Source organism: Denticeps clupeoides, chromosome 18, assembly GCF_900700375.1.
Source record: "Denticeps clupeoides chromosome 18, fDenClu1.1, whole genome shotgun sequence".
Lineage (NCBI taxonomy): Eukaryota > Metazoa > Chordata > Actinopteri > Clupeiformes > Denticipitidae > Denticeps > Denticeps clupeoides.
Window position 1 is genome coordinate 17,868,023 of NC_041724.1, and position 144,179 is coordinate 18,012,201.

At 42.4% G+C, this 144,179-nt stretch overlaps 1 protein-coding gene, 2 long non-coding RNA genes and 1 pseudogene across 5 annotated transcripts in view; 2 read left to right on the forward strand and 2 right to left on the reverse strand.

The window, feature by feature from the left end:
- Positions 1-581, reverse strand: part of LOC114768402 (uncharacterized) — a 7,007-nt gene extending 6,426 nt beyond the window's left edge. For both annotated transcript variants that reach the window (XR_003743046.1, XR_003743047.1), the window contains exon 1: positions 453-581. This is a non-coding gene — a long non-coding RNA (uncharacterized LOC114768402). The remainder of the gene's footprint in view (positions 1-452) is intronic.
- An 11,274-nt stretch (positions 582-11,855) lies between these two features.
- On the reverse strand, positions 11,856-108,659 carry slitrk2 (SLIT and NTRK-like family, member 2). 2 transcript variants are annotated; one of them, XM_028960530.1, is made up of 2 exons: positions 105,787-108,659; positions 11,856-11,955 (listed from the first exon to the last, which is right to left on the reverse strand). In XM_028960530.1, the coding sequence occupies exons 1-2, from the start codon at positions 108,289-108,291 to the stop codon at positions 11,908-11,910; spliced, it is 2,553 nt and encodes an 850-aa protein (XP_028816363.1). In that variant the 5' UTR covers positions 108,292-108,659; the 3' UTR covers positions 11,856-11,907. The 2 variants fall into 2 exon arrangements, with proteins under 2 accessions (XP_028816363.1, XP_028816362.1); XM_028960529.1 differs by lacking the exon at positions 11,856-11,955 and adding an exon at positions 104,759-105,612.
- On the forward strand, positions 65,523-69,936 carry LOC114768317 (uncharacterized). The gene is made up of 5 exons (XR_003743036.1): positions 65,523-66,347; positions 67,017-67,342; positions 68,031-68,359; positions 68,432-68,631; positions 69,829-69,936. It is a non-coding gene; the product is annotated as an uncharacterized LOC114768317 (long non-coding RNA).
- A 29,793-nt stretch (positions 108,660-138,452) lies between the features above and the next one.
- LOC114768590 (structural maintenance of chromosomes protein 6 pseudogene) lies at positions 138,453-139,576 on the forward strand (annotated as a pseudogene).
- Positions 139,577-144,179: the final 4,603 nt, after the last annotated feature.

Consider the following 144,179-nt stretch of genomic DNA (forward strand, 5'->3'; position numbering starts at 1 on the left):
GATATATATTAACAATCGATCTGTAGCCAGCACGATACGCCACACATTGTTTCACTGCAATGTTTTCGCTCTCTTGCAACATCCACTACGGCTGTTTTCTTTCCTAATAACAGTGTAGAGGTGAGGCCAAACCAACAACTGTATCACAATACTTTTGTCGCTTGGCTGTACATACTCACGATCCTTGCTGTTTTTGTTCACCATCGTCTCTACTCCAAGACCCTGGCTGTCCTTTTTTTTTTTTTTTTTGCCTATTTTGAACAATGCCATCTAATGGTTTACAGCTGTGTCTCTCCGCCTGGCCACTCACAGCTATACCTAATTATCTACTCAACGCTGCCCTGGGGTGGTTCCCTGGCTACAGTACCAAAAGCTAACTCTGAAATTAGGTTGTGTTTTGATATGCACCAAGCTAATCGTGCCATCATCAGACAGCAATACCCCATACTCACTGTAGATGAAATCCGGCAAGGCATGACTGGATCCACAGTGTTCAGCAAACTGGATCTTAAGTGGGGATATCACCAGCTGTAGCTGACACCAGCATCACGCCAGATCACAACATTTGCCATCCATAAAAGTGTCTACAGATACAAGCGACTAGAATAGAAGGAGGAGTAAACATATCAGATGACATCATTGTTCATGCCGCAGAGCAGAAGAGGCATGATCAAGGTCTACATGCTGTTCGGAAACATGAGTGTGGACTTACACTAAACCCTGAAGAGTGCAAATTTAACATGGATCATTTGGTCTTCATGGGAATCTTGCTGACAAAGAAAGGAATTGGAGCAACAGAATAAAGAATAAGAGTGATAGTAGAAGCCAGAGAGACAGAAAATGCCTCTGAGGTGAGAAGCTTTCTAGGACTCGTCGGCTACAGCAGCCGTTTCATCCAATAATTTGCAACAATGGCTGAGCCACTGACACATCCCATCAGAAAGAACACCAAGTAAAAAGGGCCTTTAATGCACTCAAAAATGGACGCAAAAGCTGGAACTTTAGAATATTTTGACAAAGATGCACCAACGAGATTGATTGCTGATGCGAGCCCAGTAGGACCCAGTGCTCTGCTTGTGCAAAGATAGTTCCTATTTGCTATGTGAGCAGGAGCCTGAGTGACTGTGAGAGAAGATATTCTCAAACAGAAAGAAAAGCTTTGGCTCTGGTGTGGGCCTGCGAAAGACCGCATCACTATGTGAATGATGCAGAATACTAGGCAAAAGTAAGGCAAAAGAAAGTGGATAAGTTCACAACAACTTTCAACAAAACGCGATGTGCTGTCATCAGCAAGAATGGGAATAAAGTAACAGTGGAATCACCTGACCAGTACAGTCCAGTACAGCAGGAATACAACCAGTGTGAAGAAGTATGTTGCAGACAAGCAAGGAACAGAGGAAATGACGAGACACTGGAACAGAATTGGAGCCACAACCAGAGATTGATTCTTCTGCTGTTTTGTCAACTGAAAATAGCAGCCTTCTCAACACCCTTTTCAAACTGCAGCGCCAGAGAAAACCACCAGGGATGCAGAAAGACTTTGTTACTACTTAGGTCACATGTTCTGCTTGAGATTAGTGACCAGCATCAACCTAAACCAATGTTTGCTGTATTTAAGCACTTGCATTTCAGATGGGTAATAGAAAACGTGTTATATTGTGTGTTTGAATGTTCAGGAAATTCTTCTTAAGAGATAAACCTGAAGCATGTCATAGAGATCTTAGGTTCCACTTAATGGAAACATTGTATTAAGAGAAAATATATTTGCTGGATAAAAGTCCATGTCCAAGTAAATGGGGGATGTCATAGACTGAATAAGAGGTTTTAGAGAAATGATTGTTTTTGTTGGGGACTATGTCGGGGAGCACAGGAAGTGAGGTGGGTAGAAAAAGTGTGGACTAAACCCAAGTATCCATGACACAAAACACAACAAGTTTCTATTTCTCAGTTCAGAAATCATAATTACAACCTTTTTAATCAGATTACTTTAGAATTTCCCAATTAAGCACTAAAATATACCATATCATTTTTTCCCATTCATAAATACAACATTGTTACCGTGCACAAAACCCATAACTACAACATTTCCAATACCTATAATGTGAATTGTATTGGCCCAACCAATCAAATGCTTCATGACATTACATTTACAGCATTTATCAGACACCCTTATCCAGAGCGACTTACAATCAGTGGTTACAGGGACAGTCCCTCTGGAGCAACTTAGGGTTAGGGTCTTGCTCAGGGACACAATGGAGGTAAGTGGGATTTGAACCTGGGTCTCCTGGTTCATAGGCGAGTGTGTTACCCACTAGTCTACTACCACCCCATCAAATGTACCAAAAGGGTAGGATGAGTTCCTCAAGAAGTCATTAGCTAACTGAATTGTGATCACTGAGAGTTAAGAAGCTGCATTGGTGGATCCCAAAAGGGAATTCCCAATGGGCTTCCGTGTGCTGCTTCTGGGGAGCAGTGTGTGCAGACCTTGCTCACAGGGTCTTAAGTAGCACCTTGCTGATCAATGCATTTGAACCTGCAATATGTATATAAACCAGAGAGGTGTAAAAAGTGAAAATAGATATTACAATAAATGTATATGCCAAAAGTGTAATTCTGATTCACAGACTGTAGAATGAGCATTTTTTTCCATTCAAAAATAAAGCATGATGTTCATGGTCATGATTAGAACAGAATATGTGAGCTTTAAATACACTGTTGGCATCTTGGCAATAAAACATATATGTAAATATGATTAATTTGTGTTAAATTGATTTGGAATAAAATATATATATATACAGTACAGGCCAAAAGTTTGGACACACCTACTGTTTTTTTTTTTAATGTTCATGACCATTTACATCGGTAGATTCTCACTGAAGGCATCAAAACTATGAATGAACAAGTGTGGAGTTATGTACTTAACAGAAAAAGGTGAAATAACAGAAAACATGTTTTATATTCTAGTTTCTTCAAAATAGCCACCCTTTGCTCTAAGAAATGGTCATGAAAATAAAGAAAACACATTGAATGAGAAGGTGTTCAAAGGTTTGGCCTGTACTGTATATTCATGAGTTGAGTAATTTTTTGTGCTGACTAGACATCTGTAATAGATACAAAAATGCCACTTTTGGTAATGCTGAGTGGGTGTAGGGACAGTGCTTTGCACAGTGGAACCTTGGCGAATCAGGATTCCGATTTAGGGGTCCGTTTCCTTACGCACTAGGACACCAATGTTTCTCACTCATTATGTTTCATGTATCTGTGTGTGAGACTTCACCTTATTTTTACACGTTAAAATAAAAAAAATATTTAACCACTTAACGTATACATTATATTATTTCACTCTGCACAACAAAATGAAACATATTCCGTTCACTCTAAAATAAAGCAGCTTACCACGTGAAGTGGTATGTGACTCAACGGGACTGTTTTAATGAATGCTTTCAGCAAAAATCATCAATTCTGTTTGTACATTTTGCTATTTTCTTCCTTTCATCTACTGCCTATTTCAGCCTCCTGTAAGATTTTACCAACTAAAAATGACCTACTTTTGCTGTTCTAGGCACTGCTGGTGACGTCAAACCTGGATTGTGAAGTCATCTAATTGCCTTTTTAAAGAAGAGTTACTAGAGCATTGAACATGTTGCCTTGTGGCACAAAATGAATGGAGTCTGGGGACCAAATGACTAATAAACATCTGATGCCAGTGACTCATGCCCTATAGAGAGAAGCTGCACTCAATCAGACACAACGCCACTCTGGCAGAAACACACAGGCATCGCATTAAACTTTTCCTAAGATTCATCCAATCATTGGACTTTTGGTGACATTTCTGCATTGCAGAAATTTTAAAATGTGCTTTTGTTACTGAACCTATTGAAAGACATATTGATTCAATTTTCCAGCCAATTCCATTTCTTTAAGTCCTGTCTTTTCTATCTTCTTGATGGATGACTCATTTAGAAAGAGTCAGTGATAATTCATCACTTATTTCCAGGAGCCCATGCAGTCATCAAATGCTTCTCTTATATCAGATAATTTCCATTCAAAAGAGAATTAATTGAGCCCAAATTTTCTGTTATTACCTTTCACTCACTTGATCTGAACAAGTGCAAGACATGGTATGAGAAAATATTATTTCAAATATGGATGGAAAAAGTAAAAATCCCAAAAATAATTTATGTTTTAGGCCTTATATCAAGTTTTCTGAAATCAGCAGACATTTACTCATTTGTTGTCAGGTTTCAGTAACCCAGTGCTTTCTTTTAAGCAAAACTTTCACAATGTCACGATCCAGTCCGAAATGGAGTTTCATTGTCATGTGAAATGTTCCCTAATCGTTCTCACCTGTGTCAAATGTATAAAGCTGACCTGTTCGTTTCTGTTCGCGGTCAGGTCTTTAACGTTATGTTCCGTATTCACCAGTGTCAACATCTCGGATGTCTCCCCCTCCGTGCACCCGCCGAAAGACCCGACCCACATTTGGATGCCACCTGATGCAGCCCCGCTGAGATCGGAGGAGCCGCGACTCGCCGGAAGGACGCCGCCAGCTTCCTTGTCCCTGGCCTTCCATGGCTTCTTGTTCTGCAGGGTCCCGACCCCTGCCTCTCAGTCCCGTGTCTGATAACGTTGAAGGTGAGGAGCGGCCATTCAGCGGGGCGAGCCGGAGACTGACAGGGAGCGGCGGACACATGCGGACGGCGGACGAGGTGCCGGTACCAAACTGGCCCGAAGCCGTCTACACTGGAGAACCACCGCTCGTCCATCTGGAATACCGGACCATTCATTCATTCATTTATCATTCCTCCCTGTTCATTGCATCTTTTCTCTCCTCGACTCAAATCGATTCCACTCGATTCCTCTTGTCCACTCGAACCATTCAGACTCTGTGTTTGGACTTTCCTCCCTCCTTCATGGACTGCTTTGTCTGGCCCGCCAGGGGTCGTGCCATAAGAGAGGGGATTCTGTTACGATCCGGTCCGAAATGGGGTTTCATTGTCATGTGACATGTTCCCTAATCGTTTTCACCTGTGTTAATTGTATAAAGCTGCCCTGTTCGTTTCTGTTCGCGGTCAGGTCTTTAACGTTATGTTCCGTGTTCACTAGTGTCAATGTCTCGGATGTTTTCCCCTGTCCTGTGATTCACCATTAAACCCCTGTTTCGTGATGTGAGGTGATAGCGTCCTTCTTTCCTCGTCACTCTTCGTCCTGCTCTCTGTGCACCCGCCTCGTCATGCCCGCATGGACATGACACACAACATGAATTTGACTTTTATTGAATTAACTTCAGCTTAAATTCACTCCCCTGCCAAAAAAATGAGCAAAAAGGGGCTTTCAGAATCTTAATTTCATCTGAAGAAGATCTTCAATGACTGATCAATCTTTTTGTTCTTTCTCTTTCTATACCTCTATCTAATTTTCTCTAATTTGGGGGTTTCTGTAACACTGTTACAATTCTGCATGTAACTGCATTAGTAATATACATGTGGTAATAAATTAGAATCAACATACATTAATCTGTGCCCACAGAGTGTGACATATTTGAGGCAAACTAATGTAGAACTGCTCAACAAGCCCTTCTTCACGTGACCGCTTCATCCAATTTGTCAAAACATATGCCTATAACACATCCTTATCCAAGCTCCTCTAAACTCCCTGTAAATCAAACTATGATGGCACACACACCAAAAGCATCAGTGTCAGGATTCACCAGGCTCCAATTGTGAGAGTATGGAGTAGAGAACATGACATTTTTTGAACACATGGATTGTTTGAAAGTATAATTATCAACATGTATTTCACAGTTGTTTTAATTTTATCCGAAGAATACCATGGTGAATGGAAGCAATAATCCAAAAAAGCAAAAATATCAGAGCGTGCACATTTTTTGGCAAGGTAGAGTACATAAGGATGGTGTGGCCAAGCAGGAATATGTCTTAACTTAAGTAAATGTGTACCCAGCTGGCACAATATATCAATATCTAACCAATATCTAATGAAGTAAACAAAAATTGTATGAAATATTGTGGTTTCATCTGGGACACATGTGTCCTTGTCCCTTTTGACTAACAGTAAGCTCAGCAGTGAATCACAAGAGGCCCTAAAGTGAGGTGATTTATCATCATTCCAAGAACCATTCATTACTGTTGACTCAGAGAAGGTTAAACCCAGTTTATGAGGACAGCCATGGCAAAGCTGTGTTTATGAAATGACCTGCATATTTTAAGTAAACCTATAGCTTGTAGGTTTACACTTCATGCATGTTATGAAAATTGTGATTTAATAAATTACCCTGCTAATTTAGGAATAACTTGAAATGAAATGATCTAGTATAATTTTGTCAACAGAATCCTGTTAGTACAATTTGAAGAGAAATAATAAACAAAACAATTCAAAAACTAAGGTAAATACCCAAAACACAGCAGGAACCACAGAAAACTAGAGACCATCCCAAACCATGAAAAAGATGCTCTCAATAAACATGGAATAAATGATGGGTGGGAGGTGAGCTCTCATTATACTCTGCAGCATGCAGATATGCTACTGGTAAGAGTTGCTGAGCTTCTCTGCTAAGTGAGGAACAGTGATGAAACAGTGATGTGCAAAGCTGGTAGAGACCAACTCCAAATGATTTGCAGCTGTATTTGCATTGAAAGGTGGCTCTACAAATAATTGATGCAGGGGGACTGAATACAAATACACTTTTCAGATTTTTATTTCCATAAAATTTTGAAAACCATTTATAATTTTTGTCTGACTTCAGAATTGTTTTTTGTTGGTCTATCACATAAAATCTAAATAAAAACATTAATTACATTACATTTATGCCATTTATCAGGATCTGTTATAAATGCCATAAATAATTTTTGCCAGGGCCGGTTCTAGACAGGCATATATGAGGGGGCAAATCACGATCACAACAAGGTGGCAATAAAAAATAAAACAAAATATTCCTCATCAGATTAAAACTAACAACATAACTTTTACAAATATTTTTGAACGCAATATGGCCACACTTCAGAAAGGGGGATTACAAAAATTCATTCGATTTACCATTATAAATAACTTTTCTTCCTGTAGTTCATGATAAGTAGATGAGACCATAATTTAAAGGGTTTGATTGTGTTTGCCACAGCAAAACGAGCTGAGCTGCTACTTGAATATTAGTTTTGTGTTTGCACATCTGAAGTGAGAACAAAACCTTAATATGGGTGACCAGCTATCTCGGGAGGGGTGAATTGGTCACCGTACATCATGTTCACTGTACAATGCATGACACATGACCAAGCTGTGATTCGACCGGTCTCCTGATTTATTTTGACCCATTCTTCCATTGGATATTGTTTTAGCTGGTCCAAATTTCATGGTTTCTGAGGATTATTTATTTATTTATTATTTTATTTCTCTTCAGAGTTATTGAAATTTTACACTTAGGGGGACAGCTTTGTTTGTTCCTTACAGAATTTGTCTCCTTGTATTTGGCAATTATGCAGCAACTTACAGCATTTCTAGACACTGTGAATCACTTGGGGATGGCAGTAAACACTTTCCCGTTAGCATGAGTCTCTATTACCTTCTTTCTAGAAAGAAAGTGATTGTCAGTGAAGTGACAGCACAGCACACAGTGCACACAACAAAATGTGTCCTCTACTTTTAACCAGTCACCCTTGGTGAGAAGTGGGCAGCCATGAAAGGCACCCGAGGAGAAGTGTGTGGAGACAGTGCTTTTCTTAGTGGCACCTTGGCGGTTCGAGATTTGAACCGGCAACCTTCTGATTATGGATTAATTTTTTTTACTCGCTAGTTATGGGCCCTGATCCTGTGCACCAGGACCCTGAGCTACAGACTGATTTTGTTTGTCTTAGGCATGGTGAGTAGCAGTTGTCTCTGTAACACACACAACAAAACATGTACAGTGAGCAGCTAACCAACATCAGAACAACCTAAAGGAAGGGGTGGTCCAGAGGGGATAGCTCAAACACAGACAAAGTTTAACAAAAAGGGGCACATAAACACACAAAAAGTTAACAGGCTAAAACAAGCTAACAACAAGGGGCCTATCACACAAAGTAACAGCACACACAAATTAGATCCCCAAATCTTGCGGCTCTCCATGGACACTGGGGACCTCCCATAAGAGAATGGGCAGACCCTGGGGACCTACCAGAGACTGTCTAAAGTCCCTTTATATATGTGGAGTTGATAAAGTCAACCTAAAAGACCTATCCTACCACTGCTATGCTGACGACACACAACTCCTCTTCTCCTTTCCTCCCTCTGATCTACACGCTGCTTCCAAAATCTCTGCATGTCTAACCGACATCTCGTCTTGGATGGCAGCCCATCACCTCCAACTCAATCCCACCAAAACTGAACTAATATTCATTCCAGCAGATTCTTCACCACATCAGGATCTTGTTATTTACCTAGACAACTCGCAGCTCTCTCCTTCTGCAACAGCCCGCAACCTTGGCGTAACAATAGACAACCAACTCTCCTTCTCAACTCACATCAGCAATCTTTCCCGCTCATGTAGATTCCTTCTCTACAATATCAGACGAATCCGCCCTTATCTGTCAACCCAGGCCACCCAACTACTGGTTCAGTCCTTATTAATCTCACGACTGAACTACTGTAACTCCCTTCTAGCTGGTCTACCACTATGTACCATCCGACCTCTACAACTAATACAAAATGCAGCAGCACGACTAATCTTCAACCTTCCCAAATTCTCCAACACCACCCCTCTGCTACGCTCCCTCCACTGGCTCCTAGTAGCTGCACGCATCAGGTTCAAAATACTGATGCTGGCCTACAAAGCCAAACATGGATTAGCACCATCCTACCTCACAGCCCTTATTACACCTCGCACTGCACCTCGTATACTCCAAGCCTCCAGTACTGCTCGCCTGGTCCCTCCATCTCTGAAGGTAAAAGGAAAACAGAATCTACAACAGAGTGAATAAAATAGATGTATTCATAGTTGGGCTCCTAGTGAACCGGAATTGATCTCTTCATCGATGGTAACTTAAGCACGTTGTAAGTCGCTCTGGATAAGGGCGTCTGCCAAATGCCGTAAATGTAAATGTAAATGTTAAAGAGACAGGGACACAAAAACACAGTCAGCCACACAGAACATGTGGAAACATGCATCCAGGGACATAACAATAGCACTGGTGAATGTTTGACTACACAGGGAGTGCAGAATTATTAGGCAAGTTGTATTTTTGAGGAATAATTTTATTATTGAACAACAACCATGTTCTCAATGAACCATAAAAACTCATTAATATCAAAGCTGATGGTTTTTGGAAGTAGTTTTTATTTTGTTTTTATTTTTAGCTATTTTAGGGGGATATCTGTGTGTGCAGGTGACTATTACTGTGCATAATTATTAGGCAACAAAAAACAAATATATACCCATTTCAATTATTTATTTTTACCAGTGAAACCAATATAACATCTCTACATTCACAAATATACATTTCTGACATTCAAAAACAAAACAAAAACAAATCAGCGACCAATATAGCCACCTTTCTTGGCAAGGACACTCAAAAGCCTGCCATCCATGGATTCTGTCAGTGTTTTGATCTGTTCACCATCAACATTGCATGCAGCAGCAACCACAGCCTCCCAGACACAGTTCAGAGAGGTGTACTGTTTTCCCTCCTTGTAAATCTCACATTTGATGATGGACCACAGTTCTCAATGGGGTTCAGAGCAGGTGAACAAGGAGGCCATGTCATTGGTTTTTCTTCTTTTATACCCTTTCTTGCCAGCCACACTGTGGAGTACTTGGACGCGTGTGATGGAGCATTGTCCTGCATGAAAAAGTGAAAGTGAAAGTGAAGTGATTGTCACACGTGATACACAGCAGCACAGCACAGTGCACGCAGTGAAATTTGTCCTCTGCATTTAATCCATCACCCTGAGTGAGCAGTGGGCAGCTATGACAGGTGCCCGGGGAGCAGTGTGTGGGGACGGTGCTTTGCTCAGTGGCACCTCAGTGGTACCTTGGCAGATCGGGATTCGAACCAGCAACCTTCTGATTACGGGGCCGCTTCCTTATCCACTAGGCCACCACTGCCCCGAAATGTTCATTTCATGTAATTTTTGGGCACTCCAGTGATGTTGCAGCTCTGAAATATGGCCAAACTGGTGGCAAGTGGCATCTTGGCAGCTGCACGCTTGACTTTTCTCAGTTCATGGACAGTTATTTTGCGCCTTGGTTTTTCCACACGCTTCTTGCGACCCTGTTGACTATTTTGAATGAAACGCTTGATTGTTCGATGATCACGCTTCAGAAGCTTTGCAATTTTAAGAGTGCTGCATCCCTCTGCAAGATATCTCACTATTTTTGACTTTTCTGAGCCTGTCAAGTCCTTCTTTTGACCCATTTTGCCAAAGGAAAGGAAGTTGCCTAATAATTATGCACACCTGATATAGGGTGTTGATGTCATTAGACCACACCCCTTCTCATTACATAGATGCACATCACCTAATATGCTTAATTGGTAGTAGGCTTTCGAGCCTTTTGACCTCATGTATTTGTAACAGTCAACTCTAGGCTCAATAAGGAGGTGGGGTTGCAGTGTATTTAAAGATTGTGTGGGATTTATTCCGCCCAGCATGCAGTAATTTTAATTGATGTACACTGTAAAAAGCTCTTCAAGGGTGTTGTCTATAAGAATACATTTTTAAAAGTAAAACGTTATGACCCGCTCACATGCTGCAGCAGGACAACGACATCGTGCTCATTGTCATGTACTGGACCAGTTTCGGGTTTCTTTGGAGTTTTGGAGGGATTTATACAACGTGCAACACATGTAAGTAACTATTTACATTGCATAAAGTTAGTTTTTAGCCGAATGAGCACGCATGTATTGCACTATAAAATGTAAAAGCATCGCCAGGTTTCAGACGTTCATTTGGTTAGTTTTGCAGGCGTCATGCGGTCACCAAAGGCCTTGAACTTAACATTAATCTTAAAAAAAACTATTGCTAACGTTAATGTATAATAGGTATCGTTAATGTATAATAGGTATATGTGCGATATATTGGCAGATTATGTTTCTACTTAGTCTGGGTACTTGTCTTAAATGTTCTGCCTCTTTTTGAATTTGCTAGCAAACCGCTAGCATGGTCTCTCATCCTCGTCAATTAAAAGTTACGTTAACTGCTGGGTTTGTAGTAGGGATGCACCGAGGCCACTTTTTAGGAGAACAAGTACAAGTACTTGCATTTCAGTACTCGCCGATAACGAATACTTAATAAAAACGTTATTTAAATTCACAGGTAACAGCTTTAGTCATATAATTTAACAACAAAACAAGGGACTAGTTTGGAATTAAGAACATTTATTTAAAATGAAAAGCATGTTGTATACCCCTTGTCTAGAGCATTTGTTCAAACACATGAGCTATAGCCTGGTTGGTGTGCGAGCCGCGGAATTGTTCCGACGTGAAACTCTCGTCTATCCACTGGGAGGTTATGCAAATTAGTGACACAGGACTAAGTCCTCGGAGCCCCAGCAGAAGTGGGGGCGACATACGGACACATATACCACGCACACAGACAGAGACAGACAGAAGAGAGGGTCGTCTGGTTCCCTCTCTGAGCACTCCGGGACCTCCTCAGGGGGAACTTCTTGTCGCTCGACAGTGATGGACCTTCTTGCCCCAGATCCTGACTGGCGCTGGATGTGGTGGAGGGGCAGAGTTCGATCCCTGGCTCAGGCTCTGGCTGATCAAACTCCGCCGTCAGTTTCTGCAGGAAGTCCCGAAAACTCCTTCTGTCTGTCTCTCCCTGCGGCCAGAGGGCTGGGCACGTCGCTGGAGATGGTGGTGTGGCGTGGGGCGTGGGGGGAGGTGGACGTGTTCTCCAGCATGCTGGGGCGCTGGCCGTTCAGCTGGGGAACGTCCGGGCAGAGGGAAGGCGGGTCGGCGACTGGAGCTGAAGGGGCGGAAATATCCGGCATTTATGCTCCGTCAGGATTGGCCACTGGTGTTGAGCACAGCTGCAGTCAATCCTGACAGTCAATATGCTGCTCTTTGTCACAATGGTTAAACTCAAATGTTTTGCTTTATATTGTAGACTCTACTTAATTTTTTAGTGTAAAGTAAAATAAATAATACTGATTTTTACCAAATCAAAATAAGAAGTTCACTAAACTACCAAAATGTAGTTGGAAAATGTTGCCTTAATTTAGAGTTGAATCTAAGAAACATTTTTTACAGTGTAATTTGAAGGAGGAAGAAATAAGTAAATGAATAAATCAGAGAAGATGAACAAAGTAGATGATTGCATGAACAGAAATAAAGACAGATATATGAATTCACCTATTTATATCTCTGGAAATTAAAAAAAAATAAAAAATTATCTAGCAACCGATAAAGAGTTTCAATTTCCACACACAGTACATATACCTTAAGCAATAAACAATTTCCACAATGCTTGTAACACAATAAAACAAAAGTGTTGAAGTTCAGAGGAATTTAATATCCAGGTAAGAGAAATGAAACTGTAGGAATCCAATTGTTGAAAACTGTAACACTCCTACCAGCCTGGTGGAGTGAAGCTCACTTTCCCAGTGTCCCATCACAGTTCAGATCACTGGTTCAGTAAAATCTCTAGGAGGCTCTCCATCACTTATATCAATCCACAACAAAATCAATCAAGTAAAACTGAAAAAGTCTCTCTCTTTTAGGAATTGGACATCCGTCTGTGTACTTTCAATATTTTAATTATGTTAACCACATTGTTGTGTAGGGGGCTACATATTCTGAAGAATGAACTTATCTGCCCTGCTACCTCCCCTGTTGCCGATACATGTAGCCTCTGACCATGTATTAAATGCAATAAACTAAACTGGATAACCATTCAGAATAACTACCAACAAACTTGGGTCAGTGGTGGGGCATTTTGTTGTGTGTCATCATGTGCTGTGCTGCAGCGTTTCACAATGACAATCATTTACATTACATTTATAGCATTTATCAGGCGCCCTTATCCAGAGCGTCTTACAATCAGTAGTTACAGGGGACAGTCCCTCCCCTGGAGACACTCAGGGTTAAGTGTCTTGCTCAGGGACACAATGGTAGTAAGTGGGGTTTGAACCAGGGTCTTCTGGTTCACAGGCCAGTGTGTTACCCACTAGACCACTACCACAATCAGTTCAATTCCACTTCAAAACTATCCCTGACACATCTCAATACTGCCTTTGAATGCCTGGTGCACATTCGGGAATGGGGTGTGTAAGTTGATGTCATTGAATTTATGACACATTTAGCAAATGATAAAAATTTTGATCATTGATAATTAACTTGACCAATTAAATTGGTCAGTTCAAAGGTTTAATCTCTGGGATAAACACATTATTTAATGACAGTGTTGTGGATGTAGTAGAATACATAGTAATTGTAAAAGTGGAAATATATTTATTTTTTTCCATGATTGACATTTGCATGTCTTGCTCAATTGTATCCCTTGCAAAAGTGCAGTGCCTCAACGGTGCATGCTGATAAAAAACCTCTGGGGCCATAAGATGGCCTACTTTTGACTTGAGCAGCATGCTCAATGCTACTTTAGACTAGCCAGATTCATCAGGCTAGATTTTCACATGAATCAAGGTTTACATGTCATCAAATAAATGAGTAAACTTAAACTCTTCAGACTGTTTAAAAAACATAATTCTTATAGGTATCAATATGGTTATAAAGTACATTATGAAAACATGCATTCAAGAGTTCACAAAAAATCTGCACAACAGAAGTACATCATTTAAAAACACAAACATATTTACATTTACAGCATTTATTAGATGCCCTTATCCAGAGCGATAAGTAGTTACAGGCATCGTCCCCCTGGATCAACTTAGGGTTAAGTGTCTTGCTCAGGGACACAATGGTAGTAACAACAACAACAACAACATATATTTCTTATATAGCCCAAAATCACATACAGTATGTCTCAATGGGCTAATTGGGATTTGAACCTGGGTGTTCTGGTTCATAGGTGAGTGTGCTACTAGGCTACTACAACTGTACATATGACAACAGTGTAGAGTTGCTGCTTTTTAAATATCTTAAATTACCAGCCAAGAAGGATAGCGACCTCCAACCGTGGATCAATTGCAGGGGCCTGAACCGGATCATGGTAAAAAACACTTACACCAATATGTTCCTCTGCGCCCTCTCTAGTGTGACTTACTTTACTAAGTTGGTTGTGCGTGAAGATTCGACACCTCTGTTTTACATGCCTTTTGTCTGACGGTTATGTGTGAACTATCAGCCGTCAGGACCGCCCACCCTCTTTGTCTTCCCCAAATGGGAGGCACCGGGGGCGTGACATCAGAAGCAACAGGTTCTGATTGGTCAGTGACAACTTCCTGTAGGCCAGTGACAACTTCCTGTAGGCCAGGGGTATAAAAGTCTGCTCACATGTGGAAAAAGCTTCTTGCTCAGGGGGTTTTCCATCAGAAGCCGGGAGGCTTCTGAGCCTTTCTCTCCCCCTCTCTTTCTCTTCTCCCTCTTTACTCTTTCTTCTCATTTTTATTTTCACTGTAACCTTGGTACCTTTTTACATTCAATATTCACATGTAACTACAATAATTATTTACCGGTGTCAATAAATTAGAAACTGTTCATTTTTAACCTCTATTGTGCCATGCCTCTTTCTGCCAGGTAACATCAAATTGGAGTGGTTGAATACAGTGCTTTGTGTGGAGGGAGAAAGAGTTTTTTCTACACACTCTATTCTCTGCTCCCACACCACATGGTCTTCATTGTTTTTACACTAGGTGGGCTCTATTTTTTAACACCTTTTCCAGACAGCATGCCTGGGTTGCTCCCTCACCCAATCAGCACCTATCATACCATCTCACAAAATCATTGGCTCAATCCCATGGGACCAGGAGAGCAAGATACAGGCGGCCCAGGCCAACAAACCAGGAGCACCAAACATTCCATCCAGGTGTCTGTACACTCCAGAGGCCAGCCAAACCGACTGTCTTACAATGGGGTCGTGGTTCTCTTCTATCTGGCCATCCAGGCCATCTCTGGACCCTTCAATTTACCTGTCAAGCTTTCTGATAATCATCCCTGGTGGCCGACGTCAGGGCCTATGTGGCAGCCTGCACCTGGGCCAAACTGATGAACACTCTTTCCACTGGACCTCTACAGCCACTTCCTCACTGTCCCTGGACATATCTGGCTCTTGACGTCATGACTGGGCTTCTTGTAGTGAAGGGCCTCAACACCATCTTAAACATTGTCAATTGCTTCTGGAAAGCCATTCGTCTGGTTGTCCTCCTACGTCTGCCATCCGTTCTGTCCACAGCCAAACTCATGTTGCAACACATTGTCCGGCTGCAAGGGTTTCGCCACAACATTGTGTTCAACAGAGGTCCTCAGTTTACTTTGGCCGTTTGGAAGGCATTCTGTCGACTGTTTCCTTCATAAGTCTCATTCAGGAGGTGGGATGTTTTCTCTGAAGCTACAGACCACCGACACCTCCTCTGGGCCGAGTAGGCAAACAATCAACATGTATCCACAGCCACTGGCCTCAGTCCATTCGAGGTATGTACAGGCTACTAGCCTGTCACATGACCCCAGTTACAGGCTGGAACAGGTGCTTGGTGCTCAGTCATTAAATCTGTTTTTCTACATGCTCCACTCCCATCTCACCTCACTGCAACCTGTGTTATACGGTCATAAAATAATGAGCGATATACTGACCTACTCTTGTTGCACCTTTCTGCAATCGGAGTTTGAAATATAATGCTACAATCACTCCATTACTCGGATCTATGACCCTGTCGTGAGAAGACCTATTGTCACGGGTGGGCTGGACATGGCGATGAAGGAGGACGCATTCGCACGATTTCACACGACAGGGGTTTAATACAAACTACACGAGACAAGGGAACATAAAAACGCAAGATGACCTGACGGCGAACAGACTAGAACAGGATAGCTTTATACAATTATATAAATAAACAGGTGAACACGATCAGGAATATTACACAAGACGAACATGAAACTCCGGTCCGAACTCCAGATCCGGAGTAACCCCTGCCGGTCCGGATCATGACAGTACGCCCCCTCAAAGGTCCATGAAAGGGGGGGGAAGTCCATAAGAATAGTGGCGGCTGTCCTGCACCGGCGGCGTCAGGCCTGGGCTAAAGCACGGCTCGTCTGTGGGGGACCGGCATCCTGTCCACCGTCCGCAGGCACCTGTCACTCCGGTCAGTCTCCGGCACTGTGGGGCAGACATCCTCCCAACCAACCACGGCTCCCTGGATCTCAGCGGGTGTCACACTAACCAGGATCAGAACGAGAGAGATGTGTAGGAGGAGACGAGAAACCTCGGTGGGGCGGGACGCAAGGAGGCAGGTAAGTTCCCTCTGTGTTAATCTGCGAACGCAGACGGCATGAGCCGCAACACCACACTGATGTTGTCTTTCATGTTTTAAGGCACAAGATGGGACAGAACGGAACGACAGGAAGGAGTTCAGGATTCAGGATAAAAGAGAGGACAGGTATGGTCTTACTTGGTTGAGGATTTCGGAGCAGAGTACGTCATTAGACTCTGTCATTCAATGACCGAGCAGCTGGCAGCTGTTCTCTAGCCAATTTATAGGAGTCAGGTTACCTCATTTTCGAGGGAGTTTGCAGGCATCTGGTGAGCGAAGATGGTGGGTTCATATCCATGGCAGATTTCAAAGGGGCTATGGCCAGTGGCGGAGGAGACTTGCAGGTTGTGGGCCAGCTCCGCCCAAAGGAGAAACCTGGGCCAGGTGCGTTGGTGTTCCGATGCAAAGCACCGCAGGTTTCGTCCCAGCTGTTGGTTGGCCCTCTCCACCATTGGTCTGGGGATGGTAGCCAGAGGATAGGCTGGTTGATCCAATGAGGCGACAGAACGCCTTCCACACAGGTGAGAAAAATTGGGGTCCCCGATTGGAGACGATGTCCTGGGGGAACCCATGAAGGCGGACCACGTGTTGAAGCACGAGGTCAGCGGTTGTGGCAGAGGACGGTAGGCCTGGCAGGGCGATCAAGTGGACTGCTTTGGAGAAGTGATCCACTATGGTCAGGATGGTGGTCATACCATTAGCTTCTGGGAAGTCCAAGGCGAGGTGGTCCAGGGGCGATGAGGAATGGGAAGAGGACGTAGGGGCCCAGCAGCCGGAGTGTTGGGAGTCTTGGCCCGAGCACAGACGTAGTCCTGTACGTCGCGCCGTACTGAGGCCCACCAGAACGCCCGACGAATAAAGGAGAGGGTCCGTTGGCGTCCTGGATGGCCTGAGAGCATGGAGGAATGGCCCCAATGCAGTACATCGGGCCGGCAGGTATTTGGGACGTACAGGCACCCTGGTGGGGTGTTAGCTGGGCCAGGGTCGGACACCTGAACGGCCTGGACCTTAGTCTCTAGGGACCACCGGAGAGGGCCCAGGATGCGGTGAGAAGGAAGAATGGGTTCGGGGTCGGATGATGGTGAGTCCGGAGAGTGCTGTCATGATAGAGCATCAGCTTTTAGATTTTTGGAACTGGGACATAGGAGAGTTGGAAGTTGATTTGCTCGAAAAATAGCGTCCACCTCGCCTGGCGGGGATTGAGTTGTTTGGTAGCTTTGATTGATATGATATTTTGATGGTCGGTCCAGACCAGAAAGGGGGTGTCACAGCTTTGCAGCCAGTGTCGCCACTCCTCCAGTCCCCCACCCCGTATCGCCACTGTGCAGGGGTGAACTTCCGGTAGAAAAAGCAACACGGGTGCAATTCCCGGTCCGGACTGTGTTGAGAGAGGACGACGCCAGCACCCACCTCTGATGCGTCCACTTCTACTATAAACAGAAGGGAAGGATCTGGGTGTTGAAGAATGGGAGCGGTGGTGAAACAAAGATACAAGGATTTAAAAGCTTGAATGGCCTCAGGGGTTAGGTGGAATGGATGTGATGAAGGTTTGGTGAGAGCAGTGAGGGGTGCTGCGACTATACTGTAGCCACAAATGAAGCGATGATAGAAATTCACAAACCCAAGAAACCGTTGCAGTTGTTTCAGCATCGTGGGTAGGGGCCACAATGCCACTGCTTCCAGCTTCTTGGGCTCCATGGCCACACCCTGGGACGAGATGGTAAAACCCAAGAACGTGGTGAAGCGCTGGTGGAAGGCGCATTTCTCCAGCTTACAGTACAGTCGATGGGCGAGCAATCTCTTCAGTACTGCTCTCATGTGTTGGATATGTGATTCCAGTGTGGGCTAGTAGATGAGTACATCGTCCAGGTAGGCATACACCCACCATCCCAGCATGTCCTGGACAGCATCGTTGATGAACTGCTGGAAGATGGCAGGTGCATTGCATAGACCAAATGGGATGACCAGAGATTCAAAGTGACCAGTGGGGGTGATGAAGGCGTCGCCACTCGTCGCCCTCTCGGATGCGAATCAGGTTGTATGCCGAACGGATCCAGCTTTGTAAAGTTCTTCGCTCCCGAGAGGGCGTCAAGGGCGGTGTTGGTTACGGGTTATGGCGTTCGATTTTTGATAGTGATCTTGTTGAGTCCACGATAAACCACGCAGGCCACCATCCTTCTTGGTCACGAAGAAGAACCCTGCCGCGGCCGTGGAGGTCAATGGGCGGATGGTGCCGTTCTGAAGTGCCTCCGCCACAAAAAGCTCCATGGCCAATTGCTCTGCTTTCGATAGGGAGTGATTCCCCTAGCAGGTCAATGGCCATGTCGCCTGGTCGATGGGGAGGCAGCTGGGCAGCTTTGGCTGGGCTGAAGACAGTGACTAGGTCATGATAACAGGAGGGGACATTGTCTAACACAGGACGGGTTAGCTCTGGGTTCGAGGTGGCAGACGGAGAGGGCTGTGGCAGAAGGCAATGGTGATGGCAGTGCGCTCCCCACTCCAACACCACGCCCGACGACCAGGAAAGGTGGGGTTCATGGAGGGACAGCCAGGGGAACCTGAGGAGGAGTGGTGAGGCGATAATGTTGGTCACGAAAAACTGGATTTTCTCCACATGGGAGTCGAGCCGGAGTTGAAGAGGGACCGTGTGGTGAATGATGGGTCCTGAGGAGACCGGATGACCATCCACGGAGGTGATCGTGAGAGGATTTGTGAGGAGTTCCTAGGGAATGCGATGTATTTGGACGAAGGAGTGGTCTATGAAATTTCCAGCCATAATAACAACAACAACAACATTTATTTCTTATATAGCCCAAAATCACATACAGTATGTCTCAATGGGCCCTACAGTTGACACCCCCCACATTTGACCTTTTTAATATATTGTGTGTGTGCAAGGTTTGCATGTAGATGCATGAGGAAATGTAGTGTATGTGTGAGCCTAGGGTGCGCCTCATAGGGATCAATGATTAAGGGCCCAGGCTTTACTACTACTAATTCTTTAAATTGGTTAATTTTGCGAGTAAAAAAAAAAAAACGCATTTGATGTGTTATGTAAAGAACACACCCAGTTTGCATGATGCTGCCCATATGGTCTGATTTTGTTTATCGCATTCCTCAATTTTTGGCTCTGGGATCCTAAAGACTCTCTCGACCAGAGACCTGTGGGGTCAAAACCCAAATGCTGAGCAATGTGTGGGAGACCGGGATTCAAACTGGCAACCTCCTGATTACAGGGCTGCTTCCTTAACCGCTAGGCCACCACTGCCCTGCTATTTATTAGCAATAGTGAATAATGCTGGGGATGCCTTCTTCAGTCACACATTGCTAATTAAATTAAAATTAACCACAAGACTTTTGTGGTCAAGCAGGTGGAATTATTAATAATTTACTGAAATCACATGCTTATAAATCAATTCACCAATTAATTCATAATCACACATTTGGGCTAAATATACCCTACAGTCTGGATAAGATGAATTCTTTATGACTTAATTCTTGTTGGGACATCAAGGCCATTACATCACTCTGTACACTTGAATAAGCACTGGGTTAGGGAAAGATTAAACATTTTAATGTAACAATGTTTCAGTATTTTCTCTTTGTGCACATTTTAAGATGTAATGAAATTTCAGAAAACAAATATTCATTATACCTTTGTAGTCAGTTTTTTTTCATCTGTACAAATGCTTCAGTTAGATCTGCTGCTTGAAGGGAAGCTCTCGTTGCGCAATTGTTTTCCCTAACCAGATTTCATCAATCTCACATGACTGCACTCTTCATTTTGCTCAGCTATTGGAAACTCCATGATCTTTGAAGCAATTTCTACTGTGATTTTCAACAGACACATCTGTTTTCTGCTGGTCAGGTTGTTTGCATGCAAGCTTGTCAGTTTGTGCAATGTGTATTTTAAAGTTTGTGCATGTGTATATTTAAAGTCACAGAGGCAAAGCAGACAAGGTTTGTAAATGGAGACCTGTTTGTTACAACAGCTATATTGGTGAAACTGAAAAAATTAGAAAACATTTATAACAGTTGTGATACTAAAAACTCTACAGTCCCATTTAAACATTTATAAATAATATCTTGGTTTATGCTATTGTTTACTGATTCACCCAAATTATTCTTTGTGCTTGTGTAGAAGGTACATTGCAGGTTCATTCAGCAAATGTTCAGTGCTTACTGACCCCAGTTCCCATTAAAAGCAAACACGTGTAATGTCGTGTTGTGTTGCATTAGGACTTGCTACACAAGCCAGCTGAGGTTCAGGTATCTATGCACTTCAGGATTCTGACTAGAAAAAAAAAAGAAAAACATTATCATACAAAACACATCATTATGTGCTTAAAATATGCAAATGAATAGTGGTATCTATCATTATCATTTGGGCCTTCTTTAGTCAATGTGTTGATTACTGCATATAGGCTGCACACTGCTGTGGCTGAAATCACATGGTTAATGTAAAACAGTAACCCAGTTGGGGAAGTGGTGGCCTCGCGGTTAAGAGTCAGAAAGTTTCTGGTTCGAATCCCAATCTGCCAAGGTGCCACTGAGGTGCCACTGAGCAAAGCACCATCCCCACACACTGCTCCCCAGGTACCTGTCATGGCTGCACACTCAGGGTGATGGGTTAAATGCAGAAGACAAATTTCACTCTGTGCACCATATGCTGTGCTGCTGTGTATCACAAGTGACAATCACTTCACTTTCCTGAAAGTGTTTCCAATGTCATCTTCAGTTTAAAGGTTATGCCACCCTGTCTAGGTCAGTTGACAATAATGTGCTGTGCAGGAAGTAAGAAACCATGAAGTCAGTAACATAACACGTAGGTGATGTTTAATTTATAGGGAAAAAGACAATCAGACATCTGAAAAATCCACCTTCTGCCACTTTTCCAGTGTCCATCCTTTTAGCAGGCTGCGGGCCTTGGCAAATGCCACATGGTTTTTCAATTGTCTTTTGTTTAGTGCTGGCTTCTGGGCACTGATTAGTCCATGGAGGCCATTTCGAGACAGAAACAGACCAACCGTTCTAGTTGACACAGGGACTTCAGATGACCAGGTCTTGTGCAGTGGAAAATGGGCAGCCTAGGATTTTTGAGCCAACAAACCGTCCTCTCGAGCAGTTGTCTTGCCTGACCTGGGCTTCTCTAAAATGTCTCCAGTCTCTTCAAATCTTTTTTTAAAATCTTTTTTTTATCCTCTGTACTTGATGCTGAGACACATTGAAGGTGTCTGCCACATCAGCAGTGGATCTGGTCTTCAGCCTCTTGATAATAAACACTTTAGTCCCAAGGTGAACCTTAGGCATGTTTGCAGAGGTGTAGTTGCAGTTGATGTGAAGGTCAAGTGTACTGGGGTTCTTTTTATACACACCTGAGACCTAATTGATCCATTATATGACAAGGCGACAACACTTATGTCTTTGCAAAAATTGACTCAATTATAATACTTTTTGACAGTTTCGTTTTGCACTGAAACATTATTACAATAGCTGTTGGGAATAAAACAAGTCATTTCCTGTAAAAAAAAAAAAAATCTTGATTAGAGATATATTTCTGCGGCACTTGAGGTCAATTTGTACACAAGCAACAAGACTTTTCAGAGACTGTAATCCACCTCACTCATCTGTCTCACCTAACCTGCAGAACATACAGTATATACACAGCAGCATAATTATGTTCATAATCACCAGTTCAATTTTAATCCTTACGCTCACCACATCTGACAGTACTTTTCAGGAGTATGCAGAAAGAAAGGAGTTAAATTGATCTAATTTTGGTATAAAACAGTGCATATTAGGTGGAAAACAATTGAGCTGCCTTTCTCTCAGTTAAAATGATTACTTCAGCCAGCAGCTTGTTCTTATCCCCTGGGCATGTTATTGATGGGTGAGTAAAACCATATCCAGTTGACCGTTCTGCTCAGTTTTCTCACAGCTCCACATTTCCCACACAGAAAACCTCAAGCAGGTTTGCAACAAAACAGAATCATTCCATTAATTTTTATTTTTTAAATGTTCCAATATTTATAATTTTCTGTATTTCAGATCTACGTAACTCATTATCCTTTTACTTTTGGGTGACAGGATAAATGCAGGCACAAGGTCATGACACAGTCTCTATCTATTTATACAACACAGGTGAAAACACTTAAAAAAATCAGGTACACAACAGACGCAAAAGCATTAGAAAAACCTGGCCTGAAGTACCAGCACCAGATTATTTTGTGACACATAGGGCTCCTTTTTTGCTACCTGCTTGAAGACAGAAAGACAGCTGGGTTCTGTTTCCTCACACCATAGAAAAATAAATAAACTTGGATCCAAAAAACATAATTCTTTTATTCAGTGACTAAATACAACACTATAATCCGAAAAGGTACACCCCCAAAAAACATTCTCATTTACTAACATTTACTATTTTGTACCTTTATACTTTTTTCTCTTTATTCTCAGATGGACTTTTTCCTTTCTTGAATTATTGTCAATTATTAAGTCCACTTTATCACACAGTCACCCTGTTAAGCACAGACAGTGTTAAATTCACCTTAGTTAGGCTGTCCCAGTTAGGGTACTGACCAAATGTTGCACAAATATACCGCTATTACTATATATTTTAGTATCAGTCGTACAATGCCACCATCTGCCGTTGCTTCTGTTTGTTTTCTCCGAGATACTGAATCAAGCGCACAGACTACTGGGAGACTCCAGTGAAGAAACCAGCAGATAAATCCTGGTTCCTGACAACTGCTAAACGAGGACGTAGCATGAAACAAACCGGAGGGTCACCACAGCCATGACCACTGTAACAACTAAAGCTTCAGGGATTTTTAAATGGACTAGTAGCATCATAATGGACACATATTTTTTCTCTTATTGGACAATCACAAACCCTGCACTGACACCACTTACTCTACCCTTGAAGGGGGTCCCTCTCTGTATCACTCCGTCCCAAGGTTTCTTCCTTTCTTTTTTCTCTCTCCTAGAGTTTTTTTGTGAGGAGTTTTTCCTTGTGCGCAGAAGGGTCAAATGTGGGGGGTGTCAACTGTAGGGCCTGTCAAAGCTTATTGAGAAATACTGGATTTGATTTTGAGCAATACAAGAAATAAATAATGTTTATTTCTTGGCTGGCTGGCCACTTAAATTGAGTGATCAGGGGAGAAGGGCCTTAGTCAGCGATGTGACCAGCAACTTTGTCAGAGCTCCAGAGGTCCTCTGTGGAAAGAGCAGAACCTTCTAGAAGGACAACTGTCTCTGTAGCAGTCCACCAATCAGGCCTGTATGAAAGAGTGGCCAGACTGAAGCCACTGCGCAATGAAAGGCACATGTCAGCCCACTTGGAGTTTGCTAAAAAGCACCTGAAGAATAGCGGGAAATATGACTGCAGCAATGTACAGAGAAATCCTGGATGAAAACCTGCTCCAGAGCTCTTTTGAGCTCAGACTTGAGTGACTGTTCATCTTTCAGCAGGACCACAACCCTAAGCAAACAGCCGAGATATCAAAGGAGTGGATTCAGGACAGTTCTGCGAATGTCCTTGAGTGGCCCATCCAAAGCCCAGACTTAAATCCGATTGAACATCTCTGGAGAGATTTTAAAATGTCTGTGCACTGATGCTTCCCATTTAAGCTAATGGAGCTTGATATGTGCTGCAAAGAGGAATGGACCAAGCTTGTGGCATCATATTTTGTCAGGTTTGACTGCAGCTGGGCTCATCACCAGTGGCCAATCCTGACAGCATTTTCATGAACTCTGTGTACGAACTTGACCTGTTTATGTTAAAGGTGTATTTTTGAGTTCTGGCAATCACCACACGCCTGCGGGTTTGTTTGTGTTGTTCCCCTTTATTTCCCGTTTTTGGCCACTGTGCCATTCTTTATTTGTGTTCATTGTTTATTTTATAATAAAACCCTGTTCCCAGCATGTCCTGCTTCTGCGCTTCCCTCCCCAGTCAGCACGCAGTCGTGACATATTTAAAAAGGCTGTAATTGGAGCCAAAGGTGCATCGAAAAAGTATTGAGCAAAGGCTGTGAATAATTAAAACTAGGCTACTACCACCCTCTGTTGCCACACCCTCTCTCTGGAATGCTCTACCACAACCCATCAGACAATGTACAGACTTGGCAACTTTCAAGTCTCTTCTCATCTCTTCTCAAAACTCATCTCTTCAAATCTGCATGTAGTCTTTAGCTGTCACATACCTGTTATCTGTTATGTTGTTATCTGTTCTGTTATCTGCTATATGTTCTGTTATCTGTTTTTATGTGTGTTGTTCTATATGTAGGTGAGTAGGGGCATTGGTGACCTAGTTGGTAAGGAAAATAACCCATTATTGGAAGGTTCTGGGTTTGGATCCCACACCATCAAGGTGCCACTGAGGTGCCACTGAGCAAAGCACTGACCCCACACACTACTCCCTGGGCACCTGTTATGGTTGCCCACTACTCACAAATGGTGTTGGATTAAAAGCAGAGGACACATTACATTGTGTGCACCGTGTGTTGTGCTGTGTTTTACAATGACAATCACTTCACATTAAATTTCACTATCACTTTCACAGTAAGCTTTAAACACTGTAGTTTTAGCCCTTTTGCTAATTGGTATGTTTTTAAAAAAGTTGTAATTAAGTGTTTAATGTGCTTCATGAAATCCAAAAGGGTATCCTGAAGTTCAGTGACCCATTTCTTCAGTTCCGGGTTTAACTGTTCCCGTAAGGATGCCTGCAGAGCCTTTAGGTCCATTAGGGGCTCAGCCGTGGGTCCTACAACTACATGAGGCATTGGGAGGTGAATGGGGTGGGCCTCAGCCCCTTACACTGACCTAATTTTAGCGTCTTCCTTCTCCTACTCATTTATTTACTCACATTACTGTAGCAAAAGTCAGCTTAGGCTTCAGCTCCTGTTTTTGTTCATCTTCCAACACACTCAGCACAACTTTTTCCACTAAAAACTTAACCTTTCCTGATTCCAACCTGGACATCCAAGCCCCACCCAAAGCCTGCCTCACGTCTGTGAGCTGACGGGGGAAGGAAGCGCAGAGGCAGGACATAAGGGAAACAATTATTTATTAATAAACACAGAGGAAAACAGGATGGCGATGGCTGAAAACAGGAAATAAAGGGGATCAACATAAACTAGCCCGCAGGCCTGTGGCAGTTGCCAGAACTCAAAATACACATCACACTGTTGTCAGGTCCACACAGAAGGTCAATTTCACGAAACTGAGTTCACTAAAGAGTTTACTAAAATGCTGCCGCTGCAGCGGGGCGGAATCCCCGGCTTTTTAAACGCTGTCCTGATTGGCTACAGATGGCAACATCACCTATGTCATCGGAGCCACAGCAGTACCATCAGTGGAGGCGGCGGTGCACACAGTGGACCCTCTGGCTGGCTCCTTGAAGTGGTCCTGCATGGCGGTCTCGGCCCCTCAGGCTGGCTCCCTGAAGTGGTCCTGCATGGTGGTCCAGGTCCCTCAGGCTGGGCCTCAGCCCCTTACACTGACCTAATTTTAGCATCTCTGACCTAATTTTAGCTGGCTCCCCGACGTGGTCCCGCATGGCGTCCCTGGTCCCTCAACTGGCTCTCTGACGCGGCCCCGGACCCACAGGCTGGCTCCCCGATGTGGTCTCGCATGAGGTCAAGCAGGCCCTCATCCTGTCCTGTTTTAACACATCACCCTTTGTCAGCAGTGTGTGGGTACTGTACTTTGCTCAGTGACACCACAGGCACATTGGCAGCTTGGGATTCGAAACAGTAACTTTCTGATTACGGATTTACTTCTTTGCCCTCTAGGACACCACTGTCACAGTTGTATTGAAGTGTTGATGGGATGATAGGATATGTAGCTTAAAGGCATTTTATTGTTTTAATGTGGTCTTTGTCTTATGTATATAGTTACTGTTGTATAGTATATATGAATATTATTGTTATTGAATAATCTTGTTAAACCAACATACCCCATATTTCTTGGGAGGAACTTCAGCCAAATGCACAATAAGAGTGCTGCAGTGCCATTAAAACCACATGACCAGGGCAGTTTTAGAGGGTAACACAGAGACCTGTAGTATATTATTCCACCAAGTTAAATGCAGAGGCTAGGAGAGGCCTCCCTCTCTGCAGGCAATGGAGCAGTGGAGCAATGCGTGCGTCACAGTCAATCGTGCTGTTCTCTCCTCTGTAAGATTGGACATCACAGGAGCATGCTTTTGTTGTGCCTAGCGGCCGTCGCAGGACCATGCCTTTGTTTTGCATAGCGACCGTCTACAAGAAGATATGTGACATTCCTGTGTCAATTGTTGTGCGTGAAGATTCAACACCTCTGTTGCCTTTTGTCTGACGGCAACATGTGAAGTGTCAGCCTTCAGGACCGCCCACTCTCTTTGTCTTCCCCAGATGGGAGGCACCGGTCAGTGACAACTTCCTGTAGGCCAGTGACAATTTCCTGTAGGCCAGTGACAACTTCCTCTAGGCCAGGGGTATAAAGGCCTTCTCACATGTGGAAAAGGGGACTGAGCTTTCTTGCTGGCAATTGCCAGAACTCAAAAAACAAGGTTGCTAAACATGGTCCACAAGAGTTCTTCAAAATGTCCCCGCTGCAGAAGGGGTGGAGTTACAGACTTTTAACATTTGTCCAGATTGACCCCAGCTGGCAACCTCAACTGGAACTAATCCTGACACAGACCAATCAGAATTTGTTGTTTCTGCTCTGTCATGCCCCAGGTGTCTCCCGTCTGTGGCAGACAAAGGCAGAGCAGGGGAAAAAGTCCAGTTTATCCCTCTGTTAGACACAGACAAAAAATAAAGTTAAATTCACCCAAGCTAGGCTGTCCTAGTTATGGTACCGGGCCACTGTAGCACCAATATGGGTGGTAGTAGCCTAGCGGGTAACACACTCGCCTATGAACCAGAAGACCCAGGTTCAAATCCCACTTACTACCATTGACTGTCCCTGTAACTACTGATTGTAAGTCGCTCTGGATAATGGCATCTGATAAATGCTGTAAATGTAAATGTAAATATACTACTATCACCACATATTTCAGAATCGGTCGTACAGTGCCACCGTCTGCCGCTGCTTCTGTTTGTTTTCTCTGAGACACGGAATCAAGTGCCCAGACAACTGGCAAACTCCAGTGAAGAGACAAGTAGATAAATCCTGGTTCCTGACAACTGCTAAACGAGGACATAGCATTAAATGAACCAGAGGGTCACCACAGCCTCCACCACCATTACAAGTACAGCTTCAGGGACCTTCAAGTGGACCAGTAGCATCATTATGGACACGTAAGCTAGACCATGACACTGGACTACATTCTGGACTTCTCCAACCCTACAACTGTAGGACTTATTATTATATTGTTCAAATCATCACTAGCCGTGCACTGACACCATTTGCAGGCTCACTCTACCCTGGAAGGGGGTCCCTCTCTGTATCACTCCTTCCCAAGGTTTCTTCCTTTCTTTTTTTTTCCTCTCTCCTAGAGTTTTTTTATGTGGAGTTTTTCCTTGTGTGCAGAAGGGTCAAATGTGGGGGGTGTCAACTGTAGGGCTTGTCAAAGCCCATTGAGACATACTGCATGTGATTTTGGGCTAATTAAGAAATAAATGTTGTTGATCTCAAAAACAAGTGGCTGCATTTCACACCTCTTGCTCAGTGGAAGGATATTTGACAAAGATATCGTGAAACTGGCAATAATACATTTCAATTTGTTGACAGACCTTCTGAAATTCATACAAGGCCAAGAGCAAGCACCTTTAGCAAATAAAAATGCTTGGCAACATTTAAAACCATCCAAAAATGCGGAAACCATTTGGGTGGGTCCTGAAAGGGAAGCCTGTTTTACCAAAGGCCTTGTCTTTGGGATTCTGAAATGAGTCATGGGTTATGCCATGTCTCCAAAAGTTGTGAATCTGTTGTTATCTGTTGGACTTACTTCCTTTAAAAAATAAAATAAAATTTCGTGACAATGTTTGATGTGTCTCCTAAAAAATGGTCAAAACATCATCACACATGGATGATGGACTTTATTTACTTTACACTTAATTCTGTCTGGCTATGATTGATCCATTTTCAGTAGCAAACATGATTTATAATGAAATTATACCAAGATGGGGGGGTTCCAAGACAACTGTTTAAAGATAGCAGGCCGAACTAAAAAAGGAGCTCTTGTAAAGTAAAATAATAAAGTGAAGTGATTGTCACATGTGATACACAGCAGCACAGCACACGGCGCACACAGTGAAATTTGTCCTCTGCATTTAACCCATCACCCTGAGTGAGCAGTGGGCTCACTCTTCTGATTACGGGGCCGCTTCCTTAACCTCTAGGCCACCACTGCCCCGTTAAATGTCTTGTTAAATGTCTTCCATGCGAAAAGACAATCCAACCCTGCAATCAGGAGATTGGGTGCTGACAACAGAAACTGCAGTGAGGATAGCTGGGAGAGCCACCTGAATACACAACTCTCATTGCAAAAAAGTCAGTGGGGACATAATGACAAGTCCAGCTACAAAGGGGGATGATTCGCATTTGGCACACTTATCTAAACTCTGGTGAAGAAACCAACGTCACTATGCACAAACAGTGCACAGCAGATTACAAATGCTAAATCACTAGACAAGAAGTAGATTAGGGGTGGTACACTGTAAAAAAATTCTGTAAATTTACAAAGAAATTTAACAGCAAAATTCTGTTTTCATGAAATATCAGTAGGTTGCCGTTTTTTGCAGTGCATTGTGGGAAGACTTGTTCACTTCAGGTTAATGATCGAACAACAACAGTATGACTGTTATTTAACGGTATTAAATCCTATTTTTAATTTGTGCAACGTGTATTATTACAGCGAAGTATGTTTTCACCTTTAGAAGTTTTTATAATGTTTCTAAAAAATAACGTTATAAAAACATGTGGGTAACGGATCAGGTAAAACAGAGCTTGGTTTTAAATTGGTGGGTACACACAAAAAACAACTAGTTTGAAATTAAAAAATCTGGTGCAACACGGAGCTGCGCTGCTTCCATACTACAGTAATTTGTCAGTAATTTGTTCGATATTGTCACACCTGAGGTCGGAGGGAGCGGAATGACGGACAACGAGGTGAAAAAAGGCTGAAAACAGGGGCAGGGGATTAGAATACTCGGTTTCACACGTCGGAGATCAGCTCTTCAGACTTTTTTAGGGGAGCGGATGTGAGCGATATTTCTCTGGCTGTCCTTTGCATAATGTTTCCCTGTCATTTCTGCAGCGAAACATGTGCTACCCCTGCGATGTATGTGAAACACATGAGAATACACAGTAATGTTTCAAATAGTGTATTCCGTTGCTGCATACGTAACTGTAACAGAAAGTTTAAAAAGCATGCAGGCTTGAAATCTCACGTGTACAGACACCATAAAAGATTTAAGTCAGAAACCACAATGTGCACTACACAGTCATTTGAATGTCATGTTGATTTGTGTGGTGCCAAAAGTTCTAGTTTACTGGACTTTATTTCTCATATCAAAATGCACATTAAAGAGGGTCGAAGAGTCACATGCCCTTTTATGCAATGTGGTAAAACGTTTGCTGTTATATCTACATTTACCTGTCATTTATCTAGAAAACATAAAGAAGACTCAAGACAATCAATCACAACACCTGAAACCAGCTGCTCCCAGATTAAGGAGGATAAATTTCCGTCTGATACACAGACTGATGAAGGTGAGAGCTGTGAGGAACCGTCCTGTTTTTAGGGAATCTTGCTCTGTTCTATTTGAAACTGCAAGCAAAATGATTGCTTCCAGCCTCAGTAATTCAGACATTAAAGATATTCAGTCAATCCATGAAATCAACCTGTCTCATATGCTTTTCAAACTTCAGGAAAAGTTAGTTTCACTTGACGTTCCAGAGGTAATGATAAAAATGGTTCTTGAGGATCTTAAAGCTGAAGATCTTTTTATGAAATGTAACAGTCATATATTAAAATCAGATCACCAAAGAAAATCATTTTTCAAGAACAGTTTCCATTATGTTCGTCTATTCGTCTAGGACAGAATGAAGCAGGAAAAGAGTATTTTGCACAGTACATACCAGTTAAACAAACAATATTCTTAACTGCAAGTCTGTAAGGGAACAGTACAGAGACGTGCACAGTCATGTCCCATTCAAGGACATTTTAAAAGATGTGTGGGATGGTGAAAATGTAACTGCAAACATGCATAAAATAGACAAATCTGCCTTAGGTTTAATCTTATACCAAGATTCTTTTGAAGTTGTGAACCCTTTAGGGTCTGGAAAGAAAAAACATAAAATACTTGCCATGTACCTTACATTGGCAGATCTGTGTCTGTATAACAGATCAAGCACTGATCAAATGCAATTGGTGTTTCTCTGTAGAGAACAAGACTTCAAGTACTTTGGTGAAAAATTGGTCATGGGGTGCTTAGTCGATGACCTAAAAGACTTAACCCCAGAAGTGAGAAACTTGGTGGCCACGCTGTACAAAACTAGTGTTTTTTGAGGATGCTGCCATTGTTGATTAGTGAGAAAATTGAATCTCCTGGTACAAATGAAGTTTGGCAACAAATTTTACTGTTAAGGGAAATCGTTGCACTTGTTTGTTTCCAATGGCCAGGTGGGGTATTTGAGAGTTTACCTACATTTTTGGAAACACATTTTTCTTGCCCACTGTCTCAAACCTAAACATCATTATCTTAGCCACTACCCTGACCTCATTATTAATTTCGGTACACTCATTCGGATGTGGACACTAAGGTTTGAGAGCAAGCATGTTTATTTCAAACAGTGTGTAAGAAAATGACATAAGTCTTTGCTTTACTCTTACAGAAAGACATCAGCTTCTCCATTTCTTCATGCCGGTGAGTTCTTCCCTCCCATTTCTGTAGCAGACAAGGCAACAGAGTTTGTAGTGAGTGACTACAATGACGTCATTAGGGAAGCTGTGGCTGGATATGATTTTCAGCCTGAAAATACTACGGTTGCTCATGAGGCAACTGTTAAGGGAACAACATACAAAAAAACATGTATGTTGTTATTCAGGAAACTGATGAAATCATTATTGTGGGAAGGATTGTGATGACAAACTTTCCAAACTTCCACTATCATAACATGGGTGTTTACTGCTTGACAGCAAAAAACGTTCCTACTCTTGTGTTAATCAGAATGACCTTCTGGATTATTATCCATTGTCCAAGTACACAGTCTTTGATATGTCTGTAATAGTTCTTCATCATTCCCTTCTCTTTATTTAGAGCAATGGATTTCCTGGTGGAATTGAGGGCAATCATCCTCAGGGCTTTACCAACCAATGTTGAGAACATCACAAATCTTTTGATTGAGAGACTTTTAGAGTCGGGAGTGGAATCCAAAGATTTTCTCCAATTTGTTCAAGAACATGACCCAAGTAGCATTCTACCAGCTATTAAAATCAGAAAATTTCAGTGCTTACAAAATGGGTAATTACATTTTCATATCTCATTTACATTCATTCTCTGACGTTTTTATTCAATAAGTAGTTAGCCAGAAATAATAAAGTACATCATTTATGTTGTAAGATGGGATGTCGCGGAGCCATGACATTTCTGTGCCTTTGTTGTGCATGGAGATTCAACACCTCAATTTTTGCGTGCCTTTGTTGAACGGCATTGCAACAGTTGCCTGCCCTCCCACGAGCCAAACGTGTGAGGTGCCGGCCGTCGGGACCGCCTACTCTCCTTGTTTTCCCCAGATGGGAGGCACCGGGGGTGTGACGTCAGAAACAACAGGTTCTGATTGGTCTGTGACAGCTTCCTATAGGCTAGGTGTATAAAGATCTGTCGATCTAAAGTGAATAGTCTTGGTAGCTATATTGGGGTCAGAAAATACGGATCTAAGATTATTTATCCGGTTGATAAATAGATTAGTTTTGTATATTTGTTATTTTATTTTGCGTCAAAAAACGTCATACACACTAAACCCTTCACCGCTGTATCAGGTTTGGTTATTGGGCTGATAGGTGAGTGTCATGGCCAACACGCCAGAGAGCACCAGACCAGCCAGGAAGACCACGACCCGGAAGAGGAAACGGAAGCGTGCAGTGTCTGCTCGGGGTCACCTGACTTTTATACTCGACACTGCACGCTTCCGTTTCCTCTTCCGGGTCGTGGTCTTCCTGGCACTTTGTATGAGATTCCTCATTCGAGACGCTCGCTCCCTTCATTACAATCTAGAGACATTGATCCATGAACAACGACCTTCGCCTGCTCCCGACTACGAGAACTGCTTGATCCTTTTGACTCCGACGAAATCTATGTTCCCCTACCTTCCTGCCACCCAAGACATCCTCCCGTCCAGCCCATGTACCCGGACAATCCTGAAACCCACCGTCTTCCGATTCTCTTCTGCCCCGGTAATCCCCACGGATCTCGACTTGTCTTCCCACCGCGCTGCAGCGCGTCCACAGCTTCCTCCACGTCCCCATTCCCCTTCAGTCTCTCCCTCACAGACCAAAAGCCCCCAATCCTCCTCCCCAGCCTCTGGCATGTCTGCAAATGCGTCACAAACTCACCTTGTAACAGAAAGAGTGTGCCATCTCCAGACGCAGCAGACATCAGCTGGAGACTTTGCCCTTGCCTTACCCTGGTGAGCGACAGTGAGTGGACTGATGCCGCGCTCCCCGGTGCGTTCTACAACGGCGTCCAGGAGGCGATAAAAGACGAGGTAAACCGCGATTGGGGGGACACTCCGGACAGTATAATCACGCTGGCTATGTCCATTGACAGGCGTCTTGCCGAGCGCGGCCACAAGCGGCGTAACCCCGCCCCTTCCTATTATGCTCCGGCACTATGCCGATCTGACGCCCTGACGGCTCTGCCCCCCCGAGGTCTCAACGAACCCACTCCACAGGAATGCAGACGACGAGAAAACCTGGGACTATGCTTCTGTGGAGGTCAGAATCATTTTGGCGCCGGCTGCCCCAACCGGCGAATCCCACCACGCTCACCCAAGGTTCGGAGCCCCCTGGTGAGCACCAAATCCCTTCCTGCTCCGACACCCGCTGCTTGCTTCCAATCGCCCTCTGCTTGAGGATGCCCAAATCCGGCCGACATCGGGGACAAGCTATGGTGGATTCTGAGGCGGCCATGGATCTGATGGATATTGACTTGGCCAACCGACTCCAGCTCCTGGTCACCCGGTGCATTCCATCACGCGCAATCATGGGACTGGATGGAAGCCAGTTGGGTTCGGGTCAGGTCCTGTTCTAGACCAAACCCCTACTCACCTACCTCAAACCCAACTATTTCGAAAACATGACCTTTTACCTGACCACAACTCCCCATGACCCCATCGTGCTGGGCTACCCCTGGTTGACCACCCACAAATCCCACATCGACTGGACCAAGAGCCAAATTAAACAGTGGAGACGGCAATGCTTCCACCACAAACCCCAACAGGCCACACCAACAAACTGCTCTCGTCCCCAGAACATCGCTGCAGTATGACTCGGCCACGCCCCTCAACCAATGTCATGTTGCCTACCCAAGCCCACGTCCACAGTCCAAAGGGAACGAGACCACGCCCCATGTAGCCACATGCCTCCGTCCAAGCCAGCCCTTCGTCCACCCTGCTCCCTTGTGCAACCTTGACCAAGCCATGTCCCCCTTTACCAGGCGTCCCTGACTGTTACCATGACCTCACCCCAGTGTTCAACAAGGACAGGGCCACGGAACTGCCCTCGCACCGACCCTACGATTTGAGTACATCTCGGCGTCCCTGTCCAGTGGCATCATCCGCCCTTCCACCTCTCCAGCTGCCGCCCCGTTCTTCTTTGTGGGGAGCCCTAACCCCGACTACGAGAACTGCTTGATTCTTTTGACTCCAACAAAATCTATGTTCCCCTACCTTCCTACCGCCCAAGACATCCTCCCATCCAGCCCACGTTCCCGGACAATCCTGAAACCCGCCGTCTTCTGATTCTCTTCTGCCCCGGTAATCCCCACGGATCCTGATTTCACTTCCCGCCACGCTGCAGCGCATCCACTGCTTCCTCCACGTCCCCATTCCCCGCCAGTCTCTACCTCACAGACCAAACGCCCCGATCCTCCTCCCCAGCCCCTAGCATGTCTGCAAATGCGTCACAAAACTCACATTGTGACAGTGAGATTTACAGTTGGTGACCCCGACGTGATCTTGCGGCCTCGCAAGAACGTGATCCATTTTGACACATCCAAACACCTGGAACTACGAAGCAGAGTGACCAGTTTCCGGACCGACTGTAAACATCGCGTGACATGAGGTTTGAAATTCTTCTCTGCCTACTGCAATTCTGGTGAGTATGTTGTTTTCATTTATCAGTGCCTAAGTGAAAGAAAAGTACACCACATATATACACATTTAAAGAACGGGTCAACATACCCAGTGACAGACCAGAGACTGTAGAAATCTGGTAGGAATTAAACATCTAGAGACCAAAACATGGATAGTCAGACACAGCATTACACGAACCCAACTGCAGAGGTGATGAGCACGCTTGGCCAATATTTAAAGACCACCCTACTACTGCTTAACAAGAAGGGCCTAGATTTTAAAGCCAGTGATGACCAGCTTCTAGACTGGTATGAGGCATTCGGGCATACATTATTATCAAAACATAAATTCCGTAAAATTCCTGCCACCCTTGTTTATTTGATTCATTTGAATGACATGAGAACTCAATCGAACTGTTGCCGGTTTTATAGAAATAGAAAAAAGTCGCGTCCAGGAGCTGACAAGCCTTAAAGCTCAGGTAGATGTGATCACATACGATAAACAAAGGTGGGCCCGGGACATGGAAGAAACACAGAGACACATAGCCACACTCCAGGTTAAACTGGAACGCGCTCAGGAATACCTGGACGCTCTAGAAGACTGTTGTAGTAACGTGGGAATCCCTATTGCTGCTATTCGACAGGTCAACTATGATACACCTGAGTCATATGGCTCTAGTGAGGACGTTTCATGGCCAATAACGAGTCTGAGGAGTTATTGCTTTTAGAGGAGGCTCGCAGTCGACCTCCCACAGTGACACATTCTTTAACAACACGCTGCACAAATGCGCATAAAATATCCAAGAATTAATTCTACTGTCCAAATCGGCTGACCTAATCTAAACACAGCCCTGTAATAACCCAATCAAATTCAAGTTCAGCACAACACAAACCAGCAAATGTTGCAGTATTAAAAACCATGACAAATGCTGAAGATGCTGTAACTGCCGTAAGCCGCCCTTTAACTTGTGATGAAGCAGCTATACACAAAGAAGCTGTGGGCATGATGCCTAGAAGGGGACCATTCAAACCATATTGGGACAACTTAATACTGCAAGCCAGCGTCTATAAATTGGAATTAAGACACGTGTGGCAAGTAATTCTACTCACTATCCCTTGTGAAATGAACGCATGTGGGTCTCATTTCAGGAATACCACTAACAAGTAGACCGCGATAATGAAACACTGCTTCAATTTTTTAAAAATAATGCCGGACCTCGCGTTCAACAAGCTCTTGACCACGCCGTCAACCCACCACAGAACACATACTGGTCTCTGATTGAATGGGTATCTAAAACAGAATGCCGTGTCAGACCATCGCGACAACACATGGGTCATGGGACCCCGCGTGTGTTTATTGTCAAAAAAATACACACCTTTACTTTACTTTTACTTTACTTTATTTAGCAGACGCTTTTATCCAAAGCGACTTACAAGAGGTAGACACCAGCAATTCTCGTTCGATTTCTATAGAATATTGAGTTTACAAACTAAGAGCCCTGATAAGGCTGAAACTTGTCAGTGAAGAGCATGCTCAGAGATTGTTAGGTGCTAGACGAAGAAAAATTATAATGTATTTATACATTTTTGTATTGTTTGTGCAATGTGTACGCATGTGCGTGTGTAAGTGTTAGATTTGTCTGTAATATTTTTTGAACAAGAGGGTTTTCACCTGCTTCTTAAAAGTGGTGATAGTCTCGGCTAGTCGTGTGGAGGAGGGCAGGTTGTTCCACCAGCCAGGGACAACAACGGAGAACAGAGATGATTGGAATCGGAGACCCCGTGAAGAAGGAATTTTTAGTCTCCTTTCGTTTGCAGATCTGAGAGAGCGTGCAGGAGTGTAGCTAGGTAGTATTGTATTGATGTAGGAGGGCACAGTTCCATTTACAGCCCTGTAGGCAAGCATCAAGGATTTGAACTCAATGCGAGCAGCTACCGGGAACCAGTGGAGGGAGTGCTGGAAGCTTAGAAACAGATGTATTAACTCCCGGCCTCCCAATTCAGGCCATAATGAAGGTTGGATATTAAAACAAATACAGCGGTTATTTCATGAAAGACATAACATTGCAGAAGAATACAGAACACGTAGCAGCCCTTACCCGCCCCATACCACATCCCAATAGGGATGCGCGGCCTCCACAACGATCGGGAGCATTATCTCCAGCGGAAACTATATCAAAATACGAGCAAGTCTTGGACATTATGCAAAAACATGGTTTTGTGATTCAATGTTTAGAAAAACTGATTGAAATAAAGTTGAATAAAACAGCGAAACCTCGGCTTGCACAAACCTTTCAGTGCGTCATGTCCATGTCCATCACAGATCCTTGCCAGGGTATATATGAGAAACACAGCAACATATGGGCCACTCATGAGCATGATTGGGGAAATTTACATTTTGAGGAAGGCATTAAGAGCAACCCACCGCCACCTCAGAAACAGTACCGCATTAAACCGGAAGCAGAAGCTGCAGTGCACGAAATTGTACAAGAAATTTAGGTGAGAGGAATCATTCGTCGGTGCAGTTCCACCACTAATTCTCTGTGTCTACCCATACCCAAACCAAATGGGAAGTGCCGACAATGCATTGACTACCAACGGCTAAATAAAGTATTACCCAAGGTGACCCCAATTGTAGCAAACCCATCCACGCTCCTTTCACAAATACCCGCCGAAGCATGTTGGTTCACGGTACTAGACATTAAAAATGGATTTTGGTCACTCTGGGTTAAACCGGAGGACCAGTGGAAATTGGCCTTCTTGGTAAAAAATATCCAATACACTTGGACGCGCATGCCCCAGGGTCTCCACAACAGCCCTGCGATCTTTCACCGAGCTGTGGCTGATGTCCTCAAACCCCTCCTGGATACAGGCAACGTGATCCACTATGTGGATGACATTTTAATTGCCACAGGGGGGTCCATTGATGAGCATCTGCAACAACTCGACTGCGTAATTCAGACATTAGGAGATGCTGGATTTAAACTAAACAAAGATAAGGCACAAATCGCACAAAAAAGGTTCAATATCTCGGGTACACCCTAACACAAAATCACCGTGCATTAACTGAGAATAGGCGAAAATGCATTGCTGAACTGCCCCATCCACACACATTAAATGCACTTCAGAAAGTTCTCGGCACTGCCAACTATTTACGAGAATTTATCCCTAACTTTGCAGGAACAGCCAGGTCTCTATACACCTTACTCAAAGGAAACAAAAAAAACAAACGATGTTTTAAACTGGACGGAGGAACAGGAACAAGCCGATTTAAAACAACCCCAGCGTTAGCCCCAGCGTTAAAGCTGCCTGACCCATCATTCCATATGCAGGCCGATGTACACGACAATGTTGTTTGTGGTGTTTTAGAAATATTACCACATTTACTTGGAGACATTGAGGGTCAGCCGCACACATCCGGAAATAGAAGGTTTCTGGATCCACATGCATCAAGCTAGGACAGCGAATCCAGCTCATACACAATTTAGACTGTGGGTATGGAAAGTTTTTAAGGGGTCAGACACACCTCACATCACAATTTTACCTAGGGTATCAGTTTCATGGCCCCCCATCCTAACATGTCCTAGCATCCAAGATATTAGGACACACACTTAATAATCCCACACCATCTCGAAATACAACTGCCTGGTATAGACTTAAGGCAGTACCAGACTCAAATATTGGTAGTATTCACATAATGCACCATCAAAATAATAATGGACGAGATCCCAATTTGAACCAATTTTCGTATCGATGCAGACAAACAGAACCACACAACCACACACACATAGGGTATACAGAACTGCTATTTAACTTATTTCCCCCTACAACTGAAGACAATAGACCGAGAGCTTTTGTGTGGACCAGTTGGAGAGAAGGAACCTACTGTGTAGGAAAATGTGAAGCCAACCTCAATGCATTTACTGACCCTCAAAATTGCTCATGGACATCCAATTATTGCATAACTCTCACCACTTGTGGCTATGGCAGACTGAGATCTTATTTACCACACGCATGTGTTGTCATGAGACATCCAGTTATGTGATTTGTGTTTGTAACACATTGCAGCCATTCTCATATAATGATACTAGACTCATCTGTGTACAGTCATTACATGGTTATTCAGATGCTGTCCAAGTATCTCACACGCAATGGTGTTTCGTCAGCTAAATGACTTCCTTCTCATATGGAGGTCTAACCTGTCCTGCCAACCACACCTTCTGCCTTGAGATATCTGAGGACTTCTCCATGGGACAGCTAAACATTCTTGGCAGAACAGCACTGGAGGTTGATGTGTCTCCCTGGTGGGATGACACATTCTACGAACAAGGAATCCACGCCCTGGCACAGACAATGAACTTGGTAGAACAGACAATTCAGAAAACCGAATACCACCTCAATCAGGCACAGGTGGAAGTCAACATGGCCAAGAACACGACAGAAATCCTGTCAAGCTCCTCCACTCTTTTGGCAAAGGATGCCTACACATGGTGGGACTGGATGTGTCATCAGCAGTGCATTAATCTTCACCTTCTCACTGGTACAGTGCTGCTACTTTCACAGTGTACTCAGGACCCTACACTCATCGACCAGGGCAACCCAACAGTTACCTACTCAACGACCCTAAGGAGAGACGCCTACACATGGTGGGACTGGATGTGTCATCAGCAGTGCATTAATCTTCACCTTCTCACTGGTACAGTGCTGCTACTTTCACAGTGTACTCAGGACCCTACACTCATCGACCAGGGCAACCCAACAGTTACCTACTCAACGACCCTAAGGAGAGACGCCTACACATGGTGGGACTGGATGTGTCATCAGCAGTGCATTAATCTTCACCTTCTCACTGGTACAGTGCTGCTACTTTCACAGTGTACTCAGGACCCTACACTCATCGACCAGGGCAACCCAACAGTTACCTACTCAACGACCCTAAGGAGAGACGCTAACTCTGCCAGACCACCACGGTGACCCGTTGTGGACTATGCTTCAATTGCCCCACGGGGTCAAGGGAGGGACAACCTGACACCTCAGAAAAACCACGAGAAACAGGAAATGTAATCGGTCCCACAGACTATTATTTACCAAATGGTCGCAAGATCAAAGAACCGGTGATTGACCCCCACGGGCAATTATTATCAAATGGTCATGAGAACGGGTGGATGAGATCTCTCCCACAGACTCTTCACCCTGAGGATGGCGGGAAAGCGCCTCTCAGTTCTGGGGGTAGCAGAAGGGTTCCTTAGGTGTTTAATTTGAGTACAATATATATATATATATATATATGGATGTATCATGACAATACATGCGTGTTTACATTCATTCTCATTGGCTCAATGTCCCCTGTCACATAAATTAAACAGATCTAAGATGTAACAAATATGTTAGTACTAAAACCAAACCATAACAACATCAAAGGTCTCCAACACTTGCAGGGGTTTTCTAGTGAACCCCCCCCCCCCCCCCCCCCCCCCCCCCCCTCAGGGAGTGCCACCTGTCTTTTATCCAGTGCTGTGTGTAACATCTGTTGGGCATGTTGAATTGATTTTCATTTTATCATTCTATCTTGTTTTGGACAATTAAGGAACAGTATTTACTATCTCTGTAGAGCTGTGAAGATTATGTATCATAATAAATGTATATATTTAATCTCCAGTCTTGTTATAGAATATTCTGTCAACTAAAGTTGCTGGTTATAGGGGGAACTTTCTGATCGTGTATTTATGTATGTTTAAAGAACTTCTTGATCCTATAGCACGTAAGCAGGTATTTTGTGTGAACCATAGAGCGTTCCTTTCTTCCTGCCCCTGGTGTGATCAGCCTGTAAGTCGGTGCAAATCTGCATGGTAGAAAATTATTTTATTAATTATACTTGATTTACTGGCCACTGTTTTGCTGATCAAGATTCATTGAGTCAATGCAAATTTGCAGATTGTTTAGTTCTCCCTAACCGTATACATTATTCAGTCCCTTTTGTCCGCTTTATTCCAACTACCCATCTAAAGTGAATAGTCTTGGTAGCTATATTGGGGTCAGATAATACAGATCTAAGACTATTTATCTGATTGATAAATAGATTAGTTTTGTATATTCGTTATTTTATTTTGCGTCAAAAAACGTCATACACGCTAAACCCTTCACCGCCGTATCAGGTTCCGTTATTGGGCTGATAGTTGAGATTTACAATATACTCATGTCAGTGTAGGTAAATACAATCGATAATATATCTACCTTTGTAATATATATATACACACACACACACACACACACACACACCTTTGTAATGCCATTCAATGATGTTCAAGTTAAAGCTTTAAGTGCAAGTGCATTTTATATACATTTATATGTAACATGGCATTCACTGAATTAGCTATTCTTCTTTATTGGTGTGGTGGCCTAGTGGTTAAGGAAGCGGCCCCGTAATCAGAAGGTTGCTGGTTCGAATCCCGATCTGCCAAGGTACCACTGAGGTGCCACTGAGCAAAGCACCGTCCCCACACACTGCTCCCCGGGCGCCTGTCATGGTTGCCCACTGCTCACATAGGGTGATGGGTTAGATGCACAGGACAAATTTCACTGTGTGTGCTGTGCTGCTGTGTATCATGTGTGACAATCACTTCACTTTCACTTTCACTTTTTATTAACCAAATTCATGTGGATTACGTTTACTATAAATCTAGAAAGAGCCACACTATTACTTAATATAACAAATATAATTCTATAACCCTATTATTTTCATCTGAAGAAAGTCATTCATATAGACTAAAGATGATGTGTTAGTAAATTATGGGTTAATTTTAATTTCATGGCAAACTATTTCTTTATGAAATAAAAATGAAAAATGTAAATACTTTTAAATGTAAAACCATTTGTAAATTTGTAAAAACCAAAATAAACTGACTATTTTAAACAATATGTGATTATGTATATATTTTAAGTTGCTTAAGTTGTGTCTATACAGTGGGGTAAATTTTAACTGCCTGTTCAATATTTTGTGGTTTATAGAGAGGGACACTGCCAGTTTGGATCTCACCATCATGGAGAAGATGGGTGTTCCTCACCATTGCCATGCTCTTCTAATTTGTCTGTCTCTGCTGATGGAGAACCCAGCAGTCTTGATTGCAGTAGGCCATCTACCTCCAATATTAGGAAATCATGAAAATCTGACACCTTCAAAGTACCCTGGCAGCTCATGCCTGCAGAAATTCAGTCCGCTATTTCCTCTGGAAAAAGGCTTTCACCAGCAGAAAGACGACAAATTGTAAGGGTGCTTGCTGATGAAATGAAAAAATTTGAGACAACCCCAACACGTGCACCATGTCTTACAATTTGTAAAACAATTGTCAGTCAATATCCCCAAGAGCTTTGCAGATCATCTTCATGATGGAGGATTATAGGGGAAGGATACAGCTCACTTTTTGCCCAGGTCAAGACAAGAATTGAGAAGAATCACACTCCCAGCTTCCGACAACACCAGTCATCAGTCCGTGGTGTTAAAAGAGGACCAACCGACACATATGGTTGTGTACGGTTTCAGCCTGCTCCTTCCTTTAGAGGAAACGGATGACTTAGTTTAGAATAAACATCAAAAGCTTGAGGATATCTACTCTCGCGAAAGAACAAAGGGTGGCGAGAAAGCTGAAGTAATTCATTTGATGGAGACAACTTTCTGCCTGCAGCGAAGTCAAATATACTGCATTCCAACACTAAAGAAATTGTTTGTCTACACAGTGCAAGAAAATAGTTTCCTTGAAACTGCAAAGGCACCATTAAGTTAATCTGGCTTTCATGATTCATTGTCTTAAAGCAATCTAATTCCATATAACTGAGTGAACAATCAAAATAAACATTTTTATGGTGCATCTTCCATTTTGACCCTATTCTGTGCACCGTATAGACAAACAGATATTAAATGTTGAAAATATGTATTTTGTGACAATATTAACAAAAATGAAAATATATTTTTTTAGAAATATACATTTAAATAAGTTATTCCTGTTTTAATAGGTAAATTGTTGAATATTATTAGCACATCTGTTTTTTGGAGCTTTCCAAGGATGATAACTTATAACATAATCTGTACACTCCTTTAAGGTCCAAGTGATACTCAAGGGCAGTGGATGAAACAATGGATGATCACCTTTTAGGGCTAAATAATCTGCGAGGGTGCAACCGACCTTTCTTTCTGGACTTGCTGCTTTGTATTCACTGTATTACATCTTCAACCTGCAAAATCAAGAGGAAGCAGCATGCACACTGGAATTCCTTCAAAGGTAAATTTATTTTTGTCTTTCAAAACTATGGTAATAATGGTATTTTCTTTTAAATCTTGTTTTATTATTAGAGTTCTCAGACATTGATCACAGAAAGTCTTCCCTTATTATTTTTCAGACGATTTGTTGGAATAAATCTGGAAAAAGGGACCAAGGCTGCAAAAGGAAAAGTGACATCTAAAAAGACTGAGAAAACTGTCCAAAAGAAGACCAAGAAAGGCAATCCAAAAGTTTCAAATCTTTTAAAAAGATTGATGGACTTTGAGTGGCACTTTATTTAATGTTTTTTTTTGTTTTGTGTATATAGTGTTATGTTTTTCTTTTAATCCTTTTATATCCAGAAAGGGCTGGTGTTTTTTTAAAACCTTTTTTTTCTGAAGCTTGGTTTAAAGGTTCTTTTTCATTTAATGTCAAGCTGAGGCATTTCTTAAGCCATCTTTGTATTCCTCTGTTATGGGTGCTTATTTGTTGCACCATAGTTTATGCACTCCTTGCATCTATTGACACAACAGCTTTAACAATGTTAAATTGAAATAAAAACTAAAACAATATGTTGGCCTTATTTTTTCCACAAATATAAAATGCAGTGTATAATTTAAATTAACAGCTATATACTGCTAAATAATAGTTGCTAAATAACAGTTGAATGCTGTAGCTAACAAAACAGTATGTTGCTGCTAAATAACAGTTGTATTCTGTTGCTAACAAAACAGCATCTTGCTGTTAATTTTAATAACAGTAACCCACTGTATTTTAACAGTGCAATGTTGGCAACCACAGCTGCCAGTAGATTACTGTTTTTTTACAGAATATTTTTTACAGTGTAGTAAATAGGGTGGTAGTAGCCTTGTGAGTACCAGAACCAGAAGCCCCAGGTTCAAATCCCACTTACTAATATTGTGTCCCTGAGCAAGACACTTACATTTTACATTTACAGCATTTATCAGTTGCTCCCTGTAACTACTGTCGCTCTGTCTGATTAATGCTGTTTAATACTAAAGATTAAGAAACTATAGCACCCTTTGCTGATTATAACGAGAACACTACTGATTGTGCAGAAATTAAACTGCCACCTGTTATGATGATGATGATAAAAGGCCTTTATTGCTGTTGCAGTACACCATATCACTAGTCACATTTACCAGCTAAAACTATACATATACACAAACATCATGTAGGTCGTAGACAGGTCAGGATAGGGGATATGAGAAGATCAGAGAAAATAGAATGCGAAGAAAGGAGAAAAATAATAAAAAAAAAAACATCTCCCAGACTATACACTAGTAGGGAATACATTGTAGGAACTGAAAAAACACCTGAACAAAATAAGCACATGGTCAACATAAAACATCATATTTGCAATGTGGAATGGAGAGATGAGGCTAGTCCAGCATAGACAAACAACCATATGGTCCTGCAGCCACTAAAGGCGCTGGTTGACAAATCCGCCTGCTCATTCTGGGGGTATAAAGATGATCAAGACTTTGGATGGGGGTGCGGGTGTCCTTGGGACGGGGGGGGGGAGAGTCCAGCTGCCTTGTTCTTTGGGGGGGGTGAATCAGCGGCCAAGGCCGAGGCCAGTGCTAATTAGGGGAGGTCGAAAGGAGATAAGATGGGTTGTTTGGGGTTTCGTGCACGAAAGCTGTACATTTACAGATTCAATGTCCATGCTGGTCCTCAGCCAACATTCTCTGCCGATCTATGACTTTCTCTGAGAATGCATCCAATTTGCTACAGTGAAGTCACAGTGAAGTTGTCCAGTTGTCTATGGGTGGTAGTAGCCTAGTGGTTAACACACTTACAAACCAGAATACCCAGGTTCAAATCATGCTTACTACCATTGAGTCCCTGAGCAACATAACCCTAAATTGCTCCAGGGGGGAAAGTCCCTGTGACTACTGATTTTAAGTTGCTCTGGATAAGGGCGTCTGATAAATGCTGTAAATGTAAATGTCCAATCTGCAATCTATAGTGACAGCTCTGCAATCTTCTTCAGTCATCCCAGTCAGTCTAGTTGGGTTTTGAGCAGCTGTCACAGTATTCTTCAATCTTTGATAAACCAGGCAAATGCCTAATCCAATCATCATAAGACCTGTTATCATGGTTCAGAATAGGTAGATATCCTCTATATCCTCAACGGAAAGAGCTGCCACACACACACATCCATCGGCCTAACTAGCTGCTAGGAGCAAGCAGGAAAAATAGGGAAAGGAGGGAGAGAAAAAAGATGTGTTTGCCTCTGCTGAGATCCAGAGCCAATGCAAACTGACAAAGCCAGTTTGCACAAACACAGTAGGGGACTTAATTTTACCCATCTGCAGTGGTCTTACATGCATTCAAAAACACCACCAACCACAACACTTACTGACGGAAGGACACAAATATAAACATTATACAAGTAATGGAGAGGCCAAGGGTGTGGAACTCATAACTAATTTGTTGTCCCCTGATTACACCATGCAACCATGCAAACGTATAAAAGTTCTGATAAGATAGAAAGCTCATCTTTATAAAACAGCTTTTGTGGTATTTTTCTGTCCACAAAGGGCGTTAGCTGATGTATGGTTGATGTGTGGTGGCATGCAGATGTATGCAAAGTTACCAGTCAGATACAAAGGCATAAAGTGCAATCCATGAGCATAAGGCCATTGCAATCACAGAATAACAATCAAGTGAAGTTGTCACAACCATTTGGCATGGTGAGGCAGGTGAACGGAGATGACGAGACGAGATAAGATAAGATAAGATAAACCTTTATTAGTCCCACAAGTGGGAAATTGCCCTTGTCACGGCAGAAAGTGGACAGAAGCAGAAGGTAAAAGCATCACAAAAAATAAGATAAATATGTATCTGTATATATGTACAAATTTTACAATTTAAACAGTTAACAATTTAACAATGTGCCAAAGTGTGTGTGTTTGTCTGTGTATGTGTGTGTATGTCAGCTGTTAGGTCTTGCTGTTAGGTTATAGAGTCTGACAGCGGTTGGAAGAAAATACCTTCTGAACTTCTCCTTCCCACATCATGGGTGCAGTAGCCTGCCACTGAAGGAGCTGCTCAGTGCTGTCAGAGTTTCCTGCATGGGGTGGGAGATGTTGTCCAACAGGGATGACAGCTTAGCCACCATTCTCCTGTCACTCACCACCTCCACTGGGTCCAGAGGGCATCCTAGAACAGAGCTGGCCCTCCGGATCAGCCTGTTTAGCCTCTTCCTGTCCCCAGCGGAGATGCTGCTACCCCAGCAGACCACACCGTGAAAGATGGCTGATGCCACTACAGAGTCATAAAAAGTCTTTAGGAGTGGCCCCTGTACTCCAAAAGACCTGAGCCTCCGTAGCAGGTACAGCCTGCTCTGCCCTTTTTTAAAAGTGCATTCGTGTTATGAGTCCAGTCCAGTTTATTGTTCAGGTGAACACCAAGGTACTTGTAGCTCTCCACTGCCTCAATGGCCATACACTGGATATCCAGTGGTTGCGTGGAGGATGTTTGTGTCTACCACCAGTTCTTTGGTTTTTCCAGTGTTGATCTGGAGGTAGTTCTGCTGGCACCAGTCCACAAAGTCCCTTGTCAGTTCCATGTACTCCCTGTCGTCCCCATCAGTGATGAGGCCGACTATTGCAGAGTCGTCAGAGAACTTCTGCAGGAAGCAGTTGGTGGAGTTGTGTGAGAAGTCTGCAGTATAGATTGTGAAGAGGAACGGCGCAAGAACCGTTCCCTGCGGAGCCCACGTACTGCAGACAACTGTGTCTGACACACAGCCCCGAGTTCTCACATACTGTGGTCGGTTAGTGAGGTAGTCCAGGATCCATGTGGCTAGATGAAGGTCCACTCCTGTGTGCTCCAGCTTGTCCCTCAGGATTGTGGGTAGAATGGTGTTGAAAGCACTGGAGAAATCAAAGAACATGATTCTCACAGTGCTCCTAGCGGTCTCCAGGTGAGAGAGGGAACGATGTAGGAGGTGGATGATGGCATCATCCACTCCAATGCCAGGCTGGTAAGCAAACTGAAGCGGGTCCAGTGAGATGAAGAGGAAGAAGAACACATTCGCACGGCGTCACGAAACCAGGGTTTAATTGGTGAAGAACAGGACAGGGGAGACATCCGATAAGATGGTGAAGGACAGCTGTTGTTTATCCATAAAGGAACATACCAAACAACTTACCTGTTAACTTGGTCACTCCAAAAGGTGGAATTTGTTTTTTGATATTTTGTGTTATTGTCCTGTTGCATCACCAAATTTCAGTTTTAGTTGATGTACAGACACAGTAGTTTCTGTGAGTAATTTGTATTTTTTGTTTTGAAGACTAAAACCGCCATTTTACTTAAGTACATTTTTACACAACTACTTTACTTCACTAAATTGGACACCCACACTAATACAGCCTTATTCAAAAATGGATTAAATGCATTTTTTCTCAGAATTCTACACACAACACCCAATAATGACAACGTGAAAAAGGTTTGCTCAATACTTGCACCTTTGGCAGCAATTACAGACTTGGGTCTTTTTGAATATGAATATGTCTGACACTGTCAACTATCCTTTATTAGTTTTGCTCATTCCTCTTTGCAGCACATTTTAAGCTCCATCAGGTTGGATGGGAAGTGTTGGTGCACTGCCATTTTAAGATCTGTCCAGAGATATTCAAATGGATTCAAGTCTGGCTGGGCCACTCAAGGACATTCACTGAGTAGTCCTGAAGCCACTCCTTTCAGGCAGGATGTCTCTGTACATTGCTGCAATCCTCTTTCATTTTATCCTGACTAGTCTTCCAGTTTCTGCAACTGAAAAAAAAACATCTTTCTAGAAAGTATATAGGTGTGTGTCTTTGACTTTCATGGCAAAGGCTGAGAATACCTATGTACATGTGTTTTCTCAGTTTTTTTTCTTTTTAATAAGTAAACCTTTTTTCACATTCTTACTATGGAGCATTGTGGGCAGTGGTGGCATAGAGGTTAAGGAAGCAGAAAGTAATCCCGAAAGTGCCACTGAGGTGCCACTGAGCAAAGCACCGTCCCCACACATTGGTCCCCTGGCACCTGTCATGGCTGCCCACTGCTCACCAAGGGTGATGGGTTAAAAACAGAGGATACATTTTGTTGTGTGCACCGTGTGCTGTGCTGTATATCACAATGACAATCACTTTCAAACTGAACAAAAGCTTTACAGTCTAATTCTGTGGTATTCTGTTGGGCAGGGTTCTTTACTTCACTTATATCAGCGGTCAGTGTGCTTATTTATCAGTGAAAACAGTCAAAATATCTGAATATGCATAGAAGTGTGAAGTGATTAGTTGTCACAATTGACAGAGCACAGCAACCAGTGAAATGGTCTCTGCATTTAACCCATTCCCTGAGTGACAATTCCAGAACAGCACAGCACACACTGGCCCTCAATAAAAAGTTTATTTTGTCCTCTGATGCTGTAATGGAATGAGGATGCATAAATTTAATCTTGCTTCAGAATCTGATTTAGTCATTTAAGTCATTCCTGCCACAGGGTGACAGGGCCCCAGAGCTGCAGTTTATATGTATGCAGCCACTTGAAAGTGAAAGTGATTTATTGTGTGCACCATGTGCTGTACGGCAGTGTTTCACAATGACAAAGTGTGTCCTCTGCATTTAACCCATCACCTTAGTGAGCTGTGGGCAGTCACGAAACGTGCCTGGAGAGCAGTGTGTGGAAGAGTACTTTGACAGTGGCACTTTGGTGTTTCAGGATTTGAACAGACAACCTTCCGATTACGAGTCTGTTTCCTTTTTAGCAACGTTTACAAGCAGAGCTCATCAGAAGCAGAGGTTTATTTGACTTCACTTGGAAGAGCCCTGCCATTCCTCAAAAGCCACACATGGGCTTTATGGCATCCACTGTCTGGCATCCACATCCCTGCACTTATCACATGATGAAAGGATGCATACACAGACACACACGCCTCCGGTTAAATGACTACTATCATTTTAGCTATTGATGAAGAGAGAAGAAAGCAAATCAAGGCATAAAGGGATAGATAAACCAATTAGCCAGTTGGCAGCATGCTCATGAGATGCACAGATGGGAGTGCACTGTGGCTTCAATGAAAAAGAGCTCTCAGCCAGAGAGAAGGGTACGGAATGGTGTGTGTATGTGGAGAGAGTGCCGGTGATACAGGAATCTGAATGCAGGCAGAAACAATATAGGGAATGAGGCATTCTGCAGCACTGCCACCCGCTCAGCCACTTCTGAGGCAGGTGCGAGAGAGATGTGATGGAATTTCTTTTGAGAATGGAACTCTCTGTGCATATGGAGCCAGGTTTTAAAGAAACTCTTTCAGTGCCGAGAAATCAGCCCGACTTAAGCTGGGACAAAGGCAGCGGAATGAACCGGGGCACATTGGCATACCTGTAACCATGGTTTCTGTGAATGGCAGCTTCTCTTGTATTATTCACCTCTTTCATCATTACCTATTAGTTCCGGATGTCTCATTTACATTTACATGTCTCCTGGAAAAAGGCTCTTGTCTTTTCAAAACTATCACCAGAGATGGCAAGTAATAGCCCATTTTCTCTTTCAACTGCCGCTGATTTATATGTTAATAATTACAATGCAACTAATCACAGCAAAAATGCAAGATTTAAATTAATACTGCTCAGAAATGATATGAATCCACAACCAAACTAGTGTTCGGCTTTCAGGCTGGAGTTTGTATATGTGACATTTAAATCACAGGGGCCATTTCTCAAAAAAAGTGGCAGCCCGTCTCATCTTCAATCAGCCAAAATACACCCATGTCACGCATTGAGTTCAAGTCCTTGATGCGCGCCTACAGGGCTGTAAATGGAACTGCACCCTCCTATATCAATACAATACTAGCTAGCTACACTCCTGCATGCCATCTCAGATCTGCAAATGAAATGAGACTGAAAATATCCTCTTCACGGGGTCTCCGATTCCTATCAACTCTGTTCTCCTTTGTAGTCCCTGGCTGGTGGAACAACTTGCACTGCTCCATTCGACTTGTCAAGACTACTACCACCTTTAAGAAGCAGTTGAAAACCCACTTATTCAAAAAGTATTTCAGACAAATCTAACACTTACACACGCACATGCGTACATACTGCACAAAAAAATCTTTTTTTTTCTTTGTCCAGCACTTAACAATCTCCGAGCATGTTCTTTGCTGACAAGTTAGGCCTTATCAGGGCACTTAGTTTTTGTAAACTCAAAATCTATAGAAATCGAACGAGAATTGCTGATATCTTCCCTAAAAAGCCCTCCTGTAAGTCGCTTTAGATAAAAGCATCTGCAAAATAAAGTAAATTAAAGAACAGTAAATGACTTGGGAGTTTGGACTTTGCAAGTCTGGCTAGGACATCCAGACACCATTCTCACACCATTCATTTACACACCCAATCTGCTCGCTCATTGTTGGATTAATTCACGTTGCTTGTTTGTTTATGCTTCACAGATTATCAAGTGCTTTGGCCATGACTACTCTTCTTGAACACCATTCTCATGATACCAACCCACCACTCCATCCCTAACTGGTATTGCTATGGCTCACCCTCTCTGGCCTCCTTAGACTTACTTCTTTATCATGTTATGCATCTACAAGGGTTCCCCCCATGTAGTGAGTTGTAAAGCCTTATATAGACAGATGTGTGATATTCCTAATCAAGTCCAATCAGTATAATCAAACAGCTGGACTCAAATGTAGGTGTAGAACCATCTGAAGGTTGATCAGATTAAATGGACAGCACCTGTGTTAAATTTATGAGTGTGACAGCAAAGATCTGCAATAAATCTGCAAAAATGTCAACAATTATGGGTTCTCCTGTGACTATGAGGTGCTGTGTGTACATTAATGAGGGTGGTAGTAGCCTAGTGGGTTAGACACTCGCCTAAGAACCAGAAGACCCAGGTTAAAATCCCACTTACTACCCCTGTCACGTCCATGCGGGCATAACGCGGCGGGTGCACGGAGAGGAAGACGAAGAGTGACGAGGAGACGAGGAATGAAGGACGCTATCACCTGACATCACGAAAGAGGGGTTTAATTGGTGAATCACAGGACAGGGGAGACATCCGAGATGTTGACACTGGTGAACACGGAACATAACGTTAAAGACCTGACAGTGAACAGAAACTAACGGGGCAACTTTATACATTTGACACAGGTGAGAACGATTAGGGAACATTACACAGGACAACAGTGAAACTCCGGTCCGAATTTTTCGGACCGGAAACCAAGGTGTCCATGCTGTCTGTGTCAAGAGTGGACATCCTGCCAACTATGCCAAAAAGATGTTGCCGACCGTGAGCTTACTTTATGCTCAAACTCGGTCCATCCCAGACACAGGCAATACTCAAAGTGCAAATTAGTAACACATACATAGCAAATAGTGACAAGGTTCAGAGTAAATGTATAAACTCCCACAATTGGGCAAAATAGAATCATGCAAAACACACAAAAACCCACAAAAAAATTGTAAAAAATTTTAAAAAATTAAAACACCACCAATTCACACCCTAATATGGTTGGGTGGGTAATCAATCAGCATAGTAGATCAACCAGACTCATATCTTAACCCCAGTACACACACGGCAGTCCTGGTAACAGTGTTGCTGGCCGTGCCGCCTCAACACCGCTGGCACCTTCCCGAATGCTACTGGTCCTAGTTCCAGCCTCAGGTTGTGTCGCCACTGCACGACATTTAAGGAGCAAAGTAATGAGTGAAGTGACACCAAAAATTGTCGGTGTGTTACTCATTCACCTGCTTCTGCTGGGACACAAAGACTACCTCACAGAGTGTGCAGGAAAAAGCACAAATATATGGCATATCATGGCATCTGCAGATCGTGTCCTTAGACTGACATATGAAGTCATTAGTCTTAAAAGAGTCCTGGCAAATTGTTAAAATTCATGTCATTATTATTTTGACCACAGCTTAAGAAACTACAAATTTGCTTTATGTCGTGGCTAGCCTAGCAATTAGATGTTGAATAGACAAATAAAGAAGATTTTCCCACCACATCAGGTGCACAGATAAAATGCTTGGTATCCTCATTACACCAGATTCATATGCATTACTAAAGGAAAAATAATAAATTATTGAACTGTAATAGCATAAAAGATTAAAATAGCATCTAGTGATGAGCCTTTTGTCTTCACTTTATTTAGTTTTTGAAACAAACAAAATGTATTCCTGATGAGCGGGGTCAGGAGGAAGAAAATTAATTATGATATAAGTTTTAATTTTGGCTTTTTTTGAGGTTCTTTGTAATCTTGTTAGTCCGTTGCAGTTTGGAATTGTCTAAGTTAACACAATAATAGATTTTAAAGGACAAGACACTGGGTCCTTACAAAGAAAGTCAATTTCATTCATAATATTGTCAGAAAAAAAATACAAACCAAATTTTGGCTTTTTTTGAGGTTCTTTGTAATCTTGTTAGTCCATTGCAGTTTGGAATTGTCTAAGTTAACACAATAATAGATTTTGAAGGACAAGACACTGGGTCCTTACAAATAAAGTCCATTTCATTCATAATATTGTCGGAAAAAAAAATACAAACCAAATTTTGGCTTTTTTTTAGGTTCTTTGTAATCTTGTTAGTCCGTTGCAGTTTGGAATTGTCTAAGTTAACACAATAATAGATTTTAAAGGACAAGACACTGGGTCCTTACAAATAAAGTCAATTTCATTCATAATATTGTCAGAAAAAAAATACAAACCAAATCGGTGCACTTGAGGATCAATGTAAATTAAAATAACCTTATATTGGAGGTGTTGATACTGCAGTACAAAATTAACACCGATGGAAGATGGACAAGAAAAGGTCAAAGCGCTATATTTGTTTATGTGAGTAAATTCAGTACAGTTCTCAACAAATTTCACAGTAAAATATGTTAATATATATTATTTTGACTTGGAAAGCAAACATCTTGTTCTTCTATTTCTTTTTATTATTTCAACTCTTTGTCTGCATCTCCTCCGTCAGTTTTCATCGTAAATCCTTGAAACGGCCCATACCACAGGAGTGTGCTATTATTTCACACGGTCCGTATTAATGTGCCATATAAATTTTTCAGACAGATTTTTCCCATTCATTTGACATGGGACAGTTAGTGAAAGTGTAATGATTGTCATTGAGAAACACTACAACACAAAACACAATGAAATGTGTCTCTACTTTTAACCCATCACCCTTGGTGAACAGTGGGCAGCCATGACAGACACCATCTGATTACGGGGCCGCTTCTTTAACTGTTAGGCCACCACTGCCCCATTTATCCTGTCCTGGGTTACTCACACTTTAACATATTGACATGAATCTTTCACGGTATCACCCCCCACTCCTCCTTTACTTAATTCAACCACATTCATCGTTCCACTCATCCCTCTATCCTCCACTCCTCCCTTTCATCCCTCCTCCCTTTACAGAGCAACAATAGTCTAGGAAACTAGGAATATATGGTACGTTATTTAATGAGGTGTAATCTTTCTGGTCCCACCACCACCTGTGCAGCTGGAAACTCACCTGGCACCAATCTGCATGACACCAGGGTGGTTATAAGGTGCTTCTGAGCAGCCATTCGGAGGCTACAACATTTTATCTGGACCCTGAAACTTAGATGTTGAGTTGTTTTCAGTTCTGGCAATCGCCACATGCCTGTGGGTTTGTTTGTTTTTCCCCTTTTTTTTCCATGTTTTTGGCCCTCGTGCCGTTTTGATTTGTATTGTTAATAAATCATTGTTTCCAGTATGTCCCTCCTCTGCGCCTTCTTCCCCCGTCCGCTCGCAGACGTGACAGAATGTCGTAGCCCAAACCTAAACGACAAAGGTAAAAGGCAGAGGAGAACCATGGAGAAAAATTCAGCTAGTCATGGTGAGTATGGGTGCCAGTGGGGAGCGCTGGAGGATCGCCTGTGGGGATGGGGAGTTCGATGGCGAGGACCGGGATACAACCCCCAAGTTCTGGTTGAGCGGTTTCTTCCCGGGGATATGCGGGTCGGGCCGTGGGTGATCCGCATACCCCGCAAGTGGCAAGGTCTGTGTGTGAAAGGACAGAGCGAGGATGAGAGTGTTGACAGCAGTAAGGAAGTGACATTGTTGGTGATTGAGTTCTTAGTTTCAAATCAAGGGGCCATTTGGCCTACCTCTATTAGGGCTAAGAAAAACCTGGGAGATCTAGTGGCCTAGAGGTTAAAGAAGTGACCCCATAATCAGAAGGTTGTTGGTTTGAATCCTGATCTGCGAAGGTGCCACTGAGCACACTGCTCCCCGGGCGCCGGTCATGGCTGCCCACTGCTCACCAAGGGTGATGGGTTAAAAGCAGAGGACACATGTTGCATGCTGTGTTGCAGTGTATCACAATCACTTCACTTTATTTAATTTATTTAAATGCATGCCCCCTTTTTTTACATTTGAATAACAAACTATCGTTGTCCTTTCACATACCAGGAGATTTGCCCACAGATAAAGGTCCTTCAACACCTTCAACCTGAAGGTCCTTCAATACTTTCTGTGCAGTTGTCCATATTTAAATTTTATTGTCAGACAGAATCTCATTTATTTAATAAATTTCCTAGTAAAGGAATAGTATTAGATCCATCTTGAAAAAAAATAAGACAAACTCAGCTGGACTTTCCAGCTTAAAATGGAAGAGAAAGGGCTATCCATTAAAAAGCAAGGTGAGAACTTGGAACATATTTAATCTGTTGCTTGTTAAAAGTGCTGTGTACATAAGGTAATTTAAAACAAAAAAATGTGTATTGCAGCCTCCATGATGTTGTATGCCCTCCAGACCCCAAGCAGGCACTGAAACCTAGACTTGAGGATTCCTATGGTCATCTCTACCTTGACCCCGCATTTGGCTGTGTTAATAGGAATGTAGGTGACATCAGTGCACCCAATTACATTTGGAAACCCTGAAATAAAGATTCATCTAAGAAAGTATCAAGTGTGTGTGTGTGCAGGATGAATACTGTAATGTATGGATATAAATAATATGAGTACCTAAATACAAGTCATAGATTTTACTACAAAAGACACACCTGTCCAGGGAACTGTACAAAAGTGTGTAAGAAGTGGTGTAAGTGCCAGAGATACAACAACAACAACAACAACATTTATTTTTTATATAGCCCAAAATCACATGCAGTATGTCTCAATGGGCTTTGACAAGCCCTACAGCTGACACCCCCCACATTTGACCCACACAAGGAAAAAAAAAAGAAAGGAAGAAACCTTGGGAAGGAGTGATACAGAGAGGGACCCCCTTCCAGGGTAGAGTGAGTGAGGTTTGTGATGATTTGTCCAAAGAGAAAGAAAGAAAGGAAAAAAACAGTCCTACAGTTGTAGGGTTGGAGAAGTCCAGAGTATAGTCCAGTGTCATGGTCTACATTACATGTCCATTATGATGTTTCTGGTCCATTTGAAGATCCCTAAAGCAGTAGTTGTTACAGTGGTGCTGGCTGTGGTGACCCTCTGGTTCGTTTCATGCTGAGTCATTGTTTAGCAGTTGTCAGGAACCAGGATTTATTTGCTGGTCTCTTCACTGGGGTCTGCTGGTGGTCTGTGTGCTTGATTCCGTGTCTCAGAGAAAACAAACAGAAGCAGCGACAGAGGGTGGCACTGTACGACCGATACTGAAATATGTGGTAATAGTAGTATATTGGTGCTACAGTGGCCCGCTACCCTAACTGGAACAGCCTAGTTTGGGTGAATTTAACACTGTCTGTGTCTAACAGGCGGACTGTGTGATAAACTGGATTTTATAAGTGACACTGTGTCAAAATGAAGTGAAATGAGTGTCTGGGACAGGGCGAGGCCATTTAGAGGTTTATAGGTCAAAAGGATTTTGTAGTCAATCCTAAATTTGATGGGTAACCAGTGCAGTGATTGTAAGACTGGGGTGATATGGTCAAATTTCATACAGCATTCTGTACTAGCTGGAGTTTACTCATGCACCTACTAGAGCATCCAGACAGTAATGCGTTGCAGTAATCTAACCTTGATGTAATAAATGCATGGACCAATGAAAGCTAATACCGTGTTTTGCGGATGACATCACCTAAAGGTAACATGTATAAGGAAAATAGTAAAGGACCTAGGACAGAACCTTGTGCAACACGGTTGTGGACCATTGATGTCCACAAACTGATACTGATCGGTCAGATATGATCTGAACCATTCAAGGGCTGTTCGCTTAATCACAAAAACATTCTCTAACCTGGCAAGGAGAATAGCGTGATCGATAGTGTCAAACGCTGCACTCAGATCAATCAGGACAAGCAGCAATATGCGTCCCTGATCAGAGGCCGACAGCAGGTTGTTAACCACGCTGCCTCAGTGCTATGATGAGGTCTAATCCCGATTGATATACTTCCTGGATATTGTTGCTGTCTAGGTATGCACTCCGCTGCTGGGCTACGACTTTTTCTAAGATTTTTGAAATAAACGGAAGGTTGGCTATCGGTCTATAATTTGAAAGCTGACTGCGATCAAGATCAGTCGCCGACAATTAGGGCTTTTTCCACTGATACAACCAGTGGTGTAGTCTATGTGATACGCTGGTATACACCGTATGCCCACTAGAAAGGCTTAAGAATTTCCGTATAACCACTTGTCATGATCCGGACCGGCAGGGGTTACTCATGTTCGTCCTGTGTAATGTTCCCTGATCGTGTTCACCTGGTGTATATTTATATAATTGTATAAAACTATCCTGTTCGTGTCTGTTCGCCATCGGGTCATTGTGTGTGTTAATGTTCCCTTGTCTTGTGTGTAGTCTGTTTTAAACCCCTGTCGCGTGAAATCGTGCGAATGCGTCCTCCTTCATGCCATGTCCAGCCCACCCGTGACACCACTAAAAAGTGGCCGATGTTACGTGGCAATCCATTCGCATTCATGGACAAGTGAAACTCCCCTTTGCTTCTCTCCGCTGCTCTCTGCTGCTGTGTCACCTCTCCTCCTGTTGCCAAGGCTGAGCCAATGAGCTTACACTACAGCGCACTGCTCTGCGATTGGTCTGGTATTCAGCAGCTCATTTGTAATTGGCTGGAACGGTGTGGGCGGGAACATATGAAATTCACTCAGGAAGAGAGCACAGAGAAGCATCGCAGAAACTAGCAGATGAAGATGAAGAGAAAACAAGCGACACTTTTTGTTTGTTTTTATAAACCGGCTCCTCCAGCTGTAGCAACAGAGACAGCCTTAGAAGAACCCACCACCAGCTTGACGGCTCAACACAAACATAATGAGACTGACGTCAGCGGTACTCCTGCCCCTGGTAAGTACAAGTGACTTTTTTTTTTTAAGTGGCTAGTTTACAAAGTTGTTAAAGCTAGCTCAAGCATGTCATCACACAGCCTAGCTCAGGGGTAGGGAATCCTGGTCCTGGAGAGCCCATAGACTGTAAAATAGAGCAGCTATCCTACATGTTTTAATGTTTTGCCTGTTTCCACACACATGATTCTAATCACCAGGCGATTAACAGGGCAGAAGCATGTTAAATTAAACATGAAAAAAGCATGTTTTTGTCAGTGTGTTCTCCAATATGCAGAATGGTGTGCTCTATTTTAGAACTATTGTATATTTTTTTTAGATGTGAGCTCCTGGCCAGCCGTGTGGAGTGAAAGTCAGGCTAAAGAGTTCCAAAACAGACATCCTTGGTTAGGATGGAGGGAAAGAATATGCAGCATATGAAATTTAGTTTATGAAGAAAATCTGTGATGTTTTGTGTATATTTAATGAATGATATAATTGATCTAAAACTAAATTTGATTATTTTTACATGGTATTTTGAAGTTAGAGAGTTTAAAAGTTGAGTAAAGTAAGTTATAATGACTCATGGGAGTCATTAAAATAATAGAAAAAATACATTTTGATCACTTCATTTTTATCAACAACAACATTTATTTCTTATATAGCCCAAAATCACATACAGTATGTCTCAATGGGCTTTGACAGGCCCTACAGTTGACACCCCCCACACTTGACCCTTTTGCACACAAGGAAAAACTCCACACAAAAAAAAAAAACTCTAGGAGAGAGAAAAAAGGAAAGGAAGAAACCTTGGGAAGGAGTGATACAGAGAGGGACCCCCTTCCAGGGTAGAGTGAGCCTGCAAATGGTGTCAGTGCAGGGTTGGATATGATATAATGAGTCCTACAGTTGTAGGGTTGGAGAAGTCCAGGATGTATTCAGTGTCATGGTCTAGATTACGTGTCCGTAATGATGTTACTGGTCCATTTGAAGATCCCTGAAGCTGTAGTTGTAGTGGTGGTGGTGGCTGTGGTGACCCTCTGGTTTGTTTTATGTTTTGTCCTTGTAAAGCAGTTGTCAGGAACCAGGATGTATCTGCTTGTCTCTTCACTGGGGTCTGCCAGTAGTCTGGGTGCTTGATTCCGTGTCTCGGAGAAAAATAAACAGAAGCAGCGGCAGACGGTTGCACTGTACGACTGATACTGAAATCTGTGGTTATAATGGTATATTGGCGCTACAGTGGCCCGGTACCCTAACTAGGACAGCCTAACTGGTGAATTTAACTTTGTCTGTGTCTAACAGGGGGACTCTGTGATAAACTGGACTTTATAATTGACACTGCGTCAAAATCAAGTGAAATGAGGGTCTAGGACTTTAGCAAAAAGCCAGAGAAAACAGATAGGTTTTGAGATTGGATTTAAACACTGAGACTGTGTCTGAATCCCGGACACTGACAGGCAAGCTGTTCCACAACTGCGGAGCTCTATCTGCTCCCAGCTCTGACCTTCTGTACTTTTGGTACCAGTAGTGACCCCGCACCCATTGATCGAAGGGGGCGTGGCGGTTCGTAAGGAACCAAATGTTCACTCATGTATTGCGGGGCAAGACCATTTAGAGCTTTATAGGTTAAAAGTAGGATTTTGTAGTCAATCCTAAATTTGATGGGTAACCAGTGCAGTGATTGTAAGACTGGGGTGATGTGGTCAAATTTGGCTGCAGCATTCTGTACTAGCTGGAGTTTACTCATGCACCTACTAGAGCATCCAGACAATAATGCATTGCAGTAATCTAACCTTGATGTAATAAATGCATGGACCAACTTTTCTGCATCATGCATTGAAATGATATTTCTTATTTTCGCAATATTTCTAAGGTGAAAGAATGCTATTCTAGTGACATTATCTACGTGCGAACTGAATGAGAGACCTGCATCAATGATGACACCTAGATCCTTCACTTCAATACTCGGTGAGATACAAAGGCTATCCAGGGTTATTGTGTAGTCAGCCAGTTTATGCCTGGCTGCTTGAGGCCCGATTACGAGCGCTTCTGTCTTGTCAGGGTTTAGCAGGAGAAAGTTGGTGAGCATCCACTGTCTAATGTCCTTCAGACAATTCTCTATTTTGTTCAGCTGCTGCCTCTGATCTGGCATTGCTGACAGATACAGCTGTGTGTCGTCAGCATAGCAATGAAAGCTAATACCGTGTTTGCGGATGACGTCGCCTAAAGGTAACATGTATAGAGAAAAAAGTAACGGACCTAGGACAGAGCCTTGTGGAACACCAAACTCTACTTTACTATGTGAAGACGAAACACCATTGATGTCCACAAACTGATATCGGTTGGTCAAATATGATCTGAACCATTCAAGGGCTGTTCCCTTAATCCCGATAACATTCTCTAACCTGGCAAGGAGAATAGCGTGATCAATAGTGTCAAACGCTGCACTCAGATCAAGCAGGACAAGCAGCGAGATGCGTCCCTGATCAGAGGCCAACAGCAGGTCATTAACCACTTTAACCAGCGCTGTCTCAGTGCTATGATGAGGTCTAAAACCTGATTGATATACTTCGTGGATATTGTTACAGTCTAGATATGTGCTCAGCTGCTGGGCTACAACTTTTTCTAAGATTTTTGATATGAACGGAAGGTTGGATATCGGTCTATAATTTGAAAGCTGACTGCGATCAAGATCCGGCTTTTTAATCAGGGGTCTAATGACTGCTACCTTTTATCTCTTGTTTGTAATTGTGTAAAATGGTTTGCAGTTCATGATTACTTGTATAATATATGTTGAGAATTAGTTAAATTAGAACAGTAGATGCTACTATTAGGAGAGTTTTAAAATTATACAATTCTGATCATTTTTATTCACTTGCAGGATATGAAGTTTGCAGCACCACCAAGTCAACTTTTCTGAAGAGTGGGCATTATTCAAAATCCAGTCATCTGTTCTTGTTGATGAGGCTACATCTGCCAGTCACAAATCTGCTATGATCGTCAGTGTAAAGGCCTCAATTGATGGAGCCACGCCTGAATTTGTATTCCTGGAGCTGATCGAGTTGGAGAGCCAAACTGCAGAAAGTATAGAGAAAGCTTTACTAACTTGTTTGGACACTGCAGGCTTCAGTGAAGAGTGGCTTCAAAAAAACTGGATTGCATTTGTTTCTGATGGAGCTAGTGTTATGTTGGGCAGGAACTCAGGTGTTGCAACCAGGCTGACTGCAAGGTATCCTAACCTTTTCTCATGGCACTGTATGAACCATCGACTGGAGCTGGCTGTATCAGACGCAGTGTCTGTAAATCATTTTAAAGCTTTCATGGAAAAGATTCACAATCTATACAGCCAGTCCAGTAAAAACTTCTGGAAGCTGCACAAGAAGTGGGATCTCACGTTCAATAAATTGGCAGAATTTTGAACACCCGATGGGTAGCAAGCAGCTTCCGCACTGTGAAAGCAGTGTGGAAGTCCTATGGTGCACTCAACAAACGCTTTGGAAATGCTTCTGTGGACCAAAGGACTAGCACATTGTTTGCAAAGCACAGAATTTATTTCTGACCTAGGACTAATGTATGATGCACTTTTTGAACTAGCAAACTTATCCCAGCAGCTCCAAGCACAGTCTATCACGCTTTTAAAAGCCGAACAACTACTAAAACGCACTATTCGTGTTCTCAGGTCCTTTAAAGACTCTCCAGGGGAAAAGTCAGTGGAGGCCAGTGAAGCAAATGCTTCAGGACACTGAGTCTGTTCCCTTACAGCCAAACCCCAAACTAAAATCAATAGTTCCAAATCAGTTCCTGCAAAGCTTGATCAGTAATTTGGAGAAGCGACTCTCCTTTGAAGGGGAAATCCTATGTGATCTGAGCATACTTGATAAATACCAGTTGGCCATCAAACCCCAGTATCAGATATGGTGAGACAGAAATAAAGAGACTTTGCAAGAAATTTAATCTTTGTGAAAACCAGGCTGTCAATGGCATGAAAGACTTTATTGAGGACCAAAACAAGGAGCCTGAAAACTTTAAACCTCTGATCATTTGCATGAAAACCATACCATGTAGCACAGCTGAATGTGAAAGAGGCTTTAGCCTAATAAACAATGTATGCACTGATAAAAGGTCTTCTCTGCACGAGAACAAACGCTTTTGGAACATTTTATAGATCTACACATTCATTTGGTTCAATCTGTATTTGAACAATGAATGTACTTCTTTACTTCTTAGTATTTGAACGTGTTTTGAATATATGCTGTATCCATGTTTTCAATACAATTCCTGCAGCTCTGTTATGGTTGTTGTACATTTATCCAGTTAAAATACAAGCATCTGGGAATTTTTGCAAAGTTAAATATGCAAAAAATAAACTAAAATTATTGACTGCATTGCATGAACCAGTGTACTTTTCTAAGCACAGTATACCCATTAGAGAAATGTAGACTACACCACTGGATACAACTACGTTGGAGACAAAATCTGAGAATTCACTAAAATACTGTGCGAACAGCTCTACACACAGATACCTTTCAAATATGCTGAGCGGTTCTGCACACAGATACCTTTCACACATACTCTGCATCGCCCACATTGTACAAAAAATGCCCTGATGCAAAAAAGCCTGTACTAAATGTTTTCTGTGCTAAGCGCAGACCCACGGTTTGTGACATTTGCAATATGTGGTTTCAAGAGATGTGTTAAATAAATTTACGTTTTTTTTTTAAACTGATAACTCTTTCAAAATAATCATTAGGAAATGAAAGACATCAAAACGTGGTCTTATAACTCTTGTATAATTTGTGCCTCCACATTCACAGTCACCAAAAGGGCACGCCATGCTTAGTAACCTTTTGAAACAAACTGACCCTGGAATATAACCTGCTACCAAACAGGTTATCTTCAGAGAGTAAGTTACGATAGTTATGTACATACCCAGAATGTTACCTCAGTTTTAACTGAAAGTTGAGGTTATCTAACTTACCCAGGTATGTCACATAACCTGATTTCTGAAATACCCCCCTGGAGACACTCAGGGTTTTGCTGTGTTTTCAGTGTTTGTGTTCAGTGTTACTACCATTGACACAATGGTAGTAAGTGGGTTTTGACCCTGTGACTTTGTGGTCTTCTGATTCATTAGTGAGTGTCTAACCGACTAGGCTACTACCACTCCAAATCTGTTGCCCTGTCTACTTCATCTATGTATACCAATTAAAGCTGTAGGATAAAATCTGTAGGATCATTAATATCAATGTATTGTATGGGTCTCTCAGGTAAGGAAACAGACACCTAATCAGAAGGCTGTTGGTTCAAGGGTGCCACTGAATAAAGTACCTTTCCCACACACTGCTCCCCGGGGACCTTTCATGGCTGCCCACTCCTGATTAAGGGTAATTGGATATATGCAAAAGAGATTGTAGTGTTCCCTCAAAGAAGAGTCAGATGGTTTCATTACATTGGATAAGCCTTAACCTCCTGTAGCAGTGGGGTTAGTCACATCACATTGTGGAGGGGGGTTGTTAATGTATATCCAGGAAGACCGGGTAAAAAAAAAAAACGAGATCTAGGCCTGCCCCACTTAGTACTCAAAGCAAAAGTCTTGAAACGTCTCAAATGAAGTACACAATGTGCCTGTATGGCTGCTTTCCCCGTGCTACGGTGATTATGCAAAAGAGGTGGAGAGGACTGCTTCAGCATATGCTGGCACAGTGGCAAACTGAAGTGCGTCTGATGCAAGGAGAGTTACTATACCTGGCAATGGTCCCTCCATCCCCTGATCTAACACAACTGGTGAGACGGCCCCCTTTTAAAGGGCCTGAATTAATTAAACTAATCTCATCATCAAATCAATGTACTTGTAGATCTGCTTCCTACAAGTTTCCTTAACTAAGTAGCACCTGATGTTATAGATACTACCTTTAAAATGATTAACTCGTTGCTTAGCACCAGTCACATACCATGTTTGTTCAAGGCAGCAGTCATTAGACCCCTAATGAAAAAACCTGATCTTGATTGCAGTCAGCTTTTCAATTATAGAGCGATATCCAACCTTCTGTTTATATACTTTTTTTTAGAGAAACTCATAGCCCAGCAGATGTGTGCGTACATAGACAGCAACAAAATTCATGAAGTATATTAATCGAGATTTAGACCTTAGCGCTGTTCAAAGTGGTCAATGACCTGCTATTGACTCTGATCAGGCCCGCATCTCATTGCTTGTTCTGCTTGACCTGAGTGCAGTGTTTGACTCGATTGATCTCCTTGACAGGTTAGAGAATGTTGTTGGGATTAATGGAACAGCCCTTGTATAGTTCAGATTATATCTGACCGATCGGTATCAATTTGTGGACATCAATGGTGATTCATCTTTACATAGTAAAGTAGAGTTTTGTGTTCCACAAAGTTCCGTCCTAGGTCCATTACTATTTTCCTTATACATGTTACCTTTAGGTCACGTCGCTCACAAACACAGTATCAGTTTTCACTGCTATGCTGACGACACACAGTTCTGTTTATCAGAAATGCCAGATGAGAGGCAGCAGCTGAACAGAATAGAGAATTGTCTGAAGGACATTAGACGGTGGATGCTCACAACGTTTCTTCTGTTAAATCTTGATAAGACAGAAGCTCTTGTACTTGGGCTTCAAATAAGCTTTCTGACTACATCATAACTCTGGATAGCCTTTCAATCTCATCAGGTATAGAATTAAAGGATCTAGGTGTCCTCATTGACGCAGGTCTCTCATTTAATTTGCATGTAGATAATTTCACTAGGATAGCATTCTTTCACCTTTGAAATATTGCTAAGATAAGAGACATGATCTCAATGCACGCTGCAGAAAAGTTGGTCCACGTCTTTATCACATCAAGGTTAGATTACTGCAACACATTACTGTTTAGAAGTTCTAGTAGGTGCATGGGTAAACTTTGGCTAGTTCAGAATGCTGCAACCAGAGTTTCAACTAGATCTAGAAAATTTAACAAAATCACCCCGGTCTTACAATCACTGCACTGGCTACCCATCAAATTTATAAAGGCCGACCGCCATCTTTGATCTTCGCCCACTCAACATCGTGGTCTATCCCTATGTTAAAAGCTAAAGATTGTTACACCTGACTAAACTTTTTGCCCTTTTTCAGTCTTTTGGATTGCCCTGAGACTTTCCTTGTTTGCTGACCACTGCCTGAACGCCCCCCAATGCTACTGTGTCTAACTCTGATCTCTCCTGATGACCGTCTGCCTCTACTGAACACTCCCCAAAACTACTGCGTTGGCAGACCCAGCATTAGTGAGGCCTTACCTGCTGAGACATATTTGCCATGGGAAAGGTACAGTCTTTCACACATCTGTTTTTTCAGTACTTTTTACACCTCTGATTATAATGGCCCGGTACCCTAAGACAGCCTAACTAAGGTGAATTGAAGACTGTCTATGCTTGATTAGGTGACTGCGTAATAAAGTGGACTTAATAATTGACACTGTGTCTGGGAATTTAACAGAATAGCAGCACCAGTTAGGGGTTTAGGTCATTCTTGCACTGTTAGAAATTACCAGCATTTCACAATAATTAACAGTATTATTTTACAGTAACTTGTTGTAATTAAGTTTCCCTGTAATATCCCAATGAATACCTGTAAAAACTACAGTATCTGTGGATTTTACAGCATTTAACTCTTATTTTACAGTAAAATCTTGCAATCTAAAACCTGCTGTTATATCACAACAAGGTCTGTAATATCACAGCAACACAGTGAAAAAAATAAGGATTTCACAGCATTAAACAGTATTATTACAGTGAAATATTGTATTGAAATATGCCTTGGGAAGTCACATGACATAACCGAACTGTTTTAAACTGAAGGCGCCATCATGTCCCTCTTCTCTTCCGGGCTGAATGGAGAAGGTGAGCAGCATACATGTTTGCAGCACCCATGCTATTTTAATATGATAACAATATTTACTTTCAAATGAACGTTTATCGCATGACACAGTTCACATTTTGTTAGCAAGTGCCCGGAATTGTTGAAAGTTCTCTCACAGCATTTGCTAATAGTAGTTAGTAATGACGAGTTTCGCTAATAATTTTTCATGTCACTTATCACCGTTTAGACATATCTGGTGTTTTTTAAGTTTATAAAACCAATGATGGGCCAAACATTACTATTTATGTGTGCACATTTCTGTAATTAGTCAAGGTTATCATAGATTAGCAGGGCTAAACGTTAGCGGTTTAATTCCAATAACTTCAATTCAAACGGTCCATTAAAAAAAATCCAGCGGATATCCTAGTTACAACATGACTGAGCTGGTGTTTATTGTCGCAACGTGTATTTTTCTATGTGTTTCATGGTTAGGCCATGTAGCCCATGTTGGATTTGAAGCTGAACTGGAGGATGCTGGTCAGTTGGCCGCCGGATGTGTGCTCGTTCCGGACTCAGTACTACCTGTTGTATTCATGTTCGTTCGCGGGGTCTAGTCTGCTCTAGAGTGAGAGCCTTCGGCGGTACATGTAAGTGTTTTGCTGCATATGTAGTGCCCTCAGTTCGATGTAAGTGATTTGAGAAGAAAGATAACAGGGATGTGGTGTACAGCAAGTGTATTTTCGTTTCATCATATGTTCAATATAATATGTTATTTCTTGTTTAAACTGTACAATGGTATGCAGAGTTTATTTCGTGCTGTCTTATCATAGAGTGGGATAGAGAGCATGTGACAGGAAGAGTCGGAGAGATGAGACAGGAGACAACGTGGTGGCGCCAGTTTTTTTCTTAGTTTTTACCCGCAATTTAGTTAGCGAATTTACACGTTTTGAGTTAAGAGAGCAAGTGCATGCACATGTATATATGTTTTATTCATTCGAGAGTTAAAATATTTTCATGCATGAGGTTGCATTGTGCACGGCGGAGGTTTTCTGGAAAAATAGCAATTGCTATACAGGACAGAAGTGCACGGACTTGTGTTGCAACTCTGCACGCGGCAGAGACCGGGAAACCAGCGGGACGCGGGACGGCCCGGTTCTGCGGAGACCATGGAGCACGCGGGGAGCGTTACGGGTACATTAAGAACTGCACCGACGAAGGGTTTATTCTGCAGCCGGCAGAAGTGCAGCGGATCGTGGGTACAGTACTGGAGGAAGTTGTGAGTAGACTCAACACACATATTGTCCACCAGTTTGAGCTTCACCAAGCGCGCCAACGTAAAAGGTACCTAGACTGTGAACATTTAAAACCCGGGTATTTTATTTTATTTGTGTTATTGTTTTAATGTTTATGTGGTGTGGGTTTTTCCCCGATATAATTGTTGGGATGGAAATACATGTTGTGATATATAGTTCCATTGTACCTGTGATTTCATGTGTTTCAGAAGTTTCACTTCTAAATTATGGTATAGGAGCTGGGACCAAAGATATAAGGTTGCATGGGAAGTGAATTATAAATTAGTGCAAGGGAGGTTAATTGCATACAGCAGTAGCGCATTGCAACATGCTAGCCTGAGCCTCTTCAACACACTGTGCGAGATCATAACCCTAGACAAAATTAAATGTGCTTTGTAACTTACACTTAAACTCATCCCTTGTATGATACATAGGTGAATCTGGTGGTGGGTTCTCTAAATTCTGGTGATTGTAAAAACAAGTTTAGTGGGAGTGTTATACCGGTAATTTACTTCCTTTGTATCTATTTATTTGCAGTGTTTCTTTTATTGAGATTACCAGTAATCCGTTTGTTTGACATGAAATTCAAACTGAAATTCTTATTGTTGGTTGCCTTTGTGTAATTTCTCCTTTTTCTTTTCTTTTCTTTCCAGGTCATCAGAGGGTGAGGCTACCCTCCTGTTCAGTGCCAGGCAAAGAGTAAGGAGAAATAGATTAGGTAGGTGACTAGTTAACATGCACCACAATGTTCAACTGTAAATTCGTTGGCTGTGAGCATGTGTCTGAGAGGCATATTCAGAGGCTGCCGAGGAACATAATGAACCCCAAATGCCTGGTCTCCCTGATGACCTTCTTACCACCATGCTGGATGAGCTTGGGGTCGAGTCTATTGAAGATCTGACCTTGGTGGAGGAGAGGGATCTGGTGAAATACCTCAAACCTATCCAAAGTCGGAAGTTAATGAAGGGCATCAAGGATGGTAAATTCATCTGTTCACCCATTACACTTTTCACACTTTCATGTCACTGAACTAGGGCCTTAGAACATTGGCACAACTGGTAGACAATAGACTTTGTATAACTGTAGTCCCAAGCTCACACGTTTGTTACCTGTCAGATTCTATTGGATGAAGTGATTAATCTCAGGTGTGCGCCACAGCTTATAGACTTTATTCATGTGTGTGGCATTTGTTCAGTGTGTTGTAATGGGTTGGGGAAATGTATAATAGGCATAAAAAATAATAATTGGAATTACAAACTCCTCAAAACTGGGCTGTTTTTCACTGCTGTTGTTTTCACATCTGGAAATACATAGACGTGAATGCAGCTGATGCTTATTACTTGCATGCATTTCCAAACAATCAGACCCTGTTATGATGAGTTTGTAATTCCAATAGTGTATTGGCCTGTTATTTTAACTATTGTTTAAGTGGCATTATCAGAGCAATGAGTCAATGGACACTTCTGCGTTCTCCCCACCCATTGTCACATTCGAACAAATGGCACTTCTGTGAATGAATTCAAATTGCTTCATCCAATAGTGCTGACAGGAAACCAATGTGTGTGCTTCCTCCAGGAAGGAGGACTACAGTTAAGCACACAGTCTATTGACCCATAGCCCTACATCTTGCCCTATCTTATTTAATAAATTGGTTTTGTGCCTTCTAGGACTTGTTACTCTTAATACTGAGTTGGTCTCTGCTCCTGATCCAAGTGCTCCAAGTTCCCCAACTCCAAGTTCTCCAAACACAACATTCCAGTCTCCAAATCAACTGTTGCCCAGCCCTCCAAGCACTGCCCCAAGCACGTCAAGCACTTCACCGCCTGGCGTACCATGGCATGGTGACTTTCGTCTCAACTGGGACCAGGTGTCATCAGCCATTTGACTTAGAGAAGAATGACCATTGCCAGACGAGAGAAAGGCCTTCGTGATCGTGCTCGTGGACCAAATAATGCAGCACGACCTCTACACAACCAGAGCCATGTGCCACAGCGTGGTGAGAAACATTGTTTTTGTCGTAAGTGCCACAATCCTGACATGTTTTCTAATTATCCCACCCACATTTCAGGAGCCATCCAAAATCATTTGGCGACATTGGCAAGCACGGTGATATTGATGGAGACGGATGTCAAAACTTACGGAAGTAAAAACAAGAGTGGAGTACAAAAACAGGAATAACACTCTTGCTGAACAGCGCAGAGAAAGAAGACCGTGCACGGGAATGGCAGGACAGGCCAGACTGGCAAGAGGCCCTGTTGACCAATACGGGTATGTGGCAATATACATGTAAGGTCAGTCAATATTTGTTCAAAAGCATTGTATATGACCATGAATAACCCTGAAACAGGACAAAACATACTTTTCTCTTGACTACTTTATTGACACTTTGACATGGACCCTTTTCACAGCAAGCATGTTGCGATGTTAATAGTGTAGTAAACACAGGTGTAATTAACTGTGATTATGGCCTTTTTATATTCCATTTAGGATTTAGTTGAGCCAGGACGCTGATATTGTGCATATTGGCTCTCTGGCATGCATGGTTGTGGTACACTAAATACCTTGACTTTAATTAGTTTGATAAAATACACCTATGTTTAGTAGCCTAGTGGTAGTAGCCTAGTGGGTAACACACTCGCCTATGAACCAGAAGACCCAGGTTCAAATCCCGCTTACTACCATTGTGTCCCTGAGCAAGACACTTAACCCTAAGTTGCTCCAGGGGGACTGTCCCTGTAACTACTGGTTGTAAGTCGCTCTGGATAAGGGCGTCTGATAAATGCCATAAATGTAAATGTAAATTTACTACACTTTTACACTGTAACATAACTTCTGTGTGATAGGACTATTTAAACAGTCACAACAGGGAATCAAACTGCTGACCCTTCAGTCATGAGACGACTTGCTCCAACTTCTGAGCTGTCCCCAATAGTATTGTTACTAGTGGTGCAACGGATAAAAAAAATAAATAACGGTTCGGATCGGATCACGGTTTTAAGTCACAGATTTAAGTCGAAAAAAAGACAAGACAAATTTAACTCCCCATTTAGTTATTTAAGTATTTTTTTTCAAGACTCATTTTATATAAAAACAAATTAAGGTGCAATATGTGACATGATAATTATTTCTTTTAATGTGAACACAATTAAAATCAACTTAAAATTAGGGATGCACCAAAATACAGAAATAAATGATCATAAATCAATTTTAAAATATTATTAAATGATAAATTATTATTAAATGATAAATTATTATTAAATTATTATTGTTATTATTATTGTTATTATTATGAGGCACCTTGGCTAAAAATGGCTAACGAAAAAGTATGGTGAGAGTAAGATCTAACAAGTTTGGATTATAAATCTATTAAGATTTGATGTGGGGGAAAAAGCACAGCTTTGATAAATGCTGTCTGCAATATATACTGTAAGTCTATTTAAAACTAAAATCTTTGCTTATTAACAGGTGCTTCCTGGGCATCAAGCCTGAAATAGGCTCAAAGACCAAGAAGCGGACAACAATGAACCCTCATGTGAGCACTCTTTTGAGGAAACTTATTGACTTTGAGTGGGCATCATAGTTTTTTTTTTTGTTTTTTTTTTTTTGCAGCGGTAGTTGTCAAGCTCAGTTTTGAGTAGCCTTGTTCTTTTTGTAACTTTTCAAGACAACTTTGCACTACAAGATTTTTACACAATGCTGTTGCGTGTGGACTCATTATGTTTGAGATTGAGAGGTGCGCCTGACCCGTTTACGACATTCCTTCATCGCTCTCTCCCTTGCTCTTATCTTGCCATTAAGGCCTCATTCCCATCCTGTCCATTATTGTTATTGTGACACAGCTATGTGAATAGATGTGAGACAGGTAGTTGAATTGCAAGTTTGCACAATTTCTCTGCATTTTCTGCATTTTGTGTATGTGTACTGTAATGTACCTGTACATTGAAAAATATTTATTTTTTAATAAATATGCCATTGGGCTAACATTGACTTTACCTCAGAGTTGTTTGTTGGGGGGAGAGGGTTAATTGTACAATGATTGTAAATTCACAGTAAATGGAATCTTCATCTGCATTACTTTTACAGTAAGTTACCGGACAATTTTAGCATGACTTCCACAGTGTACATTGTAAATTCACAGTAAATTATTGTCAACTTGTACATTACTTTCACAGTACACACTATAAAAGTACAGGGCCTTGTTGTAATGATGTACAGCAAAAGGTTGTAATTCCCCAGTAATGTACTGTAATATCACAGTAACTGCTTTGTCATTGAAGCTGTGGAGTTACAATATACATTTGTGCTTTTACAACAATGCATTGCAATATCACAGATATAAAATTACAGTAAATTGCTGTGAGTATATTTCACAGTATATTGCTGTAATCCTTACTGTGAAAGTCATGCAAAATTTATCCAATTATTTACTGTAAATTCACAACGAAAAAATTTTACAGTGTGCAGTAAGGTCAGGATTGGGGAGACTACACCACTAAACCACGAGCTGGTGCATTTCCCTATACAGCAATGTTTCCCAAGCTTGTGCTTGAGGAAAATCTGCTAGGAATTTTTTGTTCCAACCCACATATCTTCACATACTGCCCTACTCATTATTAGGCCATTAAGTAACAGGGCTGGAGTGAAGACTCTTTGGCAGATGTTCTTCCAGGACCAGGGTTTGGAAACGCTGCTATACAGCTTCCAAACTCCTTCTGTATCTTATACATTCTAACCTGTATGTACTTCTCTATGAGTTTGTCAGTTGTTCCCATACAGCCTAAACCATCCTGTGAGTGAGGTGAATCACAAGTGGAAAGGGAGGAGACTGGAGCTGTGAATAATGAAGACATGTCTGATGGGAATGGGACATTACCTAACACTCCATGTGTGCTATGTTTAATTTTACCATGTACTGTACACTTTAATTGTTACCCTGTGTGTTTATTACTACTTGCAATCCTACATTTTAGAGGAGAATATTATATTGTGCAATGGTTTCCATGAACAATGTCCAGGACAACAATATCTGCTCCACAAGCCCACACGGAGAGTCTGGGAGGAAGGGGGTGTGGAGGATGCTTATTGGATGAAGATTTTCCACAACAGATGGAAGACACAGGAGGGTGTGAATATGCAAGGTCATTCTTAGCATGTAGTCTGATTTCTCAATGGTTGTTTGTGGTATTGTCAGTTGTGTAAAACATGGTCATGGGCTGGGAACAAAGAAATCGAAATCCAGTCAATAGAAATCCAGCAGCTAACTCACCTATACTCAGAGGAAGAAGAAAAATTATTTTCCAGCTATTTTGCCATGAATCAGTTCCATGTGAATGCAGATACCCCCATTGCTGATGCAGGTGTGCCAAACCTTCAACTAGCAGCATGCTTTCCACATTCTGTATTAGGTGCATCCGTTAACACAGTTAACATGAAAGTGTGTGTGTATCGGTGCAGTCATCATTCACAGCCTTTTTAAAAATTAAATTATAATATTTTTATTATTTCGGGAGAAGTAGAGGGAAAAAATTGAGGTGGAGAAGGAGGAGGATGGAGAACAAATTCTCACAATATGCTTCAGTACTTGCATAAACAAACAAACAGCAGAAAAAACAGTAGCAACCAACATCTGTATATGTCATAGTAAATAATGAATTTTTAATATTCAACAGCACACCACACTAATAATAAGACAGTCCAGAGAGTGTGTGTCTGTCAGTGTTGGGGCTAGTTACTCAAAAAAGTAATATATTACATATTACATATTACTCTCAAAAATAGTAATGCCTTACTTTACTTTATTACTCCATGGAGAAAGTAACTAGTTATATTACTAGTTATATTACTAGTTACATTTTTTTTCTTAATTACTCTATAATTGCCTGAGATGCATCAGATGGAGGGAGAACATACAGAGGAGGAGTGTTCTTTAGGGTCTTTATTACACCAACAACAGACTGGCACTGTCTAGCACAAATAACTTCAAACAACTGTACTTGTGCAATCAAGTACAAACAAGTATTAACTTCCTCAATGTTTAACGAACACCGTCTGGTGCAAACAATCAATCAATTTGATTATCAATTTATAACAAGTACAAGAACACAAGAACTGCTATCGGTATTTTGCAGATTATCTTTTGAAAAGACAGCGATTCGACGGTAGAAAGAGGTAACATTTCTTCTAGTACGTACGAGGCAACAAGCTTATTTATCTCGGATTTTGAAGTTGGCAGTACTTTATGTTCAAATGAAAGTTTTTGCTGCTTGTGGGGCTGCTCGTTCACGTGTCCGTGCTGTCGCTGCAGGTGCTTCTTCAAGTTGGAGGTAGAGTTACAAGCGGTGGAGAGGAGCTTTCTCCCCGGGCAGAGTGCACTTCACCGTCAAGTTATTTTCCTTCCGTTGAACATATTCAAAATAATGACAATCTCCACCCATCGAAACTAGCTTTCTGTTGCTGGGAACCTTCCTCTGAAAAAGAGCTTGCCGTTGTTGAGGCTTCCATTTTTCCCCTTTGTCTTTGTGGGTGCCGCTCTGCTCCCGTGTGTCGACCAATCGGTGATGGTAAATGATCCCTCGTGCCAAACCCAGACCAATCACTGTTCCATTCACGCCCCCCTCCCCTTCCCTTCTGTTCTCTGTGTTGTGTGCCTTGTGTGTGATGAAAGCGCTACTGGCAAATGTAATGCAAGTAACTAGCTCGGGAAAACTGTAATAATATTACCATTTTCAGACGAATAATGCCTTACACTACTAGTTACTGAAAAAAGTAATATTATTACAGTAACACGTTACACCCAACACTGGTGTCTGTTTGTGCACCTGTGTGAGCCTTTATATGTACCCCTTTACGTGTTAACACAGCCGTGCCCACAAAGTTTGCCCATGACATGAAATGGACATGTAGGAGACCATGGCAACAGACATCCAGAGACCCCCCAAAGGCAAGGGAGTCCCAGGAGGGCCACCACAGGAACAATAGCAGCCCCCACCAAGAAAAGAGCAGAGAATAGCCCCAGAAGGAGGGACATGGGACACAGCAGCCACAACACAGAAGCCCTAGGGGACTGTGGCAGAGGCCCAGAAGATCCCCATCATCAGTAGGATCGGCAGGCTGGGTCCTGTGTTCAGAGACCAGGGGGTTCCCACACCCATATGCAAATACTCAACCATTTACCCAAACTCTAGACATACAAGAATAAATGCTGTAAATACATTCACACTCCCCATACTTAATCTAATATCCCATGATCCAGGGATCACCACCCGCAAAAAGGCAGGCTACCCCAGACCCAGGAGATGGTTTCCCTTTACTCTGGGGTGGAGGCAAGAAGACCTACTAGGCCCGAAGCTGCAAGAAAGCCCACCAACCCAGACCCCAACCGAGCAGCCAGCTCGTCCTCCCACCCCCCAGTCCCAGATGGTGAAAAGAGATTGAGGGTGTGAGATGACCCTCTAAAATGCTTTTAGACACATGCATGACTTGACATGATGAGGGATTTACATTGACAAATAATCAATAATTAAATGAGTATAAACAACAATGCAGGATGAGTTCCCTGCAGGATTAGGGTTCAGTTCAGGGTCTTAAAGTGTCTTATATACACACCTTATGGTGTTAAAAATCTCATCAGATTGCAAACTATTGGCCCCCTCATTAATCATTGACCGTTTGATGCACAGCCTACTGCCATATTAATACTCCCTTTGCAACCTATTAGCTGTAGGAAATGTTCTGTGATTTTTTGTTGTCAGCTGTTGAAAACATGATTAAAGGTGAGTGACAAGCCGGGTAAAAGGCAGGGTAGAATATGCTGTATATTACAGTCCATTCAGATCCTTATAAATTTAAGACTATTAGTTATGTTATTTTTCATTTAAAATAAAAACAGGCAATGTGCTACATGATTAGTGATATTGAACTGCAAATGCATTTCAGCTATTTGAAAGGAACTCAACCAAGCAGAAGAAGAGTAGCATTGCAGTCTGCTAGAACAATAGGGCTGCTGGAGCAGTCAGACTCTCCTTGAATTGATGTGCTGGTCTGTACTGGTATACCCATTTTTAATCGTCCAATCTTGGCAGGAATCTCATCATAAGCACATCACCGTTATAAATAAAAGGGAAAGGAGACCTCACACAGCCTTTGTCTCTCCTGCACATGCAACTATGAGACCTGTGCCATACATACAGCAGGCATAAAAGTCCCATCTGCAAACATTATCCACTATCAGCATTTAACTCACATTGTCAGCACTATTTATGGTGGATAACACAGTTTTTGTTTCCCAAGAGACCAATGCATAAGGCACTGGTTAGACATACATACATACATACACATACTAATCCTCTTCTAAGTCACATAGAAGAGGATTACTGGGTATAGTGTTGGAGGATGATTGACTAAAAACTAAACTCAAAATGTTGTAGCATAAATGTGACATGATGGAGAGTGCAGCCCGTAGTCGTGACAGAATGCCGGAGACCCACCCAAAAGCGCAGAGGTAAAAAACAGAGGAGAAGAAACGCCGCGAAGGACGCAGCCCGGCGCGCCAAACGCGGACGCCAGGGAAGTGACGTCACCCCCGGGAAACTCCGCGAAACCCGGAAGCGACAACGTCGGCGGGTGAGTGGGCGGAGCGAGGACGTTGGCGTCGGCAGCAGCGAGGAAGTGACGTGGGCAGCGAGCGCAGAAGATGCGACCCCCACGATCTTCGGCATGTCGAGCCAAGAACTCTGCGCTCTGCTGGCAAGGCTCCCTGTGGACTGGGACGACACGGACGACGACGAGAGCACGGGAGACGAGAGTTGGGCTCCGCCCATCGCGCCAGTCTGCGATCGTCGCAAGGTCCGTGGGGACCCACGTCACTTCCAGGGGGGTGAGAAGCGGCAACAACGGCGGCGTTCCTCCAGCGAGGAGGTGGGCAGCCTCCAGCCCGAATGGCCAGAGTACTGCCCATGGGAGCTTATCGCGCCATGGGTCCAGGATGTCCGCAGGGTGGACGACCCTCGGAGTCACCGGTGGGAGGACACGGATGACGAAAGCGATGATGACGTGGATTTTCGGTGGGCGGTCGTTGCCGGGATGGCTCCGCCCAGCGTGCGCGTCCGAGATCATCGCGGCATCCGTGATGACCCATGTGACTTCCGGGGGTACGAGGTTGACACGGACGACGACCAGGATGACGCCGTTTGGGCAGTCGGTGCCGGGATGGCTCCGCCCATCGCGCCCATCCAGGATCGTCACGAGGTCCGTGGAGACCCACGTCCCTCCCAGCAGTGTGAGGAAAGCTGGTGGAAGAGGGCGACGGGAGGTCGCCAGCCAGCAACTGCGCTGCCGGGACTGCCTCGCAGGGAATCCTCCATTCCTGCTCCAGTCGCCGACCTGCCTTCCCTCTGCCCTGACGTTCCCCAGCGAAATGGCAGCGCAGCACCAGTGCCCACACCTGCTGGAGAAGACGTCCCCCCCCCTCCACACCACACACCTACCACCATCTCCACCCACGAGCCCAGCCCCGTGTGGGACAGCCCAATTGTCCCGGGACCCTTCAGTGGGGCAGCAGACACTGATAAGACCACCACCATCCTCGCGTGTCTGCTTGGGTCAGCATGGGGCTGGGCCTGCGTCCGCCTCCAGAGGGGTGGAGCGCCATAGAGCCCCCGGGTAGGCATGAGGACCCAGTTGGGACAGGCAGGAAGAGGGCCTGCTTGTCCCAACGGACGCAGAAGGGGCTAGCCGGATGGTCTGGCAATTCCCCCCCCTTGGCACCAGGGCCGTGCAGCGAGAGGGGCTGCATAGTCCCAGAAGGCACCAGCCTGGGGTGCCTGGAACAGTCGCCAGAGGCTCTGGGACAATCTCCCTGCGCGGTGCAGGGGGTGACACGAGACGTGTCAGAGGGGACATGTGGAGACAGGGCCCACACGTACCCAGATGGATCGGCCCTGATTATTGTGTGCAGGTACGGGAGTCCGGGGCCACCATGCGGGACCACGCCGGGGAGCCAGGCCAAGGGTCCGGGGCCGCCACGCCTGACCACGCCGGGGAGCCAGGCCGAGGTACCAGGGCCGCCACGCCTGACCACGCCGGGGAGCCAGCCCGAGGGACCGGGTCCTCCAAGGGGAGGATACAGCAGGGCAGGAGCCTTGAGGTTGCCGCCGTCCGCCCCGCCGCCTCCACTGATGGTACTGCTGGGGCTCCGAGGACGTTGCCTGCCCTGTACTAAATTGTACGTTTGCATACTAAGTCGGAGGGAACTTACCTGCCTCATTGCGTCCCACCGCACTGGGGTTCCTCATCTCCTCCTTCACGCGCTCACGTTCTGGTTCCGTGGACCATGACCGTAATAAAGAGAATGGAAAGTAAATGAAAGGGAGGTTACTCCACTTCCTCCACTACATGACCCAAAACCATCAGAACCTGAAGCCACAAACAAGAGAAAAATGCCTAGATTAGAAGTCTGTTTAATCATCTGAGCACATTTTTTTTTCTGCTCATTGGAGAAAAATCTAAAGCAGCTACGTGATGGGCTTGCCTTGCGACTCATCACAAAATGATTTGTGGTTTTTCAAAATATCCTTTTAGACAATAATGTTATGTTGTAGATTAGATACAGTTAAGATAAGCTTTATCTTCCATTCCTGCGACTTATGTGCATTTTGAAGTGGCAGAAAGTATACTAGCCAACTTTGATTCTATCGTGCAAAAACATGTCACAGCTCGCAGCGGCCAATGCTCAACAAATTTCAACTTTCGACTTCAACTTTGCAAGAACAAGGCCGCCAAGTGCTACGCAGCATGAAATTTCTATCCAGAGTGGCGGGTGTACTAAGATCAGGCAGCCACAGATACTACCAACATTCCTTTTTAATTAGAATTTTTAGGCCACCGCCAGAAAATCAAGCAACATAACTATGACATAATTTTTCATTGTATCGATGCAGAATTATCCAGGACTGCATTGATTAATTAATTACTAGGGCAGGGTGGAAGTAGCTTACCTATGAACCAGAAGCTCCATGTGTTCATTCATAGTTTTGATGCCTTCAGTGAGAATCTACCAATGTAAATGGTCATAAAAATAACAAAAACTCAACGAAGGATGGTAAATACTCTGCTCACACAATGCTCAATATGTATAGTGACTCTTAAGTTGTGTCTGAGAAAAGCTTATGAAGTGAAACCTACAGAATAAATGGGTGAATGAAACTAGCATTTATTTTACAGCTCTAGGCTTGGTTTTAACTCAGTCACCAAATTGTATAGTATTATATCACAACGCATTAAGGAAGTGTTTAATATTTTTGTGGTATAAGATACAAAATAATTAAATTAGCTGCATTAAAATATGCAATCCTTTGACATTTTATTTTGAGTTAATGATACACAATAATGTAATCCAAAAGACTCAAATTATGCATACCTACAACTTTTAATAACAATCAAATGACAAAAAAAATCACTATGATAAAAAACATCACTTTCACTTCATTTTAATGAATATAAGAGAAGTTTCCATAAACCTGTCAATTACTTATCAACACTGCCAACACGTTTTTGTAAATGTATTTGTGAAATAAGAGTAATATTTTGAATTTTACACTTGTCATGGCTCAGACAACCCCCTTATCACATGAATGCAGTTGAGGTTAATGTATAACTGTTGCAGTTTCAGTTGAGGTTAATGTATAACGTAATTAAAAAAATGTAAATTTCAAACTGTCATGACTTGAGTCCGAGGGCATACTTGCAGACATGATAGGAATACGAATGGATGCGGAAAGATTGGGGTAAGAAGAGTGCCGGCGGTTGAATCATGGGATGGAGACAGCAGATGAGGGAAAAACGAGGCTGTAAGGGAAGGCGTGCTGGGGCGAGATGGTAGGCACTGTTCGTCTCCTTGGAGGGAGTCCATGCACATGGTGAGAGAGGAAGAGATGGGGTTACCGCCAGATACGCGTACATGAAAACAGCAGACTGGAGAATTGTCAGACAGCGTGGGTCATTCACATTGGTGGAATTTTTTATCAGAGATCAAGGCATTAGAATTGTCAAGGGCACATTAAAGGTTAGGCAGTATTTGTGGCATTAATCCGAAGAGTAGTCAAGAGTTGGTGTGGTCTTAATTCAAGATCAGTGAAATTATAAATGCTAGCAGCTTTAAGGTCAAAGCCAACAATGAGCAGGCAACATTCAAGATGGCTGACGGCTATTTAACAAGGACGCCAACTCTGTCCTCGTATGCTCGTTCCAGGAACCCTACCCCTCAGGTGTTGGAGCTGGTATGGCAGCGTGACACAAACACATTATTTAAAGAATGAGAGTTGTGTCACAGATGATTATGAATCATATACAGAGGACATCTTGCGGAGTTGAATTAGAATTCTTTTGGAATGTGTTTTTAGGCTTTTTCTTTTAGAAGGGCTACCATTGGCTCGAGGGCAATTTTAGAAGTTAAGAAATTAAAAAGCAGAAAAACATTTTTACAAATAGTCCTGATTTCATTCATATAAGTTCTTAAATTCATAACTTTTCACCAAAAACAAGTTGAATTACAATTATTGTTATTTTTGTCACAAGTCACAAGATTATTATTGAAATCACACTTTTAGCAATGCTTCTGAAATCTATTGTATGTTGTACAATACAGACACTTTAACCCTTAAATTATAAGGGTAATCTGTCATCAAACACAAATCAGAAACAAATCAGTTGTGTAGGCTCTTGCACAGTTTTTTTTTCCCATTATTTGTGTAACTAAAGTCATTCAAACTGACAGGGTCTGACAGCTGAAGGTGAGGCACAACCAAAGTAATGCTTATCATGCTCAGAGCTAGAAAGCTCTGTTCTGTTTCCATCAGACTTTGAAATCTTTGCTGCAGGCCTGTTGTACTGAGTTGAATAAAGACTGACAATGCTCTTCCCTGGGTAATGCTGGCAGCTTGAGTGGTTGTCCAAGACTGTACAGAGTCTCATCCTAATAAACTGGTAATAAAGTGTGAGGATCATTGGCAGTGGTGCAGGATTAGCTCCAAGCCTCAAACCTTCTATTTGAATGAATTTCACCAAAATCTGGCTCATTGAAAATGTGAACAGAGCCCAAAAATGCTGTCTCATGATAAGGTGTATTTCAGTTTATCCGGTGATCAAACGTATTAAAGTCAGTCCACAGTTCTGAGGTCACATTTATAAAACGTTGTGCAGAACTCACACTAAAAGTGTAAAGATGAAAAGATGAAAATGATGTAAGCAAAGAAAAAAATTATTAAAAAGTGCGCACACACACCTGTAATATAGACTTTATAAATCGTGCTCTACCTGGGGTTGTTTTGTCATTTATTTAGGTGAAAGTGAAGTGATTGTCATTGTGAAACAATGCCGGACAGCACACAGTGCACACAATGTAATATGGTCTCTGCATTTAACTCATCACCTTTATTGGGTAGTGGGTAGCCATGAAAGGCACCTTGGGAGCACTGTATGGGGATGGTGCTCTGTGGCACTTCAGTGGCACTTTGGTGGTTTTGGATTCAAACACCTTCTGATTACGGGTCCGCTTCCTTACCTGCTAGGCCAACCGCTGCCCCAACCACTGAAGTAGAAAGCCGAAAAAAATTTTGTTTGGTGGTCACAGTAGCAGGGTGACAACAATAAGAAAGACAGTAAGTGGCAAAAGGCAACACATGCTGTGAAGGAAGTGAGTGCTGCAAACAGTATGGTGCTCAATATAAAAAAGTGGTCAGAATGAAAAAATGATGTGGGCTGTTGTCTGAGAAAGTGTGTGTAAGTGTTATTGAACAAGTTGTGGAATTTGTTTATACTGTTTATAAATAAATATATCTACTGAGTATAAATATATGTAAGAATATACATAGGTCAATAAGTCTATAGAGATGAAAACAATGTGCAGTACAAAAAATAGGCAAAAATCTAAATCCTATAAACAGAGTGTACATAAAGTGCAGTGTGCAATGTTAGGTGATTTGCAGTTTGACAGTTTCAGCTGTTTAGGAGGGAGATGGCGAGGGGGAAGAAACTGTTCCTGTGTCGGGTGGTCCTTGTCTGCAGGCTTCTATAAGCAAAGTAGCAAAGTACTGTCTCCACACACTGCTCCTCAGGCGCCTGTCATGGCTTTAAAAGCAGACATGGCTTTAAAAGCACAGTTTTGTGCACTGTGTGCTGTGCTGTGCTGTGCTGTGTATCACAATGACAATCACTTTCACTTCACTTTTCACAATGTATTTATTTTCTTACCAAGAAGCCAGTCATCGCGTGCAATGCCAGCCTGCATTCTGCTCCCTACAGTGCTGTGTTCCAGGAAAAACATGTCATGTGTTGAACCAGGCCATCGTGCAATAACGGAAATAGTAGTTGCCTAGTGGTTGTCACATGATTCCATCCATGTGACCAGGAGCAACACGGAGATGATGTAACGTGACTCCTATAAATTGGCAAGATGGCCACTTGACTGGCATTCGTCAACTCGACTCAGCTCCACCTCAACTCGAAAGAATTATCCTGTTCATCTCCTCACCTCTCAACTCTTCCCTCTCACCCTGTCCCTTCCCCAATTCAACCTAGAACGCGAACGTCAACATCCTTGTGGTGTTGCGGCTCACGCCGGCTCTTGTTCGCAGAATAAACCGGAGGAAACCTTCTTGCCTCTTTGTGTCCAATCGCACCGGTGTTTCTCGTTTCCTCAAACATGCTCACATTCTGGTCCCGCGCTGGTACCGTGACAGTGACTAATGAAGCGGCCATATAATCAGAAGGTTGCCGGTTTTAATTCCGATCTGCCGAGGTGCCATTGAGCAACGTGACATCCCCACACACTGCTCGCCATGCACCTATCATGGCTGCCCACTGCTCACTAAGGGTGATGGGTTAAAAGATGAGGACTGTGCTGCAGCATTTCACAATGACAATCATTTTACTTTCACATCATAGTTCTTGACACATGACCAGAATTTACTTTTCATGATTGTCATGTCAAAACGGTTTGTTGACAAAGATATTTTGTCATAAATGTTTGTTTACAAAAACAACGCTACAAGTACACATCATTTCACTTGATAGTCATCTGCCAGAACTCATTGCTAATGTAAATTGTAAATAAAATGCTGTATTAATAAAAGTTGATTGATTGATTGATTGATTGATTGATTGATTGATTAAGATTGTAACAAGAGAAAAGTTAGGAAGGTCCACAATGCTCAGGTTGTGCTCTTGTGCTCATTTAAATGAAGCAGCCCAGTCGTACCTTGGGCTTCCCAAAGTTAATAAAAATTTTTTGGCCACTTATAATTCTTATAATTCTTCCTTTCTCTTAAAAAAAAAAAACACTATGAGTGTCAAACAAACCAGACATGTCCACTGTTAATTTAATGAAGGGGAAACAGACCACTAATCATGATAATATAATGATTAGTGGTCAAAATATGCAAATAATTCAACTGTCATAGGGCTCATTTAAAATCCAATTTGACCTTTTAACAATTATTTTCTTATACTCATGCATGTATTCATGCAATTAAAAATAAAATAACACAGATTGCTGAGACCACAAGTTATAACTGGCCCCAAAAATGTGATATTTAACTAGTCATTTTTGACAAGTCAATATTTATTTCGTGTTTTTCAGAGTAAATAGATAATAGTTTTAGCAATTTCTGCATCAGAAATGTTTGTTACATTTCATTAATTCAGTAACTACGTTGAATAAATATCTAGACACCCTGAATGGTCTTTTGTGTGTTTAAGGTGATATCCTGGCTTTCTATGCCATTTTGCACCTTGTTATCTTCATGTGTTTAATATCTATTCCCAGGATTTTGTGAGAGAGGGAGGACGAAGTGTCCATTTGACTGCATTCATAGTCACATCTATGACTGCATAAGTGAAATTCAAATTTTCATAGTTTAAAACAAAATAATATTGTAATTGTTAAGGGAAAGTAATGTATTTATATTTCTCATTTATTGTGATATAAACAGTGTCCAACTTGTGGGACTAATAAAGGATCCTCTTATCTTTTTGAAACATTTATCAGATACCCTTATCCAGAACGACTAAGATTCGGCAGTTCAAGGGACAGTCTCCCTCGAGGAACTCGGGGATAAATATCTTGTTCAGGGACACAATGGGGTTTCTGGGTTCATAGGCAAGTGTGGTATGTACAGTGGGGAAAAAAAGTATTTGACACATCAGCTTTTTTATCAGTATGGAGATTTCTAAGTGGGCTATTGACACAAAATTTCCACCAGATGTTGCCCTCAAATCATATATTGAATTCATACAAAGAAATTAGAACATTTAAGTGTACAAGTTGAGTCATAATAAAAAAAATGAAATGACACTGGGAATAAATATTAAACACATGAAGATAACAAGGTGCAAAATGGCATAGAAAGCCAGGATATCACCTGAAATCTGTCAGTATTGAGAGGGAAATCGCGCCCCCTATCAGTAATAATTGGTATCAGCTGCTTTAGTCCTAATTGATTGCCTATAAAGGCTTGTCATTACCCAGCAGGCACACAGGAATGACTTTTTTTGATGGGTAAAAGCAAAGAACTCTCCCAAGATCTTCGTAACCTTATCCTTGAAAAGCATTCTGATGGGAATGGTTATGAGCATTGTGGGGGCCAGAGGGGTGGTGTGGGAGAATTTGGGAAGGTTGAAGATCAGTCGTGCTGCTGCATTTTGTGGCCAGATGAGATTGAGCTGTTTATGATATGCTACGCTCCCTCCACTGGCTCCCAGTAGCTGCACGCATCAGGTTCAAAATACTGATGCTGGCCTACAAAGCCAAACATGGAGTAGCACCATCCTACCTCACAGCCCTTATTACACCTCGCACTGCACCTCGTTTACTCTGAGCCTCCAGTACTGCTCGCCTGGTCCCTCCATCTCTGAAGGTAAAAGGAAAACATTCATCTAGACTCTTCTCCGTCTTGGTCCCTCGGTGGTGGAATGAACTTCCCCTCGAGGTCAGAACAGCTCAGTCACTGAGCACCTTCAAACGACAGCTCAAGACCTTCCTCTTTAAAGAATATTTAGATTAAATTGTAATTTTCTTGTTGTCGAACTTTGTGTTCAGAATCTACAACAGAGTGAATAAAATAGATGTATTCATAGTTGGGGTCCTAGTGAACCGGAATTGATCTCTTCATCGATGGTAACTTGAAAGCACGTTGTAAGTCGCTCTGGATAAGGGCGTCTGCCAAATGCCGTAAATGTAAAAATGTAAATGTAGAAATGAAAGGGATGAGGTCAGGGGAGATGGTTTGAAGCATTGCAGAAGGGATTGAATCTAGTGGACAGGGGAGATGGTTTGAAGCATTGCAGAAGGGATTGGATCTAGTGGACAGGTGGTTGGGTTGCCTGTAGATATAATCTGAATGATTTCATCAGATGTGATCTTAGAAAATTGATTTAGAGTAGTTGTAGAATTTTCAGAGGGTAGAGTAGGATTTGTGGTGGAGAATGTCTCACAGATTTGTTCAATCTTCCCTGTGAAGAAGTTGGCAAAATCATCAGCTGTTAGGGGGTAGGGGGAGTTGGAGGGTTGAGTAGGGATAATAAGATGTGGTGGTGTTTTTGTGGTTGCATCAGCAGGGACTGTTGTTTCAAAGAAAACTATAATGCACTGAAACTCCATGGCATCCATGCACGCTCACCACGCTCTATCCCCCATCCATTGCTGAACAAAAAGCATTTTGAGGCTCAGTTAACGTTTGCGAAACAGCATTTGGAGAAGCCTGTGGATTACTGGGAGACTATAGTATGGTCAGATGAAAGCAAAATGTAACTTTTTGGCTGTCATTCTACACACCATGTTTGGAGAAGAAATGGCACTGCCCACCACCCCAAGAACACCATACCAACAGTTAAGTTTGGGGGTGGAAGCATCATGGTTTGGGGCTGCTTTTCAGCAAGGGGTACTGGCAGACTTCATATTATTGAAGGTAGGATGAATGGAGAGATGTACTGGGAAATTCTGGATAAAAACCTGCTGCCATCTACCAGAAAGATGAAAATGAAAAGAGGGTGGACATTTCAGCAAGACAATGATCCTAAACACAAGGCCAAAGAAAACAATGAAGTGGTTTCAAAGAAAGAAAATCAAGGTGCTTGAATGGCCCAATCACCTGACCTAAATCCCATAGAAAATCTATGGAGAGAACTGAAGATCAAAGTTCATAAAAGAGGCCTAAGGAATAGTATGACTCAACTTGTATACTTAAATGTTGTCACACCAACCGGGATCAGAACGAGAGCGACGTGTAGGAGGAGATGAGAAACCTCGGTGCGGCGGGACGCAAGGAGGCAGGTAAGTTCCCTCTGCTTTAATCTGCAAACGCGGACCAGCATGAGCCACAACAGTCACCGGTACTCAGTCCGTTAGGTGGAACGGACGTGATGAAGGTTTGGTGAGAGCAGTGAGGGGTGCTGTACTGTAGCCATGGATGAAGCGACGATAGAAATTCACAAACCCAAGAAACCATTGCAGTTGTTTCAGCATCATGGGTAGGGGCCACGATGCCACTGCTTCCAGCTTTTTGGGCTCCATGGCCACACCCTGGGACGAGATGGAAAACCCAGGAACGTGGTGGAGTGCTGGTGGAAGGCGCATTTGTCCAGCTTACAGTACAGTCGATGGGCGAGCAATCTCTTTAGTACTGCTCTCACGTGTTGGATATGTGATTCCAGGGTGGGCGAGTAGATGAGTACATTGTCCAGGTAGGCATACACCCACCGTCCCAGCATGTCCTGGAGAGCATCCTTGATGAACTGCTGGAAGACGGTGGGTGCATTGCATAGACCAAATGGGATGACCAGAGACTAAAAGTGACCAGTGGGGGTGATGAAGGCTGTCTTCCACTCTTCGCCCTCTTGGATGCGAATCAGGTTGTAGGCCGATCAGAGATCCAGCTTCGTGAAGTACTTCGCCCCCAAGAGGGCATCAAGGGCTGTGTTGGTTAAGGGTAATGCCGTTCTATTTTTGTTTATGACTTTATTGAGTCCCCGATAATCCACGCACGATCGCAGACCACCATCCCTCTTGGTCACGAAGAAGAACCCAGCCGCGGTCGGGGAAGTCGACGGGCGGATGGTGCCGTTCTGAAACGCCTCCGCCACAAACCACTCCATGGCCAATTGCTCTGCCTTCAGCTTTGTCTGGGCTGAAGACGGTGACTAGGTCATGATAACAGGAGGGGACATTGTCTAACACAGGACGGGTCGGCTCTGGGTTCGGGGTGGCAGACGGGGAGGGCTGTGGCAGTAGGCAATGGCGATGGCAGTGCGCTCCCCACTCCAACACCATGCCCAATGACCAGGAAAGATGGGGTCCATGGAGGGACAGCCAGGGGAACCCGAGGAGGAGTGGTGAGGTGATGATGTTGGTCACAAAAAACTGGATTTTCTCCACATGGGAGTTGAGCCGGAGTTGAAGAGGGACAGTGCGGTGAATGATGGGTCCTGAGGAGACCGGATGACCATCCACGGAGGTGATCTTGAGAGGAGTTGTGATGGGTTCCAGGGGAATGTGATATAGTCTGCCGAAAGAGTGATCTATGAAATTTCCAGCTGCCCCGGAATCCACAAAGGCAGTGGTGGAGATGACTCGCTGATTCCATTCCAGGACGACCCGGTAGAGTGAGTCGGGAGGTCGGCGTCATCATATGTCAAGGAAGTGACCCAGCTGATCGTGCCGTTCTGATCAGCTGGGCGTCCCGTTTCCTGGGCGAATAGGGCAGGTCGAGCGGATGTGTGAAGGGGAAGCGCAGTACGCACACAAACCCTCCCGAAAATGCCACTGCTTTTCTTCTGGAGTGAGGGTTGTCCGTCCCAGCTGCATGGGTTCCCCCCTATGGTCTGGAGGAGTGACGGAGGGTTGAGGTGATGAGAAGGGCGGTTGGGGAGTCCGGTGCATGGTTGGAGTGGAGGCCGCAGTTTTCAGTTTTCAGTTGTATGAGGGCCTCATACGTTGATGGCACCTCCTGGCTGACCATCTCCCCATGAATTCGTGGGGCCAGTCCTTCATAGTAAATCATCCGGAGGGCATGGGCGTCCAACGGAGTCTTTGCAGCCAGGGTCCGAAATCGTGCAGTGAACTGGCTGACAGATGAGGAGCCCTGGCGCAGATGGTAGAGCTGCACCATCCACACCATCTGGATGGCAGAAGGTGTTTTTTTAATTCCTCCACGAATTCGGAATAGGACATGGATGCAGAACTGGGGGAGTTGATTTGCGCGGCCGCCCACTCCGCCGCGGGAACGACGAGTAATGTAACATCTCATTTAAAAGCTGCCGCAGGAAGCGAACCTCCTGCGACAGACATTCAATAAGATTTTCCTGCAGCACTACTCGATCACATAAAGCAGCAAAATCTGAAGCATTTACGGGCTCAGTCATTCTGTCACACCAACCGGGATCAGAACGAGAGCGACGTGTTGGAGGAGACGAGAAACCTTGGTGCGGCGGGACGCAAGAAGGCAGGTAAGTTCCCTCCTCTGCATCAATGCATGCTCAAACTTCTATCTTAAGCACAAAAATAGTTATGCTGCCTTGGTGAAATGGAGAGCAAAATTTGACATACAGTGCACGGATTTGCACCATTTTATTAAAGGTTGATCTCACCAGAGGCATAAGAGCTAGAACTTTTTAAGGGTCACAAAACTCCTGCTTACATGCTGAAGGATCAAGAACTTATTTAATCTTAGATCATTCCAGCTTGTTGCCATATGATTAGAAGTTTCCCCCTATAATCAGCAACTTTAGTTAAAAAAGATCTTTAATAATAAGACTTCAGATCACCAATATCAATATTCATATTTATTATTATGATACATGATCTTCAAAGCTTTTAGTGTAAGTATAATTTCCTAGATGTCCAAACATTAGGGCAGTGGTGGTCAAAAGGTTAAGGTAGTGGCCCCGTAATCAGAAGGTAGCCGCTAAGGTGCCACTGAGCAAAGCACCGTCTCCACACACTACTCCCTGGGCGCCTGTCATGGGTGCCTAAGGGTGTTGGGTTAAAAGCAGAGGACAGATTTTGTTGTGTGCACCGTGTGCTGTGTTTCACAATGATCACTTTATTTTCAGTTCATAAGATCTTACATGTTCCCATAAAACAATACAGAAAGGATAATCTATCCAGAAAATCTATCTGATGCTACACACAGCACTGGGTAAAAAGACTGGTAGCAGAATTTTTATGTATGGGAGAGACTAAATGCTACCTGAGTGGCACATTACCTTTTGTATCCTCGACCCGGATCACTTTGGGGGGTCAGAAGACAATGTGACAGGATGTATCCTACTGTGACAGACTGGTGACAGCAATATATGTTTAATGACCTTTCTTTATTGACTTATCTAATTGTAAGATAAAAGACAAGTTGAGTTAGATATGTTTACATAGACATGTCTATGGCTACCATTATTTTTACAAATTTTATGTCATTATATTCTAATTGCATACAGCAGTCAAAGAAAATTTAAATCACAGTTTAATCTATGTAACATTGTAGGTTTAACAATAAAAAAAAAACATTTTTTAAAGAATTCACAGCCCCTGCACTTTTTCCCCAAAGATACAGGTGGGGGTCCTTCATGAAAGACAAAAGCGCAAAATGCCATGGACCTGGGATTTTCCATTTTACAAACAAAAAATTTCCAGGAAACATGCCGAACTAATTCAATTTAGAATTGGTGGTTAATCCTTAAGAGGTGGGTGGACAAACAAAACCCCATAAATTCTGAAAAACCACAAGCATTGATTATGAAGGAATTGTTATCAGTCAAGATTTGGCAACTGAAAAAAAAGCACAGTTGAATGATCTACCAACTATTACCAAGGTAATTTTATAGCTTATGTGCCATTTCTGGTCTGGTATTAATAACATGTTAAGATTGAAGCTGCATCAGAAGATGGAAATTTTAATCTCAGCAGGATGCAACAGAAATTTTAACCTCAACAGACCCACATAAAAGATCTCAACTGAGAAATTTGGATAGCTATAGGCCAATGGAACAAGACAGGTTTGTAAGTGCTGATGCACACCTGAAAGTATTGTGGTCAGCTTCAGTCCACGTCGATCCACACAGAATCTGAGTCACCACCTCCAACCGTGCAGTGTCTGCAAGGAACCGCAAAACAGGCAGCTGCACACTCTCCAAGTGTGCGAAACCCAAGTCAAACAGAAGGTTTGTGTATCAATCCAGTTCAGGATTGTCACTGTGAATCAAAGATAATTCTGCTTCAGTGATTCATTCTCAGTCATCTGCAGATTTTCTTGAGATGAGTATGACCGGTGTGGAGATAATGTTTCTTGAGGAAAATTCTGACACACACCCCACTTCAAAGACCTCCTGGAAAATTAGCTGTGAGGATTTTCAGCTGAGGCAAGGTGTGGAAAGCCATACATTGCTGAGCAAAGACCAGTTGTTTCAAACCTCGCCACAGGAGAAAAGCAGCTGTAGAGTCAAACATTTCATTCTCTGCCAAGAGCACAGATTTTCACTGCATCCTGCAGGCAAATACAGTTTCTGTGGGTTCAAAGGTTTCTGCTTTCAGCCTGTCAGCACCGAGTGTGTTTAATTCTGCAAGAGTCTGTCAACGTTTCTCACACATCCTTTGTAAGTGGAAATATGATGTTAGGCTGCATTTTGTCAAAGTTTGTACAGATGGATAGTGGGAGACTTAGAGCAGCTTTTTGGCTTAAAACTGCTCAAAATAGAGATTTTGTCAGAAACGACCACTTGCCAAATATGAATATCCACATTATATGTGGCCTTATTTCATTGAGCAAATCTCAGCTGACCATTAGTAATTAAAGTTGTTAATTACATTGATTTTTTTTTTCTGGCCTATCAGTAACACAGTTGAACAGCAGAGCTCCACAAGACCTGGTCACTTGAGGTCCCTGTGTCCAGAACATTTTGTTGGATTCTGTCTCGAAATGGCCTTTATGGCCGAATCAGTGCCCAAAAGCCACCACTAAACAAAAGACAATTTAACACAATTGGTTACATCCAGAATGGCGGTGTGAATATCAAGATAATCCAGGATTGGCCAGCCCAGTCACATATATGTGCGATACTCGTCTTCCAAGCAAGATTGGTGTACATAGTTGTATTGAGGAGGGCTAGACTTGTTTAATTCTACAAATTCCTTTTGTTTTAACCAAGTTTTGGTCAGGCACTGGACATCAATCCCCTGATCTGTAATAATTTCATTTACAATGAGTGTTTTAGGAGTGCGAGATCTAACATTACATAATCTTATTCATATGTATCGAAGGTTATGGTTTTACGTTCAGTAGGAATGATAGTAATGGGTTTCTTTACGTTTGACAGTCTTCGCGTGGCGGTCTTTAACGTAAGACATGTTCTTTTTTGCCATTCATAGCACAATAATAAATGGTCTGTCTTCCTGACAGACCCAATAAATAAATAAACTTTTTTCGCCCATTGACACTTTTTTGTTTTTTCAAATTTGTCAATGATCCGTACGACACAACATTAAAAACTTTTTTCTATGTCAAACCATCTGGACACAAAGTGTGCTGTGAAGCGTTTGATCGCAAATCTTAAGAAACCAATTTTTTTCACACTTTTAATGTTTTGATCACAATTTGTGGCCCTCCTGTAGTCCCCAAACAAGCAATCAATATGTCATTTTCTCCGTTTTTTTCGTGCGTCTCACGGCCTTAGCGTGGCAGCCACAAATGCGAGACTTTGCCTTTTTGGCCTTCTTCCCTATTTCCCATGTTTTCCTGACCACTGTTGGTGGTAGCACATCCAATATGTCAGATTGTGTGTCTCGGCGAGGCCTTTGGCCTCGCCTCGACTCCCGTGTCTCTAGCTTTTACGGCTGGACACAGGGAGCTGAAAACCTCTTCCTCTGTGCAATAGTAAACCTCACTTTTTACGCTTTGAACCCGATTTGTGGGCGGGCCGTGCGACCTACCAAAACAAAAAATATGTCATATTGTGCGTTGTTTCTGTGCGTTTCACGGTTTTTGCGTGGCAGCCTTGAACGTAAGACATGTCCCTTTATTGCCTTTTTCCCAGTGTTCCGGGTTTTTCCGGGTTTTCCAAACCCCCGTTGGTGGCACCGACACGTCCCATATGTCAGATTGTGTGTCTCGGCGAGGCCTTTGGCCTCGCCTCGACTCCCGTGTCTCTAGCTTTTACGGCTGGTCACAGGGAGCCAAAAACCTGTTCCCAGAACGATAGTAAACTGTACTTTTTACACTTTGAACCCGATTTGTGGGCGGGCCGTACGACCTACCAAAATAAACAATACGTCATATTGTTTCTGTACGTTTCACGGTTTTTGCGTGGCAGCCTTGAACGTAAGACATGTCCTTTTTTGCTGGTCCCAGCACAAGAGTAAATGGTCTGTCATGCTGACAGGCCCAAACTAGAAGCCAAAATTCCAGGGGAAATTTTGATGGGACTGTCCGGGCGTTTTTCGTAGGAGCGTGGGCATGCTAACATCAAAAACGCTAACAGGGCGTGTCCAAGATGCGTCACGTTAAATTTGGTGATGTTTGGAGCATGTTTATTAATTAGCATGTTAGCATGCTAATGCTAACATCAAAAATGCTAACAGGGCGTGGCCAAGATGCGTCATGTTAAATTTGGTGATGTTTGGAGCATGTTTATTAATTAGCATATTAGCATGCTAATGCTAACATCAAAAATGCTAACAGGGCGTGGCCAAGATGCGTCACGTTAAATTTGGTGACGTTTGGACAATGTTGAAAAAATTAGCATGTTAGCTCAAGGCGTAGCATGTTAATGGCCGTAGGACAGGGCGTCCCTAATAAAGTTGCTGTAGGACAGGGCGTCCCTACTAAAGTGACTGATGGACCGGGCGTCCCTAATAAAGTGGTTGTTGGACAGGGCGTCCCTAATAAAGTGGCTGTAGGACAGGGCGTCCCTAATAAAGTGGCTGTAGGACAGGGCGTCCCTACTAAAGTGGTTGTTGGACAGGGCGTCCCTAATAAAGTGGCTGAAGGACAGGGCGTCCCTTATGAAATGGCCAAAGGACAGGGTGTCCCTAATAAAGTGGCTGTAGGACAGGGCGTCCCTACTAAAGTGGCTGTAGGACAGGGCGTCCCTACTAAAGTGGCTGTAGGACAGGGCGTCCCTTATGAAATGGCAAAAGGACAGGGCGTCTCTAATAAATTGGCTGAAGGACAGGGCGTCCCTTATGAAATGGCCAAAGGACAGGGTGTCCCTAATGAAGTGCCTGAAGGACAGGGCGTCCCTAATGAAGTACCCGAAGGACAGGGTGTCCCCAATAAAGCACCCAAAGGACCAGGTGGTCTTAATAATGTGTTTGATTGTCATCCTAATGAAGCTGCTGGTTTGAGATTCCATTGAATTACAGTGCTGGCGCTGCTGCTGTATCAGTACCCCTTGTAGGACCCCCTTTGCTGGCAATGACACAGTAGCAGTACCACTTAAAAGGGGCCCCATTTTACCAATGCTACCAATGCTAAAATTAGCATTCAATACATTTCAATGGGAAATGACCCTGTTTGAGCATTAATAGCTCAGCCACGCCCTGTCCAATCGCTTATAAAAGTAATAGCACACCTCACACAATAAAGAACAAATTTTTGATATTTAGCACGCCGGTGTGCGTGCTTCGGTACGACCCGCATTAAGTGCCGAAAAAAGGCTGAAATAATAATAAATAATTTTTTTGTTGCCCATTGACTTTTTTTTGTTTTTTCAAATTTGTGCATAATCCGTAAATCAGACAGAGACAAGCCATATATCAAAACATTGGTCTTGATGAGATCTACGAGACACCATTAAAAACATTTTTCTATATAAAAACATTTTTTCTGATATTAGACTTGTGTGTGTGCTGTGAAGCGTTTCATCGCAAATCTTAAGAAACCAAATTTTTTCACACTTTTAATGTTTTGATCACAATTTGTGGCCCTCCTGTAGTCCCCAAACAAGCAATCAATATGTCATTTTGTGCGGAGATGTCATTTTGTCATTTTGTACGTTTTTTTTGTGCGTCTCACGGCCTTAGCGTGGCAGCCACAAATGCGAGACATGGCCTTTTTGGCCTTCTTCCCTATTTCCCCTGTTTTCCTGACCACTGTTGGTGATAGCAACACATCCAATATGTCAGATTGTGTGTCTCGGCGAGGCCTTTGGCCTCGCCTCGACTCCCGTGTCTCTAGCTTTTACGGCTGGTCACAGGGAGCCAAAAACGTGTTCCCAGAACGATAGTAAACGGTACTTTTTACACTTTGAACCCAATTTGTGGGCGGGCCGTACGACCTACCAAAATAAACAATATGTCATATTGTGCGGAGTGGTCAGGCCTTTGGCCTGACCACTCCGTTGTTTCTGTACGTTTCACGGTTTTTGCGTGGCAGCCTTGAACGTAAGACATGTCCTTTTTTGCTGGTCCCAGCACAATAGTAAATGGTCTGTCATGCTGACAGGCCCAAATAAATAAATAAATAAATAAACTTTTTTTTCGCCCATTGACACTTTTTTGTTTTTTCAAATTTGTCAATGATCCGTAAATCAGACAGAGACAAACCATACGTCAAAGCGTCGGTCTTGGAGAGATCTACGAGGCAACATTAAAAACTTTTTTCTATGTCAAACCATCTGGACACAAAGTCCAAAAAAGTCCAATTTTGGACTAGGATAATAAACGCGTTCCGAAAACGCTTTTTGGCAAATTGCGCGCGGACCGTAAATCCAGCCGAGTCGAGCCATACGTCAAACCGTGCGGAACGAAAAGCCGCACGATTTGACATGAGAGTCGTGTGTGTGCTGTGAAGCGTCTCATTGCAAATTGTTGGAAACCAGATTTTTTCACACTTTTAATGTTTTGGTCACGATTTGTGGCCCTCCTGTAGTCCCCAAAGAAGCAATCAATATGTCATTTTGTGCGGAGAGGTCAGGCCGAAGGCCTGGTCACAGGGAGCTGAAAACCTCTTCCTCTGTGCAATAGTAAACCTCACTTTTTACGCTTTGAACCCGATTTGTGGGCCGTACGACCTACCAAAATAAACAATATGTCATATTGTGCGGAGTTTCTGTTTCTGTACGTTTCACGGTTCTTGCGTGGCAGCCTTGAACGTAAGACATGTCCTTTTTTGCTGGTCCCAGCACAATAGTAAGTGGTCTGTCATGCTGACAGGCCCAAATAAGTGGCTGAAACAGACACCCCACCCAGCCCAGGGAACAGACACAGCATCAGCATAATTATTTGTTTTATTGTTTATAAAGAGCAAGGATGTGAGAGTGTGTGGTGTGTGTCGTTCTAAAAATGCTTTTAAAACGAGGGAGGGGAATGGATCTGACAACCATTTTCCAAACCGCAGTTCGTGTCAGCTCGGCCCCTCCCAAGAACCCTCAATGTCTAAGTGGAATTAAAATTGAGAAGTAGTCACTGGCACCAAAGGAATGTATGAATGACCGCCCTCTGGATGCCATTCAGTGTGCCCACCATCAATATGGATGTCTAAGTTGATGAAGTGCAATACCTCCCCTGCACCCCAGTGACACACCTGCACCTCAAGGCCCTACATTTATGTTGGTATAATGGAGAGGGAGAGGGCAGGTATTTAGGGACAGGAAGGAAAAGATTGGGGGGGGGGGGGGGGGGGGGGTGTGTGTCTCATGGACCACCACAGAGGAAAGACTACACACACCCCAACAGTCAACTCACAGACTACATAAGACAATAGACACCGAACCTATGTCCACCAACTCATTATCCCCCCAGCAGCGCAGCATGCAACTGTCGTTACAACCCCCAACCCCTCCAAGAGCTGCCAGAGCCTCATCTTGGCCAGAACTGCAGCCACAACTGAATGAATACACTCCAACAAGCAGACTGAAGGCAAGGCTGGAATGGTACGTTTTAATTTAAGAAATTTAAGTGAAGTGATTGTTATTGTGAAACACAGCAGAGCACATGGTGCACACAACATAATGTGTCCTCTGCTTTTAACCAGTCACCCTTGGTGAGCAGTGGGCAGCCATGACAGGCATGACAAACCCACAACCTTCAGTTAACGAGTCCGCTTCCTTACCCGCTAGGCCACCACTGCCCCATAAAATAAAATCAGTACTTTGCTGAGTGGCACCTTAGTGGCTATGATAAGCAGGTACACTCATGCTTTCTTCTTTTTTTTTTCCTTTATAATAAAATCCCCATTAGAATCAGCTGATTTATTTGCATGACCAACTGGGCAGAGTTTGCATGAAACTGATCAGGCAAGTGATATGGCTTCAATACTAACATCCTCTTCACCATAGCTGACAGCACATTTATATTGCATTGCTGTGTGCGAACATCCCACATCAACCGGAAACGTGCATAGTGGGCTGCAGCAGCCAGAAACACCAATTATATGCAATTCCATGTTTTACACCAGATTCCATTTGATTTATTGGAACTCTGCGATTTCATCTGTGTTTTCCGCGTCACATAAATCATAGAGCCCTAAATAGACTTATGCATTAATTGATTAAATAGCACAAGGGATGGAATAGTTGGATGTTTGTTTTAGAAGGGGGATAATTTTGACTGGGTTTATTTCAGGGGGATGGCATTCCCAATCATCCTCCTCCACTTAAAAGAAAGTCCTCTCACATGTTGCTCCACAAGTTTCTGATTAAGTTGAAATAAGCATTTGGTTAAAGAGCATGTAGACCTCTTAGAATCTTGTATTCCCTGTGTTGAACACATTCTAACGCATCAATGGCTTCAGGTATCCAAACCTAGATACCAAATTTGTTTTCAAGAATTACATTCTTTGATTAAAAAAGAAAAGTGTCAATATCCATACCAAGATCTTTCTCATAATCAGCTGCAATAAAATAAAGTGAGGTGATTGTCATTGTGATACACTGCAGCACAGCACATTGTGCGAGGAATGAAATGTGTCCTCTGCTTTTAACCCATCACCCTTAGTGAGCAGTGAGTGCCCGGGTAGCAGTGTGTGGAGACGGTGCTTTAACGGGTCCGCTTCCTTACCCGCTAGGCCACCACTGCCCCATGAAATCCAGTCGCACGGATTCGTTGGTACTCCCCACCTCCGGAATTGCCAGGGGGAACATGGACAGCGTGACAGATCCTCTCGACCCCACGGTAGCTTTCGTAGGCCGCCGAAGGTCTGTCATGCTTGTTGAAATTTAAAAACATGGACTGGATCTTGGGCAGGGCACTGGCGATTACTGGAGCTGCGTCACTGGAATCTGGACAAGACGGCGGCGTCGGGGGACGTCCATACATGGAACCTTTGGACATGGAACTGTGGCGCAGATGTCCTCCCGACCAGCCACGGCTCCCTGGATTTCAGTGTGGCGTCGATCGGCTGCGTCCACATGGTTGGGTCATTCTGTCACGTTTGGGCTGGACATGCCGATGAAGGAGGACGCATTCGCACGATTTCACAGGACAGGGGTTTAATACAAACTACACGAGACAAGGGAACATAAACACGCACAATTACCCGACGGCGAACAGACACAAACAGGATCATTTTATACAATTATATAAATATACACCAGGTGAACACGATCAGGGAACATTACATGAGACTAACATGAAACTCCGGTCCGAACTCAGGATCCAGAGTCACCCCTGCCGGTCCGGATCATGACACAAGTAGATTATTATTGCAGTTACATGGAAATATTGTATGTAAAAATGGTACCAGTGATACAGAAAAAAAAAAGAAAGAGAGAAAGCACTGAACCAAGCTCCTGAATGTCTGGACCTGGAGAAGCAGGGCGGGAGAGAGATAAACCCAGAAGTTCGGGAAGAACTACCAGCATCTGAGGGGAGAAGAGCCCTCATTGGGTGAGGAAAAGAAGAGACAATAATTGATTGTCCAGGTTTCTACCTGGTCTAAACAGCACCCCCAATATAGGAACACAGTGGTCACTCCCCCACCATCCTCCCCACCCTGGTGATACTTGTTGTTTGTGAGTGGAAGGCCACAGCTTGGAGATAAATTGAGAATCTTAATCCTAGTCATTGACCTGAAATTTTCCATCCTACAGGGTAGTTCAAACTAAAATGTCTAACAATGGAGGATGAATAGAGACGAATACTGGAATTATCTTTATCAAAGAATGTTGCTTTTTTTCTTGGTAGAAAAATGCTTTTAACCACAAAATTAACACAGTGTCAAAATGATTTAGTTTTAGATGCTTTTAATTAATTATTTGATATAATTTTAATATTCATTTTACTATTATTTATATTATTGTTTAGGATGTCCTGTCGTGTTGGGCGCTATGACAGTATGCCAGTAAAAATCTTCTGAACTTCTGAGCTTCTTGCAACACCCAGTCACCTGAGAAAAGCTCTCCACAACCACAAAAAAGTAAAGTGATTGTCATATGTGATACACAGCAGCACAGCACACGGTGCACACAGTGAAATGTGTCCTCATTTAACCCATCACCCTTGGTGAGCAGTGGGCAGCCATGACAGGCGCCCGGGGAGCAGTGTGTGGGGACGGTGCTTTGCTCAGTGGCACCTTGATGGATCGGGAAGGAAAGGGAAAAGATAAACTTGCACCCCTTCAAGAAACAATAAACCACTTCCAGAACTTTTGTGTAGCCTTCTGACACCCACAGCTATGTGGGACCATGGACTCTTTGGTATCAGGCCAACAGGGGCAACTTTTCACTGGCAGGCAGCTCCTATGGACTTTTTGTGCTGGCACAGACAGTACAGGAGGAGACACTGGCCTTTTGTTTTGCTCAGCGATCTGGCATGTAAGCTCAACCAGGAGGGCAACCTGGAGGAACTGGATGATTCAGACTCTCCCGAGCGATCTCCTTGTCAAGATTCCACGTCCGGAGCAATGTTCAGCTTACCAGACCACCTGGCCTGATGTGAATCTAGATGCTATGCCTGCCAAATGTATTTAGGATTCGTAGGTTGCCGATGACCTTGGGATGCTGCGCTCTATGCAGCAGGTGTGGTCACTCCCCCAACGCCACCCTCACGGCCAACACTTCTTGGTCACCTACATCATTGTTAATTTCGGCCTCCGACAGTTTACGCGAATAGGTGAAGCTTCCTGGGGGTGAAGCACATGGTATTGTGTCATGGGATCTGGCATTTTCAGGATTGCCATTGTCAGGAAGGCCTCTTCCTAAGGGCAGTGGTGGCCTAACAGTTAAGGAAGCGGCCCCATAATCAGAAGGTTGCCGGTTCGAATCCCAATCCACCCTGGGCTCCATTGAAACTTCTAGAGTTGGCCTCGTAGGTGGGATGTGAGTGGTGCTGCCATAGTACTGTGAATTTGTATAAACCGGCCATATTTTGTGAACCCCAGAAAGCGCTGCAAGCCCTTAATGGAGGTGGGCTATGACCAGTCAGTTACAGCCCGTACCTTTGGTGCTTCCATCACAATAACCAAGAAACCCCCCCTCCTTCATGAAGAAGGCGCAGTTCTTGGCCTTTAAGTATAACTGGTATGTGAGCAAGTGGGAGAGTGTGTGTTGGATGCGGATGTGTGTGTTTGCGGGTTTTAGCGAACACACATATGTAAACACTACAACAAATTTTGCCATGTCATGGTAGACATTATTAAAAAAGGGCAACAAAAAGAGGCAACAAAAGCAAATCAGAGTAATGCATCATCAAGAGTAATGAATCACCAAAGTGAACTATTTGATAATAACCAATCAATTGGAAATTGCATAGTGAAAACTACATACTTTCAGTTCATGTTTATGATCATAGATGTAAATTGAATGTCTACAGAGAGTCCAAAGTTTTCAGGTTATTAGGTCTGAAACACCTAGGCTCTGTAAGATGTTTGTGAGAACACTCCATGGGCTGTTTGTGTTTTCATACACTTAACTGTGTGAGTGTGAGATAATCTGTATGATAGCAGCAAACATTTAAAATGTACTATTTAAGAAAAAACTGTTTCACACAAATGTAGTGGTTAAAAGAAGGAATTTTCTAATCATATCGCAACGAGCTTCCAGAAATTGCAGAGCATACAACAGACAATAATAAAATGGTTACATAGTCAGGGCCTGTGGGAACCCCATAAACAAAGCTGCAGTCGAGCTGAAGTACAAAGAGTTGAAGATGATACAGGATAAGATTCTCCTTTAAACTGGGTCAGTAAAGGATCATACTGGAGTCAGCAGAACAATAATTAGTTCCAAAAAAGACTAGCAAAAAAAAAACAGTTTCATTTGAACTATTAGAGATGAGCTTGTGATTGTGTTTGCTGGATGTAGATAATTAGTTACAGTAGTTATTGGTCGAATACAGCATGAATGTCTAATTGACTCAGGTTCACAAGTAACTAGTAACCTAGTTTCTCATCCGATTCACCCCATACATGAGTGCCTTACAATGGCTTCATAGAGATGGATGTACACTTTCCTGAGACCTTTATTGGTAGCCAAAGTTGGTCACCACAGTAGCCCTCATCATCCCTGATTCCAATACCTCTGCCTCTGCCCATGTCCCTGTTCTTATTGGCACTAATCCTTTGGACCTTCTGTATGATAGATTTGATGAAAGGATTAATGGGCCCATTATAGAAAACTGTGTTTATGTCACCTTTGTCCAACACCTGCGCAGCATATACAAAAGCAAATAAAAGGTTGGTAAATTGAAACTTCTATGCAAGAAAAGAGTAGTCATTCCAGCAGGGCAGAAAATGGCTATGTAAGGAACACAAACAGCTCTGCTGGATCTGCTTTCTTGGTTGATTACCCATTAAATTCACACTTTCCAAGGGGATTGACTTAGGGTATTGTGTAGTTACATCACAACAAGCCCCAGACATGCTTCTTTCAAGGTGTCTGTCTTGCTAAAGTATGAAATGACGCATGATGTCACAGTGCCAGTACATTGTGTTTTGGGAGAATTTACAATTGCTTTATTTATTTCTCCACTTACCTCTTCAAGTGTTGAAGGACACAACAAAGAATCACGACCTTCTAGCTCCACAGCAGAGTGCTACACCTTACACATGGGATATGGTGAATTTAACAGGATCCCTTAAGGATTAACTAACGCTCCAAGCACATTCCAGAGAGTTAAGGAGCAGTGCTCCATTAACCTAAAGAAACTTCTTGTGTTCCCTTTTCCTATTCTCTGAGACCCTTGTACATCATGAAGAGAAGCTTATGCCAGTCTTGAATAGGTTGAAAGAGTTTTGGCTCAAGATATCACCTGAGAAATGTTGTTTTTTTAGGAACTGTGAAGAATCTAGGACATGTTGTCTTAGAAAATGGAGTACAATCTGACCCTGACAAGATTTCGCACTCACAACTTGGCCCAGAGCAAATAATATCTAAGATCTTAAATCCTTTCTTGGCTTTGTAGGATATTACAGGAGATTTATCAAGGACTTTCCAAAGATTGCAAGGCTGATCTAACGGCTGGTTACATCCAAGTCAGGAAGAAGTGTCAAGTCCCGAACGCTGACCTTTGTAGAAAAGTGGACTATTCTGTGTGAGGAAGCATTTAGAATGCTCATTGATACGTTAACGAGTGCCCCAGTGCTCGGGTTCGCCAATCCTAGGCTACCCTATATATTGCACACTGACGCCAGCCTTCACAGTCTTGGGGCAGCTCTGTACCAGGAACTAGATGGCAGAATAAATCCATTGCCTAAGCAACTCAAGGCTTGTCAGGTTGTGAAAGGAGATACCCACTCACAAATTGGAGTTTCTTGCCCTTGAGTGGGCAATAACAGACAAACTGGCTGATTATCATTTTGGTCCTGAATTTGCAGATGTCACAGACAATAATCTGTGACTTATGTTCTAACATCTGCCAAACCTGAGGCTGCTGGCCGTTGGTGGCTTGCAGCCCTGTCCAATTTCAACTTCAATATTAAGTGCAAGTTTTTACAATTAAGTACAATAACAATATTATAATAGATCTTGTTGTAGACAAAGATCTTGTGAGAAGAGCACCCGCCTTAAAGCAAAAGCTGATAAAAGCGGCCCATCTCATGAATATTGAGACAAGCAGAATTGAAATATGGAACCTGATGGTTCGGGAATAAAAAACATCTTAGTCATAACAGATCCTTTTACAAAATATGCAGTTGCCATACCTACTAAAGACCAGAAGGCCAAAACACTAGCTACGACTTTATGGATCAGTTTCTTTGTCCATCATGGCATACCTGAGCATCTGCATAGTGACCAAGGCTGCGACTTTGAATCTGGGATCAAGAAAACAAGAACTACTTCCTATCACCCACCCAAGTGTATATCACCCATGCGGCAATCCAGTGGAACAGTTTAACTGAACACTTTTGGAGCTGTTGATGGTCTCTTGAGAAAGAAAACAAAGTCCGGTGGCATGACTATGTTCAAAGCTTAGTGCAGGCCTACCAGGAATGACACCACAGAGTTTTTCCCTTTTCAGATAATGTTTGGGAGACAGCATTTCCATTGATGTGGCATTTGTCCTCAATCCAGAAGGGGAGAATAAAACAACTCATTCTGACTATGTGATGAAGCTCAAAGAAAATCTACAGGAAAGTTACAAACTTGAATTGGAACACAGTGAGAGAAACCCCTTGAAAAACAAAAGGAGATAAGACCTTAAGACTTTCGGGGAAGGAGAGTGTGTCCTTGTCAAGAATGTTGGGGTGTGAAACAAACACAAAATAGCTGATCGTTGTAGTCAAGCAGTGTTTAAAGTAGTTCAACGTATCAATGATTCTCCTGTCTATGTGGTGGCCCCTGTTACTTCAGATGGCCCTGGCAAAACATTGCATTGTGATTTACTCTTGCCTTGTGGCTTTCTTGCTCCACACGTTGAAACAGAGATGACTAAGCCTAAGCAGGAGGAGAACACGGTGCAACGTGCTTAAATACCCATACAGGAAGACAAGGATGAGGAACACTCATTTGAGAGTGATGAAGTAGTAGAAAATGGGTACTACTCTCCAGTTAGAAGTGTAGAGAAAACATATCCTTCCAACACCATTTTGTGTGAACTCCCTCAGCATCTTCCAGGGTCCTCTTCAGTGAGTTCTGGCCATGTGCAGTCCAGTCTAAGACCGAATCTGAGGAATTCCAGCCCAATGAGGATTGACAACCAGACCCTAAACAATTAATCACAAAATCCCACACAGATGGACTTAGTGTGAGGATATGCAAAGTGCTAAGAAAGTTTGAATAAGTGAATCTTGGTCTTGAGAATGAGGTAAGGGCAGTTTAAGTCATACTTTAAATGGAACATGAGGAAAAAAATAAATGTGCTGGAAAAGTAAATAACAATGAATTTGGAGAACAAGCACCTGATGGAGGTAAACACCCAGCAACAAGGGAGGTTGACTAGGTTTAGGGTAGAGCCAGACCGACTGACACTAGGAAACCCACTGATGTTAGTTATACAATCCCTGTTAACCAGTCATTAACTAAAGCTTTGGATATGGAGCCAACATTTAAGCTGTCACCTCAGACCAGTTGACCGCAATTTAATGTATGGTAGAACATGCAGGGACGCATGCACATTCAGGAGAGGAGGATGTAACCCATATAAAATGGACATGAGCTTTGAAGTCTCCCTAGGCTGCCATAGATATCCATTCCTATAGATGGTGTTGAATCACGTATGCTGGCTAAGTCACACTGAAATAGTGCTGAAGGAGAAGAAAGTGGAAAAATACTTGAGAAGTTTCGAGTGAGTTAGAGAGATCATGAAAATGAGAGATCATTTTCATACCATACAGGGTTTTATTTATTAATACTAGGTGCTTTTAGAAGCTATCTTTTCTTTGGTTGTGAATTTTGGTATATATTTCCATTCCAGATAGAGCCGAGTGAATCTTTGGTGAGTACAACGGAGGGGTTGCTGTTAAGGGATGAAATATGTGTATTTCTATAGCTTTTTTCTGATTTTTGATCTTTGAAAACAATCGGAGTAGTTTTCAGTCCATGTTATGACCAGAAAAAGAAAGAACATTGTTTCAGAACACCATTTCAGATGAAGGGGAAGAAGTGTGTAAGTCATTTGTGGGACATGTTCATAGCATGTTTGTAACATCAAGCTGTGTTATGAGGTAACAATACTGTGTTAATGTTTTAATTTTGAAGGTGTTTAAATATGAATGTCTAGTTAAAGGACTGCATTTAAAGTGTATTACAATTGACTTTGCTTTAATCAACTTGTGAGCCAGTATTACATAATAGAAAGAAAAGTGTTCAGATAACTGATGTAATATTATTCATATCCAGTACAGCTATGTACTGATGAGGATCCATTGAATAGTGTTTTTGAATGTGTTTGTTCATAAAAATGTGTTTTTATGAGAAAATTCCTGCTACATTTGAAAGTAATGTGATGATGATTTTGGTTATTATTTGTCATGTTTCATAATTCTTGCATGTTAAATAATTTTATGTTTGTAATCTGTAGTCGTGGCCAACTCACTCCCAGAATTGAACCTAAATCTGTCTTAATTAATTTCCCAATCTGATTTATTATTTCAAATCCAATGTGCACATATTGAGAGCTACACACCTATGATAACAACTGCTCTGCAAACCATGATTTCCACTCTCATAATAACTGTGGTTTTAGTCTTCATAGGAAATCAGAAACAAGCTCACCGTTGAGGTTTTGTTAAGAATCAGAAATTTCCACAAACAACACACCACAAAATTAGAATGGTGAACATCAAAACGCAAGGGGAGCTTTTGTTTACAGCGACTAAACATCCAGAACGGTTGTTGTTCCCCAGCCTTGTCTTATCATTAGAAACAAACTGGATTTCTGGTAGTTGCATGCATATAATGTATGTGCGAGAATTTCTTTATATATGGCCTAGAGCGTCTCAGGAGCGTGTCTCAAGGAGCCAATTTGCAGTCCCCAAAAATATGTGAAGAATACATTTATTTTAAAACCCGTTTCACAAAAAAAATGTTTCCGTGTGAATGCAAGGCCAAATCAGATTGAAAAATGTTACAAGGACAGGGTCTAAATCCCACTGACAAAGTCGGTGTTTATACAATAACTGGGAAGGGAGAACAAATGGCCAAATATAGTTGAAATATAGATTCTGTATATATTCCAGATATGTAAAATATGCAATTTCACTTTGTTCATGTGACAAGTATAACAAATAACAGCAGCACTGGTTTATGTTATTATAAATTCAGTTTATACATTTTGTTGATACATTTTCCAGCCCCATGTGATTTAATCCCAGAAAATATTGTTAAACATATTTTCATATTTAATGTTAATATAGAAAATCTATTCAATGTATAATGTTATTTGGAAATGAACACCCAACATTTAGCTATTTAGATTGATCCAGCAAAATAGTAAATATATTTTCTAACATATTCTTTATTTTTGTTCTTCTGCTACATCCATTTCATATTTTTAATCAGACACCCTGACTGCTCCATGCTTTGGACTGGCTGGTTTCTAGGGAAGAGTGTGCATCTTACGTAATGCCCTGAATTCTGCCTGGGAGTCTTATCATGACACATAACATATAAACCATACCTAGCGCTACTTATTCCTCCTACCATGAAGAAACTCATTGATACCACATCAAGTTCAGCTCTCAGCAGGATGGATATCTCAAGGGAAAAATAACACGGAAAGGCCTCACAAGGTTCATTCAGCCAAACAGGAGAAATCTGCCTAAACAAATCAGACCCACTTCAGCAGAACATGCACACACACACTGTAATTCAATGTGTTCTTTATACACTCTCTAACAACATTGCAATCGATATTACATCATTGAAAGTGCATTCATATGCTCAGGAAAATCTTTATCTGTAGAACAACTTTTTTTCATTATCCAGTTTTATGTGAGACAGCACACCTTCAACTCAACAAATGTTAATTGTGCTCACATTGTTTTGTCATATCACTATCCTGCCAATGTCATATTGCATAATTGATCAATAAATAGAAATTTTGCTGTTTTATATGATTGAACATTCACATGACTAGCCTCCTGTTTAACCCAAGTGGTCTGCATTAAAATTGCTGAGCTGTGAAATAAAATGCTTTATATTTAATTTCAGATGCTGATAAATAGACCGAACATCAACGCACAAATGCAGGCGCTAGAATCTATAATACAGCTCTGCAGTGCAACACACCAGCATGCCAAGTTCCCAGTGAATGATTTATTTCAAAGCCGCAGCTTGACGTCTTAATCCTACAGCCCCTATCCTTTATGCGATAAGAAGACAAGTGGTCTGTTAGCGGAGCTCATTTATGTGCAGGGCAGGCAGCAGCCACCCATTTTCAGCAGCACCAGGAAGCAGCAGCACAGTGGCTCATTGTGGAAGAAGGGGAAGAAAGGCCGTTCCCATTTGAAATGGGAGAGATATATATATATATATATATATATATATATTTTTTTTTTTTTTTTTTTCATTCATTCATTCTCAGGTTCTCTGAAATGGCCACCGTGCCTCCGGCTGCCCATGGCGGTAAACATTTCTTGCAGTGATTGCTTTCATACATGATGCCCATAAAATACTTCCCTTTGCCAACAGGATATTATGGTGGATGAGGAGTGTATATAATTGCAGGGTAAGGATCAGTAGAGCATATGTCTGCAGCACTGCAGACTTTTTATTGCAATCGCAGCTATGGCACAGCACCCAATCCTTTCCTCCTATTTTTCCCACTCTACCTATGGGGCCAAAGGGATCTATCTGGTGTAAATGACCAGAGAGCGCAGCCAAAGAGCATTATCAACAACAGGAAGTACACAAAGCAACCATGAATTCAGACATATTACTGTGAAAATTTAATCAATCTGAACACTCATGGTATTGCCTTACATTCATTCACCTTGCACTGAAAAGCCTTCTGTCCTCAAAAAAAAAAAATGTAATCCTGTAAACTCTGCTTCATCCAATGCACTGGACAGAGAAGTTCACAAGAAGGAGTCTTTTACAGCACAGCACTGTAAAAAGTGTTTAAAAAGTAGCAGGCAAGTATAGGGAACAGTACGAATAAAATACTTGGGAGTGCAAAGGCACTTCTACAGAAAAAGTAAAAAAACTAAAAAAAAACAACAACAAAAAAAATTAACACAAAGAGTGGGTAACACTCACCATGACTTCACTGCCAGACATTATGTACAGGAATGTCAGTGTGAATCAGTCCTCAGGCTCTCTAAACTGCATTAAACAGTTTTGCTACAGTCTGGATTTGTTCAAGTACGTGTTATAATTTAGATATTTTAAATTCTGGAGAGAAAAAAAATATATATATATATATTTATATGTAGATCACATTTTGATTGCAGGTGCATTTATAGTTTTTTAGTTTACAGTTTGTTTGCTTTCTAGGTTGCTTTGCATCCTGGTGGACTGCTTTTACAGCTGACTCATAGCAGTCTGCACCTCGAGGTAGTCCGGTACCTTTTTGAACTTGGATGGCAGTAAGGGCGGCTCACATTTCGACTGCTCCATGTAGTACTTGCACGGGGTTCCATACAGGGTGGTCTTGTTTAGATGCTCCTGATTGTGCCTCCGAGCTGCCACCTCATATGATGGCACAAATGATCTGTTGGGTAAAGTGCAAAAGTTGTAGTTGAGTGGTGCAGCAGTTGGAAGCTCCTTCACCCTCTCAGCGATGTTCTGGTACAAGAGCTCGGGTTCTTGGATGCTACTGGGCTGCTTGTCCAAAAACTGCATTGTGCTTATGGTGAAGGCGGAGCTGGCGGCCAGCTCATCCTGTTTGGGCTCCAGAGAGCTGAGTCCAAGGTTCAGGTTCTTGAAGTAGGCCACCTGCTCACTGTCTTTCTGCATGTATATCGGGTTCTGACACATCTGGCCCATGGGTGGAGGGATATAGTTGTAGACGTGGCTCTCAGTCTTCTCTGTGCTCAGCTCCGTGCCATATGTGCTATACTGTATCTGAAAGGAGCTCACGTCCAGGTTATTGGCGCTCACTGGGACACTCTCCACGCCTTTGCGCCGTTTAAGGACAAAAACAAACAATCCCGCCCCCAGGCAGACCGACAAGATGAACACCACTAGTACTCCCAATATTAGAACAGACAAGGGCACTTCTGCATGCATTTCTGGTATGTTCCCTTCCATGGAGGTAGCCGTGGAGCAGGACGTCGGCTCAGCGCTGGGGGTTACCGTTGGGGCCTTGGTGGCAGGGACCTTGTTGGTCTCAGGACAGATGCCATCATTTCGTAGGGACCGCAACAGGCGGCCTGCATGTTTGGACGGGGAGTCACAAGTGATTTCGTTGACCACCACACTGGTGCTGGAAAGCTCCATCCAGTTCTTCAGAGGGACAATGTCACATGTACAGTCCCATGGATTCTCCTGCAGATCGATCTGGATGAATGGGGATAACTGGTCCAGCACACCTTCCACAGGCAGGTGGGAGAAGTGGTTGTTCCTCAGGTTGAGCCTTGTCAGCATCGTTCCCTCAAACACATTCTCAGGCAGGGAACGCAGGAGGTTGTTGTTGAGGAACAGCAGCTGCAGGTTGTGCAATGAGTTGAAGGTCTGTGGTAAAATCTCTTTGATGATGTTGTACTCCAGGTATAAGTACTGCAGACTCTGCAGGCCAGAGAAAAGTGCCTGTGACAGGCTCTCTATATAATTGCCATTGAGGTAAAGCCTCCGCAAATTGGCCAGGTTCTCAAAAGTCCCATCCTGAATGATGGCAATCCTGTTATTACCCAGGTGCAGCAGCTCCAGTGAGCTGTACTCAGTGAGGTCCGTTCTGAAAAGGATCTGTAAATAGTTCCCAGTTAGGTGTAGTTTTTTTGGATAGGACGGCCTGGGCTGAAGGTCAGAAATGTTGTGCAACTTGCGTTCCTGACAGTTTACATTAAGTCCACTGTCTGAATTCTGGGACGTGCAGACACACACGCTAGGGCAGGACATGGGCACCGGCGAGCGAGTCTGATAAACCATAATAGGCCCGAACACATGTTTATCCCTGCTGGAAGTCATGCGAGGAGTGGGGCGGCTACGCATTTTTGGTGGGCGGGACGCTTTGGGAGCTCGTGTCGGCATGCCATGTGCACGCAGCGTCGGTGAGTAGAAGTGGGAGTCAGAGGGGGGCTGCATGGCACGAACCCCTGACTCGCCTGTGCTCTTGCGAGGACAAAGATCCTGCTTTATGAGCTGCGTGATGTCCTTCCCATGCAGCCGGAAGGGCGTCTCACACACAATGTCCCCTACGAACATCGAGATGGTGTCCAGCCAGGACTTCAGCGGGATCAGGTCGCACGTGCAGTTCCATGGGTTCTCCTCCAGCTGGATTTCCATGATCCCCCCGATATGCTCCAGGACCCCAGCGAAGGGCAGCATCTTCAGCCGGTTCCCCCTCAGGTCCAGGTGCGTCAGCAGCATGAAGCGAAAGATGTTGTGTGGCAGAGAGAGCAAGAGGTTGTCGTTCAGGATCAGCACCTTCAGCTTGTTCAGCTTGTTGAACGCACCCGCCTCGATGACGCTGATGTAATTGTAATCTGCTTGCAGATATTCCAAACTTTCCAGGCCTGTGAAGGTCTCCTCCCGGACCATCTCCAGGTTGTTGTTGTTGAGGTGAAGTCGCCTAAGGTTCCTCAATCCATTAAAAGCTCCGGCCCGGATCTCTTGCAGCCCGTTGTTGCCCAGATGAAGGGACGTCACATTGCTGTAGTTGGCAAATTCGTTGGCGCTGAGGCGCGTGAGGCTGTTCCCGTTCAGGAAGAGCTGGCATATTTTATTCTGGGGTGGCTGGAACTGGCTGACGGTGCTGAATCCCTTGTTCTCGCAGTTGATGTTGAGCAAACTCTCCTTCTCCTCGCAAGAGCAGCGGTTCCTGCAGATGTCTTTAGAAGTTTTGCGGCTTTCTGTCTTGGAGGAGAAACTGGTCACAGTTAAAAGGCTAAGCAGCAGGACGTTGCTCAGCATTTTTGCAGCGTTGCAGAATATTCCAGCTTTAATATCTCACAGCGCGGCAGATTTTAACGCAAAAATTGAAACAAAAATACGTAAAAACAGGGAAAAAATCCTTTCCTATAATCCAAACGGTCAGAAACTGAGGCGGGCGCGCCGGAGCACGGCGCTCCTCTGCGACTCCCTCCAACATAGAGAAGGCAAAGGGGACGCGAGATGAATCACCGAAGCCATCGAGATACGCGTCTCTATTTCAGCCGCGCCATATCATCCTTGTCCCCGCTTCATCCGCGGAGCAACTCGGAGCACACTGATGTGTGTCTGCGCACGTCCATTCCCTCCGCTCAATGCTGCTCCTGTCTCTGTGTGTGTGTGTGTGTGTGTGTGTGTGTGAGAGTGTGTGTGCGCGCGCGCGCGCGGGGGTGGGGGAGGTGCGTGCGTGTGTGTGTGCGCGCGCATGTGTCTGCGCGGTTAAAAACATCTTCAGACTGGCATCGTCACACACAAGGCACTGGGTTTATACGTCACTTTTCTGAACAACTACAATATTAATATTATTATTATTGTTAATTATAGTAATGTGATAATAAAAATATGAATACCTTCGTTTATTCTTTTTCTAAGAATAATTATTATTATAGCAGTTATTTTTATGTAATCCGTTATGTGCGTTATGTACAGATTCTGGATTTCTCCTGTCTGGATATAGAATCTTTATTACTGCTATAATTATGCTCTCCACTAGGCGGTGGAATTAACACCTCGACCGGAAGTTTCACAAAAGAGCCGTACAGCCTGTTGAAATGCAGCAGGATGATCTTCTGACATCATCCAAACGTTCGCAAGACGCACCTAATATCTCCATACATTAAACTAGTAAAGAGCAGATGAGAGAAGAGCAGTTGTTACGACGCATGCAATCCATAATTAACAGCCAAGTGGCAAGACGTTCCTGGCAGGAGCCTTGTGAATAGTTCTGGGCCTGTAGCGTTATATGTGGTCCTCAGGCTAAAGGTGTGCTGGTCATGTATTATTGATCTACATGCAGTGAACCAGCGATAACAGTCATATGCAGACTAACAGCATGATGTATGAAGGGGTCGAATCATTTTTAATAATACTTTTTATGGTATTATTATTTCATATTAAAATATCAATATAGAAAAAATGCAAACATAAGTAGAACATTTAACATTTAATAACATTAAATGTTACAAAAAATACATTTTTGTGGTATATTGATATTTTCACCATATTTGAGTGCATTAATATAATTGTTAAACTTTTTTGACAATACACACTTTAAAACCTTTTTTACAGCAGTGATGAAATCTCTTTACACTGATGAAATTGAAAATAATACGAGTTTTAAAGAGATATTGCTCTTCAAAGCATTCCTCTTATTTTAATTGAATAATGTACATCATAACACAGATATAGGGAATACTATTTGACAAGAACTGATCAGATAGCTTATTGTACACCTTCAAACATAAATGGATCCACTGGATAAAAAAAAACACTAAAGGCCATATTTGAGAGCATACAATTATACAATTGAGAGCTAGATTGTATAATCTTTAAAATAATGGATGTCTTATACTCATAAACCATACTTCATGCCCATTGCATGCTCTTGCTACCCTGGAAATGGGTTCATCTCTGAATTACTCCTTCCCAATGTTTTTTCCATGTGTGTTTTCTATGGAGTTGTTCCTTGTTTCCAGAGATGATCCAAATTTGAGGGGTGTTGTTTTTCAGTGCCTGTAAGGCCCATTAAGACTGTTTGTGATTTTAGGCTATACAAAAATCAAAGTAGTGTTGTTAAAAAGAGAAAGAAACAAAAATTTACATGAGTGAATACATGAGTCTGAGAAAAAAAAAATCCTGCTCCCTGCCTCCCTGAAACAATGACCAGGTCTGGCTATAGCTCATGCAGGGCAGTATGGCCACTCATTGATTAATCACTTCTCCTGGCGCTATAGAAGTGCTGACTGGAACGATCTGTGGACATCAGCGGTTGGACCTGGAGATGAATGGGGACCCCTTACATGACACTTTATGGCCCCCAGTCTCAGGTGTTGCCAACTTCCATGCAGAACCATGTCATAAGTGTTTTGCTTAAGATAAAATTTAAGGTCTAATGCAAAAAATATTTGAGGGTTCTGAGGTTCTTAGAGGTCCTAAAAAAATTATTAACTCAACTTTTGTGTCTGCGATGATACAAAAACAATAATAAAACTCACACACATACGCGGTTGTCGCGTAATCGAGACAAGAGAAAGGAACAGGGTTGAGATCGGTTTTATGTGTTTTTTTAAGAAGAGCTATGTTGAGTCAGGTTGCTAGTCTGCAATCCAGATAATTACAGAGCACTGATGACAGGTGCGTGGCTGATTAAATACTTGTCTCAGTGTTCGTGGTGCACGTGAGCGGCATCATGTGACAGAAACAATACATGAGCATACCAGTGGATATGATACATAATTATGTAACTGTGCTGTTTTCTAAATACTAATAATTGGACTACAAACAGTGTCTATTCATGAGGGATAGAATATTTTTTTTGGTTTTATGTAAAAGTTACTGTTAATTAGCAATACATATATGAATTATATAACCCAAATGTTTTTCATTTTGATCCCCGGGGAACTAGGATATGCCACAGAGAAATGCTGTATGTGCATGTTAGTCATGATATCCTGTTGCCACAATCCTTGCTGTGGATTTGCATCACATATTCCTGAATAAAATGTTTTTTCTAGAACTGGGCATTAAAGCCATACTCCAGAAGCACACCAGCTGGACAGCGGGGTCGGAGGAGACTGATGTGTTTATAATGGCAGTAGGGTTTGGGCTGAATTGGGCTGATTAGGCTACCAAGGTGTCATGGGAGTCTTTTTCAGAGAGGGCCTGTAGGGACCTGGTGAAGAAAGCTATTATATCCCCAAAATTTCCAGTCTGGTGCACACACACCAGGACTGGGGCCTTTTAGGAATGGGGTCTGTGTTTCTGCTTGGCTCCCCACCCCTCTGCAGGATTTCCTAATGGGAAAGGAAATGAAACTTACACTAAACCCAGGAATCAATGACTATTTGTCAATGATTGACATGCCAGGACAAATTCCAGGGTCTAACATGTGTTTCAGTAAAAAAAATATGAAGATATCAGTCACAGGGATCATGGTCTTGGTTCTTCAGCTGTTGGTGCTGGTAGGTGTTCTCCAAAGGAAGAGAAATGTTCTGCTGTTTTATATATATGTGTGTGTGTGTGTGTGTGTTTGTATGTACAGTCCCTGACAAAGGTCTTGTCGCGTATCTATTTAGTAGAAACAATTTACTATTAACATGAATTTTAATTAATCAGATGGTGTTAGAAATAGTTCATATGAAAAGCTAAAATACTCTTGTCTATCCTGAAGAGGCTTGGAATTCAGGGCTGAGCATGGCAGTGGTTTGCTTCCTACCTTGATGAGTGATCTAACCATGTGACTTGGAAAGGATCCACCTCTGCCTCACATAGACTCTCCACTGGTGTCCGTCAAGGCTCAGTTCTAGGTCCTCTCCTTTTTTCCCTCTATACGAGATCACTTGATGAGGTCATTTTCTCACATGGATTATCCTAACACTGCTATGCCGACGACACACAACTCATCTTCTCTTTTCCTCCCTCAGATCTACATGCTGCTTCCAAAATCTCTGCATGTCTAACTGACATCTCATCTTAGATGACAGCCCATCACCTCAAACTTAATCCTACCCAAACTGAACTAATATTCATTCCAGCAGATTCCTCATAGCTCTCTCCTTCTACCAGCAACCTTGGAGTAACAATAGACAACCAACTCTCCTTCTCGACTCACATCAGCAATCTTTCCGGCTCATGTAGATTCTTTCTCTACAATATCAGACAAATCCGTCCTTATCTGTCAACACCAACGTTATTATAGTTAACGAAAACGAACGATAAAACTAAAACTTGAATTGAAAAAGCATTTTCGTTAACTGAAATAAAGAGTTAAAAAAAAAAAAGAAAACTAACTGAAACTGTTTTGTGTGTATACAAAACGAACTTAAACGAACTAATATTATAGCAAAAACGTCCTTCATTTTCGTCTTTGTAATAAGCCTTTTGGGTTGAATTAAAATCTATTTATTTCACGCTGCCAGTTTTAAGCCAGGTTTTTGACCATTATGGTAACACGTGGTCTGTGACGTCACGTGTCCATAGTCTGTCCGTGACGCCGCCAGCTAGCGTGATGGCTGCAGCGAAAGTCGGAAGAAAGCGGAAGAAAGTCCTATTTGGGATTTCTTTGATTATGACAGTGGCAAAAATAAAAGTAAGTGCCTTGTTGTAGAAGCAGGTGATACAATATGTGGAATACTTCTCAAGGGGAAAAACCCCACGAATCTGAAAGTCCATTTGAAAAGCTCACACAAAAAGGCGAACCAAGAGTACCTGAACAAGCCAGCCTCTCGCCCGCCCTCCCCAGAAAGAGAAGCGGTAGCCAGGCCAGGTAACATGGGAAAGGAACGTGATACTACAGCATCCATAATGGACTGCTTCCACCGCCGACCAAGTAGCTGCTGGCTAGTAAATACGCAGGAACACCACAAATGAGAAGAAGCATTGGTAAATATGTTTATTAAGACTGGAATGTCTACACGACTGTGTGACTCGATTACCTTCAAAAAGTTCACCACTTCACTCGAACCAAAATTCAAAACACCCGGAGCTGCAAGAGTCAATAACCTTATCGGAGCTAAGATGGATAAGGCTATTCTGGTGATTTTGATTCATGCACCTGACAAATATCCTAATTTACAAAAAAAAAACTAAAACTAACACTGTAACTAATAAAAACTAAACTAAAACTAGGCCATTTCAAAATATCAAAACTAATAAAAACTAGTAAATCTGCCTCTAAAAACTAATTAAAACTAACTGAATTTGAAAAAAAAAAATCTAAACGAAATAAAAACTAAAACTAATGAAAAATCCAAAACTATTTTAACTGTGGTCAACACAGGCTACCCAGACACTGGTTCAGTTTTTTTTTGACAACTGGATTACTGCAACTCCCTTCTAGCTGGTCTACCTCTAGGTACCATCCAACCTCTACAAATAATACAAAATGCAGCAGTATGACTGATCTTCAACCTTCCCAAATTCTCCCACACCACCCTTTTGCTACGTTCCCTACACTGTCTCCCAGTATCTGCATGCAAACATGGTGTAGCACACAGCCCTTATTATACCTCACACTGCATATCATATTCTCCGAGCCTCCAGTTCTGCTTACCTGGTCCCTCCATCTGTGAAGGTAAAAAGAAAGACACTCATCTAGACTCTTCTCTGTCTTGGCCCCTCGGTGGTGAAATGAACGTCCCCTTGAGGTCAGAACAGCTCAGTCACTGAGCACTTTCAAATATGTGAAGTGATTGTCACATGTGATACACAGCAGCACAGCACACGGTGCACACAGTGAAATTTGTCCTCTGCATTTAACCCATCACCCTGAGTGAGCAGTGGGCAGCCATGACAGGCGCCCGGGGAGCAGTGTGTGGGGACGGTGCTTTGCTCAGTGGCACCTCAGTGGCACCTTGGCGGCTCGGGATTCGAACCGGTAACCTTCTGATTACGGGGCCGCTTCCTTAACCGCTAGGCCACCACTGCCCCTGGCAGCTTAAGACCTTCCTCTTTAGAGAATATTTAGATTAACTTGTAACCATCTTATTGTGTGACTTATGTATAGAAACTACAACATAGTGAATACAAATTTTGTATTCATAGTTGAGGGGTCCAAGTGAAAGAGAATTGATCACTTTATTGATGGTAACATGGAAGCATGTTGTAAGTCGCTCTAGATAAGTGCGTCTGCCAAATGCCTTAAAAGTAAATGTAAAATCTTTCCAAATTATGCTTAATGCATTGAAATGAATTAGTTTCACTGAAAAATCAAGCCAGAAAGGTCAAATTTGGCAAAACAAAAAAGTTTTGTCGCCTATAAAGAAATTGTACAAATTTACTGCAAATACAAAAATATGTCATCAAATTAAGTAGTGGTGCTGTGAAAGTATTCCTGAGCCCATTCTGTGATTGTACCACAACCAGGAATGCTACTGTGAAGCAAGTGTCGTTTAAGGGCCCGGAGATCATGGGCATCCTGTATGGTTTTACAGCCTTGACCCTTACGCACAGAGATTGTTCAAGATTCTCTGAATCTTCAGATGATGTTATGCACAGTTGATGATGATAGATGCAAAGTCTTTGCAATTTTTCGCTGGGTAACACCTTTCTGATATTGCTCCACTATCTTTCTGCGCAACATTGTGGGAATTGGTGATCCTCTACCCACCTTGGCTTCTGAGAGACACTGCCACTCTGAGAAGCTCTTTTTATACCCAATCATGTAGCCATTTGACTTAATTAGTGTTAATTTGTCTTCCAGCTCTTCGTTATGCTCAAATTTATTTTTTCCAGCCTCTTATTGCTACTTGTCCCAACTTTTTTGATTTGTTGACACTGTGAAATTTGTAATCAACATATTTTTCCTTTAAAATTATACATTTACTCGAATTAAACGTTTGATCTGTCATCTACGTTCTATTACAAAAACAATTTTGATGTTAGCGATCTCCACATCATTGCATTCAGTTTTTATTCACGATTTGTTTAGTGTCCCAGCTTTTTTGGAATCTGGTTTGTATTTCAGCAGCACTTGACGTAAATTTGTACATAAGCGACAAGACTTTTGTCAGGGACTGTATGTGTATGTATATACACACACAGACACGTTTATCTGCATGTGTGTATATACATTTTTGCAGATTTAGTAAAAAGTGTGCTTCTACAAAATATATATCGCATGGTCCTAAGTATTCAGACCCTTTGCTCAGTATTTAGTAGAAGCACCCTTTTGATCTAATACAGCCATGAGTCTTTTTGGGAAAGATGCAACACATTTTCACACATGGCATCAAGGATCCTCTGCCATTCCTCCTTGCAGATTCTTTCCAGTTCCGGCAGTTTAGATGGTAAATGTTGGTGGACATTCATTTTCAGGTCTCTCCAGAGATGCACAATTGGGTCTAAGTCAGAGCTGTGGCCGGACCATTCAAGAACAGTCACAGAGTTGTTGTGAAGCCACTCTTTCAGTATTTTAGCTGTGTGCTTAGGGTCATTGTTGTGTTGGAAGGTAAAACTTTGGCAAAGCTTCCTTCTTTCTCCCGTCTTCTGACTGCATTTCTGGAACTCAGCCAAAGTGATCTTTGAGTTCTTCTTTACCTCTCTCACCAGGGCTTTTCTCCCCCAATAGCTCAGTTTGGCCGGCCAGCCAGCTCTAGGAAGGGTTTTGGTCATCCCAAACATCTTCCATTTAAGGATTTTGGAGGCCACTTTAGGTACTTTAAGTGCAGCAGAATATTTTTTGGAACCTTGGCCAGATCTGTGTCTTGTCACAATTCTGCTTCTGAGCTCTTCAGGCAGTTCCTTAGACCTCATGATTCTTATTTTCCCTGACATGCACTGTGACCTGTAAGCTCTTATATAGACAGGTGATTGCTATGTAGTGCAATCCACTAGCCAGAGTCACAATCGATGATGAGTGATGATGAAAACATACTTTTCCTTCAGGATGACTCGTCCATTGTGCAATTTCTTCATTTTGTTCCTTACATAAGATCTCACATGAAGAAATCACTCCACTCGAGGAAAAATAGATTCAATACTAGGCTATTAAATTGCAGTTAGCACTATGAAGATTTTACCTCATAGTAGTATTTCTGATGAAAATATGCCAATAAAAATAAACACTACTACTGAGTTTTTAGGAACACTCCCTAAGTTCACTTCTGTAAGTAAGATTCCATCAAAACTGACTCCCTCAGAGCTGGACAACATAATTAAGTAATTTGATGACACTCTTTGCCAAACCTTAGATGAAGTAGTGCCAATCTAAAAAAAGAGAACCATAACTAAAAAACAAGGTCTCTAGTACTATGAAAATATCCTTAAACTTATGCTATCAGAAGGTTTGAAAGAAAACAACAATGTTTGCTTGGAACGAGAGTCTTTAACAATACAGGAAAGTAATGTAGTTAGCCAATATGTACTTTAAGTGCATAATATCTTAATATCTATTAATGTTAATTAACATGTTAATTAACAGCTCATGTTTAACACAATATCTAACTAGGAGTCATGCTGAAATATATTTGAAAGTACAGGAATCTAATATACTAGATTTCAGTATACCAACAAAACTATTGAAAGAGATTGTTGGTACCATATGGAAGCCATTACTAAATCAGATCAATGCATGCATAAGCACTAGCTTATACATGCTATAATAAATCCTATTATAAATGACCTAGATATAAATCTACCAGCTATTAGGAAAATCATAGAAAAGGCAAAAACAGCTCATGAATTTCCTGGAAAAGAGGTCCAGTCAGGTTTTAGACCTCACCACAGCAAGGTAACAGCCCTTGTCAGAGTGACAAATGATCTGCTGATGTCATCTGACAATAACCGCATTTACTCATCTTACTCTGCATTTGATACTTTTGACCACTGCATTCTGCTGAACAGGTTAGAAACTGTTGTGTGAATCAGAGGCTGTACACTTGGATGGTTTAGCTCATATTTAACTGGTCGATACATGTCTGTAAATATAAATTGTGAATGTTCTTGAAAGGCATTGGTCAGATATGGAGCACCCCACACTGTAAAAATTAATAAGTAGACAAAACAGTTATTTAAACATACCTGCTTGTTCATTTTACTAGAAGAATTTATGGAAACTGATTGCCTTAAATTTCTCAAGCAAGATGTACTCAAAGTTCTAAGTACACATCTAAGAATGTGCTGGTGATCTAAGAATACAAAGACACAGATTTGGCACAACACTAGAACGTTTATTTGCTCTATAGACATTACTTAAGGCATGCCTGTCAACATGGGCTGCCAAAAACAATTTAGACAAAAAAAAAAACACATACTGCACTTAAAATAAAGGACAAATTCTTCTCTCTCTCTCTCTCTCTCGCTCTCTCTCTTTTAACATCTTTACAAAGGGGTCAAAAGCAGAGCTTGAAAACACTGAACAGTCTGTAAATTTATTAAAGCTTTCCTAATATAGTTATCTTCAAAATTGTCTACTAATAAAACTCTTTTAAAACTAAATAACATTAAGTAAACTTAAAGTAAACTTTAAGTAAGCTTTTATTTTTAACAACTGTCAGTGTAACAATCAGTGTAGTACTGAACATTCACATCATGGCAATGACATATTACTGCATCAAGCAATTTTTTAGTGATTGGATTTTAGGTTTGAGTGACTTATGGCCAAGAGACAAAAGTTTAGAGCATAAATCAGTCGAAAGAGCAGACACATTGCTTGTGGAAGATTTTCCACGTTATCCACAACCACGGTACCTTCCAAAATGATAGCTATTGTTGTGGCATCAACATGCAGGGAGTAGGGTAGTGTTGCAGTTCACCGTCAGAATTCGAATTGTAATGTTGGACAAGTCTTCATTGTCGTCACAGTCCTAAAAACAGGGTAAATAGCAATAATGAGGTCAAAATAAGCCACAAAACATTTTTAAGAGCAGATATGCACATTAAAATGTGAAACTAAATTAATAACACCATAATATGTTTAAATACACAGGCGTTTTGAAACAGGACACATCAGTGGATGCAGGAAAGAATACGGACATTCAAACCACAGAATGAAAAGACAATAAATCAAACTGAAGGCCAGCTATATAAATTAGTTAATAATTATTCTAAAACCAATAATTTGCTATTCAAAAATTTATCAAAATACATAATTATGGAGAAGAATTGATTTATTTTTTAAAAATCACCTATAAATGTATATAAATATGTAATATGTAAAATGTTTATAAAAATAAAATTAATTTTTTCCTTCTTTCAATCTAATCTCCTTTTCTGTATTTTATATTTATTTTACTGTACTTTCTTACCTTTTTTACTTACTTTCTCTTGCATCTGTCCTGTCTAAATTTCCAATCTCCTATTGTCCTTCTTACTATTGTTTTTCACTTCTTATCTTTATGTAATATAAAATGTGTCTTCATACTGTCTTTTTTCTAAAGTTATCTTAACTTTCCTTTCTCTACCTCAGGAGCAGGTCCTTGCCTACCCCTTACTTTGTTTCAGTTTCCTGACTGTTCAGATCTCAAAACTGTTTAAAGAGCAATTTGAATGTTAAATAAGAATCACATCACAAACAAAACTACTTACAAAACAGGTGGGAAAAGGAATGGTAGTCCATGAAGAACGGTGGTTCGTCTCGCGTTGATTTTGGATTTCTGCAAAGTTATGATAAAAATTACTACTTAATAGTGCTCATGACACTAACACAAAACAGAGCAAAGAACAACAGCCAAAGAAACAGTTGTTTTAATATAAAAAAATTGTGATGTGTCTGAGGAGCTTACATCATTTTCAATCTGGTGCAGAATCGTCTTAAGTTTGGCGCCAGTGTCTCCACCTTTAGTCCTGAAGATATCGATGAAACGTTGAGTGAATTTGTCCAGTTCTTGAAAGAATTCTGATTCCAAGTTTTTGTCAGATATGCGGCTAAACTCTGTAAGAATATTGTGGCAAACTGACATTAAGCAATCACTTTTCAATCTAAAAAGTGGTTAAAGGGATAATGTAGCCAAAAATCATAATTTACTTGCCCTCAGGTAGGTCCAAATCTGTATAAATGTCTTAGTTCTGCTGAACACAAAAGATGATGTTTGCCAGTACCAAAACAGATCTCATCCTCCAATTACTACCATAGTAGGAAGTAAATGGGGGATGAGATCTGTTTGGTTACTGACATTCTTACAAATATCTTCTTTTGTGTTCGGCAGAACAAAGACATTTATACAGGTTTGGAACTACCTGAGTAAATTAATTTAAATTTTTGGGTGAACTATTTCTTTAATGATTATAAAACCAATGTAGACAAGAATATTGACTCACCTGACTCTGTGTGAAAAGGGCTGGCCACCTTTCCACTGTATTCTTCACTGCAGGCTCCTTCTCTATCAGTTCTTTTCTACGCAAGGCAAATGTAGAATTCATGTTCTTGGCTATCAGTGCAGAAATAATATGACGTTTCTTCATGTCTTCCACCATCTCCTTCCTTTTGGACTCCATGCTGGTTTCATCTTCACCACTGGGGAAGTTTGGTAGAAAATTGATTTCAAACCTCTTGGGTCTTTTGATGTTTCTCTGAGGCTGCTGTCCAGCTTGACGCAGTTTTGAGTAGTAGTTTCCCATTTTCCATCTGAGGCTATCATACCACCCATTCCACCCCTTAGATGAGCCAGGCTGGGTAAGGCAGGGATGTTTTTTATCAAAGCAGCAGCAACAGCCTCAAAATCTTCCTTATCTGGGTAAGCTTTGTAACTGTATATTGTCTCTGAGAGTTTTTCAAGAATCTCATGCTTAAGCTCTCCTGACACTTATGTTTGATATGTTTGATCTCGCATGTACTGTAGATTTCCCTGACGTAATCTGTTTTCAACGTCAACATAAAAAGTAGGGACCTCAAAAGTTTCTGGCCATGCAGTCCGTAGACAATGAAGTGAATGATCATCAGAAGCCACAGACAAGACTTCAGTGTCAGCTGTGCAAGGGGTTGGTGTTGTCACAAGGGAGACAATCTTCAGTGTGGGCTTATCTGGCAAGTCAGCAATGTCGGTAAGATTCACAAGAGAATTGTTGAAGTCTGGATCTTCATACTGAAGTGTGAACGTGTACTGATGTCCCAGTTTTTATTCAAGTTGCTCCATCAGGGAGTCAACTGTCTGTGGTTTCACAGGAAGTATGATTTTTCTGATGTCGTTTTCACAAACTCTAACTCGGAGTACAGTCCTTGTCTCCATATTTTTTCTCTCTACAAAGGTTAAAGAATCGAGTTAGTTTTCAAAAATTAAAATGATAGCTTCAACAGAACAAAAAAATGTCTAATTACACCATTCTAAATCAATCCTTTGAAAAAATAATTTGAAAAGTTTGACTCAGCCTTGTTTAAATGTACTTTAAAAAGTACACAAAAACATTAATAATTTAATGTGACTTGTGCCATATAGTCTGAGCATTTAAGGCAAATAAATGGGTTTGTTGAGAAATCAACTTCAATATATAATCCCTTTCACTGGAACAACCCTTCATACAATAGAATTTAACTGCTGTTCTTTTAGAAGCATGCAGGATGTGACAATAAAAAAAAAAGAATTACATTTCAGTTTGTTTCTCATGAAACCCATTTATATACTATTCTAACAATTGTAGTTGAATGAAATTAAATGATGTTTGGGTGTCCTCCTGAAGCTTGAATAGCAATGTCTGTTTTCCACGACTTTTCTCCCTAATGCAGTATTTAGTCGTTTCCAATCCTGAATAAGAATGAGAGTAAATAATTTCAGGTTTGTAAACTCCCTTTAAACCTGAACTATCATTCATTCAGCATATGATATTATGTTTGAGTGTAGCATAGGTCCTGCCCCAAAGTTTATAGGCTAGCAAAGGAAATGGATCCTTCAGATCTGATTGACAGTGATAGCACATGACTGCAAAGTTCAAAAGAACACAGGTGCTCAATGTACCAACATGTCAGATCTTTACACACAAACAGAACATCACTGGTGATGACAAGAATTTTGAAAATCTGTCTGAAATCAGGCAGACCTGAACAAGTACCAACAGATACAACCATATCTGGATTATACTTGATACCATCAATGCTCACAAATGATGCTGTGAGGACAGTGTTCTGAACTGCATATGTTTTCCTCAGGAACTCAGGCATTGTGTTGTTCATTTCCATGTGAACGACATGTGCAGATCTACGTTCTAGAAAGAATGTTCATGAAGGCTGCATGGTTTATCATTAATGATAAACCATGAACTTACAACCGATTAAAATAGCTTACAAGCTGTGAATAAAATGAGTGTTCAGTAAAAATCGATTTTTGCAACGTAGCTAGTAAGCCATTGGTCGCATTCCACATAAAACTACTTCAATGTGCCCTTAACAAGTGGGAGGCACATATGCAAACTGTTGTAATTCCTACACCGTTCACCTGATTTGGATGTAAATACCCTCAGATAAAAGCTGATAGTCTGCAGTTAAAGCACATCTTGTTCGTTTCATTTGATATCCATTGTGATGGTGTATAGAGCCAAAAATGTTAACATTGTGTCGATGTCCCAATATTTATAGACCTGACTGTATCTGGCGGCCTCATCAACAGACTCTGGAGATTGTCTGTTGCACTTGATTCAGTGTGTCTCAGAGAGAACAAACAGAAGTAGCAGGAGATGTTGGCATTGTACAACTGGTACAGGAATATGATGGTCTACTATACTGTCTCAGTCTTCAACTGAGAATACTTAAAGTTTCAAGGCAACATTATGCATTAATAATTTTTAATTTTCAACAATTAGCTTTATGATACACTCAACAATGATAAGATTCCTATTAAGAATCCTTGGTTATGTCAATTATTATTTTCAACAGTTTTTCATTCAGCATATAAATATTTGTACACTACTAATGTTTTCACATTGTCCTACATAATTATAAAACTTAAAACACATGAAGCACAAACATGAATCCCTGATGTACAATTTCACAGACTTTATCAAAATGAATTTCAAATCCTTTTAACATTCACAGTATTTTTCTCTGTAAAACATTGCCCACCCAACCCTAGATTCAGAGGTTCACTTAGAACATGGGCCTTCAAAGTCTAAAAGCAATGGGAAAACTGTTTCCTGTGGGAAAACTGTTGGGAGATTGAGGAAGAAATCTCCTGTAATCTCCTGTAATCTCCTTCAAAAGCACACAAATAATGGGACCTATTTTTTCTAAGTGATGTAGTTTTTGAGACCGGTCTTGATCTTGAGACCAACACCAAATAGGGTCGAGACCAAAACAAGACTGAGACCACAAAAATGTACACAAAGAAAGGTCCAGAAATGTCAGAGAAGTCAGTTTTTGACATGGACCATCATTGCTGAGAATTATTTTCCATCAGGTCTCGTAACTACAATAAATCTGGGAGATTTTAAATGAGAGACATGTGGACATTATAATTAAAAGAATAACATGAATTGAATTGTAATGAGTAATGACACTTTACAGCAATTCCTTTTTGATCTGAGTAATATGATGTTGATTCTAGCCCTGTTTTAGGTATTGGTCATGGTCTTGCGCAACCTTTGGTCTTGGTCTTGGTTTTTGTCTTCGTACCCTCAAGTCTCGGCAATGTCTCTGTTAGAGTGAAAGAAAGAAGTGAAAGAAAGTGAAGTGATTGTCATTGTGAAACACTGCAGATGGTGCACACAATGAAATATGCCATATGCTTTTAACCCATCACCCTTGGTGAGCAGTTGGCAGCCATAAAAGGCACCCAGAGACGGTGCTTTTTTCAGTGGCAACTTGGCATTTGAACCGGCAACCATCTGATAACATGTCCATTTCCTTGCCCACTAGGCCATCAATACCCGCAGTAGGTAGGCAACACGCAGTCACCACTTTATCATATGCACTGTACCGGCACTTCTCTACTAGTGTATGTACTTTCGGCGAACACCACATGCTCTATTACAGAAATCCGACACTGGACACAATGTTCTAACAGGTTTGCCAGATACACAGCTGGTTTCTGCAAGTGCCTAGCTCCAACTCATCACATTAGTGAGCAGTGTGCAGCTATGAATGGCGGTCGGAGAATAATGTGTGGGGATGGTACTTAGGTAAGTGGCATCTCAAAGTTTGGGATTCAAACTGGAGAGCCTTCTGATTACGGGTCCATTTCCTTGCCTGCAAATCCAACCACAGTCAAATCTACTCTTCTGGTTCTGAGAAAATTCTCAGGTCCAACACTGGTCCTTCAGGTGCTCTGTTTCTCTCTCCCCTTCCAATTCCTGTTTGAGCACTCCAGCCCCCAATACACCATCTAGCAGACCAGAAAATGTGATCTGCTTGGTTCCCTTCTTCAAGCCCGGGGGAGGTGCTAGATGGGCTTGGGGTCAGATCATAGAGAACATTGGAGACGAACAAGACGGTGGGATCACGAACTGAGACTAAAGCAGATTCTAAGGCTTTCGGGCTCTAAGCTAATTTATATCAAATGAATTTGGGTTCCATGAAAGGCACAATTCAATTGATAAGTTATACAAATACTGTACATTATACAAAATTATTATATTATTACATTATTTTAAAAGGCGTTCAATGCAATTGCAAATATCAAGTTCAAGTGAGCTTTATTGTCATTCCAGCTTTATACATGTTAGACAGTACATAGTGAAATTAAGCAATTTTTCTCCGGAACCAAGTGCTATATGTAACATCTAAACAAAATTACATACTAACATAAAGTGCACGTGTGCGACATCAACAAACCAGACTATATCAGCATAATATATCCAATGTGACTTTTGTATTTGTATTTATGTAATCTTATTTATTTTTGCTTGGCCTAATTAATAACTGCTCTATTTTATATATTATCTAAATATTTTACATAAGGAAAATTTAAGTATAGCATTTTAAATCAAGATTTAAACCACTTTTACTTAATAAATATGCATGGAATTGCTGTAAACTAGTCTGCCAAGGGAGGAAATCAATATTCTGAGCACATCTGCTTTACAGAGTGATGCAGTACATTTATCACTCACACAGCAGAGCCGTAGGGCCCACAAAGGGACTGGCTCTGGATCAGAGCAGTGCAGATCTTTGCTCAGCCAAGAGATTTTCAAAAGTGAACACAGGCGTTAATGTGACCCCTGCTCTGACTGCCTCCAGGTGGAAGAAGCCAGAAGGGCATTAATGGAAAGGAACGATTTACAACACATACCTGGATTAAAATCCTTCCTGTTTTTAGCTGGATTAAACAGAGTGCTGAAGGTGTAGCAGAATTCAAAATGCTTAAAAATCCATGTTATCTGAACAGAGTTGTTTCAAACAAAATGATTCAGTTGTGGATACTGCATGTAATCAAGCCAATAGTTGTCATGGGGCTGTGGTGTGACGTGATGAAAGAGCGAATGTCGGAGGTGAAATGGAATCAAAGGGCAACCCCCATGAAGGTTGATGCTCACATAACAAACAGAACAGGGAATCATGGTTATGGAAGGCAGGAGAAAGGATCAGGCTAACTGGAGATGAGATGAGGAGAGTTGAGCTGAGCTGAGTCATTGACACACAATGACTGAGCACCAGCCGGCACTCAGAATGCTAATTAAATAGAAAACACATAATTCCATGTTCATGCTGCCACACAACCGAAGTTATGTGACAAATGTGACATACCTGGTTCTGTAGAAACAGGAAAGAATTGTACTAATAAGTATGGACACATGCACACAGATGCTGCCTTTTTAAGTTAAGCAGAGCACACTGTAACCTGTCCAATCCAAGACATTTTTAAAAAGGTTTTGTTCCATGACTATATTACAAGTTGTGGTACCTTGGTGGATAACAACTATAACTTTAAGCCAATCAATCTATCTTAAATGTGTCAAGTACATTTACGTCATTTATCAGATATGTTTATCCAGACCAAGTATGTTACCCACTAGGCTATGATCAACCGGTAGTATGTCATATTAAATAAATATTGTAACAAGATTAGAGTCTTAATTCCCACTGACATTAACTCTAGAAGATAAATCAGGGGGCAACTGTCCATTGAAAAAATATGTTGTTAAACTTTGCCTCATATTAATCATTAACTTAAATCACAGCCTTCTTTCCCCCGGATAAAAGTTTATGTTTTCATGTCTGCTAGGTTGTCATCAATATGCTTTTCAATTTTCAGCAAAGGTGCTCTCTTTTCTCTTGCAGTTTGCTGCAAACTGTTGGATTTAGCAATGAAAGTCAGATTATTTGTATCTTCTGCTTTCTCAGCATATTCATCAGCTGTTTTTTCAAGGGCACAAAAAGTCATTCTCCATCCTAATACTTTTTGTTTTCAATTCATGCAGTTCAATTCATTTTCAGCTCAACACCTGTTCTTTCTTTCTTTTCTCATCCAGGTAGGCACTTCTGTCTGGCTCCTGCAGCTGAAAATAAGTAGCTCTTTTATGATCTCCACCTTGGTAATGCCCCCAAAAGACCTTATATGGTCGACAATGAGCCTTTGAGCCACCCGTGACCTCTTGTTCTGATTCACTACAATCAGGTCTTTGTTAATGGAAAACCCTCTCTCCATAATGGCCTGTCCAAGTGACAAAACCAGTAGAACCTTGACCAAATTCCACAATGTAGAAAATGATGGTTTTGTGCCCATTGTCTTGTACAGCAGGGTGTCTACTCAATCTGTTTTGGTGTCAAATTCCCTAAATTTCACATGAAGAGCAGCCAAATCACAGAACTCCCAATACTTTCTAATGATATTTACTCACCTTGCCTCATCTATGTGTGCAGTTTCAACAAGTATGTGCAATATATTTAATTTGCATAGATATGAGAAAAGGTGAAAAGCGTACCTGAAATTTGTCCCTACGTAAAAGTTACATTGCATAAATTCTACTCAAAGTACCAATATAAAAATCTACTTGTGTAAAAGTAAACATTACTCAATTTAAAATTTACTTTGAGTAAAAAGTACTTGGTTGCTTTCAATTACTTGATGTATAAAGGACTAGTCATAAATCCAATACAGCACTAGTAATTTTTATTCAACATTTAGGTGATTTATTGTGCAAACTATGTTCAGATCACCCCATAAAACATTTAAAACAGTTGGCCACAAAAGTACCAAATTCTGAATTGTATGGTCCAACTTATACATCACAATAAAAAAGAAAACAAAGACAAAATCAAAGAATTAAAAACAGTTTTCTATTAACTTTTTGTTCTAACAAGCATAAATATTTCAGTTGTCTTTACTGACAAATGAGCACACTGACTGCTGATATAAGAAATTAAATAAAGCACCCTGCCTCACAGAATACTACAATATTAGACTGTAAAGCTCTTGTTCAGTTTGAGCAATGTAATGAATGGAATACAAAGGCAAAAAGCACATGTAGTACAGTGCATCCAGAAAGTATTCAAAGTGCATCGCTTTTTCCACATTTTGATATGTTGCAACCATATTCCAAAATGGATTAAATTAATTTCTTCTTCAGAATTCTACACCCCATAATGACAAAGTGAAAAAAGTTTAATTGAGGTTTTCACAAAAATTAAGACAATTTTAAAGTTTTTATTTTGTAAACCACACGTAGTCTCATTATTATTCATAAACAATATTACATTATGTATATTATATTATATATATTTTTAGCTATCAGCCCTGTATTCATGTATATAAAAAACAAAAGATCACTATGTTTTCAATGTCATGCATTTGCACCTCCTCCCTCACATGTGGTGTTACAAACCATGCCATGTTGGGTTGTAGATGGAATATGAATGCAAACACTGCAATCTAACTAAGAAAGAAGAAAACAATTTTTTTGTTTCTATCAAATTCTGCTTTTTAACCAGATTAATTCTTTTGGGAGCCTTGTTATCCCATGAACCACTTAATTCAGTTTTGTTGTAGTGCAGCAACTCCAACTATATTTATCCTGCCATTACATGCGTTTGGTTTTATCTGTTCAACAGAAGTACAGATGTCCTCAGCAGTTCATAGCTTTTTGACCTGTTTTTAGAGGATGCTGCTCAGGCACAGATGTAAAGAGTCAGTTCTACTTTGCTATGTGGTCAAATACATTATTTACATTGTATGATTTTTTCCATCTTAACACATAATAAATAATGTGATCCAATGTGCAAAAACTCTTACTGAAAGCCATGATTGTTGATTGCAGTAAATGTATATGTCAGAATTGACTGCACCTGGGCTCATCACCTGTGCCCAATCCAGACAGCGCATAAAAGCCGGAGATTTCCGCTCCTTCGGGAGCGACGGCATTTTAGTGGACTCAGCTTAGTGCACTTTGGTGAATGTGTTGTAAGGTTCCCGGCAGGGGACATCCTGACACCTCAGAAAAACCACGAGAACCAGGAAATGTAATCGATACCACAGACTATTCTTTACCAAATGGTCACAAGATCAAAGATTGACCCCCACGGACAATTATTACCAAATGGTCACGAGAACGGGTGGATGAGATCTCTCCCACAGATTCCTCATCCTGAGGATGGCGGGAAAGCCCCTCTCACCTCTGGGGGAAGCAGAAAGGTTCCTTGAGTGTTTAATTTGAGTACAATATATATATGGAGGTATCATGACAATACATGCGTGTTTAGATTTATTCTCATTGGCTCAATGTCCCCTGTCACATAAATTAAACAGATATAAGATATAACAAATATGTTAGTACTAAAACCAAATCATAAACAACATCAAAGATCTCCAACATTTGAGGGGATCGTATAGTGACCCCCCCAAAGTGACCCAGATCGAGGATACAAAAGGGAAGGTGACATGCCGTTCTGGGAGTTACTGCATTCAGGTTCTCCCACACATGCGATGGTTTTAAGAACTCTGCTACCTGTTCTTTAATCCAGCGCTGTGTGTAACATCTGTTGGGTATGTTGGATTGATTTTCATTCTATCATTCTATCTTATTTTGGACAATTAAGGAACTGCATTTACTATATCTGTAGAACTGTGAAGATTATGTATCATAATAAATATAACTATTGATATCCTTAATCTCCAGTTTTGTTATAGAATATCCTGTCAACTAAAGTTGTTGGTTATAGGGGGAACTTTCTGATTGTATGGCAACACGCCAGATTTATGTATGTTTAAAGAACTTCTTGATCCTATAGCACGTAAGCAGGGTTATATGTGAACCGTAGAGAGTTCCTTTCTTCCTGCCCCTGGTGTGATCAGCCTGTCAGTCGGTGCAAATCCGCATGGTAGAAAGTTATTTTATTAATTATACTTGATCTATTAACTGGCCACTGTTTTGCTGATCAAGATTCGTTAAGTCAATGCAAATTTGCAGAGTCTTTAGTTCTTCCTGACTTTATTAATTATTCAGTCCCTATTGTCCTCTTCATTCCAACTACCCATCTAAAGTGAATAGTCTTGGTAGTTATATTGGAGTCAGATAATACAGATCTAAGACTATTTATCCGGTTGATAAATAAATTAGTTCTGTAGATTCATTATTTTATTTTGCGTCAAAAAACGTCATACACCTTAAACCCTTCACCGTCGTATCAGGTTCCGTTATTGGGCTGATAGGCGGGTTTTACAGTGTTATGTTTTGAAATCTGGCAATCGCCACACACCTGCGGGCTAGTTTATGTTGATTCCCCTTTATTCCCTTCCCAGCTCTGGCCGCTGACCCGCCTTCCCTCTGCCCGGACGTTCCCCAGCTGAATGGCAGCACATCACCAGCGCATTATTCCTCCCTTTCAGGCGCAGATACAATCACCACCATCCTCGCGTGTCTGACTGGGTCAGCATTGGGCTGGTGCGCAGCGGGGAGAGACAGATAGAATTATTTGTCGGGACTTCCTGGAGAGATTGAAGGCAGAGTTTGATCGACCGGACCCTGAGCCAGGGATCGAACTCCGCCCCCCTACCACATCCAGCCCTAGTCAGGATCCGGGGCAAGAAGAAGAGGGCGGAGAGAAGGTCGTGCCTCCTGAGATCCTGGCTTGCCCCCTGAGGAGGTCCCGGAGAGCCCAGAGAGGGAGCCAGACGACCCTTTCTTCTGTCTGTCTATGTCTGTGTGTGTGTGTGCGTAGCATTATTGTCCATATGTCGCCCCCACTTCCCCTCTTCATGTCCACCAGGGGAGACAGGGCCTGCATGTACCCGGATGGATCGGCCCTGATTTTTGTGTGCAGGTCCAGGGCCACCATGCGGGACCACGCCGGGGAGTCAGGCCGAGGATCCAGAGCCGCCATGCCTGACCACACCAGGGAGTCAGCCCGAGGGACTGGGGCTGCCACGCCTGACCACGCCGGGGAGCCAGCCTGAGGGACTGGGGCCACCACGCCTGACCACACCGGGGAGCCAGCCTGAGGGACCGGGGCCGCCACGCCTGACTGCGCCGGGGAGCTGCCCTCCGGCTCCACTGATGGTACTGCTGGGGCTCCGAGGACGTAGCCCTCGGGCTCTGTCAGGATTGACTGCACCTGGGCTCATCACCTGTGCCCAATCCGGACAGTGCATAAAAGCCAGAGATTTCTGCCCCTTCGGGAGCGATGGTATTTTAGTGGACTTTGGTGAATGTGTTATGTTTTTAATTCTGGCAATCGCCACACGCCTGCGGGCTAGTTTATGTTGATTCCCCTTTATTCCCCATTTTGGCCACCACGCCATTGTTTGTTTATTGTATTGTTTATTTGTAATAAAACCCCTTCCCAGCATGTCCCGCCTTTGCGCTTCTCTCCCCCCTCAGCTCGCGGTCATGACAGTATACTGGCACCAAATTCATTATCACTTTAAAGTAAAAAGCATACTTGAATCTGCAAATGGAGGTAGAACATTTTGCTGACAAAAAGACCATGAGACTCAGTTTTAACTGTCACCATAAATGACTAGAAGGTATTGTGAAACCATAGGTTGGTAAGATAGGGGTTGTCATAGTAACAGAGCAAAATTATGAGGTCTCTGCTCTGAAGCTATAAGCCACACAAAAAGGCATAAAGGGAGAATACTGTTCATTTTGGATCCCTGCGTTTGTCCCTGGAAAACAAATAAACCTCCACCAGTTAAAAAAATTAAGAGTCATATACTTCATATACAGTTGATATTTAGCTGAGTTTTTTTTGCTGGCACAATGACAGTGTATATTTGATTACTCTATCATTGTAGGAAATATATTATGGTACAGTATATTAATTTAGATATCCTACCATGAGCAACAGTTTTGGAAAATCAAAATCAAAACTGTCTTTTAGGTTTTATTTGTAATTATCTTTATCCTCAACCAGTGTTGGGAAGGTTACTTTTAAAATGTGTTCTGTTACAAATTACAGAATACATGCCCCAAAATGTAGTTTGTAATGTATTCCGTTAAGTTACTCAATGTAAGTAATGTATTCTGAATAGTTTGAATTACTTAAAATATTGTCATGCTTTTTACAACTACATAAATGCAGCAATCACAGATAATAAAAAAGCCCTGTTTTTCTGTAGCCATTTCTTTATTTATAAAGCTGAAAAGTGGAAGAGAAACATAAAATATGCCATTGAAAGGTATTTACTGTTATGGTCACAAACATATACCATCACTTAGTTAAAATAAAAAGTAGCCTTGCACAAGAAAAATGACCACTCTTTCTGATTAGGACCATACCTTCCTCACGGTGGAGTGCAGGTGCCAATTACAGCCGTCTCCATTCCGCATGGCCCTCCTCAAACCCTCTGAGCGGCGAGGTTAAACCGGGTGATGGCGTGTCACTATACACACACTCAGTCCATGTGCACTGTAAGAGTATAAAGATTATGGTGTAAAAGTTAATCAAATCTTATTTATTTACAATTTCAGAGGTAGCATGGATTTATGGGCGCTGAAACAGAGCGCAAACTTGAGGGACTACGCATGCGCAGATCTGCTAGGTGGCACAACTCAATAGGCAGCATGTTTTGACAGAACACCTGTGTTATGCATGGTCTAAGCAGTGTAAAATTTCCAAAATTAGAGAGGAGATAGAGAGGGGATAGCCTAATATATGAAACAGGAAAATAACGCCATGTAATCCATTTATTTAAAAAAAGTAACTGTATTCTGATTATCATTCATTTAAATGGTAACTTTAACAAAATACAGTTACTCATATTTTGTATTCTAAATATGTAACGCCGGTACATGTATTCCGTTACTCCCCAACACTGTCCTCAACTGCTCTCAACAAAACTACATTTCAGTTGTCCAGTTAAAAAACAATTAACCCTGCAAAAATAAATGTACTCCCCCCAGTTACAAATCTCTGAGTCAGAGAGAGTTTCTAGAGCTTTTGTGTGGAAAGTGTCCATCCAGCTCCAAACAACCTGAGGGGTGTACTGAATCAATCACACTGAGATATTTCACATTTATTTTAGCATGCTGAGTGATATGACTTGTGAATCATTGAGTCTCACACTGGAAGGGAAGATCTGCATTTCTATTTTTACAGTAGCCATTACTTATGCATAAATTCCACAGATCTCCACAGAATGATTATTGATTTTTTTAAAATGGGTAAAAATTAAAAATCTACATTGTATGAGAAAAGTTCTATATCACAGATCAGTGTTGTTACTGGGCTATGCTAATATTATATTTGTATCCTTTTTTTTTCCAAGTGAAAAAACCTCCAATAGGCAACTTGCTCAGCTATCACGCTATAGGTATATCATTTAATATTTGAAATACAGTAACGCTACTGCCCTTGAAGCAGGAAAGCTGATCTTTCAGCATTATTACTGCTAGTAGTTGGCATTAGTAATGCAGTTTATCATTTAATTAAAATAAGGTTGTAATTCAGGGACATCATTAATTTGTCATTTACATAACATTTATATTTAGTTACACAAACACAGTGATTTAACATGGAATGTTTTACCAATTGTACTAATTGTGCCAATTTGCCCCTCGGTCTTCAAGTAATTTCTCAATAGAGAAATATGAAAGGGAAGCGTATGATATTTTTGTGCTTTTACTGAGACCTTCAATTAAAATAATTGTATAACAAAAAAAACACAAAAAAGAAAAAGAAAAATGATGCATGTTACTAATGCAGTCTTAAAAGCTATGAGGTCTAGTGGACTGCAAAGAAGAGAGGCCAAAATGAGATATTTAGGACCCTATCCACTTTACATGAAAAATCCCTTGATCCGGGGGCGGATGGCGGCAACCACCGGGCTCCTGCCCTGCTGTGTCCTCTCCCTCAGTCTGGCTTTCCGGCGTGGTCCGGCGTGGCAGCCCCGGACCCTCGGGCTGGCTCCCCGGTGTGGTCCCGCGTGGCGGCCCCGTACCCTAGGACCTGCACACAAAAATCAGGGCCGATCCTTCCGGGTACGAGCAGGCCCTGTCTCCGCACATCCCCTCTGACACATCTTGCTTCATTCCCTGCACCGCGCAGGGAGGTGGTCCCAGAGCCTCCGGCAACCACATATGGCACCCCAGGCTGATGCCTTCTGGGACCCTTCTCACTGCACATCACTGCTGGCAGAGCGTCCAGTTTCCCTCAATGCACCGCGACTGTTCCAGGCACCCCAGTCTGGTGCCTTCTGGGACCATGAAGCCCCCTTCCTGCCTGTCACAGCTGGGTCCTCATGCCTACCAAGGGGCTCTATGGCGCTCCACCCCTCTAGAGGGGCACACAGGCCCATGCCTGGCCCGCCCTCCCTACCGGCTACCGGAGGACCCAGCTCCATCGCTTCCCCACCCACCTTCCCTTCAGGAGAGCCCTAAACCCGAACTGCACCCCCCAAAAAAATTATTTGGGGTACCATGGGGCTCGTCCACATGGTCCTGGACCAGTGCAGTCAGGTTAGGAACTCCCTCCCTGAGGTTTGGCTCCACTGCTGGGTCACCATCTGGTGGACAAAGTGGGGAAGTGGGGACATAAAGTAGTTCGTGTCCTCCCACCGGTGGTCCTGAGGGTCGTCCACAGTCCGTGTCCTCCCACCGGTGGTCCTGAGGGTCGTCCACCCTGCTGGCATCCTGGAACCAGGGCGCGATCAACTCCCATGGGCAGTACTCTGGCCATTTGGGCTGGAGCCTGCCCACCTCCTCGCAGGAGGAACGCCGCCGTTGTCGCTTCCTGGTTTTGCAGATTCTCCCGGGGGTGACGTCATCACCACACCAAGTTGCGAGACAGCACCAAGACCAAGCGAAGCCCCTTCCCTGTTTTCAGCACACAGCGTGGTGGCTAGTTCCTCCGTGTTTTTTGGACATCCATAGGGTTTCGTTTTTGTTGCACAAAAAACTATTTTATCCTTCACCCCTTCGCCGTCCATCGTCTTCCTTAGCCATCTAGACTAAGGCGTGACAACTGTCTTAATTCGTCCACTTTCTGCTAGGTCATCCATCTGTCTTACAATTACAAACAAATTGGTCAGATGAAATTTTCACAGTATAAAAAAAAAATTAATGACAAAAAAATAGCATGAATTTTAACTTTCTGGTACAGGAACTGCAGAAGGCCCTGCAGCGGATAGTGAAGACAGCAGAGTGCATAACTGGGGTTCCACTTCCACCTATCTCCCAGCCCTATAAGAAACCCCTCATCTGCAGTTAAGCCTAGCAGTTAAGGAAGCGGCCCCGTAATCAGAAGGTTGCCATTCGAATCCCGATCTGCCAAGGTGCCACTGAGGTGCCACTGAGCAAAGCACCGTCCCCACACACTGCTCCCCTGGCGCCGGTCATGGCTGCCTACTGCTCACCAAGGGTGATGGGATAAATGCAGAGGACACATTTCACTGTGTGCACCTTGTGCTGTGCTGCTGTGTATCACATGTGACAATCTCTTCACTTCACTTCACTCACAAGCACTCCTACATGATGCTGTCCAGTTACGTCCTGTACATTGTACAGAAAAGTTCTACTTTTCTCCTGTAGATAAACCTGTACAGTATTTAAGCTTTAGGTTTAGTTAGGATAGTTTGTTTAGTGTGTAGTACATATATATTTTTATTTTATGATTGCATTATGAGTCTGTGTGAAACATTGTTTTTTTGTCAGTACACAGTATACCATGTATTGAAATAATCTTGAATTAGGTATTTTGCTAAACAAGAGGACAAAAAGTTTTACAGCATTCTCAAATTAGAATTAGGACAAACTATTTTTAAAATGATAGGAAAGAACTATTTTATGTGACATAGCCCATTTAAAGTCAAATATTCATCTCAAAAGTAGTTGGACAGACCAAGTAAGAAAGACAGGATTGCAAAAATACAGTTTTTTTAGGCCGAGAAAGAGTGTGGATGTTGATTCATGACTGATAATGAAGTATGAAAATGGACATCCTCTTCCAGTCCTGCTTCTCAGAAGTAATGTATAAAATGTTTAGCCGTAAGAGGTCATGCCTGTCCATAAACATGATGGGATGTGGATGTTCTTTAGGTACTCTGATGTACATAGTATGTCCACACTGATACTGTCTTGATCATCCTAATATACTCTGGTGTAACATAGGATCAACAATTTTATCTATTTGTATGTCCATGGCGCTGTGCCCAATCGACACTCTTCAAAGAGTTTCTGTTCATGCCATATGACTTCTAGAATGCTGATATTATGTCCACTGTGTTTCAGCATTTTGTGCAGAATAGCACCTGCAAATCCAGCATCCATGACTATTCCGAAAGACACATAGACCCCGCAAGATAGAGGTGGATGTTCTTATGGACACCACCTACAGAGGTAGTCCTGGTTTTGTTTAGTTCTCCATTGCTATGTCCTTTTGCTGTGGATCCTGCCTTGTTAAAGGACCACTTGGGATATCCACAGGTTTTAAGGGCTGTCTTTAGATGCCTGTCTTCCTTAGTTCTGGCTTCTGTGGTGGTGGGAATGTTCTCTGCTCTGTGGTACAGAGTCCTGATTACTCCTAGTTTGTGTTGTAGTGGGTGAGTGAAACAATAGATACTGGTCAGTCTGGGTAGGTTTTCTGTAAACTTCTATGTCCAGCTTTCTACCATTCCCTAAAAATAACCGCACAGTCCAGGAAGACCAGCCGGATATTATTGGAGTCCTCCCTCCCTGGTGAATTGTATGTTTGTGTCCATGGAATTAATGTGATCTGTGAAGGCCTGTACTTCCTGGCTCATGATCTTCACCCAGGTGTCATCCACATAAATGAACCAGTGGGTTGGTGTCATCCATGGGAAGGAGTTGAGTGCTTTCTCGTCCACTTCTTCCATGTACAGGTTGACAACAATAGATGACACAGGCGAGCCCATGGCACAGCCATGTATCTGTCTGTATGAGAAATAAGTGGTGCTCAAGCACAAGTCCAGGAGCAGGCAGATCTGGCCTGGGTTGAGGTTGCTTCTGGCGGTGAGGGTGCTATCTTCTTCCAGTCTCCTTCTTACAGCTGTTAAGGTTGCAGTGGTATGGACGCTGGTGAAAAGTGAAGTGACATCAAAGGATACCATTGTTTCATATGTATCCAGTTTCAGCTCCCTGACCTTGGAGGCAAATTTTTCTTGCCTGTGTGCCTGTGTGATCTGCCTGCTCCTGGACTTGTGCTTGAGCTCTGCAGTTGTGGAACGGCTTGCCGGTCGGGACTAAGACACAGTCTCAGTGTTTAAATCTAAACTGATTTAACACATCTCTGGCCATGTGTTAAAGTCCCATTAACAGTGTCAATTATTAAGGCCACTTTATCACAAAGTCACCCTGTTAAGGTAAAATTTACCTTAGTTAGGCTGTCCTAGTAAGGGTACCAGGCCACTGTAGCACCAAAATACCACTATAACCACACATTTCATTATCAGTCGTACAATTCCCCCATCTGCCGCTGCTTCTGTTTGTTTTCTCCGAGACACGGAATCAAGCACACAGACCACCGGCAGACTCCAGTGAAGAGACCAGTAGATAAATCCTGGTTCTTGGCAACTGTTAAACCAGGACTTAGCATGAAACGAACCAGAGGGTGACCAGTGCAAAACGAAAAATATAATATATCCATTTAGACAGTTAACTCTGATTTGCAAAAGAGCCACCACCACCATAACAACTAAAGCTTCAGGGATTTTCAAATGGATTAGTAGCATCATAATCGATACGTATTGTACACCATGACACTGGACTACATTTTGGACTTCTCCACCTCTATAATTGTAGGCCTTTTTTTCTTATTGGACAATCACAAACCCTGCACTGATACCACTTGCAGGCTCACTCTACCCTCTCTGTATCACTCCTCTGTATCACTCCAAGGTTTCTTCCTTTCTTTTTTTCTCTCTCCTAGAGTTTCTTTTTTTGTGCGCAGAAGGGTCAAGTGTGGGGGGTGTCAACTGTAGTGCCTGTCAAAGCCCATTGAGAAATAAAGCCCATAATTACATACAGTATAAGAAATAAACGTTGCTGTTGTTGTACACATTCGCCTCAGGACAGGATGGGATGAGACTGCATCGAACAGGGTAGGACACAAAACCAGTATGGCAGCCAGACAACATGGGGACACCTCAGCTTTCATGTTGGATAACTGCCCAGTAGACTCTGGCTCACAAAAGGCTTATAAAGGGTAGCGGATTAGACAGAATGAGCCACACCAGGGAGGATCACTATCTGTGTGGAAGGGACCTGGGGAAGAGTCCTCAACCTATGATTTCTGTGACATCGAAAACGTGGCTGGAACTGAGGAATACAACAAATAAAATAGAATCAGTTGTAAAACGCAGAATTGCTTAAAATTCACGTTTCTGGCCTCTGAAGTCCACAACATTGCTATGACAAATAGCCGGTCAGTGTCAAATCCGTAGAACTTGCCCGATTCGTTACGCGAAAACTCCAGGCAGTTCAGCAAACTCTTGGTCATGCAAACAGGTTATCCTGTCATCAAGTCACAAAAAAGAAAAGGACAAAAAAAAAAAAAAAAAAACAATACGCCACCTAGGGAAGAATTTCCTAGGAAACTCAAAGCACATAAAAGCAACCAAGCAGAGCAGAGTTGTTTTTTTATTCTTATCAGGGAATTTATTTAAGTAAAATCCAAAGATTCAAACAGAATAAGATTTTATTATTTATTATACACATTTTATTATGTAACCAGGGTTAAACTATTTCCAGTTCTTCCACTTTTGGAATGGGCTAATTTTTTTAACCATTTTCTGGCGATTCATTTTATGTGTCTAATGTTTTAGTGCAGGGGATTGAGTTGGGCATTATGAAAGTAAGTACGTTTGTCCTGCAACATCAGGCAGCACCTGTATCGGATGAATCCAACTAAGCAAGCAGTGATGCAGTCTGAGGTGACCTACTTGTTTGAGAACAAGCTGGCTGAGCAAAGTTGCAGTGCATGGAGTGCCTACTGGTCCCTAAACCTGACTGAACCTTTCGGTTCTGTACTGACTACAGAAATATTAATGCGGTCACTAAACCAACCAATTTTCCATTACCTCGGATTGAGGACTGTGTAGACAAGGTTGGTGCAGCCCGAGTTGCCACGAAATTAGATGTTTTGAGGGGTTATTGGCAAGTTCCATTGACTCCGCCTTTCTTACACCTGATAACTTTCTGCAGTACAAGGTGATGCACAATGCTCTTGCTACCTTCCAGCACTTAATATGTTAGATGATTGCTGGAGCCCCTCGCTGTGAAGGTTATCTAACTGTTATCTAACTGTTTTTAAGCACCTTCTGCAAGCGTCACTAACCCTCAACCTTGCGAAATGTGAATTTGGGAAAGTGACTATGACCTACATGGTAAAAAAACTAGGTCAAAGTCAAGTTACTGTCGCAACATCAAAACGGAAATTGCACCACTTTTTTTATGGATGGCTGGATTTTATTTTGGTTTTTGTAAGAACTTCTCAGATGTGGTCTGCCCGTTAACCGAGCTGCTTCATGACACTAGTATCCCCGCTCTTTTATAGTAAACTTTCCTAGGCACATCTTAAGTTATCCTGCTTCAGGGGATGTCTTCCTTAGTGGCTCCCTTATCTCTGCATCAAACTGTGCAAGTAAGTCACAGGCAGGGACGGTTCGATGCTGCAGGCAGTCTGGATGGTCTGGATCCCCTACCTTATGCGCTGTGTTTCCTTTGAAGACTTTTACATTTTACATTTTATGGCATTCATCAGACGCCCTTATCCAGAGAGACTTACAATCAGTAGTTACAGGGACATTCCCCCTGGCTTAAGTGCCTTATTCAGGGACACAATGATAGTAAGTGGGGTTTTGAACCTGGGTCTTCTGGTTCATAGGCGAGTGTCTTACCCACTAGGCTACTACCACCCATGCCTTCCGCAGGCATCAGTCACTCCGGTCAGTCTCCGGCTTGCCCCGCTGGGAAGTCCGCGCTCTCCTCGTCTCGGTTAACGCTGGGAGCAGTCTCTTGTGCGACCGGTGATGCTGGTGGCAGATTCGCCAGCATCACCGGTTTCTTCGACCCCACGGTAGCTTTCGTAGGCCATCGAGGTCCGGTCGCACAAATTATCAACTCGTGGGCAACGCTGCTAGTAAGTAAAGTGGTTCCAGTGAGCGCTTCCAGACATGTCCAAGCGGAAGAGTGACCGGTCAGATGGGATGCCTCACAAATGAGCCAAGTCCTCCCATGCAGGGGAGCAGCAGGAGAACGTGGCGAATCTGCCGCCAGCATCACACAGCATCTCTGGAGAGGTTGGTATCATTGAGAAAATCTCTCTTAAGAACTTTATGTGTCACGCACTTTTTGGGCTTTTTGCATTTGGAGACAATTGAAGTGGAAAAAGTGCTGTCCTGACAGGCTCTGAGGAACCGGGGAGAGGATGCCTTCAAGCCTGAAGTGCATGGGCAGACCATCACAGTAGATGTGCTGTGATTGGGCTTTAGAACCTACAAGCTGAAGAGCAGAAATGGTCAAATTGTGAACAAATTATTCATGAAAGCCACCCAGTTGGAGCAGATGAAGGAGGACTACAAGCACATCATGAAGACAAGGACTTACACCAAGACTGCTATGGAAGGGCATGAAGTGAGCTTGGATGAGCTGAAACATAAATACCAGGAGAAAGAACAATGGTACAAGAGCCTCTCATCAACTGATACTATGAACAAAAACTTGAAGATCTGCAGCATCATATGGCATGGGCCCTTGTAACAGGGCTGGAGAATTAAATGAAACCAGTGAAAGATAAAAATATGACCAGAAAATAGAGGAGTGGAAGGCCAAGGTTAAGGAGATTGAGCTGAGGTATAAGCAGAACCAGGAGAGGTTGGACCAGGTCTCTGTGCAGGTGCAGCAGCTACAACCTCAATGTGCTCAACTCAAGAGCCAGGCTCAGGAACGCCGCAATGACGTTAAAAAAGTAGAGGTTTTTGTTCATCGACTAAAAAACTATCTTAGAGTCTTGGAGAAGGACAAGGAACAGCTCATAAACCGTATTGATGAGCTCAAATTCAGTATCAGTCAGGCCACCGCTGCTGATAGCCACAAACGGATGGAGAAGCTCAGGCAGCTGCAAGGGGAGCTGGATGCCAAGACATTTACTGACTCCACCCTGGGGCAGCATATAGACCAGTTCCAGACAGCGGTGGCAACAAGCAAGGACAAAATGAGACAAGAGAAGCGGATTATCCAACGTTCTGTGACTTCTAATGAGAGGAACCTCATTAAGAGTAAAAAAGAAGCACGTTGAGTAATGCAGAGTGGCCACCCGCCCCAAAACTGCAGGGAGGCTTTCACTAAAGAGGGAGATCAGGTTTACGCCAACCGCTACTACAGCTCTGATGTGCAAAGGGCGCTCTACCTCAGTGGGGACCTCGAGGAAGAAATCAGGTCTCTGTTCATTCATTAACTGCGCTATATTACAATGCTAAAATTAGAAAAAAAAGCATGAATTGCTTTCAATATAAAGAAAATAGTAATTGATTAGTTTAATTTAAAAAACAAAAAACAATGTGTGAATGAAAATATTAGAACTTTCAGCAAGAATTATCTGGTTTATTTATGTTTCAGGAGCAGCATTGCAATTTGGCCACCTCCACTACGGCAAGCCAACAGGGCCAATGATCAGCAGGATCACAACGTGTTTTTAAAGAGTAATTAGATTACACACCGACATTTGAGTGAAAATACTGTGGGTGGTAGTAACCTAGTGGGTAACACACTCGCCTATGAACCAGAGGACCCAGGTTCAAATCCCACTTACTACCAATGTGTGCGAATGGGAGCATGTCATGAGGGCTGGAGCCGACGCAGATGTCACAGTGAACAGTCTAATTGGCTTGATGGTAGATAGGCCAAGGCTGGGTTCATCTGAAGCTGTGTCATATGAAGATGACTGATCAAACAGAACTTGTGACTGATATTGTTGGTGAGGAGAAACCATTCTAGCTTAAATTGCGGGGTAAGTTCATACTTACAGCTTCTGTCATTCAAACCATAACGGAGGGTTACCAACGTGTTTATGATGTCAAATATTTTTTTTAAATGGACAGCAAAGTTAAGGGCATTGGAATTTCAGAGTCTGAAGATTTGTGAGTAGGTGTAACAGTGTGATGAGGACAAACCATATTAGGAAAACTGTATTTATGGGCAATTTCAGATATGTTGAGACACAACCAGTATATATTGGACAAAATGAATGCTATATTCAGTACATTACACATTATTTGATTTTGTGTCAGTCAGAGAACAACATGAGAAAACACATTCATTTTCACTTTCATTCCAATTCTATAAGATTGCATTTTTTCAAGATCGTCTTGACGTTCTAACAGTATCTCTAACTTAAGGAAATATTTTGAATATAATAGATTCAAATTTACCATATGCAGCTTGTGCTTTTGTGCAAGGAACAAGACTTCAAATACAGAAATACTTGACAAAGTTCAACTTCAAGCAACATCCTACAAAAGAGGCAAACCAAGAACAGTTCAAACAGTAGACAATGCTTAATTGTCTGCAGTAAATTCAGATGGTGGTGTGAAGGTTCATTCAGATTTTCCCAAACTCAGTCATTTTCATATTTGCCATGGATTACCGCCTTGCTTAGGGCATGATCTATTTGAAGGCATTGTGTCTTCTGATCTTTCTTTATACATCAGCCAGTTAGTTTCAGAGGAAAACGTCTCATATTAGCACTTAAATTGGCACATGATTACATTCAGGTTTCTTTGCAACAATGCCAATGACAAACCCAAAGTTCAACCAAAGTCTGGGAAACTCAGTGGACATTTCTTAGATTTTTTTCCACTGCTTATGTGTGAAAAGAATGACTCTCATATCCGAGCCCTCAACAACAACAGTACATAGAACTCCAGTACACTCCAGCACTTTCACTTTCAATCACTCTGATACCATGTATGACTATGTATGTGACAAATAAAATTTGAATTTGAATTCATTCACCTTTGGACACTAAGGTTTAAAAGTCAAACACATCTACTTTAAGCAATGAGACAGAAAACTGTCCCCATCGTCTCGGTTAACGCCGGGAGCACCTGAAGTGCGCGACCGGTCTCCTCGACCCCACAGTAACTTTCGTAGGCCATCGAGGTCCGGTCACACGGATTCGTCGGTACTCTCCGCCTCTGGAATCGCCAGGGGGAACATGGAGAGTGTGACAGATCCTCTCGACCCCACGGTAGCTTTCGTAGGCCGTCGAGAGTCTGTCACGCTTGGGGAACTGATTAAAAACATGGACTGGATCTTGGGCAGGGCACTGGCGATTACCGGAGGTGCGTCGCTGGAATCCGGACGAGACGGCGGCGTCGGGGGACGTCCATACATGGAACCTTGAACATGTATCTGTGGTACAGACATCCTCCCGACCATCCACGGCTCCCTGGATCTCAGCGGGGCGTAGATCGGCTGCATCCACATGGTCGGGTCATTCTGTCACGGGTGGGCTGGACATGGCATGAAGGAGGACGCATTCGCACGATCACAGGACAGGGGTTTAATACAAACTTCACGAGACAAGGGAACATCAACACGCACAATGACCCGATGGCGAACAGACACAAACAGGATAGCTTTATACAATTATATAAATAGACAGCAGGTGAACACGATCAGGGAACATTACATGAGACGAACATGAAACTCCGGTCCGGACTTCGGATCCGGAGTAAACCCCTGCCGGTCCAGATCATGACAGTTTCCTAATCGTGTTCACCTGTGTATGAGTGTATTAAACAATCCTATTCGTTGTCGGGTCACTGTTTGGGGATGTTTCCCTTGTCTATGTATTAAACCCATGTCTTGTGACGTCATGCGTATGCATCCTCCTTCCTCGCCATGTTCAGCCATAGTGATAAAATGACCCAACCAAATTTGGACGCAGCCAAGCCACCCCGCTGAAACCCAAGAAGCCATTGTTTGTCGGAAGGAAAATTCCATGTATAAAGTTCCCCCGACGCCGCCGCCTTGTCCGGATTCCAGCGACGCAATTCCGGTAATCGGCAGTTCCCTGCCAAGATCCATGCCATGTTTTTATCTTTTCCCCAAGCGTGACAGACTCTTCCTCTTCCAGACAACTTCCTGGCAGTCAAACGTATAAAAGAATGTTCACTTGTGGTCTCCTCCCCCCTTTCATGGACCGTTTTGATTTGCACGCCGGTAGTCATGCTTAGGAGAGGGTTAATGTCATTATCCGGTCTGCCAGGGGTTACTCCGGCTCCGGAGTTTGGACCGGAGTTTCATGTTCATCATGTGTAATCTATAAAGCTATCCTGTTCATGTCTGTTCGCCGTCTGGTCATTGTTGGGTGATGTTTCCCTTGTCTTGTCTCCTATGTATTAAACCCCTGTCTTGTGATGTTGTGTCCTCCTTCCTTGCCATGTCCAGCCATCGTGACAATCCTTTTAATCAATTTCTGGGCCAAACCCTGACTGATGGCAACCCATTCCTTTATAATCAGTGGTTTGAGTTTGTGTGTTTTTATTTGTCTAACCGTCTCTTAAAGACTGGCCATAAACTGTTCTCCATCATGTTCTTCGATGATTGCGAGAAGTTGCTGCCAGAGGATGTTTTGGTACTGTAAAACTGAGGACAATAGAGTAAATAACTCTCTCTACACACAAAAGCACTGTATTCAAACCACTTCAAGTTGCACTGTATTCAAACCACTTGAAGTTACCTGGCAGAAAGAGGCATGGCACAATAGAGGTTAAAAGGATTAATAGTTTCTAATTTATTAACACCAGTAAATTATTATTGCAGTTACATGTGAATATTGTATGTAAAAAAGGTACCAATGCTACAGAGAAAACCAAAATTAAAAGAAAGAGTAAAGGGAGAGCAAGAGAGAGAAATGCCATGAGAAAATAGGTCAAATTGGAAAGAGAATTTCCCTCAGCTCCGGATAGAAAAGAAAATGGAAGTGAACAATCCTTTATACATTTGACCCACAGGAAGTTGTCACAGACCAATCAGAATTTGTTGTTTCTGACGTCACGCCCCCGATGTCTCCCGTGTGGGGAAGACAAAGAGAGCAGGTGATCCCGACGGCCGGCGCCTCGCACCTTTGGCTCGGGGGAGGGCCGCCAAATGCTGCAAGCCATCTGACAAAGACATGGAAAACAGAGGTGTTGAACCTCCATGCAAAACAAAAGCTCAGAAACACCATGGCCCTGTGATGTCCCATCTTACTGTATCATTTTTATTACATGGCTGTGTTTTTAGGTAAAATTGGGAGTGAGCCCTCTCCCTTAGATGATATGCAGCCCCACACAGGAATGGTCTCAGGATGCTTTAAGGTTGGCATGAGACAGGACTGATGGTAGATCTCACCTTTTCTTCTCCATACAATGCAGAATTTCCAGATGCAGAAACTGGTTTTATCAGACTATCATCAGACTCCCACAGATTATCATCACTTTACCCCAGTGCTAACCAGTCTAATCCCTGTACATTTTAAAGAATTGCGGTTTGTAATTGATGTTTTTCTTGGAGAGAAGTGGCTTCTTTGCTGCTGTTCTTGACACCAGGCCATCCTCCAAAAGTCTTCACCTCACTGTGTGTTCAGATGCCTGCTGCCATTCCTTAGCAAAATCTGTACAAGTGGCACCCTGATCCCACAGCTGAATAATCTTTAGAAGATGGTCCTGGAGCTTGATGGACTTTCTTGGGCACCCTGAAGCCAGGAAATAGTTTTTTGGGATTAAATTCATTTTCATGGAAACTTTGCCATCCATCTGATCACTCTTCATAACATTCTGGTGTATAAGCAAATTGCTCTAATAAAATCAAAAGCTGCAAAAAAACAGTATTTTTGTCATTCTCAAAAATGTTGG

Coding starts and splice junctions, on each gene's coding strand:
- slitrk2 (XM_028960529.1), bottom strand. CDS start 108,291: ATGCTGAGCAACGTCCTGCTGCTTAGCCTTTTAACTGTGACCAGTTTC. Junction 105,613..105,786: donor TGCCATCCAAGTTCAAAAAG/GTACCGGACTAC, acceptor TTTTCTCTCCAG/AATTTAAAATATCTAAATTA.